General features: G+C 37.4%; 1 protein-coding gene across 1 annotated transcript; it reads right to left on the reverse strand.

Moving 5' to 3' along the window:
* Positions 1 to 27,676: 27,676 nt before the first annotated feature.
* TRPA1 (transient receptor potential cation channel subfamily A member 1) lies at positions 27,677 to 92,859 on the reverse strand. Its single transcript, XM_032296329.1, has 28 exons — positions 92,677 to 92,859; positions 78,455 to 78,618; positions 76,712 to 76,865; positions 74,074 to 74,249; positions 70,383 to 70,490; positions 68,162 to 68,270; positions 67,522 to 67,667; positions 66,393 to 66,529; positions 64,079 to 64,127; positions 62,409 to 62,508; positions 61,640 to 61,740; positions 60,442 to 60,611; positions 60,192 to 60,356; positions 58,513 to 58,627; positions 57,378 to 57,544; positions 55,245 to 55,338; positions 52,218 to 52,277; positions 51,585 to 51,683; positions 44,678 to 44,748; positions 43,899 to 44,061; positions 42,790 to 42,879; positions 41,090 to 41,259; positions 39,789 to 39,918; positions 39,201 to 39,383; positions 35,516 to 35,584; positions 31,362 to 31,475; positions 29,241 to 29,338; positions 27,677 to 28,590 (listed from the first exon to the last, which is right to left on the reverse strand). Exons 1-28 carry the CDS (start codon positions 92,696 to 92,698, stop codon positions 28,380 to 28,382), a joined length of 3,435 nt encoding a protein of 1,144 aa, XP_032152220.1. The 5' UTR covers positions 92,699 to 92,859; the 3' UTR covers positions 27,677 to 28,379.
* Positions 92,860 to 144,179: the final 51,320 nt, after the last annotated feature.

The following is a 144,179-nucleotide window of genomic DNA, read 5'->3' on the forward strand; positions in this document are numbered from 1 at the left end:
ACTCTGATTAGATATATAAACAGCTTCAGTAAAACAGAGCCTGAGCTTTGCTGTTAAAAGTATAAGATAAGGCTTCTATAAAGATTCATCAACAGCAGAGGTGCTGTCTAAGTTAGGGCTGAGCCTTCTGAGCTCAATTTCTTTTTTTCTTTTTCTTTTCGTTTCTTTTTTTTCTGGTGTTGTAAAAGGGTCAGTGAGCAAACAGCCATGATTTATAATCATGTTTTAATAGTGGCTGGTGCGCTCACTGACTAAGGGAGACCTTGGGGAAAATAAAGAGTTAAAAGAATTGAGCAGTTCATGAAGTGGTCTTACATTAATGACCCAGCACAGGACTGACATTACTCAAGGTTACATAGTCATTTTATATTTGCTAAGAAATGTCACACTGTCCCAGCTAAGAGCAAGGAAGAGATGTGCTGACACCTGCAAGGTGCAAAAGCTTATGAAGAAAGGCCAAGAACTCCCTGAAAAGCAAATGAAATGATCAGTTAGGGAAAGGAAGCAATTAAAACCCAATGTTCTACACCTTCAAACCATGCATGTTTCAGATACATTGTGTGCTATAAACATGTACAAGCCAGACAAATTGTAAGATTTTATTATAGGTACATGTGTCTCATTAGAATATGCTTCAAAATCCTCTTCTAACATTTGTCCCAGAGATGAAGTCTATTATCTAAAGGATTTCCTAGCTCAAGTGTGTTGAAAATATATGCCTTTCTAGATATGAGAACATATGCCTTTTCTAGATAATTTTTGGCGTTTGTTCCAAAAGGAAAAAATTCAGTGAGAGTAAGAGGAGGATTTTCCAAAAATTGCTTGGTGGGAAAATGTAAGAAGTTAACATACTGAAGTTTGATTATTAATATACATTAATATTTTAATGTGTTTTAATACTTACATGTAATGTTTAAAGGAGTTTTCTTCACTTAAAGAGCTGCTTATTCCCCACTTTAAAGATCATTTACAGTTTTCTTAAATTAATCAATACAATTTTTATTCAATACTAAAAATAATTGCTGAGTATTTACTATATACCAAATACTGCTTTGAGCCCTTTACACTAATTGGCTGAGAAAATTCCATCAGCAGCCAAAGAGCTTGCTGCTTTTTCTCCTCTCTTCATCTCAGTCTATAAAATTATGCATGAGAAATTTAAACCTTTCTTGAATTAAAATAGTATTCTCCCAGGTCCATGCCTGGTTTGGGTTAACTAACATCAAATACAAATATGGCTTTTATTTCCCCTTTATAATAGCTTGTGTTTCTTGGTGTCATTGTAATTGATGGTTCTTATGTCTGTCTGTGCATTGAAATCATGTGAGAAGCTTTCCAAAAATACAAGTTCCTGGCCACATGTGTGACTGTTGATTTTCTAAGGATGGAAGCAGGATTCTGCATGCCCAACAAGAAATGAATCTAATTTCTTAGAAGAGGTGGCTGCATTGTCTTTGTTTATTTGTGCCACCATAAAAAACCACCTGAGACTGAGTCATTTATAAAAGACAGAAATTTGTTTTTTACAGTTCTGGAGGGTGGAAAGTCCAAGATCTCTATGCCAGCATTGGTGTCTGGTGAGAGCTGTTCTCTGCTTTCAACATGGTGCCTGTTGCTGTGTCCTTACATGGTGGAAGTCAGAAAGGCAAGAGAGTGACCTCTTCAATCTTTTATAAGGGTGCTAATCCAATTCATGAGCCTGGAACCCTCATGACTTTACTACCTCCCACAAGACCCAACTTTCAATATTGTTGCATTGGACATTAAGTTTCAACATGAATTTTGGAGAAAACACTATCATTTCAATCATTGTAGGGTGTCATAAACGTTAAGTAGCCTAAAGTTATGCTGATAGTGAGCAGACATGCTAAATGCTATTATAGGATGAGCTGCAGAGCTTTTAAAACTTACTCTTTAGTTAATCTTATGCTGTTTGTGCTTCGATGACAAGCAACATATTTTCCTTGTGTAAACATTCAAATACTAAAAACTAACCTGATATTACGCTACATTGAAAGAATGCATTTGAAGAACTTGGGCTGCCTCACTGGTTCCCAGAAAAATGCATACGTGTGAACAGTCTTTCATTTTTCTCCTTTACATTAAATATCTGTAGGCTTGGTTTATACATGCAAATGGTTTCAGTCATTAGATGGATAGGAGAGAATGTCTGAGATTGATGTGGGTCTATGAGTAGGTTTTTACAGATATCAGGGACTATCAATGTTTTACATGGCTGGACCAGACATAACCCTGAACCTAGAATCAGAAGCCCAGGGTGCCAGTGCTGCCCTGGTCACTTCCTGTTTGCTCATCCCTGAGCAAATTCCAGGACTTCTTTGGGATCACTCTAGCTTTTGCCTCCCAAAGGATTCTCTAACAAGGTGGTTGATGGCTTCCCCCAAAGAAGACTCAGAACACAGGTTCAGGGCAAGTATTTGATGATCATGTTTCTGAATAAAGACAAATTCTTCATTTTGGGCCAAAATAAAAAAAAATGAACCTCTGAAAAATATACATGTATGGAAAATCTTAGGGAAGATTCTTACCTTCAATTCAATCTTGACTCACTTGACACATTACAGCACCAAGTGATACATGGTGGAAAGGAAAGAGTGCACTTAACTTTTCCTCACAGAACAAACATCTTCTGTTATTTTATAAGCTCCCACAACATAGTTTCCCACATTTTCTAAGGAAAGGAATGTTATATGATAAACATTATACTCAGAGCTTTACTGTAACAGTAAGTTACTTCCTTCATTTTGTCTTAATTTCCAAGTACACCATGTTGAGGTCAACAGATCTAGCTATTTACTGTTTAAAGCTCTGAAGTATTAATCCAAAAATTCAGGGAGTGTTGCCATCCATAGCATGCAGTTTGATGTGCAGCAGATTGCTGAGTCTTGACAGTGTGTGCCTTGCGTGCAATTTCCCATTTGTTCAATGTAAAGGAGATTCTTGCTACCACAGACTGGAATCAGACATAAGCCATCTGCTTCCACAAGAGCCAAAGTTATAAGAACCATCTCTGTTTGTGAAACGAGTTGTGTTTACCCCAGCCTCTATGGAATTTAGCCCTGCCCAATCCCTTCATCTTGTTTATGTTCCATTGCTCCATTTACATATTTCTCCCTAAATCCATCAGGCTGGGCATGATGGTGCATGCCTGTAATCCCAGCACTTTGACAGTCTGAGGTGGGAGGATGGCTTGAGTCCAGGAGTTTGACCAGCCTGGGCAACATAGTGAGACCCCATCTCTACAAATAATTTTTAAAAATAGCTGGGAGTGGTGGTGCACACCTGTGGTCCCTGCTATTTGTGAGGCTGAGGCAGGAGGATCACTTGATCTCAGGAGGTAGAGGCTGCAGTGAGCCCTGATTGCACCATTGCACTCCAGCCTGTATAACAGTCCAAGACCCAGTCTCAAAAAAAAAAAAAAAAAAAACCCACAAAATCAATCCTATGATTTCAGCTGCATTCATTGTGATTTCTTTCCATTATAATGTAACACCTTTCCTTGTATATCGCATTGTGCAGCTGCTACCATATGACATTGACAGATCCATTTTCTTCTACCATTCACTATCTGTTGATTACCCAGTAACATCTGAACTAAGTGTGAAGTTCATAATAACTAGATTTATAAAATAAAGAGGAAGGACAATTCTCTGTGCCCCCCAAATTTTACAAAATACAATTCATTTCACTGAACCGCTTAAGTTTAGTTAAATTGAAAGAAATGTCACCTCCCCAGCTAAAGTGTGAGCAACTTGACTGGTGAGGCTGAGCCTTGCAGCTCCTTTGTACCCTCACCATAATTAGCACATTTTGGGGCCCCTGCATTGCTGACTGCCTAGCTAGAAGTGGTTTTGTGCCCTACTTTTTACTACGATGTCTTTCAGAATGCAACTGTGATTGGTGGTTAAACCCTTCGCCTTTGAAACAAGAGCCCAAGAAATGCTCATATATTTTTTTTGCTTCTGACTAATCTTCTGTGTTCGTATATGAGGCTGACTAATCTTGTTACTTTCGGGTGTGATGCTAGTGGTCTTCCAGAAATGCCAAGTAAGGAGGTACTTTAAGAATTAGCAAAGGTCCCTTAGTGAGAATTGACCTGGCATGAAGGAACATCAGTGTGGCTAGCTGGAACATATTGTGAGAGTATCTTATAATCTTATAACTACTTCTAAGAATAAGCACGTACATAGTGACAAGCAATAAATAGGCCAGTTCTGAAAATTCTACAGAACAGTTAAGTGATGACCCTTTACATTTTCTGTTTCTGTTCTGGTTCAGTTTCAACTCTTGTACAGTGTACAGATTTTTATTGAGTACCCCCACTTTAAATTATACTTCTGAAGCCATGAAGGGCAGAGTAGGAGGCAAGCGGCCTCTCCCCTAATGGTGGGCAAGGGTATACAGTACAGGACCCTAGAGGGGAGGAGCAGCCACTCCCTATCTTGTAAAGAGCCCTCCCAAAAGGACTTTCAGCGAGGGATGAAGCAACCTAAGCCCCCAAAGCCTAGATATATAATATTGAATATAAAAGGTAAGGGGTGGGAGTTGTAAGAGACCAGGAGAGGAGACACAGCCTATTTCAGGGGACTGCAGTCTCCAATTGTACTCACAGAACTGTCTCCCAGGAGAGTCAGCTCTAGATAGCTCTCATTCCCAAGCAGTATCCATATTGGATTAGAGCTGTCCTGCTCAAGTAAGACTTCTCCTTCCCCTTCTGTAGGAGCCAGGGGCAGCAGGAGTGTGGAAGGAGGGATTGGTGGGGAGAGAGGAGAAAGGCAGATTACAACTTACCCTCTCCACACTGCAGTCTTCTAAGTTGGAGGCAAACTAGGCTAGGAGAGAAAAAACTTTAAAGTTGTGAGAATCTTTAGCTCTCATACTGAAATTTTTATGTGCTAAAAAAGGCTAGAAGAGAAAAAGTTCACAGAGTGATTTTCAGGGTTAGAATTAAGAAAAAATAAAATTGCTTTCTTTTTATTATTTGCCATGTATTCAAATACGATAACAGGCATATTACCAACTTGGAGACATACTAATTAAATGAAAATGGCAACACACTCCATGTTAAAATTTCCATTATGAAATAGAGCAGAAGTCCAATAGAAAAATAAAATGCCCTAAAGAAGAAAAATACTGGCTCCTGTCCAGAGAAGGCCCACAGATTTTCCCAGCACCATTCTATCTTGGCATCCTCTCCAATAAGCAGTTGGCTTTCCTCGATATTATATTCTCACTCATGTTTCTTTGAATGTCTTTATTCTGTCACTCATAATGATGAAGCACATTACTGCCCACTCTCCTCTCTAGATATATTTAGAGAACAGCCATAAAGTTCCTGCATCGCTGCATCTGAGCCTTTCATAGGACACATTAATAGGTGTGATTGGAGCTATAAGAAGGCAATAAGGATGTGGAAAGGTCTAGAGAGAATATTTCATTAAATAATATTTGAGGAAATTAGCATGTATATGGAGAAGAGAGAAAGAATAAAATAATAAAATACACTAATAAAATTTTAATTTCTAAAACTAAAGAAAAAAATTTCACTAACCTATGAGGCCAGCTAGAGCAGGATATATAGGAAGCAGGTATAAGGTTAAAATTTGGAGCATCTTTCTAAGACTTTGCATGTAAATGTGACTGGATTGTCATCTGTCAGGAAAGGACTAGAAGAACTGAATTTGAACAGCAAAAAAATGGAAGTGGATGAAAATGTCGTTATTTTAGTCAATTCATTTATTGCTAGCACTTGTGGTCCCAACGGACCCTGGGTCTGGTCTGGGGCAGCCTTGGGCTCTCTGTTTATTGTGATTCTCATCACCAGTTCTTCCTTTCTGCCACTGAGAGAGGCTAGGCCTGGCATGTCCTCAGACCAGCTCCTACCTGCAACCACCAGCCTTGGTCTGCACAAGAAGGCAGAGCAGGGCCACTGAGTGTAGATGATGAATACATTATGTCTGTCCGGTGAGCCACTCAAAGATTTTTGCCTTTCTTTGTACTATCAGATCCTGAACAAGAAGAAAATAGACTTCTTTTATTTATCTTTTCCTTTTGGAAGTCTCATCTGTCAGTCATGAACTTCAGCACCTTATGCTCCTTCTGCTCCTATGCAAACCAAACTCTCTTTAATTTAATATGCCCATGCACTGATGAGAGGATGTCTTCAATGGCCTGGGCCATTCATCAGTGAATTTCATCCTCTATGCCCATGTCCTGCTCCTGATAACAGACACTCAGTAAATGTTGAATGAATGAATCAGTCAGCTAAGAAAGCTAAATTTTATTTTATTTTTATTTCTAGCAAAATAAAATATTTTGTTGCACTTAGTAATAGGATAAAGGTATGTTTTAAGCTAATGTCTATATGTTAGATATCATTCTAACATAGGAGGATTAATCCTATGCTCACTGGGAGATAACTATCACAGTGATGAATTGTGTTTGCCTTCAAGTTCTGTAGAAATAAAATCAGTTGAAGTATCACATATAGAAAAGGATGAAAATAGAACTGCCAGAATCTGAACAAAGGAGAACTCCAGTGATATCTAATTACTACAGAAAACTGGAAGTTACCTACAGCAGTGCCTGGCACATGGATACCAAGTGTTCTGTAAATGTCAGGACGGTGATGATTGTTATTATCATTCCCATTATAGCAAGATAATTTTAAGTGGTATTCAGATAAGGTATTAAATGTCAATTCAGGCATTGATGAATTTGTTTCCCTTTAATTTTTTTTTTTTTTTTTTTTTTTTGAGACAGAATCTACCTCTGTCACCCAGGCTGGAATGCAGTGGCATGATCTTGGCTCACTGCAACCTCCACCTCTTAGGTTCAAGTTATTCTCCTGTCTCAGCCTCCTGCGTAGCTGGAATTACAAGTACCTGCCACCACGTCTGGCTAATTTTTGCGTTTTTAGTAGAGATGGGGTTTGGCCATGTTGGTCAGGCTGGTCTTGACCTGACCTCAGATGATCTGCCCACGTCGGCTTCCCAGAGTGCTGGGATTACAGGCATGAGCCACCGTGCTTAGCCGTGTTTCCTTTTAAATTTGATTTTAATTATTCTGATGACCTCAAGAGGAATATTGCCAGGTGGTGATAGTGTGTTTATACACCTATTAATTTTGAATCTTTGAGCAGACCTCGAGCTCAGAGCTGGAAATTAATACCATTGTTTTGTTTTCATTGCATTTATTTTTAGGATCACTTTATATTTATTACAAACAGCATTGATTTTTACCAATGTTAGGGTTTTAAGTATTCTTCAAAATACATTTATATGGATAAAGCAAGTCAATTTAAAGAAAATATGAAGTTATTGATAAGGTAGGAGGTATACAGATCAGGCAAAATCCTGATGGAGAGGGGTTATGTCGAGAGTTTAGGAAAGGGCATTGGGGAGTTTACATGAATGATCAGATCATTGTAGTCTACATGTTTCTGCTCAAGAGAGATAATATGCCACATGTGGGTGCCCAGCTGCTAGCTGGGTATGCTCACTGTATCCAGTTTGGCAGCAAGGTGCCACAGGGTGTAGACACTTATCTCCCATGATAGGCTGTAAAGGGTTAACAACAGGGTATCTGGGGCAAGGGCGAGTTTTTGAAATTTGCTGATTTCAATCACCTTAGCTGATTTTAAGTACGGTTGTTTCCAAGAACCGACTGGCAATGTTTCTGAAAATTTCACAGTTGCCTGTGGGGAGCCTGTGCCAGTGGGCTCCAGCACACCACCCCATTTTCACTCTAAGTACAGTATTTGATTACATAACCATCCCGACCCTCTCTCCCCCTCCCCCACCCCACCGACTTCCCAAGTCTGTCTTTTCCTCTAAACTTTAAGCCCCGTAAGGGAAGAAGCCATGCTGTCCTACTCACCATGGTAATTCCAGCGCCTTCCTGACACCCAGCGTGTACCCCATGAATACCGATTGGCTATTAAGCGCATAATGTGAGCTTGAAAGGAGTTCCTGCAAAGTTCCCTTATCCTCCAGACTGCTGAAGCTTAGGAAAGTTTTTTGCTTGGTGTTTGGTTTTCTTTTTCTCATTTTGAGCAGCAGACCAGGGTGACTCCACAGTTTGAAAGGGCAAGCGTGTGTTTGTGTGACCCCGAGCAGAGCTGGGGAAGGGGAAGCGGAGCGGCGCTGACCAAGTCAGGTCCTTGGTGCGGTGCAGGTGCTCAGCCTCCTACAGCGCGCCGCCCTCCTCAGTGCCAGCGAACCTCTAGCCACCGCCCCCGCGCTTCTGGTCCCGATAACTCTCAACAGAGCTTATAGGTCGTCTCCAGGAGTCAGAGAAATCCGGACTCCGGGGATCCCTGCCCCGCGGAAAAGGGGGGAGCCCCCGTTCCTGTGCCACTCGCAGGCGGGGTGAGCTCGGGCCCTGGGAAGGAGGACTGTGTCCGTGTCACTAGGGCCCCCCCCCCGACAGGTGGTGCGCAGTACCGAAGCGCGGGCCAGGACGCTAGTTCCTCGGCGCCCTCTCCTGGGTCAGTGGCACATCCACCTTCCCCGCCGCCAGTGACCGGCGCGGGTGTGCGCAGCTTCAGAGACACAGAGTCTGGAACTGCCCTCCCAGTTTCAGTGCAGCGCTGGTGACACCCCTTTCCTCCTGCAGGCAGCCGTCTCCAGGGACGTCCCCCAGCCACTTGGAGGGCGTTTTTTTCAGTGGCTCAAAAGGAACTTGTGTTTCGTGTCCCTTATCCAACTGTTCTGCCTCTAACTGCGATGTGCAGAGAGCCTGCGTGAGACCTTTGTCCTTTCTCACTGGGCTTCAAAGCTACCGAAGGCGGTCACGAGAGAGGAAATGACCCGAGGCTAGACGGTCCCCCAGCTCCATACCCCAGCCTGCAGAGACCTATTTCTTCCATTCTGCACCTTGGGCCTGGCAGCTTAAGAAATGACACATGGCCTACAGGCCAAAATGCCTTGGTTCTATTCCCAACTCTGTCACTTATGGGCTGTGTGACCTCAGACAAGTTGCTAAATCTCTCTGGACCTCAATTACTTCAACTGGAAAGGGATGGAGTTGGACCTTGTGGTTAATAAGGTTCCTTTTCAGCTCTGATCTCCCAGGATTCTAAAACCCTGCTTTTTAAAAAATATTCCACACTCTTTTCCCTTAGGAATACGGTTTTAGTGAATAATACTAAATATACAGTTAATAAGATTTTATATACAGTTTTAATGAATAAGACATACATGTAGAAAACAAATGCAACATGTTTATTTCGCTTATGGCAAACAACTAATAAAATATATATCTTTAAAAGTTTCAACAAAGGACTAGTATCCAGATTCTACAAGGAACTCAGAAAAATTGGCGACAAAAAAAAACTATCAAAAAGTGGGCAAATGACATGTATACACATAAGAAGATATACAAATGGCCAGCAAACATGAAAAAGTGCTGAATATCACTCATCGCCAGGGAAATACAAATTAAAACCACAGTGAGATACCACCTTACTCCTCCAAGAATGATCATTATTGAAAAAATCAAAAAACACTAGGTGTTGGCATGGATGTTGTAAAAGAAGAATGCTTATATACTGCTGGTGAGAATGTATATTAGCACAACCTTTATGGAAAACAGTATGGAGATTCCTTAAAGAAATAAGAGTAGAACTGCCACACAATCCAACAATCCCACTACTAGGTATCTACCCAAAGGAAAGAAAGTCATTATATGAAAAAGACACATGCACACATGTTTATTGCAGCCCAATTCACAACTGCAAAGACATGAAACTAACCTAAGTGCCCATCGACCAATGAATGGATAAAGAAAATGTGGTATGTATACATGGTAGAATACTACTCAGCCAAAGAAAGAAACGAAATAATGTCTTCTGCAGCAACTTGGGTAGAGCTGGAGGCCATTATTCAAAGTGAAGTAACTCAGGAATGAAAAACCAAATATCGTGTGTTATCACTTATAAGTGGGAGTTAAGCTATGAATATGCAGAGACATATTGAGTGGTATAATGAACTTTAGAAACTCAGAATGGGGAGGAAAAGTAGGGGTCATGAAATAAAATGTACATATTGGGTACAACATATGCTAGTCAGGTGATGGGTATGCTAAAATCTCAGAATTCACTACTGTATAATTCATTCATGGAACCAAAAACCACTTGTACCCCAAAAGCTATTGAAATTTTAAAAAGTTTTTAGAGGAAAAATGTTTCAGTATTACGAGCTCTTCATGTGCAAAATATTTGACTAGGAATTGAGAATGCCAACAACTAAATAAGTAGAAAAAATGACAGATAAAAGGATTAACTGCTGTCTCTGTGTTCAGAGAGCCTAGAACAGTTGTATAGACATATGAAAGGTCACAGCAGTACCAGCATGAAAACTAGATAAATTGAGTGTAATGACTTTTGTATTTTCTTTGGATTATAGCTAAAACAGTGAAAAGAGGCAAGGGCAGATAAGGTGATAATTTTTCCTTTATCAAGACTCAGGACAGCCCAAGTACATCCATAATGCTATTATTAATGACACCCAAGGCCTATTTCCAAATTATTATCATTCAGTGCCATCTAGTGTTAACCTGATGGATGGATTTTTTTTTAAATATATTATTTCATTTTTGTTAAATTCCTTGTTCAGCTCTATGTAGTCATATTAAAGTCAGGCATACAAGGTCTGTCTCCTACACATCTAGTCTTATGATGTGATGTTTGTGTTCTGAAAACTCATGTGTTTCCTGCCCAGCTAGGCACAACCTATGTTTCAGGCTCTCAACTCATTCTTTGCTCATCTTTCCTGGACTGCTATCATTGGTGCCAGGACTCTGTGCATGGGCATTTTCTTCAGACACCAGAATTTCATAGGACTAGATGCATCAGTTTCTGAGCAGAAAGTTTGTAGTAGAAAAACAAAGTTGCTAACTTATGCGTAAGTTGGAGAGATGATTAAAATAGTAACTCACTATTTTTGCAAGTGAGTTTTTACATTCACTTGAATAAAATTCCAGTTACAAGAAGAATTTTAACTTTGTGTTTAAGAAATACTTGAGTTCCAAAGGCTCCAAGATATTTTCTAAAATCCAACTAGAAGTTATTTAGGTAAACACCAAGTTCCTTCTATGTCTGTCTTATCACAATAGTAAATATATCTCTGGGCATATGCCTTTGTTTAAAATGTCTCCAGTTACTGAGTTGCTGATATAAAACTTCTGTTCAAGTTGTTGCAGTGAACTTTTTAAACGACAAGGGCAACATGATACTTATACCAACTAAAAAATAAAAGAAAAAGGAATGATTTACTCATAATATTCAAATTTAAATAATCTGCATGTGTAAAATGCTATTCTAAAAATTGTCATTCTATCCAGCTTCATTTTGAACAATTTGCATAACTTCTTAACAGCAGTGAAAGTAAAATGTAAAAAATTCAAAATCACATTTTGTAAGAGATAAAAAGTAATTATTGCTGTGTTTCTGGATCTTCAAAAGTAAGCTTATCTGAAGACTGACTCCACTTCTGTTTTCATGGTAAAGTGATAAGAAAACAAACCCAACATTTGTCAGAAGACATTTTCACATTGCTAATAGAAGATCTATTGGAGCAGAAAAATCTCTTGTTCTTTTCTTAGTTCATTCATTCTTCCTCCAGGTTTCAGCTTCTTGAGATAGCAGTTTTATGCCTTCCTGATGATGGAGATTTTCATTTGCTAGGGTTTGAGTGTTTGTCCCCTTCAAAACTCATGTTGAAATTTAATTGCCATTGTGTCAGTGTTATGAAGTGAGATGCTTTGGAGGTGATTAGGCCATGAGAGCTCCATCCTCATGGGTGAGATTGGGACCATTATAAAGGGTGAGATTGCGACTCTTTCCCTCTCTCCCTTGCTCTCTTGCCTTCTACCATATGAGGATGTGGCAGGCAGGCCCTTACTAGATGCCAGCACCTTGATATTGGACTTCCCAATTTCCAGAACTGTGAGAAATAAATTTCTGTTCATTATAAATTACCCATTCCCTGGTATTCTGTTATAGTTTATAGCAGCACAAAACACACTAAGACATATTCAAACACACTTTTATGGACACTGTATTAGTCAGGGTTCTCCAGAGAAACAGAACCAATAGAATTTATGTAGTTACATAAAAAGAGGTTTATTGTGAAAGATTGGCATTTGTGATTATAAAGGCTGAGAAGTCCCAAGATCTTCTATCTGGAAGCTGGAAGCCCAGGAAGGCCAGTGGAATAGTTTCAATCAAACCCCAAAGACCTGAACACCAGGGAGCCAATGGTGTAAGTCCTGGCCTGACTCTGAAGATCTAAGAACTGAGGAGAGGGAGTGGGTAATATCTAAAGGTGGGAGAAGAGGGATGGCCCAGCTTAACCAGCGAACACAGTTTTCCTTCCTCTGTCTTTTTGTTTTATGTAAGACTTCAGCAGATTGGATGATGCCCACCCATATTGGTAAGGGTGATTTTCTTTCCCCAGTCCATCTATTTGAATGCTAATATCTTCTGGAAACACTCTCACTGACATACCCAGAAATAATGCTTTACCAGCTATCTGGATGTCCCTTAGCTCAGTCAAGCTGACACATAAAATTAACCATCAAAACTACCTGAAGCTACTCTTCATCCTTCTAACATATCTGTAAGGCTGATATGTTACCACTTGAAATGGGATTTTGATAAAATTCCTAAAATCTGGAGTAAATCCACTTGTAATGTTGTCTATTAGTTCAGCCATCATTGTCATGCTGGGCTTTCTATACTAGCATAAGTGCTGATTGTTAAATTTTCAGAAATTGTGTAAATTTCCATGAATCTTTCTCTCTTTTTGTTTTAGGAGTTAATTCTGAGGTTATCAGGGCAGGGAGAAAGCTACTAACTAGTCCTTTTTGGTTAAACATGGTGGTATCCGTGGACCAGCTACTTTTTTCAGCCAGTGAGCAGAGGATCAGAGCAGAAATTGAGAGAGCTCTGGGAGTGAATGTGTGTGCAATGAACTGTAGAAGCTATTAACTGACAGTCGGCTACAGTGGCCCTCTTCAGTAAAACACCCACACACTCCAAACTTCCAAAGTTCACGCTACAGGAAGCAAAACTGGGAGGAAAGAAGGGGTTAATGGATGATGCAGTATAACATCTGCAATTAGAGTATAATAATTACCATTATCCCTATGATGTTGGCCTCGATGGGATCTGTTTCATCATTTAAATATTATTACCTAAGTGTGAGCAAAATCTCTTGATTCAATAACGCTCACAGCTGAAAAGGAAGAACAGGTTCAAAAAGAAACTATAGGAAATTAGTGAGGAAAAAGAGAAACATATAGAGTGCCATAAAACTGAATAATTGGGCTAATTTTAAAAACGTGCTTGCTCTCCATGAACTTTTAAATGTGATCCCATTCCCCATGAATTTCCAGAAAGAAAAAGAAAATTTTACCTAAAATATGTCATTAACGATTTTCTAACCTGCTTTCTTAAGACTAGTCTTTGTATTTAACCCTTCACTTCTTGCAAGCCATTGTGGATAGTTGTGCCTCTCAGAGACCAAATTGGGCCAACTCTTCTCTGCCATTTAGCTAAAGCCCACTCTCCCAGGAAATGCTGCTGTTCTAAGACTCAAACCTTCCCTGTTAGGTGAGGTAACTGACATCAGAAATGGCCTCTCCCTTTAGGGCTGGCCCTCTATATACAGGTAGTGTAATTTTGTATTTTTTTCTTATTCACTGTGGTAGAGATTGCTGGTTGACTGCCAACATCTATTAACCCATTCCTCTAAATAATAGTATGTTTAGCAGGGCACACACCTGCATGGAAATAGAATAATATTTCCCAGCCTCTCTTAAAGGAAAATGTGGCCACTTTACTAAGTTCAGGTAATGTCATATAAGTAAGTGATGATGTATAGATGATTGCAGGAGCCTTCTTTAAGAGACAGCTGGTGTACCTCTTTTTCCTGTCCCTTCCTTTAATCCACAGCCTGGAGCATGGATTCTCAATTTTGAATCCTGAGGACAAGGACTGCTTGCCTGGCCAGTAGGGTGATAGGATTCTGTGGAACAGAGTTGCCATATTAGCCTATTTCTCTAGTAGGACTCACTTTTAGATTTTGTTTATAGAGATAAATTTTTGTTTGTATTATTTTTTAAAGCAAGTTATTTTGAGTTTTGCTTTTGCAGACAACTCTTTTATTGTATTTTCCTCCTTCCCCCCAAATTCTTATGTTGAAGCACTAACCTAAAGTACTTCAGAATGTGACTTTACTTGGAAATAGGGTCATTGCAGATATAATTATTAATACTTAAGATAAGGTCATTAAAGTGGTCTCTAATCCAATATCACTAGTGTTCTTATAAAAAGGGGAAGTTGGAGCACAAAGGCATAACACACACAGATACACGCACGGACACACATACACACAGAGTGTTCTGTGTAGATGAAGGCATGGATCCAGGTGATGCCTCTGTAAACAAAGAAATGCTAAATATTGCAAGCAAACCACCAGGACCTAGGTAAGAGGTCTGGAGAAGATTCTCTGTTACAGTCCTGAGAAGGAATCCAGCCTGCTGACATTTTGACAAGCCTCCAGTACTCTGAGACAATAAATGTCCGTTAACTCAGTTTCCGGTATTTTGCTATGGCAGCCCTAGCAAACCAATATGCAATCTCGGCCAATAAAGGCTAACTAGAATAACTTTAGCTTAATCTAGGGCAATATTCATACCACTCAGACAGCAGAAACTACATAAGCATATCCACGTGCCCATCTGAACTTCTATCATAATTTCTCAGCCTATCAATTTTAGCAGTGTGGCCAAATATCAGTTTCTCTGGAATGTCAAATAAGAGGATTTTGTTGTGGCTGTGTTATGAAAAGGCAGCCCTGTCATAGAGGAGAGTGTGAACCAAATCCAAATGTTGAGTTTATTTTACTCTCCAAATAGAATATTTTCGCCCCCGTGAAGCAACTGTAAGCATCTCATCCAAAGCATACTTACTATCCTTGAGTATTCTTGGTTGCTTATTGAATGAATAAGTGGACGAAGTGAATTTGACTGACACTAACCTTAGGGATTACCTCACAGCTTGCCAGTGGCAAGCTGAGTAAGTACTGAACCATAGTGTTTGAAGATAGGGCTCTAGAATCTTATGACTCTGAGTTCCAATTCTGTATTAGTCTGTTTTCATGCTGCAATAAAGATATACCCAAGACTGGACAATTTACAGAAGAAAGAGTTTTAATTGGACTTACAGTTCCACATTGTTGGGAAAGCCTCACAATCGTGGTGAAAGGCAAGGAGGAGCAAGTCATATCTTACATAGATGGCAACAGGTAAAGAGAGAGAATGAAAGCGAAGCAAAATGGGTTTCCCCTTATGAAACCATCAGATCTCGTGAGATTTATTCACTACCATGAGAACAGCATGGTGAAAACCACTCCCATGATTCAACTATCTCCCACGGGGTCCCTTCCACATCATGTAAGAATTCAAGATGAGACATGGGTGGGAACACAGCCAAACCATGTGACTTCCCTTCGTAGTTGCTTGGTTTGGAAGAGTTATGTAATCTTTTTGAGCTTCAATTTCCTCATCTATAATATAGGAAGATACTAGTTACTCTCTTATAGGGTAGTTATGATTTACTTATGTGGAATGCTTCAAATGGTCCATGCCATGATGTACTGCAGTTGGTTTGTACTGGCTCACCATGACTGATAGTATAGGTTTTTTCTGATTCCTATCCTCATATCCAATGCCATCATATTGGTAGCTTGGAATTAATTGGCCGTGGTGAGAATACTTATGCCACAGAAATTGGCAAACACTATATATCAGGGCCAGCTTGCCAGTACACCATCAGTTAGATGACATCAATAAGTTCTGTATAAATCTTAACATTATTATTATTACCCAGTAGGTACTCCTGCTGCCTTATGGCTTTGAAAAGGCATTCTGCTAGTTAAATAAATAATTTGGAATTAAAATAACACTGATGGGACTCCTTTAGCAATTTCTTACCTCTTGGGAATCAGTGCCTACATTTACGATCTATAAATCTTAATCCTTAATTTACTCAGATTGATTTTTCATTCCATGAAAGTAGGGGCTTTTCTCACTGCTGTAGCCCCCACAAATGGCACAGGCCTATAACAGAGTAGGCACTCAATTATTTGTTAAGTGAATTTAAAAAATGAATTAAAGTATCCCAAATGCTTGCATTTTCAAGAGGTTTTGACATCTATTTCCTTTTCTTCTCCAAGCTACCCTTTGAGATGGATAGGTCCTGTTTTATCACCATTGCATAGATGAAGAAACTGCAATGCAAAGAAGTGTTTCGTGATTTGCTTCCTTTTATCATGTATGTCCATTACACCACTGTTTCCCAAAATGTGTTTCATAAATCATAAATCCTGAAGGATGTTAGTAGTTATTATGTGCCAGGGGACCCACTGATATATGTTTTGAAAATAGTGAAGTAAAAAAAAAAATTGGTTTACTTACTATAAGCTTTATCAGAGCCACCCTCAGAGTGGGGACAGAGATCCTACATTTCTTTTTTGTTTTTGAGACAAGGTCTCACTCTGTTGCCCAGGCTGAGCTTCAGTGGCATGATCAGAGCTCACTGGATCCTCAACCTCCTTGGCCCAGAGGGTCATCCCACCTCAGCCTCCCAGGTAGCTGGGACTACAGGCAGATGCCACGACACCTAGCAAACTTTTCTACTTTTTGTGGAGACGGGGGTCTTGCTGTGTTGCCCAGTCTGGTCTTGAACTCCTGAACTCAAGACATTCACCCGCCTTTGCCTCCCAAAGCTCTGGGATTACAGGCGTGAAGCACCATTCCTGGCCAGAGATCTTGCATGTCTAGCAGGCTCTCAGAGGGTGCCCATGCTGCCAGTTCACAGGCCGCAACTTGAATAGCAAGGCACTAGAACATACACGAGTCAAGAAGAAATCGCATCTTGAAAGAGCAAATGAGAACACTAAATCATCCTCCTGAGCCTCAGGACCAGCTGTTTAAAGAAGCATGTTGTTTAGTGAGCTGAGGGAAGAAGAGACAAACCCCCATATGATCAGCGATTTATGGAGGAGCATAGAGCAGGACTAAACTAAATAGCTGGAGTAGGGCAAGTCCCTTCAGCTGAAGTCTAGGCGGTGAATTAAGTGGTGAAGGGACACAGAAATGGCTAAAGGGATCATTGATTGCCATGTGGACTAAAGTAGCTTCATTTTTGTCATTAAAACCTAGGTTCAGGGAGAAGAGAGCAAGGCCCACTATCGGTTCAAAGCTGTTATTTTCCCTCTCTATCCCAAACTTAAGTTCCATGAGTTGTAAGTTTAGAAGAAAAAAAACTTTGTAATTATTGGAAATGGAATGTGAATGTTAGAAATTGTTAGGGAAAAATGGGGACTGGCATAAAAAGAGGTTAACTTGGGTCAAGTGAGGAAGTAATGCTGCACAATGTAATCAGCTATTTAAGGGCTTTGGAAACGCTCCCAACTCGTACAGACTCACGTTCCTGACCTAGTCTGATCCCTGCTCTGGCCTGGAAACTTAATTTTGGTACTTGTGTTTCTCCAGGATTGGCTGTTCTCTGCTGGTGCCTTGTCCTAGCAGACTCCTAGTTCCTTGGCAACAGTGTTCTAATAACCCTTGTGGATCACACACGGTTCCTAAGTGTGGAGCTGGGATTAGGCTAATGGAAGTGTGATAAGACTCTCTCACAATATACCTATCAATGATTCACTTTTATTAATTACACCTTGACATATCTTGATAACTTATTGAAAGCAAAAAGTTTAATAACTCAAGTTAATAACTTCCTTGTAGGTCAAATCTTAGTGTAAAGCAATAATTTTGCCTAATTTTATATTTTTTTCCCTTGCATTCTTTGGGTTAAGTTCATTTTGTCACTCCTGCTGTCTATATTTGTGTATTTATTTGTTCATCTTTCTATAATACTAATATAGATTATTCTCTAGAGATTATTTTCTTTTTACCCAAAAAGGGAGTATTGTGCTTTTTACTGAAGTTTAGATTGGTTGTCAGAATTGATCGATTTTATTTTACTTGTGTAATCTTGTTTATGTTTTTGGATTTTGTAGATCTTACTGTTTTCTTTTACTTAATTTTTTAAGCTTTTCTTATATTGCCTTTTTTGTTTCTTTTTATCTTTTTTTCTATGTACTAATACTTATTCCATTTAAATTATATTCTTGATGATCTAAAAATAAAAAAAAGAAATTGTCCACCCTATATTTTGAGTACAAGTATGTTTTGAAGCACTATCTTTAATTTGAATAGAATTGAGTCCTTGCTAAGAAAAATGAATGAGTTAAAGTTTTTCATCTTCTCTTCACCACCCGTACCTGTGAAAGGCAAACAGCCTGACTTTTTATAGCTGTCAGTGATCAATGCTGAAGATATAATCTGTACTTACAAAGTGGCTGGTTTGGTCTTTGAAATGTAAACAGTGATAATTTATGAATGGGTTAGTCATTTTCTCATAAACATCTGCCCATGTACCCTGTGTCATAACACATTAATGCTACTGCGTCCCTTGTCTGTTGTAACATTTGTTGATTAGTAAGTATTTATAGGTGTCTCTTGTAACAAAGTTTGTCTTTGGGCATTATCAGTTAAAAATAAAATTTAAAATGTCGTAAAACAACTATGTAGGGCCCCACAGGACCTTAGGAAATATTATTTTCTTCATGTTTCTGTCCTTTGTTGTATCGCTCTTGTCTTATCTGGCAGAATTGTCATACATGTCAAATGGGGAGCCTCATTATGATGAAAAATGAAACAAAGGGTGCTTTTTTTCCATTACCCTACACCCTGAAATAGCCAAAATATACACACATGGCACCAGAAGAACAGGGAGTTTGCCTTTTTCTAGCTTGTTTTAAAAGTGCAGTGCAGACAAGCTAAATCCAGCTGGGAATTCTGTGGGTCCCAAGCATTAGGCGGTGCAGAATTGAAACCTCTGTCTAGAGCAGACTCTCAGAAGATTTATGTGCAGTGTTCAGCTAGCATATTTTTGTTTGTGTTGCCTTAAATCTTCTCCTTTGAAGGTTACGATAACTGCTCAATGACTAAGTGGTTATTTTTTAAAAATCAGTGATACATTTGTTGTTTAGAAAGCATCTAATACTTCTTGTCTTAATAAAAATTTTAATAATAGATAAAATTTTCTACATTAGCATATCTCAAGTATATAATCCTAGTTTGCTATTTACCCATCTGATTTGTGTAACATTATACTAAAATATAATTTTTAAGCCAGATTTTACATTTCAAAAGTTATCTTTAGTAATAACTCTTAGTACACTCAATTGTAAATAGTTCCTATAAATTTTTTGCAGACTGTAAAAATATATTTACTCTCCCTGTAAGCTTAAATTTTGCAGCGAATTACTATTTTCTGATACTTTATGTCTATATACATATATTTTTCCTTGAAAATTATTTCCCCAAAATTTATTTAAATGCAAATCATAACAATAAATCAATAATGAATATCAAACATAGCTCAAAACGTTTTAGTAGAATTTAGCATTAGCTGTGGTTGACTTTTCTTGACAGTTAAAAAATATAGAAACTATTTTAAAAGCATAAAATTTTGAAAAACTAGACATGCCACATAAGCAATTTATTTCATATTGTGAAATTAACATGTTCCATATTTCAAAGGTTTGGTAAAGCTCTGTGGGTTGTCATTCACTAGTTGATGGAAACTTTCAAAATCTCTGATCCTTTGGCTGGTTATTTACTGACAGTGTCCTTTATGGGCTGTGTCTGATCCATTTCAAGGATTGATGTGGCAGCATAAAACCAAAGATGTTAAAAGGTACAGTCAGATCTTACACACTGAGTGTTAAGTTTACAGTAATTTGGATGCGTGAGGGCCATATCATTATCTTATCAACTGAGAAGAAATGGCAGAGCCAACCACTAGACTGTGATGCTATAACTGCTGGTTTTAGAGGCACAACCAGGTTTTTTACTTGGGAATGAGGCAGATGTTCAGCAGGACTGGTTTCACAGGATACACATCACTAAGACCTCACTGATAAAACAGGATGCAATAAAGAAGCCAGCCAAAACCAAGATGGCAACAAAAGTGACTTCTGGTCATCCTCACAGCTCATTATATGCTAATTATAAACATTAGCATCTTAAAGGAAGGGTGCCACAACAGTTTACAAATGCCCTGGCAACATCTGGAAGTTAACCTTTATGGTCCATAAGTGGGAGGAACCCTCATTTCTGGGAATTACCTGCTCCTTTCTCAGAAAACTCATGAATAATCCACCCCTTATTTATCACATGATCAAGAAATAATCATAAAAATAGCCAAACAGCAGTCCTTAGGACTGCACCAACTATGGAGTAGCCACTCTTTTATTCCTTTACTTTTCAATAAACTTGCCTTCACTTCACTCTATTGGCTTGCTCTTGAATATTTTTCCTGCAGAAAATCAAAAACCCATGTGGCTTTCTGGGCTGAGCCCTAATTTTGGCAGTTTCCCTGTGACAAGTATTTGATTTAATAAATTTGATTTAATAAATTTTAAATCAAACTGATTTAATAAATTTTCCATGTTATTTAAATGTGGGTGAATTTAGCATATTTATAATTGGGCAAGTTTTCAAGTGATACAGGATGGCGATAAATGCACACATTTTTACAATTCAATACAAGAGTTTTCTGGTTCCTTTTACCACACTCAGAATTTGAAAGGTAACGACCTGGGTCGTGAAGATGCTTGCTGATCAACTGCTGGAGTGGAAGAGACTAGGGTAGAAGAGACTGTAAGTCCCTTGCTGAAGACTGAAGTTTGGCTTACTGGTTTTAGATATTTACAGGACTTAACCTGCATCTCAAGGACTGTGGACACCATACAGCATCACAGAAAACTTGGTACTTGGAGGTTTATCAGGTTGTGAAAACTTTTGTGTCTGCCTATGGTATGCTGAAAGTACAGATACCTGCAGTCTTGAACCCCAGCTTCTGGATTACGTCCATTTTGAATTCTTTAGACAGTTTTTTTCTTTTTCTTTTTTATTTTTGAGATAGGGTCTTGCTCTGTTGTCCAGCCTGGAGTGCAGTGGTGTGATAACAGCTCACTGCAGCCTTGACCCCTCTGAGTTCAAGTGGTCGTACTACTTCAGTCTCTTGAGTAGCTGAGACAATAGGTGCCTGCCAGGATGACAGGCTAATTTTTTATTTTTTGTTCCTATAGGGTCTCACTACGTTGCCCAGGCTGGTCTCGAACTCCAAGACTCAAGCAATCTTCCCACCATGGCCTCCCAAAGTGTAGGAATCTTAGACATGAGCTGCTTCCCCTGGCTTTAGACAGTTTTAGTTCCTTCAGAATCAGTGATCTGCATCTGCAAGGCCTATGGATCTCCACTGATTTAGACAGGGTTTGCCATTACTGAGTTGAGTAGACAGAAAAACAAACTCCCTTTGTTGAGCCATTTGATTTTTCCTCATATTTTTCTCTTTTGTGAAAGTCCTTAACTGAAGATCCCTGCTTTGCCTCTGGACTATGTGTGCAGTAATTTTTGTTGAGGAATTTGAGTTTGGGAGTAACTGTCCCTGTGCAGCTGCAGAAGAGCTGATTGTTACTCTCATAGATTCCTGCTTGGTATTGCTTCAAATTAGATTGTTGCAAATTTAGAAGGAGCAGGTAAAGTTTTTCTTTCAGGTTTTGCTGGTACTGACATAAGCCCAGACATTTCTGCCCATGAATGATAATCTTCATCTTCTTCATCCCCTCCTCCATGAATTTTTAAAGCAACCTAAATTACCTCTGGTAACTGTCTCTTCTGAGAGTTTTCTCCCTCGATACTTTTTTCGGACTTGGTTCTGGAGAGGGGGTTCTCTTATTTAAGCTGCTAAGTATTTCTGATTCACATACAAGTACAGTGTTCCTCCCTTCTCTGCGGGGGATACGTTCCAAGTCCCCCAGTGGATGCCTGAGACCATGGATAGCACCGAACCCTGTATATACTATGTTTTTTCCTATACATACATACTTACAATACACACAAATTAGACACAAAAAAATGACAATAATCGAATAGAGCAATTTTATAGCAATATACTAAATTTATGTGACTGTAGCCTCTTGCTTTCAAAATATCTTACTGTACTGTACTCACCTATTTTCTGATCATGGTTGACTGTGGATAACTGAAACTTCAGAAAGAGAAGCTTGGGATAAGGGAGAGGACTACTGTACCACTCCATACACCTGATTTGTGTATCTGTTTACTGGCAGTCTATACTATTCTGTGGCAATTGAAATGGAAACCTTTTTAAGTAACTGCCACCATCTGCCTGTGGACTTGCAGACTCCCAATAAATCCTAATAGAAAGAGGTGCCGAACCATAGGTTAACGTCGCTGTAGGTGTTCCTGAGACGCGAGATCCTCCTGCACACAGGGAGGTGTCAGCCAATGAGGTCTTCTGGTTCCAGCTCTGTATCGATCCCACCCCTAGAGGACGCTGCTTCCCTCAGCGGATTCTTTGTTGGTTTGCAGCTCAGGATCATGACTCTTTTTTTTTTCTTGAGATGAAGTCTCCCTCTGTTACCCAGGCTGAAGTGCAATGGCACGTTCTCGGCTCACTGCAACCTCCTCCTCCTTTCCTGAGTTCAAGCAATTCTCCTGCCTCAGCCTCCTAGAAACCTGTAGACATGCTGGACACGTTTTGTTTGGGGTTTGAAGCTAGAAATGGCAAGGGGTATCCCACGTCTTCCTGTCGTCTATCTTCTCCCATCACTTCACTAAAACCAACAAGCAAAATCAGAGCAAAATGACAAGACAACTTACTTCATATTCTAGGAATCAGCCCAGTTCAGTTCACTCTGTGGCTTCATGATGGGTTAAACTTCACTCAACTGTACCTTCAACAACTGTATCCGAAGTCTGAAGTCTGACAACATCTTTGATAATAATGTACTTTCAGGCAAGAGCAGTTTCAGTGCGAAATTTTCATAACATCATTAGGAAGCTTTTCAGCTCCCAATTCTTGTAATTTCCCCTTTCTAGCATAGTGGATCTTGAAGCTGGGTTCGATATCAGGCTGTGCTCCTGACTGTCCTGTGTCCTGGGGTTACTGGCCCCAGCTCCCAGACCCTGAGCCAGCATGAACTGCATGTTCTGGCTAAATGACTTTTTTTTTTTTTTTTTTTAGACGGAATTTCGCTCTTGTTACCCAGGCTGGAGTGCAATGGCGCGATCTCCGCTCACCACAACCTCCGCCTCCTGGGTTCAGGCAATTCTCCTGCCTCAGCCTCCTGAGTAGCTGGGATTACAGGCACGCGCCACCATGCCCAGCTAATTTTTTGTATTTTTAGTAGAGACGGGGTTTCACCATGTTGACCAGGATGGTCTCGATCTCTTGACCTCGTGATCCACCCGCCTCGACCTCCCAAAGTGCTGGGATTACAGGCGTGAGCCACCGTGCCCGGCCAAGCTAAATGATTTTTAACGTTAACTATTTCTTGGATGTACTTTCATAGGTTAAAAAAAATCACCTCCTACCATGACCAATGGTTCTTTGTTTTGGAAAGGTGCAACCAATTTTCAAACTGCCATTTAAATCTCATCACCTTTAAAAATCAGGATTTGAAATAAATGTGTTGCCTAAATGCATATAGTAGATAGAGAACTTGAGGAGTTCTTATGAGTAATAATGCTTATACCCAGTTCTCAAATGATGTATTATTTTTATAGTCTTCTTATAAATCACTATCACTTGAAATAATATATCTGACTGGTAAAAGGAGTAGCTAGGTATGCAATGACTATTTTAGCCATATTAAAAGCAGCAATTTGTATGTCTGAGATTTTACAATTTACAAAATGTCACGTGTGGTATCATAAAAATAGTCAAGTCATATCAAGTACATTAATTAAATTGTGTTTGAGAAATTTTGGAACCACACTAGGAAAAATTTTTGAAATGTGATATGATGGCTAAATTTCTAGGATAGTCTTTGTATAGTCTTTACTTTTCTCAGTCTGGATAAAAAGAACAAAATACTTTAGATAAATGATTTTTCTTTCCTATCTTTGTGAATGATTTTAGTCTTCCATACTAATATTTACTGAGTGCTGGCTATGTACCAAGCATTTTACCCACATCAATTCATTTAATCCTTAGCACAACTCTATGAGCTATATACTCTCTCTCTCTCTCTCCTTTTTTTTTTTTTCCCAGACAGAGTCTCGCTCTGTTGCCCAGGCTGGAGTGCAATGGCACAATCTCAGCTCACTCTAACCTTCGGCTTCTAGGTTCAAACTATTCTCTTGTCTCAGCCTCCCAAGTAGCTGGGATTACAAGCACATGCCACCATGCCCAGCTAATTTTTGTATTTTTAGTAGAGACGGGGTTTCACCATATTGGTCAGGCTGGTCTCGAACTCCTGACCTCAGGTAATCCACCCGCCTCAGCCTCCCAAAGTGCTAGGATCACAGGCATGAGTGACTGCACCCCGTGGAGGTATGTACTCTTATTACCCCATTTACTAGATAGTTTAAGTATCTTGTTTAATGAAGTCATACAGTGAGATAGCAGTTAGACTTTTTGTGACTCAGGCAGGCTTCCTGACTTCAGTGCCTATGCACTTGTTTTCATTATGTTTGTAGTGTCCCATACCTCTTAACCTTCAAATAGACTTATCTATGAATGTTATATTGCAAATATCCACTCAGTAACCTCTTAAGTATAAAGTCAACGAAGAACGGATGCTCTTTCACCTGGTTTTTATTTAAGAGATAGTATAGCTCTGTGTTAAGAACACAAAATCCAGAAGCAGACTGCCTGAGTTTACATCTCAGCAATATGATCTTGAACAAGCTACTCAGCCTAGAAGTGTCATGATTTGTTTTATAAAACAAGAATAATAACTATCATAGCACCTATCACATACACGTTTTGACAATCAAGTGAGTTACTTGGAACAGTGCCTGATACACAGTAAACCTCATAAGCCTTTTCTTTTTGCTATTGTTTAATCTACTCACATCGAAATGTGCAAAATGGTTAAAAAATATTCAGTGATGATTTACTCTGACTAGCATGGAGTAGGTACTCCATCAGTGTTTGATGATTTGAGTCTAAAGCAAATATAAAGATGACAAAAGTGCAGAAATATTTTAATCAAAATTTTATCTAAATGTAAAGTTTTTATTGTCGTACACACATTCCAGGATTTGTTTGGCTAACGGGATTCAGAAGTATCTGGGAGCTTCAGTTTATATCAGGCTACTAATTGATTAAACTCCAAAGAAATTCCATGGGTAATTGGTATAATATGAGAATCCTGGTGCTTTGTAACTCCCTTTATCTCAGGTAAATCAGTTTTCTTGAGCATATTGCAATAGTGTTTACTGAGTTAGGTACTCTGTATGCATGTGATTGTCCAATTCTACCAACAGCATAAAGAATATATTCTATAATCACCATTTTAGAGAGGAGGAAACATGTCCAGGGTCAGTCAACCAAAAGGAAGTAGAGTCAGTATGAAGGCACAAGTTGTCTTCTTGCAAAGCACAAACCTTTCAGTTGCCAATGCTAACCATAGCTAACAATCATTAAAACAATAGCCCAAATTAAAGTGGTGGGAACAAAAAGGCAGAAAAGTGGTGTTGAATGCTTCTTCCACCACTTAGAGGCAAGTCATTCAACTTCTTTGGACAGAGAATCGACAGAAAAAGAACACTAAACTACTTTTTCTGAGGCATACTAAGCTAGTTTTCTTGCAGTCTCTTTCCAGTCTATGGTATTTATTTTCACTGATTTTTGTTTTTTGTGTATATGTATTTGTTGAGCATCTGTTATGTGCAAGGCACAGTGTAGAAGCTCCACAAGATGAAAAAAAAAATGAAACAGGATGTAATTATTTGCTTCCTTTGAGAGTACTGGTGATAATAAACCATAAAGCTCAGGGAGTTTACCCTCTAGTTGGGGAAGGGCGTGGCAAATCTGTCACCTCTGTACCAGAGGAGAAGTAAGGTCTGTGCGAGTTCTGAGGAGACAGGAAGCATAATGAATGGGAAGAATTAGGAAAAGACTTCAAGGTGTAGATGCTGTTTAAACTGAGCTTTAAGAACTGGAGCAAGGACATTCTGACTGGAAGAGAGTCGAGTTGGAGGTGGGCAGATAAAATCATAGTGTCTTCATGAAACAATGGTCTTCCAATTTGGACGAACTGAAGAATACTGGAAGATAAGGCTAATTTAGATTGAGCAGGCAGGTTAAGAAGATTAGGTTACTTATGAAGAAAGAAAACCTTTAAGCTTTTTGCATGCGTGTGAAGGCTTAAAGCTCTACTTTAGGAAGATTAACTCAACTTAGCGTGTTGACTCCTTTCGAGCCTAGGAGCCTGAGAGAATCCTGGTACTATTGATGGAAAATAGGAAATCCGGAGGAGCTGGTTTGTTTCTCTCACCACCAAATTCAGATTTATGTGTATTTAATTTGAAGAACTGTAGAAATGTTGGACTGGACTTTAGGAGAAGCAGCAGAAGAGAGGAAACCGAGCCGGTACAGACCTCAGGGAGGGACACACGGAGTTAGTCGGCAAGAAAGAGAAGCCAGTGGGGAAAGAGAAAAGAAGCAATCAGTGGAAACAGTGGAAAAGCAGTTCCATATTTGGGGGCAAAGGAGAAAAGAACTGCAGAAAATAAATGAAGACCCATTAAATTGTAAGCTTCTTGAGAGGGAGGTTGTTGTAAGACGATATGTTTATTTAAATATTTCCCACAACAGGCATGGTACCATGTTTCTCACATTCTTAGCACTTGGTGAATGTTGACTGAGGTCTATATCGTGCAGTGCTACACAAAGTTTGAGGAGAGTGAAGACTGAAAAGACCATTTGTCTTTATGATCAGATCTTTGGTCATTGATCCTGTATTATGAATTTCCAGCCTTTCTGTTTTAAGAAACATAAAGGGCAAAGATATTATTTGTATCAAAGATTAAGGCATATACAACATTGCCTCTAGGTCATGTGTTCTGTTGGACCATGAATATAAAAATGTCTGGTTTTGTAATAGTACAAAATTGTCCCTCAGCACTCTGCTGGTTTGTATGAACATCAGCATGTTTGAGAATGTGTGCAGGAAGGTGGAGGTAACCAAGCTGTCCATCTCTAGAAAAGACCAGTGTGGTAGGTATACAATGAAATAGTAAGCCACATCAAAGGCCCTGTACTAGATGGAATATGGTAACACAGTTGTATCTTGTAAACATCATGTCCAGTGAAAAGCAATAAGAAACAGTTATGAGTAAAAAATATAAGAAATAAGTGAGAAGTATGACAGAAATAAAACACAGAAATAAAAGCTATAACATAATAACATCTGTGTAAGTAATAACAAACTCAAAACAACACTGTCCAACATAATACAAGGACACATACTTAGCCAAAGACATATTCATTAGAGTAAATGTCTCCTGGGGGTGGTGAGGGAATAAACATGTGAATCAGGATGATAGAGAATATCAGATAAAACAAGGGAAAGACTTCGAAAAGATGAATGATGAGGTATGTGATTAATTCATGATTTGAGTAGACATCGAAAGAAAAGAGGGAATATGTGATGGAGGCATTTTTTTTCAAATCTCAAAGGCTCATACAATGACAGGTATACTATATAGGTTTTACATTTATTATGCTCATTGGCAAACAAAAACAGAAATAACATTATCTATAGTAAAATTCATGCATATGATAAGGTCTGTTAATTTGTACTTCAACTATATGGCTCAAAGTGACATCAGATATGTTGGGGAAATCAAGAAGGGTGGGGTTATTCATCATAGTTTGAACAAAAGAACACACATGGTGCCACCCACAGGCTCTTCCAACACGAAGAAGCTTTCCAACTGGTAGACCTCAACCTAATATTTAAGACTACCATCTAAGGCATTACTAAGCGTAATAGTCACAAATGTGACTATTTTCTAGGGCATCACATATTGTGTAATTAGCAAGCAGGAATTCAGTACTGACATTTGCATTCTAGCTTAATAGTTACATTTATTACTCCTTTTTATTAAAAATGTGTGTTTTAGCAAGTTCATCTTCTACCTATTCAAATAATGAGATTCTCTCTCATCAAAGTCAAGTCCAGCTTAAGCATACTTGCAAAGATATCCCCAATACATAGTGATTAGTAGAAAATATGAATAGAGGATAAAAGACAGTTTACTTTATAAAGCATGCAGTAACCATGATTTCACATGTAGTGAAATCAATTGATTTCTGCTTCTTCCTCACTCTTTTTAAACTGAAAATTAAAACTAGCAAGTCATGCACCCCCCATTGGAAGCCTCATTGAAGGTCTGAGAAGTTAATGCTCAAGGTGATGTGTTTTTGCCTTGACTGCTCTCAACACAGTATTCCATCTGCTATTCCTTTGTTCCATCTGCTCTTTCTTAAACCTGTCTTGAAAAGAACAATGGTTATCTTCATCCTCTGTCTCAGAGATGATCTCCATCTTCTGAATGATAAGTTTAATGAGCTCATGCTGTTTTTCCAGAAGAAAAGTAAGATCCTTCAGCCTAAAAGGACATACACGTCTCATGAATTTATATTCAGTTCTTCTTTTAGCCCTTCTGAACATAGGAAGACATAGATTTTAACCTCATGGTAGTCATATCGTTCCAGGAATCACATATTTTTGAAGTTTAAACAATGTTTCCCAAAGTTATACTGTTAGTTCATGGCTAGTTTATTTTTGTTCACAGTTTACAGATAAACTATTATAGAGAAAGGTTAAGCAGCTTGCCCAGGGTCACAGTTATTAAGTACCTAGTTGAATAGGGGTTTGAACTCACGTACTAACTAACTATAAAACCCTCATGCTTAACTACTGCCCACCACATAGTTACTCCAGGGATCTTCAAAAGCTTTCAGAGCTTTGCTTTATGAATTCAGATGAAGAATACAGTTTATGATACTACCTCCAAGAGAAAGGAAATCAGTATCTTTCACTTATTATTGGAAGGCAAACTGATTGTTGAATAGTGGCAAATATGTTGTTGGTTCTAAAAAATGTCTCATGACTCTCAATATACTAGCTATGACTGTCTAAAGCCTGACTTAATATATAAAACAAACAAACACCAATATAAAATATAACCTTACACTGTACATTATTATTCATGAATTTTAAATTTCTCCAAGTGCAAATAGAAAGAAAAATACATACCGATATTTCTGCTTTAATATTTCCATTTCTAAAGATGTGTCAGCATTTGGTATTTCTTGTCTTATTTCTCCAGTGCAAAATAAAAAAAAGAATATATGCTGTGGGATAAAAAAAAATAGTAGTTACTCAAATTGAATTCAGTTCAGGAACTTTTTCTTAAGCATGTGCCAAAATTCAACCACCACTGGTACAAATATGCATAAGGCATAGCTATGCCCTCAAGGAACCCACAATTTGCCAGGAGAAACAGACATGTGAAGAAAGAGTTGTGAAATGAAGTCATACATATTATCAGAGAGAAATAAAACAGAAGAGGAGTAAATTAGGGTAGGAAATTATTTAGAAGGGGGCTTAGCTGAATTGTTTTATACCGTTTTCATGAGAAATGCTCATCATGGAAGGTGGTATTCCATATGAGATTCATTGTTAATTATCTAAAACTGCATTGAGCATTATCCAGTACAACTCAACCAACCAATAAAGTTTTACCTGGAGAAATTTCTGGAATGTTATTTTAATACATTTTGATTTAATGTAGTATCTTTTAAACCATAGGTTGACTGGAGAGGGTCAAGGGCAGATGTGAAATGATCAAGAATGAGGTAATTCTAAGAGTCCAGGCAAGAGAAAACGGTGACTTGCACAGGCAACCCAAGAAGTCAAATGGACCAGATTAAGAGGAGAAGGAGGGGGAGGGGACAGATCTAGGATGTCTTCTGGGTGGCTGGCTTGCACAGGCTAATGAACAGTGCTGACATTGCTGCAAGGAGGAACTTTAAAAAAGGACCGGGACTTTTATACTTTTTTTCCTGTAGGGGATATGCGAGGAGAGGGTTACACATGAAAGCAGTGAAGTTTGGTTTTGAACCTGCTGAATGTGAGGCACCTTTAAGACATGCAAGTGGAGATGTCAAGTAGGCAGCTGGATGTAGGGGCCAGGAACTCAAGGGTGAGCTCTAGGATAGAGAACTTAGTTGCTGAGCATTCTGTGTTTCGGCAGTAATTGTAACCACGGACATGAGTGAAATCAGATGGAGAGATACTGCGGGGTTAGAATAAATCCTAGACTGATACTCAGGGCAACTTTATCATTTTATGATGACACAGGGGAAATTAACCTGAAAAGAACTTAGGAAGCACAGTCGTAGAGATGAAGGGAGCCAAGGCATGCTAAGGATTAGCACCCAGTTATTCTTGCTCTTCATATGGTCCCTCTTCCATTGTAATGCAATGATCTTGTTTAGTTTTTGATTACTTAATTACTTCATTTTCTATAGTGGACACTCCGTGTGTGTGTGCGTGTGTGTGTGAGACATGGTTAGGCTTTGTGTCCCCACTAAAATTTCATTTTGCATTATAATCCCCATAATCCCCACGTGTCCAGGGAGAGACCAGGTGGAAGTAATTGGATCATGGGGGTGGTATCCCCCACACTGTTCTCATGATAGTGAGTGGGTACTCACAAGATCTAGTGGTTTCATAATTGTTTGGTAGTTCCTTGTGCTTTTGTTCTCCTTCCTGCTGCCTGTGAAGAAGCTGCCTTTCTTCCCCTTCACCTCTGCCATGATTGCAAGTTTCATGAAGTTACCCTAGCCATGCGGAACTGCGTGTAAATTAGACCTCTTTCCTTTATGAGCTACCCAGCCTTGGGCAGTTCTTTATAGTAGTGTGAAAACAGATTAATATAGCGTGTATATGTGTGTGTGTATAAATGTGTACTCTTTATTGTGTATTACAAACACTTGACTGTACATACACACATATATATTTACACATAAATGTAAGTGACATGTGACTAGGAAAAGCAAATAAAGTATATCTATACTGTATAAAAGACACTGAAAGGGTATGGCTGGTCCCCCGCCCATCTTCTCTCACAGGGACAGCTCATATTTAGCACAGATGCTATGGATGCCTGAAAGGGGACAGCAAATGTCATCCTCCTCTCACCTAGCTCTTTCACATCTTGGGTTAATCATATCCTTTTTCTTTTTAAAGCCCAATTTCTCTTCCCACAGGCAGAGAAGACTCAAAGTCTTCAAAAGGGCCCCCTCAGGGTTAACACAATGAATGCATGTCAAACAGTGTTACGTTACTGATGTTGCTGTTATGTGTACTTACGAATAATATCCCACCAGATCTGGGTTTGTTGGGATACACGATAGTGGATTTCTGATCCACTTTATGTAGAAACCATAATGGCAGCTTCTTCTCTAAGCTGGTGTGAAGTTCCACCTAAAGCGCATTTTGGATTTATTGAAAGAATCATTAATTAGTATCTGGAATTTTTATATGGCACAGAGGCAATCATTATTACAGCAAAACGAAAACTGATTTCTGTGTCCTGACTTCTGTGTCACAGCTGGGCTGGCCAGGCTTCCTTATCCTGTAGCTCACAGTCACCTGCCTCCTTGTCTCACCTCACCCACATACAGGGCAGCAATTTATCTTGGAGCCAGAGAAGAAGGAGAGGGGGAAGTTGCTTAAAAAATGAATTCAATTTTAGTCACCTGCTGTTTATTGTTCAGGGATAGTCACCTGATGTTTATTGTTCAATGCGGGAGCTTTAAAGATGAAAAGGATAGTTCATACTCTTGGGGTGTTGCAATACTACAAAATGTGCACAGCTGGACAGTGCAAATGTGTACGTGCACACGTGTGTGTAGGTGTGTGTACCTATATATATATATACGCCTAGGGCAGGAGAGACAGAGGAGTGCTTAAATGGAGGAAGACAAAGGTAAGCAGTAAAAGAATCAGAACTACCATGCCTAAGAGTATCTCATGAATTTTTCATGTCTGTGCTATCAGGTGCAAAATGGTTATTTAAGATGAATTTTAAGTATAATTACTATTTTTGGGGATAGTAAATGAGATATTTCATCTCATTTAATTCTCTTTTTGTTTATGTTTACCAAATTTATCTCTGCTTTTTCTATACTCCTTTGTGTCTGATGTATAGGTATGTCTACTGTAACTACTATATAGTGAGATTTGCTTTGTAAGACCAACTACTTTCCAATATCTGAGCATTCATGTGATTTATAGCCATAAATACTGAAATGGTAAGACCTTTCCTGACACCATTGCTTAAAATTGTGGCCCCCCCCAACAGCCCCCCACATGACTTTCCCCCATGTGGCTTCCTTGCTATTTTTATAGCACTTAACACCATTTAATATACTGTGTATTAGTTCCGGTTTCAAGAAAAGCTGTGTTTTTTGTGTGTGTTTTATTAATAATACTAGTTAAATATTTTCACTGATTTTCTATGATAATTTCTGGGGTTCCTTTTTTACCCTTGGCTCTTTAAGGTGATATTACTTTCTCCTTCCCATACATATAGTTTTAGAGGTCACATCTTATTTCCTCAAACTTGATTGAAAAAGATTTACTAAAGCTCGATATTTGCCAACAGATAAAATACATAGTGTGTCTTAACCTGTTCATTATTTACATAGGTCCCTCAAATATGCTCCTGGGAGAGGTTGGCAAGCAAAGCCCCAAGTCCAGTGTGGGTCTGGTGGGACCCACTGAATCTGGCTCCACTGGGCTCAGGGAGCATCTTTACCTCCTCTAACTGGTGGGGTTTCCATGTTGAAGGGTAAGATGCACTCTGTGGATTTCCCTTTCGATTTGCAGTGGGGATATAATGTTTATGGACTGTCTACAGTTGCCAAAACTGCGGTGAAAAGTGGAGATACAAAATGTAAAAATACCCAATTCCTTTTATTTTATTAAAAGGAATTGAAAACTAAAAATAAAAATTACAATGGAAATTCATACAACATTTCTTTTCTTTCCACTTAGGTGCATAGAATTTGGGAAATAGGACCTTACCTGGTCCAAATGAACAGATCATGCCATTTTTTGGACTACATAAGCTTATAATTACTGTAGATTCTATTTTGTGTGCTAGCATATTGTATACCATCAGATTTGATAAGTGTATGACTTATGTATTTAAGCCATTCATAAATATTTGGAACACACACACACAAATAAAAAAATAAAAACACCCAAACAGCTTCAAGGCCCTCAAAATACTCATGACACCTGTCCCTGAGAAACTGAGTCCCCATAAAGAACACATCTCCCACCCTATGTTGTCCCAAAGCCTGTCTTTACTTCCCTTTGAGATGATTCTATGAGAGAACTAAATGGCCCTGTAGGAAATGTGTGCTACCTGTCCCCTTCTGCTCGCAGTTCTACTGTGGGCTCAGACAGAGGTTTCGGAATGGATGCAGAGAGTTGCTTAAGAAGCAACTCAGGGGAAGTAGAAGAATGGCTTCCTGGTTTTCCAGTTGATGCTGTATTTGATCCAAAACAAGGCACAGATAACATGGAGGTACTAGGATTTGTGCTGTTTGCTTTCAGGGAGCAGAGTTAACAGTATAGGATTGTGCTTTTCAGCTCAACCCCACTGACGCTGTAGTTGAGCAAGCTTCCCCAACACATTTTATTTGGTGCTATTGCTTGTATTATTCTTTCTATTTATTCCCCAAGTTGTTTTAAAGAGCTATCAGGGCAGTTCTGAGGTATTGCTGACATACCTGCTAAGAGGTTTAAACATCTGCTCTCCATATCCACCCACCTGGAGTCCTGACCACCATCTTTGTGACAGTAATAACCTGTCATTAGCTTTTTCTGCCTTTGATCTTTCCTCTGTAAACCAAGATAATAGCAGATCACTATAAACACCATTTTCATTGTGGAAGGGCTAACACTAACTCTCCACTAATTTACAAAATAGTTGGAAGCGCTTCATCATTTACTGCCCTTTGCTAAGATTTTTCTCTGCTGGTTTTGAATAACCCCCCCAGTCATGTGGAGGAATCTAATCACCCACTAACACGAATGATCCTTCCAGGAAAGGAGGCCTTGGGCCAGTGCCTTGGCCATTTTCCCCAGTTCTGATGTGGCCCTTTGTTCCTGCTGGCCCCTCCTTTCAGGACGGTATCTATGTTCTGTTACATCCCAACCTCTAAAACTATATATATGGGAAGGGGAAAGTAATATCACCTTAAAGAGTCAAGGGTAAAAAAGGAACCCTGGAAATTATCATAGAAAATCAGTGAAAATATTTAACTGGTATTATTAATAAGATAAAAAAAAAACAGAGCTTTTCCTGAAACTGGAACTAATACACAGTATATTAAATGGTATTAAGTGCTATAAAAATAGCAAGAAAGCCACATAGGGAAAAGCTCATGTGGGGGGCTGTGGGAAGGGCCACAATTTTAAGCAGTGGTGTCAGGAAAACTCTTACCATTTCACTATTTATGGCTATAAATCACATCAATGTTCAGATATTGAAATTATTTGGTCTTAGAAAGCAAATCTCACTATATGATAGTTACAGTAAACATATCTATACATCAGATACATAGGGGTATATAAAAAGCAGAGAAGAAAGAATTGTGACATGTAAAAGTGATGAAAAGTACTTCAAAAGATTCAATAGCCAAGTACCTAGCCAGGAACCTTTGACACCAAATTTTGCATCAAATTGACTATAGAAAGGAGAGATGTCACAAGAGAACAACACTGCATGGATGCAGTTAAAACTTCAACATAAACCATGCTGCAAGGACCCTGTGATTCCCTGCACAAAATATAAGGAGCTCATTCGAATAGAGGGGCTAAGATGCCAGTGATGCTCTTGGTCCAGCTGCTAGCTACCTGGCTGGCCATGTGTTAACATAACAAAAGATGCTCAGGCAATTTCTCATTGTCTCTGCTATGATTGTTCTAGGACATTTTTTTCATCATCTTTGATTAGAGCAGGTATACCAGATAACATACAAACAGACACAGAATGTGACTCCTCAGGATGGAGAAAGCATCCATGCTCAATAACTGTGCTCTCAGAAAAGGAAGTAATGATAATAGTGTTAATTTCAGTAAGTTTAAATAAATGTAATTCAGACAATACCTAACTTAGGATGGTTAGACTCATGATTTTTGACTTCATGATGGTGTCAAAGTGATTCACAATCATTAGAATCTGTACTTCAAATTTTAAACTTTGATCTCTTCTGGGCTAGCTAGGTATGTGGTACTCTCCTGGGATTCCTGGCAGTCGCAGTGAGCCACAGAACCCAGTCAGCCACATGATCAGGAAGGTAAATAGCCCATACTTTATAGTGTAAGTGTTATAAATTTATAACTGGCTTATTCCTACAAAATGCCCATTTTTGACTTACAATATTTTTAACTTATAGTGGGTTTACCAGAGCATAACACTCTCATAAGTTGGGAAGCACTGTACTTACCTGCATAGCTATCCTCTTCAGTGATGCATGTTTCTGAACCTCAGCAATGTCACCAACTGCCAAACCAATCTGAAGTATGACACAAAATTTAATCACTACAGTTTAACATCCCACCTAAAAATGCTTGTGAGTTCTGTCTTAGTCCACTCAGACTGCTATAACAAAATAATTTAGGCTGGATAGTTTATAAATAGTATAAATTTATTGCTTACATTTCTGCAGGCTGGAAAGTCCAATACCAAGACTCTGGCAGAACTGGTTTCTGGTGAGAGCCCATTGCTCAAAGGGAACACTTTCTGTATGTTCCCGCATGGCACAAGGGCAAAGGAACTAAGAAGCTCCATCACACCTCTTTTACAAGGGAACCAATTCCATTCATGAAGGCTCTCCCCTCACGGCCTATTCAACTTCCAAAGGCCCCACCTTCTACTGCCATCTTCTTGGTGATTAGGCTTTTATATATAAATTTTGGATGAGATGTAAAAACCATAGCAAGGTCTCTGTGACTAAAATGGGAGAGTGGACATATGATCTACTAGCACTAGCTGCAGAATACTTTGGTAATACACCTTATAGAAAGCTACAAGGCCTATATACCTCTGCAACAGTGATGGCCACATTCAGAGGTTCAGTACTCTTAAGTGTTATGAAAACTTAAGACACAAATTAATCTGAAATTCATTTAAGATAAAAATCCATTATTTTTTGAAAGGACAGGGATCATGTGATATCAGATGCAGTTGGGTGTATCCACACAGCATGGTAGGAAACTCCAGGAGTTTAGTAATTAAGGTAGACAAACGTGATTTGACAACATGGAAAGAATACTAAACTGAGAGAATGACACATTTTATATCTCACATATGTTCAGAAGCAAAAGATATACCGTAGACGTGGGAGAGACTCCGGTGAGAAACCAGAAATTTATGACTAGATAGAATTAAGTGAGGGGAAGCCGTTAGCTCAGTTCTACTAAATCTGATGAAATTAGCTCATTTCACTCACCCATTTATTTTTCAGGCACTTAGTTTCTGCCTTTGCTGAGCCAGCATCTTGCATGCTGCACCAGAAAGGAAAAGCCAGTGACTGCTCTTGAGGAGCTTAAGGTCCAATAAGCTCAGTGAGAAAAAGATCTAGCAAGTTCACCACTGTATGCCCAGTGTTTAGTATAGAGCAGGGCACATAATAGGTATACAAAACAGTCACAGAACGAATGAAGAGTGGGAGACTATATTCTAAGGCTTGCAAACTAGCGCTGAGAACTGGATATAGTCAGGAAATAGGTTTTGCTGGGCAGGATTATTTTGTTTTGGTTTTTAACTTGCAAGTTTTCAAATTGGTGTTCTCTCCAATTTACAATGACCCCCATCAAAACCAAACATCTCTGCCAGGCACAGCATCTCACATCTGTAACCCAGCATTTTGAGAATCTAGGTGGGAGAATCACTTGAGCCCAGGAGCTCAAGACTAGCCTCAGCAAGTTGGCAAAACCCCATATCTACAAAAATACAAAAATGAGCTGGGCATGGTGGTGAGCACCTGTAGTAGCAGCTACTAGGCAGGCTGAGGTGGGAGGATCAGCTGAGACTGAGAAGTGGAAGCAGAGGTGAGCCATGATCACTCCACTGTACTTAAGCCTGGGTCACAGACTGAGAGCCTGTCTCAAAAAAAAAAAAAAATACTAACCATCTCATACCTGCTGCTTCACATATTTTAGATACTCGCCTGGGCTCTGAAGACATTTGAGCTTAGAAGCCATAGAAGAGCTCAATTATTAACTTTTAATGGTCACTAACATTTATTAAATGCTTATCATGTGCCAAGTACTGTTTTAAACGCCTTTTATTACCTTATTTAATCTTTTCAATAATCTAGGAAGTAGGTTTTATTATTATTTGTTTGTATTCTCAAAACTATGGTAACACAAGGAAAGAGCACCTAATGGAGTAAGGTAATTGGAAGGGGGTGGTGGTTAAGGAAGTCTGGCCCAAAGAAATATTATTTGAGCTGTTTTGAAAGCATAGCATTAATCTATGGTGGGAGGTTTTCAAGGCAAAAGAAAGAGCCCATACAGAGTCTAGGCAGCATGAAGGAAAGTGTGGCACACTCAGGAGTGTGCTTTTATGGGTAAATCCTGGGAACCGTGGGGTACTGGAAACGATCTGGGTAAGATCCAACTCACAGAGACTTTGTATTGCTATGCTGATGGGTTTGGACTGGATTAAAGCTTTTGAGAGGCATGAAAAAACATTTAAGAGAGCCACTGATGCATTTAGTTTTTCATTATCAAAGCATCACTATGGTGACCATTTGTAGGAAGAAATAGACAAAGCAGTGAGATAAGGTAGAGATGCTCTTGAGGCTGCTGCAGCCATTTGGATGAGGAAACATGACAGTCCAAGCCAACTGGAAGCAGATGTGAAAGCCAAAGGATTGTTGAAAGAACTGAGGGAAAAAGTGGGAGAGTGAAATAGAGACTATCTGCCAATGATCTGAGTAAGATGGCTGGGAGATTCTACTGAGAGGCAGTGGAGATTCTGAAGGAAAGATAACATCAGTCTTGGCTCTGTTGGTTTTGTTTTTCCTCCAGGACATCCAGGTAGAGATGCACACTGGGTGCCGGATGTGCGGATCTTCAGCATGGGGCCAGCCTGTACTACTGCTAAGCCCAATTCTCTTCTGGACAATTATCTCCCAAAACATAAACAGTTATAAGAGAAGAATGTGGGTTTTATGTCATTCCTCATTATTCCTAGTCCCAGCCTTTGTTTTTCTAAGTCACCAAAATAAAACTCTGGAGTTGCATCAAATAAGTGGATCAAAATACTTATGAGTCTGCATAATTTTTTTCTAGAAACACTGCCTAGTGCAGTCTCCGGTACATAGTCAGACTCAGGGAAAGTGTGTGGAATATGTGCATGTGTGCATAAATGGATAAAGAAAAAATAGGCACAAAAATGCCAATAAGGGCTCTCGATGGACCTGCAGTGGATGCACCTCTGTCTGCATCAGCCAGCATGCTCATGGCTTGAGCAGATTCTCTAGAAAATTCCACATGGAAGGGCACTCTCATGTCTGCTGACAGTGTCTAGGCTTTGACTGGGTTCAAGGTGGCATCTGAATGTCACAGATGCCCTCTGAATGTCACAGATGCCCTCTGCATGAGAGACTTTCCCACTTGAATCTCTTGTCAATGGTAAATTCGAGCATAGAGACAATATGTTCTGTAAAAGTCTCTGCCTAACCTCTGACCGCCTCTCCAACTCCAAAGCATCACACACCTTCATCTTTATTGCCTTTTCCTGCTTCTAATTCTTCATAGCATTTGTCACCCCCATAACATTATGCTACTCATTTATTTGTTTATTACCTAACTTCCTGACTAATTTGTAATCACACTGGGACTGAATATTGGTCTGCTTTCTTTACCAGTGTTTCGCAGAACTTGTAATGGTTCCTGGCATTTAGTAGATTCTCAGTATTTGCCAAGTGCAGGCATCTTTGCACACCCTGAGCCTCTTGATGTGCCTGGTGCTCCCCCGGCCCCAAATGAGTGTTGAATGAATACATAGTAGACACTTTCTCATCTCCCCAGTGGAGGGAGATTTAAAAAGTTAAAAATAATTATCATTATGAAATGTTTCAAATGATCAACAAAAAGACAATACAAGAAAAAACTACTTACAAGTAAATTCATGAGGACAATTGGGACAAATAGTGTGAAGAAAATCAGTTGTGCAAAGGACAGAACTGGATATGCCAATTCATTTCTCAGATATGGTTCTAGGAAGGACTCCCGATAATTGATATCTCCTAGCATCATGCTGAAGGTCTGGATTATAGAAAGCAATGGAGAGCTGTAGGCATCCTGAAAGCAGATGGTGAGGTACAAATGAAATGCAAAGTGTACACAATGAAAAGTGTTTCCTGCAGGTAGAATGATAAAAATTATATTCAGAATACTTTGTAAAAGTCATAGGTATATAGCTACTGAAATGCAGTGATAAAATATTAATAACAGTGGCAAATTTATCACAAGTATGTTATCTGCATAAATAAATCATCTGCATTGTACATGAACTTTTTTACAACGGACAAAATTACTTAACAAGACTATACTTTTTCTTTGCAATAAAAGTCATTTGAAAGATAGCAAACTGTTCAAATACTGTTTTATGTAATTATGAATTTTCTAGACTGTTTATATTTAAGTATAAATATATATTTCCATAACTCACAGTGACAAAATCAACTACTGATGCAACTGTCTTACCTGTAAATTCAGGAGGACGTAAAAGCTGAGTCCAAAAGCCAAGAGAAGGAAGACAAATACAACTGTAGACCTCAACAAAGTTTTCAAAATTACCTCCAACATAACAATGAAAATTCCACAATTCTCAAATCTACAAAAGTTAAAAAAAACACATTAATTCACTTTTACAGTCAGAATTTATTCATTCACTGACAATATTTATAAGGTATTAAATCAGGTATTAGATTTCACAGATGAGATCATTGAGGCCAGTTGCTTTGGAAAAGAAAACATAAGAATTAATTGAATAGTCATTTCTTAATTTTCAAGCTGTTAGTAAAATTATTTTTGCTTTTATTTTCATTATTTAAGTTATCTATTATTATTATTTTTTTTGAAACAGGGTCTTTCTTTGTCACCCAAGCTGGAGTGCAGTGGTGCTCTCATTACTCACTACGGCCTTGACTTTCCAGGCTCAGGTGATCTCCTGCCTCTGCTTCTTGAGTAGCTGGGACCAGAGGCATGCATCACCCCCAGGCTGGTCTCAAACTCCCGGACTGAAACGTCAGCCTACCTCGGCTTCCCAAGGTGCTAGGATTACAGGCATGAGTCACCATGCCAGGCCCTAGTGTTATCATAAATCATGGTACCACTTGACGACTGGACATTACGTCAATGAAGTAGGAGAGAAAAATAATAGCTTCTTAATCTAAAAAAAAAGTTACCAAATGCTTAATAAAGAAATTAGAGAAAAATTGCATGCTGGATTATGCAGAGATTGAGTTCATAAACCAGAATGTGCCTAACGCAGGGCACATACCACATGATTTGGACATCTGGCATTGTCTGCATACATTTTTGATTGTCAAAACTGGAGTGGGATGGATGCTACTGGTACCTAGTGGGTAGAAGACAGGAGCTAGGAATGCTGGCAAGTATTTTACAATATATAAGACAGTCCCTCTCCACAAAAAGAGGGAGAAGTGAATAAGAAGAAAGAAGAGGAAAGAATAAGAAAGAAGAAGAAACAAAGAAGAAAGAAGGAAGAGGAGAAGGAGGAGGAGGGGGAGGGAGTGGGGAGGAAGAAGAAGAATTATCTGGCCATAAAGTTCAACAGTGCCAAGTTTGTGAAACCCTGGTCTACATTCTGAACTCTGAAACTATGCTCCAGCCTTTCCTTAACAGGGTGTAAAAAAGTTCTTCACATTTTGAAACAACTGGAAAAGGAGTAAGCCAGTTTTAACTTTATACCACTTATAATAGTTTTTCTTTTGATATTAAAAATGCTTAAAGGATGTGGAAATTATTCAAGATTGTTTTACCTTTGAAGATACAATAAAAAGTTCATCCAATAGAGGTAAATAGCTATTGCTCCACATTGCCACTGCACATGAGCTGGTATTTCAATGAATAAGGGCAGCACAAAAATGATGCCTGTCGTGTAGATAATCCATTCAATAATATTGTTTATATCCATAAAGTAATTCCTTTTCTGTGACAGAAAAGAATAAAAAATTACCACATATAGTGACCTAGCATCTATGGATGGCTATATATATGTACCCAGTAATAAACTTTTTCTAGCTTTACAGCCATCTGGAGAGAAGTTTAGGACCAAGGAGCAACATTATGCCATCCTGGATTGACTTCAGAGCCCCTGGGGTATGGATCGGGGTCGGAGATGTCCCAGAGTCCTCTGTGAACCTGGTGTTGTGGGAGTAATGCATAAGGAAATCCTACAAATTGCTGGGTTTTCCCTGTGGAGTCCATTTCATATTAAGAAAACTTCTTGGGAATTGCAAGTTGGTTTAGTAATTTCTGGGGCCTTTCTACCTGTATAAGAACATGAATGTGTAGCTATCTTTATGAACTCAGGCTTGTCTAAAAAGGTTTGAGACATGCACTAAGACTTAATTAGGAAATAAAACCAAATAATAATGGTATTTTCAAACTTTTTATGTATTGGGTATTAAATTTCCAATAGACTATTTAAATATCAATAAGAAAATGTAGAGACCAAATCTGAAAGAGAATTCATATAACTTTATATCTCAATTTAAACTACAATCTGCAATTTTCATTTCTGGAAAATGAAAATAATGGCAAGAAAGATTAAGGAATATGCCTTAAATTGTTTAAGGTAAAATGCAACATTACAGTGTAACTCTCAGAATTGTGACAAATTTCTTAAAGTATCTATATGAAAGTACTTGCAATGTATAATATTTTAAAAATGCAAAGCATTTTATCAAATTTATAAATGCAAATATATATGTGCTTACATGATGCAACAAAGAAAATTTTCACAGAAAGTGAGGTGTTGTATAAAAGACATATGATTTATAAAAATAACATTCATGAACATATACAAAAAGAATTTATAAAAGACTTTCAACCTCCATACTGAGAAATGAAGGATCTATGCCATGTATGAACCAAAGGAAGGGCAAGCTGCAGATAATTTATATACTTGGTTGTGATCTGAACTTGGCTCACTTGTTTAAATGGTACAATATAAAGTAAAAATTTTGCTGTAAAAAGTTCCAAAATTGTATTAAAACTTGGAGGTTTATTTAATCAAGAAAAGCATTTGTGTTAGTAAAGGAATTCAAAGAATGACCCATTTGAAATGGAGTCTTAGGCCAGATAATTCTTTATAAACATTTACATTTAAAATTATCAAGTTCAAAATCTAAGATTACGTTGGCAAAATCTTTAAAACTATGTAAGAGAAAAGACAGAAAGGTCACTCATAATGACCATTTGTAGCCACACAGATCTTTATGGACCAGTAAAAGTGGAACATCTCTCATAGATATATCAAACAGACAGTGACTTTACCTAAAATCATATGATTTCTGCATTTTGAAACATTTATGCTTGGTATTTCTAATCTATATGTTAGTCAAGCTATGTAATTTTATTATGACTTAATATTATCTCAAGTAATAGCTTGTCAATTAATTTATGTTCTGCATATTAAAATGTTTGCAACTTTAGAGATACAAAATATATTACATACCTGTTGGAAAATTTGGACCACTTCTTTGCAATACCCAAATATACTTGATAAAAAAACTAAAATCATACAAGTTTGTATTAGATATGAATCCTAAAACAAAAAAGGATAAGACATATAGTTATGAGGAATATAAAACACTTTAACATTTCTATAATTTTCACTATTTTCTTTTTTTTAAAAATATATATTTTATTGTGTTTTAGGTTTTGGGGTACATGTGAAGAACATGCAAGATTGTTGCATAGGTACATACATGGCAATGCGGTTTGCTGCTTTCCTCCCCATCACCTATATCTGGCATTTCTCCCCCTGTTATCCCTCCCCACCTCCCTCCCCCCCGCTGACCTTCCCCTAGTTCCCCCCTACAGACCCCAGTGTGTGATGCTCCCCTCCCTGTGTTCTTTTTTTAAAAATTTCTATATACTGTCCACTTTGACTTAAACAGAAAATTTAACTGACGCCAGTACTCATATCATTTACTAGAAGTGAACACACCCTTATTTCAGAATGTCCCTGTTAAGTGAAGTTGAAAATTTGCTAATTGAATTTAAAAAGAATATGAATCTGTAGACCTATATAAAATTGTTTATTGTGGCAAAATACATGTAACATAAAACTTACATTTTAAAAGTCTTATATTTTACATGTGCATTTAAATTTTAAAATATATAATTCAGTGGCATTAAGTATATTCACAGTATTATACCACCATCACCATTATCTAGTTCCATAACTTTTTCATCATCTTGGATGGAAACCATATATCCACAAAGCATCTCACCTCACTTCCCATGTCCCACAGTCCCTGGCAACCACAAATCTGCCTTCTTGGACACGTATTTTAAAATTTTACACCTCAGTATTTAAGCTAGCATCTAACACATGTCAATTCCTTTTAAATTAGTTTACAAATTTATTAGTTGACCTGTTTGTTTACATGTCCTCTCCTTCCACAAAGGACTTTAGGAGAAATTAGTATCATATATGAATTCTTACAGACTATTTATAATAAAGTCCTGATATGTCTGATTTATTATAAGTTTAGTAGTCTTAAGAAGAAACACATTTTTATAATCCTTTGTTTTTAAAAAGTTAAAATGTGAAATTACCCTGGTATCCAGTATTTCTGAATGATCACTAGTTTCATTGATGATTCCAGTTGAGTTGAAAGCCATTCCTGGTTTTATATTGATAACGAGAAAGGTCATAGGTATGAGGCCAAGACAATAAGATCCTAAATTGATCATATGGGCTCTAAATCCATAAGCCATCCTACAAAAATTTAAGCAAACCAGAACTGAGTCATTTTAAGCAAAAATATTTATATAAGACACCTGGGGGAAAAGTGGTTATAATCCCTTTCAGAAATCTCATTGGTAAATTCACTGAAGCTTAGAATGAAGTAAATCTTCTAATTCACCTTTTTCATTTTCAGAGAACTAATCTCAGGTTCTAAGCAAATTATGACTTAACAAACTAATGAAAGAGCTGATATGTTAACCCATATAATCTGACAGCAATATGAGTGCTCTTTTTAGAACACACCTCATTCTTCATTGTCAACTAAATTTCAGGGTCTAGGATATTTCTACATGTCCTATATAATGATTCCTTTCCATGCCCCAACTATTTCATTTAACGTTAAAGATAAATTGTAGGCTCTAAAGAGCTTCTTCATGTCTTCTATGATAATTCCCTCCCACCCTCCAAATATTTCATTTAATGATAATGCCAGAAGTTTTAATACCAATATTTGCCTTACTTATTTTTTCAAAGTAAAAAACATCAAAATAACAAAACCTAAAACATTAAAATATAATTGTTTGGAAGACTTTTTAATAGATCCAATAGGCATAGCATTAAAAAAGAAATACTATTCAATACCCACCATTTCATGAGTAAATATTCTTTACACACAGGGTGATTGAGAAGCTCTATGCGGTTATTTTGTACCATTGCCTGAGAAATAAAAATAATAAAAAACAATCATAATTCACTACTGAGTATAAAATAATCTTTTTATTGTCTGGTTTTAGAACTTTGTTTTGATATTGCAATAGTAACACTTATTTTAGAACATTTGAAAAAATAAAAATTAGATCAACATTTTAAAAAAACAAATTAGAGAGAATCATTTTGTACAAGTACAATTGTTTGATTCAGTCTGTCTCTTTAGATCTCTGACTTCTTGACCTAGCATAAGCTTTTTAATCTAATACAGGGTTACAACAGGAAAGGATATTAAAGATAAATTAGCAGGAGTTACATCTTCATTCTGTCTTTGAAGAAATTCAGCCTTATCTGTCTAGAAGGATTTTATGCAGTAGAATACACATATATAGCTGTTAAATTGAATTAATCTAGATCATAAGTTTTCATTAGAGTTATCTGTGACTAGTATTTACTTAAAAATTAGTTTTTAATTATTCAAGAAATACATAAATAGAGGGACTGATGCCCACAAGGTAGCAAAATATAAAGTCCCAGGTCCCCCTTCCTCCATACAGACATGGAATTAAAAACAATACACAGACCATTTCCTTCGTGAGCAAGCAATCTAGAACCTAGTTAAGGGGTTCCTGCACCCAAGGTGAGCATGTAGCCAAAAAGAACCATATCAAAGACAATAGGAAAATTCATGGCCTTTACTTGCCACAGCTCCTCCCTCTGGCAAATCACATTGGGAGAAAACTCCCAAATCCTGCCTTCTCCCTGGAAAGAGAAAGAAAAGAGTGGAACATATCCATTGACTTCTGACTTCTAAGGGGCTGTCCAATGGAATGATTTTTATCTTGCCTGAATATAAGCTCTGACACTAATGGGTGCCAGAAAGGGGTCACTGATAACAAAGTAGATCAGTGGGACTTAGTCTAGCACCAGAGAAGATACCGTGTCACCGACAGATGCTAGGCAGTGTCCCAGTATCACGACTTGCTACAGCACCAGAGATATAGGGGAAAAGAGACAAAAAAGCAACCACATACTAAAAGCAATTAACAAAATGGCAATAGTAAGTTGTTTCCTGTCAGTAATTATTTTAAAGATAAAGTGGTAAACTCTCCTATTAAAATACAAAGATTGAATGACTGGATGAAACACAGGATTCAACTATATGCTGTCTACAAGAGACTCACTTTAGATATAAGAACACAGGCTGAAAGTAAATGGATGGAAGAAAATACTCTATGCAAATGAGAGCCTGAAGTGAAAAGAGACGGCCATACTTACATCACACAAAATAGACTTTAGGACAAAAACAGTGACAAGAAACAAAGAAGGACAATATGTAATGATAACAAGGTCAACTCACCAGGAAGATACGACAATCATAAATATATACACACATCATATTAGAGCCCCCAAAACTATGGGGCAAACTTAGATAGAACTGAAGGCAGAAATAAACAGCAACACAATAATAGTAGGAGACTTTACTACCTGACTTTCAGTTACGGATGGAACAACCAAACAGAAGATCAACATGGAAACAGGAGACTTGACACCAGCATAGATCACTTTACCTAACAGACATATACAGAATAGTTCATCCTCTGACACAACAGAAGAATAAACATTCTTCTCAAGCACACATAGAACATTCTCTAAGATACACCACCACATATTAGGCCACAAAGCTAGTATTTAAATATTTCAAAAGATTAAAATCATATAAAATATCTTCCTCACTACAGTGGAATAAAACTAGAAATCAAAAGCAGAAGGAAAATAGGAAAATCAAGAAACATATGGAAGCTTAACAACTCACTCTTAAATAGCAAATAGGTCAAAGAAAAAATAAAAGAGAAATTTAGAGAATATCTGGAGAAAAATGAATACTAACATAATATACCAAAATGCATGGGGTTCAGCTAAAGCAGTACTAAGAGGCAAGTTTATGATGGTAAACACCTAGGTTGTAAAAGAAGAAAGATCTCAAATCTATAATTCCTTAAATCTCAAGGAAATAAAGAACTAAACCTAAGATTAGCAAAATGTAGAAATTAATAAAGATTAGAGCAGAGATAAATGAAAGAGAGAATAGAAAAACAACATAAAAAAATCAATGAAACCAAGAGTTGGTTTTTTGAAAAGATAAACAAAATTAACAAAATTTTATTAGACTCAATAAGGGAAAAAGAGAGAATGATACCAACAGGACAGGCAGCTAAAGCAAAAATGGACAAATAGGACTATACACAGTTAAAAATTTCTACAAGGCAAAGGAAGCAATGACCAAGGTGAAAAGGCAACCTATGGAATGGTAGTAAATATTTGCAAATTACATATCTTATAAGAAGTTAATATCCAGAATGCATAAGGAACTCCTACAATTCAACAAGACAATAAATAACCCAATTTACAAATGGGTCAAGGCTACAAATAGGCATTTCTCCAAAGAAAACATGAATGGTCAGTAAGCACTACTGCTTATGACTATTGAATGAGAAGATTCTCAACATCATTCATTATTAGGGAATGCAGTTTAACACCACAATGAGATACCACTTCACATCCATTAGGATGGCCACTATCAAAAGAACAGAAAACAACGAGTATTGGTGAGCATGCTGAGAAACTGGAATTCTTGTGCCCTACTGGTGGGAATGTAAAATGAGACAGCCATGATAGAAAACAGTATTGCGGTTCCTCAAAAAATTAAAAATAGAATCGCCACACGATCCAGCAAGCCTATTTCTAAATGTGTATCTGAAGAGTTTAAAGCAGGATCTTGAAGAGATATTTGTATACCCGTGTTTGCTATAGCATTATTCACAATAGTCAGAAAGGGAAGGCAACCCAAATGTCCTCAACAGACACAGATAAGGAAAATGTGGTATATACATACAATGAAATACTATTCAGCCTTAGAAAAGAAGGAAGTCTTAATGCTGTAACATGAATGAACCTTGAGGAGATTACAGTAATTGAAATAAGCCAGTCACAAAAGTACAAATACTGTAAGATTACACTTATATGAAGGACCTAAGGCGGAGAAAACTCATAGAAACAAAAAGTAGAAGTGTGGTTGCCAAGGGCTGGGAGAAAGATGAGGGGAAGTTAGTGTTTAATAAGTACAGAGTTTCACTTTGCAACATGAAAGAATTCTAGACATCTCTTGAGTAACAATGTGAAAACACTTACCACTACTGAACTATACATTTGAAAACAGTTAAGACAGTAATTTTAACTTTATGCTTTTAGCACAAGTTGGAGAAAAAAAAAGAAATACCCAAATAAATTCTTCCTTAAATTACTGAAAAATTGGAATAGGCTGTAGTTGTCACCACATCTAAGCCTCAGTTCTGGGCAGAACTCCATTTCATCAGTAGTGTCACCATTGCTAATTTGTGCGTCTTTCCAAATCATTTTCTATATTTCTATACATAAACATCCATTTTCAAAAACTCACATGTAGTTATGGAGAAAAAGGATAATTATTTTGTATTTATGTTCTTACTCAAATTATGTCTTCAATTTGCTTATTCAACCTAGAAACATATCAAGGTTATATAAAGATTCATCAAGAAGATTATTTTTAAATACTGCTTAATATTCCATTATTTGGATATAGTAGTTTATAGAGACCTTCCCTTATTGATAAATACTACTATTGTTTCACATTTTATAATTAAAAATGATGCAGCCAAGATGATCTTCTTAGCCCTTGGGGAAGTATATTTTTTAATTTGATGACATATATTTCATTTCTAGAAAATTCTTAGACATTATCTTTAATTTTCCTTCTCTCTGTTTTTAAAAATGTCCATCTTTCTAGATAACTTTTAGATAGAAGTTGGAATTTCTAGTTTTAGCTTCCTTGTATTAACTTTGTACTTCCCAAAATTATTCTATCAAACAACTTCTAGTTTTTGCATTAAACACCCACCTACATTTTGAAAAACCTTACACTGTAGTTTTTAGTTTTTATCAGCATTGCATTAGATTTCCTCAATCTTAGTGTTCATAAAAATCTTTTCAAAGGCCTTTTTTCTTTTCCTTTTCTTTTTTTTTTTTTTTGAGATGGAGTCTCACTCTGTCGCCAGGCTGGAGTGCAGCGGTATGATCTCAGTTCACTGCAACCTCCGACTCCCTGGTTCAAGTGATTCTCCTGCCTCAGCCTCCCGAGGAGCTGGGATTACAAGCATGAGCCAGCACACCCAGCTAATTTTTGTATTTTTAGTAGAGATGGAGTTTCACTGTGTTGGCCAGGATGGTCTCGATCTCTCCTGACCTTGTGATCTGCCTGTCTTGGCCTCCCAAAGTGCTGGGATTACAGGAGTGAGCCACCGCACCCAGCCTTCAGAAGCTTATTTAAAATTTTTGATTATTAGGTCTACCCTCAAGAATTCTTGGTTAGTAGGGCTAAGATGGGCCTTAGGAAACTTTGTTTTAACAAGAACCACAATAATTCTGATTCAACCAGCCAGAGATTGCAGTTTAAAAACTACCACTGTGACAATAACAATGGAATATTTCCAGGTTAACCTTTTTTTTTTAAATTTATTTTTACCCCAACCATTTGAAAAGTAATTGAGATATATTTGTGCACAATATTCTGGGGGAACTAAAGAACTCCTTGTTGCAAATATTCATTATCAGTTGGATGCCCAGTGGAGCCCATAAAGCTACATATCTAGCTATTCTGGGGGTGGGGAGGAAACCTGGCAGGATCTAACTATTGTTTTTGAAACCTCATCTAAATTTCCATGCATAACTGACTTTTTTTCCATTGAAAATTAATGGTTTCTTCAAGCTAAAATAAAAAATATGGAAAAATATTTGTGAGAGTAATTCAAAATGTTACTATTAATTGTATTTTAAAATACCATACTAGAGACACATACAGAAATTTGTTTTTCATCTGTCTTCATTAAAACAATCCTCTTATGTTTCTGAAATCTTGCAACTCTGTTTTTAAACTAATAATACAGCAAACTTACCCCTTGAGGCAGGCTAGTACATTGTAAGTTTAAAAATCTCCCAAATAAAGTATAAATAAGACTTTACATTTTCTGCAGTAGCTCTACTCTTGCATGCACCATTAATGAATTAGCTTCTCACTGGCTCCAGTTTGTCTTAATCTCAGCATCTGATTTCTTATGTTCTCTGTTTGGTCCATGTAGGCTTTCAAATTTTCTGTGCACAATAATTTCTCATCAGGCCAGCTGCCTTCTTGAAGAGCCCCACTCAACTCATTTATAAATAACTAAAGCAAGGTTTCCTAAGCTATTAAGGCATCATAGAATCACATGCTGGTTTTTTACCTAGTGCATTGCATTATCTAAGTGAACCTATTTTATTTAAGTTATACTTTGCCCATTGTATATTGTCTATTTCTTTTTATATGCTACATAGATCTTATTTCCTCCTATTCTTATTCTGATAATAGAAACAAAAATAGATACGTTTTCTTTCTAATTGAAGTATTATCTATATTTTTAAATTATAATTTAAAAACATACATATGCAACAAATTTTCTAAGTATAACTATAGCGTAGTTACTGTTAGATCACTGGGTTATCGATTAAGAACTATACTAATAGCAAAATATACTCAAGGAGAGCTGAAGTGCTTACAGCAAAGGTAAGTCAGTTGCCATCACCAGTGTTTAGAGCATAAAATCCCCATGAGTCTGCATTCTTTATGCTCCAAGTACTCAGTAAGACTTGTAGGTTTAACTTTGGGTGATGGGTGCTGCCATGGTCTGTACCAAAGGCTTCAATGTAGGGAAATGAATTCATTGAAAGTGAATGAAAATTCTTCATTGAACTAGAGCAGTGTTGTGCAATAGAACTTTCCACAATGATGAAAATGTCTTCTACATGTGCAGTGTAATATGAGAGCTGTAAGCCAGATAGGCTACTGAGCACTTAAAATGTGGCCAGTGTGACTGAAAAATAAATTTTTAACTTTATTTAATTTTAACTACTTTTTAATTTAGGAAGCCACATGTGACTACTGCCTCCCATATTAGGTACCACAAATCTAGACCAAAATTTGCAAATCCAGTCCTTAAATATGTTTTGTTTTGCATGGACACAATTTTAATTTGTTGCCAGTATTTACACAAGTGTGGGCTGCTATTGCCACCTGGCAATGATTTGTTGAACTAGTAGTCACTGTCCTTTTAACCAGAAGCCTAAGTTACTCATCTGTTACTATTTTCTCTGTTGTTATTTCAGTTTGAGACCTTTGATTTAGGCTGAAAGGGATCAAAAGCATGATTTTCATTGCTTCATTGACTAGAAATGTAAAAGCATCTTTTAAATAATAGCTTTTTTAAAAAAAGTTTCTTGAGAAACTCAAGTTAATGTTGTGTGTTCAAAGCCTACTTCAAATTGGGTCATTCCTCTGGAACCTAAGATCTAAGAACCTCTGAATGGTCAGCGTTTACTTGGATCCCAGCAGCTGGCTGAAATTAGAAGCTGTGGCTAAGAAATATCACCCCTTGCATTTTCCTGTGGTTTACACTGGAGAAAACTCTTGAATATGTAGGTGGATAGAGGTGGCAAGTGTTACCTGTGTTGTCCATGGTTTATTTTATTCTGTATTGGAGCAGGCCTTAAGTGACCATTAGAAATGAAGTGTAGAACTTTATAGCAATTGAAAAAAAAAAAAAGATTGCTTTCTTTATTAAAAAATAGAAGGTTAAGTCACATGGCAGACATAGACATAGAACTATAAAACTGGAATTCTCTCCATCCATCAAGTATTGAAACGTTTTAGACTACTGTATTTAAACATTTTAGAACCAAGCTAGAAACTACCTAGATAATGAAAACATTGAACTTACATTGAGGGCTGTAAGAGGTTCATAAGTAATATCCTGTGTAGGTGTTGTTTTTCTGGTGAATTCTAATGGGCATTGAAGATATTTAAAATTATACTCGATCTGTAGAAGATATATATATATATATTTAAAAGTACAGTTAGTCAAGTATAGAACCCCAAAAATCATTCTTGAAAAATCGAATACACAAGTTTACAATTCTGCTGAAAATTAAGTGATTTGAACAAAGTTGAGTTATATCAAGTGGAGAAAAGAAATTAAGTTATTGAATATTCTTTCTAAAAATAAATATCCTGAAAGACTGTTATTTAATTGCTTTATATCTCATAGGCATGGAAAGAGAGTAAGTCTCAAAAGATCATTTAGATCTCTTAGATCTTCATTATTAAGGAAGAACTACCCAGGGAAATATAAAGACTAGAAATAACACTAAATGATGCCATTAGAAACTATTAAAATATTAGGGAAAACTGAGGAGAAAATGGAAAAATTCTCTCACAGGTAGATAATATAATAACATGATAAATGAGACCAATACTTACAGTAGATTACAGATCAATAGTAACAATATTTTTAATATTTTTCAAAGAATTATAACAGAACAAATTTCAAATTATGATGATAAAATGAACTTACATAGTAGTCTCTGCAGGACTTGTCCTCTGTGGAAGGCAACATGCAGAAATCTAAAAGTACCTTTGAAACAGAAAAACTAGCTAAGATACTGGGCAGTAACTAGATATTAGGAAGGATTTTACCCTATTTCTAAAATAACAAACAAGACGCATTTCCTTTCGTTGGCTTCTTGCATCTCAAGAATAAATTATAATATATGTCATTCAGAAACAAAGTTTAAAATACAAAATGTTACAAATACTTCTGCATGCCCCAGAAATACCAAGTGATACAGACAAATACACGTGCTTGAGAATAAAATTGCATGTACTAAAATCTGGGCAAGAGCTATTCTACTAATTGTGCCACATATTGCCACAAGTGGAAAATTCTACACATAAGTACTTAATAATACAAACTTTGTTTTATGTACAAATATTATTACAAATTTAATATAAAAATTACTACAAATATTACATAAAATTACCTTCAGGCTATGCTTTTAAGGAGCATATGAAACACAAATGAATTTTGTATCTACCCTTGTATCCCATCCTTATGACACCTCTCTCTCTCTCTATACACACACACACACACACACACACACACACACACACACACACGCACACGTGTATGTGTGTGTGTGTGTGTGTGTGTGTGTGTATGCAAATATTCTGAAATCCAAAACACTTCTGATCCCAAGTAGTTGGGGTAAAGCATAGTCAATCTAATTCCTTTGTTCAGTAACTTACAGTGACAACTTATTTTTCCTAATCGAGAGGTTTCATCCTAACAATGGAGTCTTTTATGGTTTAAGTTCTATCTTCCGAATTTCCCCAGTCTGCAGTAATGTGCTTGCTTCCATACCTCATTTGCTAAGCAACAGGGAGAGAGAGTGTGTTTAGAGAGGGGTGCACAGGATAGTGGGGGATCGATGTTGTAATCAGAAATAGATGAAGACCCTCTAGATACTTAACTCAGGGAAAGAACACTTATGGGGTCATTAGAGCCACCCCTATGGTGTGTGGGAACAAATGTTTTTGTGGAGCTGCATAAACAATTCGAGACACCCCAAATCCAGTGGTCCAAATTTATGATCCTGAGAAAGAAATACCACTTAGCCAGGCTGCTCTCTTGGAACCAGGACTGGACACAATACCCCTTATAGCCCCATCAATGCATCTAGGACCTCCTGGGGTATCTGGTGAACCCCCACATGCATAACTTGAGGGTAGAGGGTCAAACTATATCCAGAAGGGAATAAACAGGGCCCTGGCTGGTCTCAGGTTTCAAAGGGACTAAGAAAACTACAAGGAAGGCTCTGTTTGTGGCTGGATGGCAGTACTGGGGGCCACAAAAAGCATCATGAAAAATAAAGACAAGACTATAGTAGTACTGTGCAAGGTAGAAACAGGCAGGTCTGGTTTTTATGGTTTGAAAACTTTGTAGTAATCAACGTAAGCAAAATAAAGGATGGGCTGCCTTGGGTGAGGGCTGCAGAGATTTCAAGAGGAACTTTTCAGAAGTGCTCTGTAAGTGATTCAAATGCACTATGTCAGGCTAAATTAAAACATGTAAGTTCACTTATTTTGTTGAAAAGTAGTCACAATATGAAAATAATAAAGTCATTATAGACAATTATCTAGAAAATATAGTCATATAAGGAAGAAATTAAAAACTAATCCTAATTCCATAACAGATACTTCTTATTAACATTTTGGTATAATTTCAACTGTTTATGTTTCCAACATTGTTTTACAGTTAGAAATACTGTTGTAGGAAACATTCTATAAAAATATGTATCTCCGGGGCCGGGCGCGGTGGCTCAAGCCTGTAATCCCAGCACTTTGGGAGGCCGAGGCGGGTGGATCATGAGGTCAAGAGATCAAGACCATCCTGGTCAACATGGTGAAACCCCGTCTCTACTAAAAATACAAAAAATTAGCTGGGCATGGTGGCGCGTGCCTGTAGTCCCAGCTGCTCAGGAGGCTGAGGCAGGAGAATTGCCTGAACCCAGGAGGCGGAGGTTGCGGTGAGCCGAGATCGCGCCATTGCACTCCAGCCTGGGTAACAAGAGCGAAACTCCGTCTCAAAAAAAAAAAAAAAAATATGTATCTCCGATTGTTCATTAAGACAAATTTTAACAACTGTAATTACAGAATAAGAAAGTTTGAGATTGTTCATGTGTCCTTTGATGCACGTAGGCACTTAAAAGTTACTCCGTAGGCCATTTGTGTACTAGTCTGGCTCCAATCTTCATTAGGTATCATAAAGAAAAAATGCCCAAAATATTTAGTGCACAATAAGTCTTTGTTCAACAAATAAAAACAATAAGTGCCAGTAGTACTTAAGCACATAAGCAGTATAAAATCAGTAGGTGGTATATTATGTATGAACCATTATCCTTAGAACTTCATATATTTTACCCCCGTTTTTGTAATCACTTTGTAAGATCAGTATCAGCATCATTATTTTAGAAATAAAGAAAATGGAAAATAACGCTCAAAGAAGTAAAATGACTTGCCTAAAACAACAGAGCAAAAGGCAGCATGAGGATTAAATCCCAGGACCTCCAAAAGGTGCCAAATCTGGTCTTCTATTCCCTGTGTCACTATATGTTACTGCCTCCTGGTATATCTGACTTTCCTCCTTAAGGAAAGCAGGAAAGCATCCTGATTTCAAATATTAGCAATTCATGCAAATTTGAAACAACAATAGCATGCATGCCAAGCAAAACTTATATGAAGATTTTATTCAGCCAGCAAACACCAGTTCCTAGTCTCTGTTATAGGTGCAGATTGTTTAAATAAAAAATTTATCATATTATTCTGTATTACATATGATAACTAGTAGGATTCTTTAATCCAAGAACGCCTTCCTTAAATAGTTATCATCTAACTTCCCTTATAGTCTATGGAAAATGAGAAGCTTTATGTAAAGACGGAAACTATTATTATTATTATTATTAGGTTGTGATTACAACAATAAATCCTCATATCATATATGCCAAGCATAAACCCAGGAAGAATTTTGCTTTAGAGAGTTTACCTTCATGCATTCAGGGAGGTATTCTATCATTTCCGTAATTGGGCATTTATTGCCTGGAGAATTATGACTAAAAACCTTAAGACATTCATCCCATCTGTAAAAAATAAATAAGTAAGATAAGCACAGGTCATCCTTCTGTTCTGTACAACAGCTAAAACTCAAGATTATTTCTTTAGGAGACACCTAAACTTAAGCTTATTCATGAACTGCAATGCTTACCCTTGGTTTCAATGGAACCAACATGTAAATCAAGATCAACCCAGTAAAATGGATTCTTGTCCATTATTGGACATTAGGAATGTGGGCAAATTTCAGGATGGCTGTTATAATCATTGTTCTGTCTCTTTATCTAAATGCCATTCAAAGAAGCTGGGACTATATCTTCTTTTTCTCCTGAAGTCATGAAATGGTAAGTACTTATAGAGGTGACCACATTGGGTAGAGATTCCACATTCACATACCTACACCATCAGTGTAAATACTGGGCCCAAATTTAATAACTAATACATGTGTACATGGTGTATTGAGTTAAACTACAAATTAACACCTGTAAAGTGCATTGACACACATAGCCTCTGCCAGAACATTCCAATTTTGCACATTTTCTTCATCACCATCCAATCGAACAGGGTAAGAAGGTGCTTACCATACCAAAGAGGAACTAAATCTATGGCAGGAGGCAAAGAAGATCCCATTCACCTTCTAGATCCTATCTAATTTTCTGTTACACTCTATCAATAAAGTCCATCTAGTATATCTACATTATCAAAAGAAAAGTTTGGGTTGAACACTTTCATTGAAATGTGCTTTCAAGGGATGATCAGTAGGAGATGTTTTTAGACTGCTCATGCTCAAAAACACAGACTTGATCTGCCTTGAATATAAGATTGTTCACTCTGTGTCCACAACTAGGTGACACTGGGCCCTTGTGCATATCTATCTGTGATTATTATAGAAAGTAATATTATAAAGTTATTATGAGAAACAAGACAAACTATCCTCTAACTTCATCATTAAAATTCCTTGGAGTATGGTTTAGAAACCATAAAGATTACGTGTTAAGAGACATCCCATTATAGGACACTGATAACTACCTGGATTTACCTTGGGGAATATTTTGACCAGCATCCAGTTTTAGGGTTTCTATTGGCATGTGTCAGGCAAGTTCAGGGAGGGCAGTGCAAAGTTTGCTTGACAATGACATGGTTCCAGACACTACACACGCCTGAACCCCTGGAGTCTGACAAGAGTACTGTGAAGCTTGGTTTTATGTACTCATATTTTATTTTTTTAAGAAATATAAACTGGGCTGGGCAAGGTAGCTCATGCCTGCAATCCCAGCATTTTGGGAGGCCGAGGCAAATGGATAACCTCAGGTCAGGAGTTTGAGACCAGCCTGACCAATATGGTGAAACCTCATCTAAAAAAAAGTAAAGAAAAGAAATATAAACTGAAGATCAGAGAGTTTATTTTTTATAAATAAAAAAAATTTATTTATAAATTTAGGTCGACATTTAAAAATAAATAAAGGACCGTAATTAGATTGTTTGTAATACAAAGGATAAATGCTTGAGGGGATAGACACCATTCTCCATGATGTAATTATTATGCATTTCATGCCTGCATCAAAACATCTCATGTACCTGATAAATATACACACCTACTATTTGCCCACACTAATTAAAAATAAAAAGGACCAGGCACAGTGGCTCATGTCTGTAATGCCAGCACTTTGGGAGGCTGAGGTGGGAAAATAACATGAGCTCAGGAGTTCAAGACCAGCCTGACTAACCTGGGGAAACCCCATCTCAACTAAAAATACAAAAATTAGCTGGGCATGGTGGCTCAGCTACTTGGGAGGCTGAGACATGAGAATTGCTGAAGCCCGGGAGGCGGAGGTTGCAGTGAGCAGAGATCACACCACTGCACTCCAGCCTGCACACGACAGAGCTAGACCTTGTCTCAAAAAAAAAGGTAAAAATAAAAACTTTTTGAAAAGTGATGTGAACAACTGATATTTTAAATTTTGATTAATGACTGAAACTCATTTCTTTTCTTTTCTTTACTCTCTGACTTAGAATCATCCCCGACACCAGAGAACACTTAATGACAGTGGGCAGGAAGACAGCGTACCTTTTGCTCCTGATGGTCGTAAGAACCACCTCCTTCCTCTTATTGTGAAGTGCAAGGTGCAAAAAGGAGGCCTGCTGCTTGTTCAGGACTATGTCAGCATTGTGGCTCAGAAGAAGGGCAACAGCTTTGGCGTGGCCTTCCCTTGCAGCAAAGTGAAGTGCAGTGTTCTTTTGAAGAAAAACAGACACAGAAGATGTGGTGACAATGCCTAATCTGCCTTATTTCACTGCTAAACTGCTTAAAAGATCTTAGCAACATTAACTATTTAATACCAAAATATGTAGCATTTAAAACTGGTGTTCAGAATCAAGCTTAAAAATAATGAGTTTATAGTGAGTGTGCATGTGTGGGAAGTGTGTGTGTGTGTGTATGACAGAGAGAGAGAGGAGAGAGAGAGAGAGAGAGAGAGAGAGAGAGAGAGAGAGAGAGAGAGAGAGAGAGAATATGAATGAATTCCAAGGCATTTGTTTTGTGTTGTTTTTGCAATGGGATGATTCGACAAGGACAAAAGGCAAGCTTTTCAGGGTAAAGATGTTGGGTTGAACACAGAAGAAAATACTGAGACTGATCATCTGGAGAGCAGTGGCTTATAGATTTGGGGTTTCCTAAGCTTGTAAAAGTTTTTAAAAATCACAGACTGTTAGAAGTTTGCCAGTTTTTAGTTTCCCCACATAAAGACTTTTTTTATGAAAAGGCAACAAGAATCTTCTATCTCCATCATTTTATGAACAAATATATATTTCAATACTTTTTCCCAAAGAAGGAAGGACATAGTTGCACAATAAAGGGCAGCATTTCAAATCAATATACTTCAAAGCAACACTTATTTTAATGAAAACTCACTCATGCCTTCATTTATCTGGGCCTAACAGAGAGTAAAACTTGACCATCAACTCACAATGGCCTGTGGACCAGCCTCTGTGAGACTAGGGGTTTCCTCAACATTCATTCACCCCTTGGTATTCTCCCATTTCTGTTGCCTTTTGACTCATACTTCACCTTAAGAGTCCACGTGCTAAACACCCAACAAAAAAGGTACAAGGAAGGTAAAAGGTGTCTAGGAGGGTTTTCTGGCAATATTGGAATTTTCTGCTATGTCGAAATTTTGGGTAAGCGTGGGGACCACAGTACGTACCCCGTCGTCATCCAGGCGATCTGTACACTTCAAATTAGTATCAAGAATGACCTTCATGGTCTGAGTGTACCCACCCACGGATGCATGATGCAAGGCCGTCCAGCCATTGTGGTCACTGGTAAAGAGTTAAGAAAAGATGTGTGCATATACTTAACAGATGACAAGTGGGATGGAATGCCACTTGGTTCATTCTAGGTAAATGTGATGACAACAAAACACACAACTGAGATCTGGCAACTAAATATTTATAAAACATTTGTGATGAATGAGCTAATTTCAAGCTCAGTGATCTTAAATAACCTATTTCTAATGTGATTCACACTATTTTTTATTTAGTGGTTTAAAATATGAAAGTATATAAACAGATTATCAAACGCTTTGGGGTAGAAGTACACTTAGCGTGTCTGTGTCAAACATAATTTTTTCAAAGCCATAATGAACGTATATCCATCAATTTAAATCTTGTTTTACTCTTTCATTGAACATTGTATCAAAAAAACCTTTATGAAGCGGTGAAGTGGTGTTAGTCTTTATGGTCAACAGTTACTGGTAATAATACCAATAATATAGTACATGGCTATAAGATACTTAGCTTAGTTTCACTTACTATTCTAAGAGTTCAAGTCTGAAAAACTTTCCTCTTGTGCTCTGAAAGATGCTTACCCAATTGCTTCTGAAAAGGTTTATCCTTTTTACAGAAATTCAAGATGTAAAGACAGGGAAGACTTGTCATATTAGTTATCCTTTTTTTTTTGAATTAGAAAAAAATTCCCTACACATTTAATTTCAGTGCTAGTGAGCAGATGTTTCAGGGTGCAAGAGCCATGTTGCTATTTCAGTTATGATGGAATTAAGCAACAACTGTCTGATCTGGGTCTAGTGGGTGTCCTTTGCAGGTCAGTTGCTTGGTGTTTCCTCGTACACCAGAAGAAATTGAGGAAACATTCGTTTTTGCAGCTATAGCACCAATTTTGCTGGCATTAATAATCTGGTAAGGATACGTGTTTTTGAACATTAGCCTACTAAGTTCTTTGATACTGCTGTGGTAAAATACCAAATGAAAAACCACTATAAAATGTTTTCAGAATTTTCTTTTTTACCACAGTATCATTTAATTATGCCATATATTTTATTATGCTTCCATATTTTAATTTGGTTTTGTTTCTTGTGCTTGAGTTCATTTAAGTATAATGAAATTCAGAAATGTTTTACTATCTCCTGTTGTCACTTAAAGGGAGATTTTTATGGCTGCCATTCATCAGATTGAATGAAAAGTACGGTATTTGAATTTATATGTTTTGTGTGGTGTGTGTACATGTACACACACACATACACAACCATAGCTTTGTATCTACACAGGAAGATGGCAGTATGATGAGGTAAAATATGAGGAACTGTAGTTCAAAGGTTCTGAGAAAGAGTCTACACAAAGCCACTTATTCTGTGATCTTGAACAAACTTCACCTCTATAAACTTCAAAGTCTTTGTCAGCTGGAAAAAGTACTGACTTCTCTTTCAGTATCTTTAGAACTTATATGTGTTTTGATGATAAAATAAAATGGACAAAAGTACTTAGTGAGATGTAAAGTTAGAAAATATAATTAAAAATATAATGAAAAGATAGCCTGAAAATAGCAAATTAAAGAGACTATATAAACACTCCAATCATATATCCTCACCTGAGAAACAATGCACCCTTTTTCAGAAGAAGCTGAACTACTTTTTCATGTCCATTCTTTGCTGCCAGATGGAGAGGAGTCATTCCATGAAGGTCCCCTTCATTTAGAAGCCTCGTGTCAGTTATGTCTTGTAGGAGCCTCTGACAGGTATTGATACGCCCATAACTTGGAAAAAATTAGGTTTCAGATTTTCAAGGCAAATATTAAAGAGAAAGAAGACATGTTCATACATTGCTAGACTGACTCCTACCTGGCTGCAAAATGCAGAGGTGATTTTTTATCTTTGCTTTTGGAATGAATGGACACATTAAAGCCAAGCAGGTTATTTACAGAACCAGGGCCCCCCTGTCTACATGCATAATGTAGAGGGGTACACCCATCGTTGTCTTCATCCATTACCAGCTCTTTGATGTGTTGCATCTATAGAAAAAAATAATGTTATACAAATAACTCTGCTATTATTATGCTAATTTGATGGTTTTCAAACTATTCTGTAGGAAAATATTTTTCAACAAGGTACAATGAGTATTTCTTGGAGACAAAAACAAAAAATCTAAAGGATTCTAGAGTAAAATAAATTTGAATGAAGTTGAATGCTCTGTCTCCATGTAATCTACATTACCATATTAAAGGATCTGAGAGATCCTGCAAGTAGGAAAATGTACTTAACATTTTTAACTCAACATTGTTTCAAACATGTTTGATCATGGCTTCCCTCTGCCCTTCCTCTCATTTCCTCCCACCCCCAGATAACACCCAACAGCTTCATGTTAATATGTAAAACAAATGGAATGTTAGCATTAGGTTTACTTTATCTTTTATATGTATAGTAAATAAAAAATGAATGATAAATGAGCATCCTCAGCCTATCAATTAACATTCTGCTTTTTAAATGTTCAGATACATACATATTTTTGATTCTTTATTAAAGAATGTGACAATATTGAAATTTATTTATGATAAAAACGTGATATATTTCATATGAACATGATAGTCATTCAGTAAGTATTAGCTGGTGAATATAAATACAAAAACAATGCTTTCAACCTCTCCTCAGCAAACCAAGTATGCTGAGTAATTTTTCTGAATTGATAGTGGAGTATTCACAATTCATTCTCATACTTGGGATTTCCACCGATATGTAAATCATAATGGTCAAAGAATGAAGAAAATCAAACTAATTAAGGATGTATCTTTAGCATAGATGATTGTATATGAAATCCCTTTGTAAGATAAAAAACTCAATCTCAGTACAATTATCATCATCATCATCATCACCACCACCATCGCTGTGTTGTACCTAAATATTCAAATATGTCATCTTTATTTTAAAACATTTTTAAAATTCCAGAATCAGTTTACATAATGACAAAAATTATAATAAACAAAATTAGTTTATTTCCTGTTGAACCCAACTCAGTTAATGGAAATCCATAGATATGCATTACCTGCATAAATTCAGGTTGCAGATTTTTTAATCCATGAGGGTGCTGTACAGTTAAATGCAGAAAATTACGTCCAAAATTATCTTTTATATTTACTTGGGCACCTAAAAAAAATCACTATGTAAATATAAATTCTATTCAATTATTTAAAGCATTGTTTATGTGGATTTTCAACTTACCAAAAAATTTTGGCTTAAAACATTGTTGACCTTAAGTTTACAGGAAATCATGGTTAGATGAGAAATTAAACATATTTAAAAATGGGTTTACCTTACTCTGTGTCTGTGTGTGTCAGCGATATAGAAAATATATGATACATTACATTAGTACATTAGGACTTACTTTTTAAAGCATAAAATATAAACACAGACACATTAAAGAAAGAAGAGGACAGCAGAGAAGAACACCTCACTTCTTTCTTATCAGAGGCCCAGGTTAGCATCTAAAACGGGGATAGTTATAGTACCTACATCACATAGGACTGATACATTGAAAGAAGGTTGATTAAAAATGTTCAGCAAATGCCTGGGGCATAGCAATTGCTTTATAAATGTTATCTACTGTTGTTCTGAAATTATCTTTTCAAAAATTTCTCCCTTACTGGACTAAAAATTATTCTAGACATGGAAAGTGTTCTGCTTATCTTTGTATTCACAGCACCTGGCCCAGGGCCTGGCACACAATAGATGGTGGCAGACAATGAATGTTTATTTGGTACACAATGAATGTTCATCTAACCAAATGAGTAGTACTTCCAAAGACCTCTTAGTACCTTTAGAGAGAAGCAAATTTACAATATTCCAAGATGCAGAAGCAGTTGCTAATATAAGTGGAGAGCGTCCTTCAGAATCGATGCTATTAATATCTGCTCCCTAAAAATCAAACAAGTCATTCAACAAAGAGTTTAGAAACAGGTAATTCAGCATATATTGAAATCTCTAAATAATGGTAATTCATTGATATAGAGCGTCTGTATTATGGCTAGCACCAATGCACATGGCTAATTATAGGATGGTTTGAAATTTTTCCATAATTCACATGTTGTATCAACAGAAATCAAGGACTTCTTTTATAATTTCAAAAAGAAATTATTATCATATATTAGGCTTTTTACGGACACCTGGTAATAGCTCTAGTTACTACCTGAATCATAAAAATAATATCCTTTTACTTAGATCAATTGTTTAGTTTCCACTGTAAGAAATAATTTTTAAATGTCTACAATTTTAAAAGGTTTCCAAATTCACTGCACATATGATTTAAGAAACAGTCACAAAAAACTATTTGCTTGTTTTACAAATCCTATTTTATCTGAAATAGATGAACTGAAATAATTGAATTGAAATCACTCAAATCCTAAAGTAAAATTTTAACCAAACATTATTTAAGAAAATTTATATTTAAAAATCACATTAAATATATGTTTTTTAAAATGAATAAGTCAATGTTAACCATTATGTATTATAATATTTGATATGACAAAAAATCAAAGGCCTTTTAAAATTTCATGGAAATAATTCTATATTTTAGATAGGGTGATAAAAGTAGCTTAAATTCTAAATGTCAATATTTCTTTGTTCTTTTGGGGGATCATTGAACATAGATGACAATGGGAACAGCATCCCCTGGCCAGCTTCATGGTGGTCGGTGAGGCTCTGCCACAGTTCTCTTGTCTGGTGAAGAGATGCAGCCTTTGCATAAACCATGCATGACCTATGGTTTATGGTTTATGGCATATAATGCATAGTTTATGGAATATAATGAGTCTCCCCAGTGTTCATCTGTGTAACTATCATAATTTAAACAGTTATCATTGACAATACACACATGTTCCATACTAAAAATGGAAATCCATCATTGCTGATATAGTGTGGCTTAAATAAATTCACCAAATGTTCATCCGTGTAAAGGGCTTATTAAAATTCAACTCAAAGCTGACTGATTCCACTTCCCAGAGTGAAAAAGATCTCATGCTTCATACTTTCACTTATAATAAATCTTTGACAACTCCTCAGTTTTTAAAGTCGGCACTGAGGTAGCTGGGATAGGAGCTTCCCCAGTGCTGCCTGTCCTGCCTCCATCTTAAGCCACCAGGGCTGAAGAAGGGTCACCGCCCAAGCCCACTCCCCCAGAGGATCCTGTTACAGGCCATGGGAACAGCTTTCCTTACAATGTACCTGCAAATTTTCTGCTCTAAAACCACTGATATGGATATCCAAAAGTATGCTTTGACACTCTGACTTCACAGTAATGTTTGGCCGTTAGGTATTCATATACAATATACTCCACTTCCAAGTGTGTCAATCATCTTTTTGTACACTGTTTTTGCTAATGAGCAAGAAATTAAAATTTGATTCATTTTTGAAAATCCATATTATGTAATTATATGATTTCTTCAACTATAAATAGTAATAAAAATAAACCAGTAAACGGAATAGTTACCACTGAAATTAAATAGTCTGCTAGTTCATGGTGATCAAATAATGAAGCTCTGAAAAAAAACACAAAATTATAAATATTATAATTAAAGTACTATTGATGTCAATATAAATGTATTTAATAAAGCTACTATATTCAAAAAGTGAATTTAACCAATCATAGCGTAACATGATAGAATGTTAGAGAATTAGTAAGCTTTTAAAATTTGTAATTTGATTCTGATTAGGGTAGCATTTTCAAAGTAAGAATAATAGGGAAACACCAAATACATCACAATATTTTCTTCCTCATCCTTTAGTAAACCTATTTTCTCCTATAAAATCACCATGAAGATGTTACGCAGTGGGTAGTAACATTTGTCCCAAGATAGGAAAGACAAGGGAATCGCTGGTATTGCTATCATCATGGGGAATAGCAACAGCTACATGTAAGGTGTGCCTCAAATTCATCTGCAGTGTTCAAAACCTCCTCTTTGAGGGACTCCTCTTTGGCAAAAGTTAAAAGGCAGTGTTGGCTTTTCTGAATTTTTCTGAAGCCAAAAAAAATTATGGAAAGAATTGAAACATTTTGGTATCATCTCACCGGCAGTCATAAGGATAACGTTAATCACAAAGCAAGTAAAATTTTCAATCTGTATTAAAGCACCACCATAACAAATGTCCATGCTAATGATTTAAAGCTTTGTGTTTCCCATCACAAATCTCATTTCTTTTCTTCAAGGTTGTCTCAGCTATTCGTGGCCTTTTATACATAAATTTCAGAATCGGTTTGCTAATTTTCGCCCCAAATTGACCAGAGGTTGCATTATATTTAAAATACATTAATTATATTTAGTAATTTTAGGGAATAAATTCTAACATTAAGGCCCCATTCTCCTAAAACAATTTCTTGTTATGCATATTAATATATTAAGACTGTGTTCTAAAGATACATTTTAATAATAATCAAATCATTGGGTTTATAAATTGGTGACACATTGGAATCAATTTTTTTCTTTAACTCCTGAGACTCATCCCAAAGATTTTGATATTCTAGGTTATAAATTGGCACTGGGATTTTATGAGCTGCCCACATGATTCTAACATGCAACAGTTTGAGAATCTCTGGTCTAGAGGCTAGTCTACCTACTGAGTTTTCATTTTATTTTAATGACTCCTTTTTAACTTCTTTTTTACCGAATCATTTTTGTATCACCAATACTGGATTCATATATGACAATCTGTTTTTCACAGTCTTATGTTATCTTCATATATTTAGTTTTACATAACTGATTATTCCTTCCTTTAAATTTTAAGGTCTTAAATATCTTTATTTCAAAATTCTTTTTGGAATGCCCTATTATTTCTATTTTCTTGGAAATAAGTTGGCCTTTTGTTAACCTCATAGTTTTTTATTACTTTTATGCTATAAAATTTTACTTTGCAAATTCATCCTAAGTGGGAGTTCCATTCTATTCAAACATATCCTATTGTGCCTTGCGGTTTTGCTAGTGTGTGCATTTATTAGAAATAGATCTTGTATTGGTAGCTAGAGTTTCTTTTTTTCTAAGAGATATTGTAGATTTCCAGGTCTGGTTGCTTATGAAAAATATATCGGCAGCTCTGACTCTGTGTGTGTGTGTGTGTGTGTGTGTGTGTAAGAGACCGAGAGAGTGAAGGCTCACCCTCAGACACCTCTTTCACTCACATGGGTAGCATCTGGTACTCGTCTTTCCACAAGAATTGAATTTCCAGGCTACACTGCTTGTTTTCTGTCCCAGAACCTAGTAAGCCTATTTTTTAATACACTTTGCCTGATGTATATTTCTGTTAAACTTCAAATCAATTGGTTATTGTTTTGGCAACTTGGTTATAATTTCCTGAAACTATATCCTTTGAAACCATTTATCTATAATTTGGGGATTAGCAGAAGGATTAGCATGGGAAAGGTGAAATAAAGATATGTATCTGCTCCATTTTTGTCACTAAAAATGGGGATAAAATAAATATGAGGAATTGGAACAGATTAGAAATGGCTTGGAAGACCTTGTATGTAGACATCTTTAGCATATACAAAATTAATCTTGAGCCTATATCCACTGGATTTGAATCAGAAAACACCCCAGGTGACTTTATTCTATGAAATTTCTTTAACATTCTATTCTCATTCCGAAGGAACATACGAGATTCCAGTTGATCCACAGGGTCTTTGTTATCTTTGCTTATTCTTTTGAACCACAAAATCTTTCCTAGCATTAGTGTTAATGGCTTCTTGCAATGTCTAATTTAACACATGAAGACAAAAAGTCTGTATACAGAATGACAGGTAGGAAACTTGCCTGTGAAGCATGGTCTCACCACTTCCATTGGTTGTATTAACAATATCCATGCCACCAGAACAGGACGATATCATCAATTTAACAATCTCAGTGGCTCCCTGGGTGGCAGCAAAATGAAGGGCTGTGCACCTCCCCTTCTGTAAAGGGTTTTAATACCAGAATCAATGTTTAAATCTCAATGTAAGAACATGATTTATATTGAGCTGTGAGCTTTTTCTTCCCAGGTTCATAAAATCAAGGAGTATCAATCAAACTGATCACCATTGATCATCTGAAATATGACAGATACTTCTTGATTTCATGGACCTGCAGAGACAAGCATCCATATCCAAATTGTAGCTGACAATTGAGCTTCCTCCTAATATAACAACTCTTGGCATATACTTCCTCCATCTTTGTCTGGGTGCCATTCTTTCCCCCAGGAACATGAGAACAGTGTCTCATTCATTGCTGTAAGTACTCAGTATATGAAGTGACTTCAGACTCCATACCACCCAAGGCAGCTCTTCATTTCCATATTGAAGGGACTTAGGATCAGTGTCCAGAAGCCACATGAGATTAATAACCAATCTTCTCTTCCTCCAGAAAACACAGGCATTTGCAGTATCCTGGAGGGGAGCTTGTTGCCACCCAGAACTCAGACATTGAAGGAAAAAGGGCCAAAACTCTCAACTTTTGGTAAGAGAAGCATGGCATAAGGTCAGATCCCAAACACAGTCAACACTTTTACATACCTATTCTTAGAAATTAGTTAAGTGATCCTTAGTTTAAAAATGATAGCTCTTCTGAGTAGAACTAAAACCAAATACATTCATAGTTGGGCTTTAATGTTCCTGGCTGAACGTTATCATCTTCTGAGGGTAGGCTTTAACTGATTTAATGGCAATGGCACTAGATATATATTCTTTATTCTGTCTGTATTTGTGTCTGCAATTGTGTTGGGAGCTCTCAAAATTCTTTACATAGATTGAAACTTGGGGTATTTCCTTGTTCTGCTTCTTTATAAGCAGAAGGAAATAATATTTCTTCATGTATTTCAATCTAAATTAACTGTGAAAGAGCTGTAAAGCATTTTATATGGTTATGACAATTCTAAGATAAAAGTGTCATAGAGAATATGAAGACTTACCTCCACTAGGTCTATTTGTGCACCATTGTCCAGGCACATTTTGATCATTTCCAAGTCACCATTTTGCACAGCCAGGTGGAGAGCACTGGCTTTCCCATTATTTACGAAGTTGATGTGCAACTGTCTATTGTACCCATGCTCTTCACCTTTAGAAGGAAATAACATTCAACATAACAAATATATAAAATGAACAATAGGGAGGTTTTTTATTAGAAAAAAAAAGAAAGGGCACTGAGATACATAAAAGCTTGTATTTAATTCTGTTAAATATTTTTCAAATTAGCCTGGGTGTGGGGGCTCACGCCTGTAATCTCAGTACTATAGGAGGCAGTGGTAGGTGGATCATGAGGTCAGGAGATTGAGATCATTCTGGCTAACACAATGAAACCTCATCTCTACTAAAAATACAAAAAAATAGCCAGCATGGTAGCACATGCCTATAGTTTTAGCTACTCAGGAGGCTGAGGCAGGAGAATCACTTGAACCCAGGAGGCAGTGGTTGCAGTAAGCTGAGATTGCACCACTGCACTCCAGCCTGGGCAACAGAGCAAGACTCTGTCTGAAAAAAAAATTTCAAATGAATAGCATCCACCAGAATAGACTTATTTCTAGTATATAACTTGGAAAAGCCTCTACTCACCAAACCTTAATAGTATTTCCATGCATTCTTTGGAACCTGAAAATACAGCCTGGTGAATAGGAAAACATCCCCATTTATTTGATTTACATGGCTTAGCTCCTTTGGTAAGCTGGAAGAATAGAATGAAAAATGACACCAGTTAAACCCCAAATCACAAGGGTGGATGAGAATTTACTTGCCTCTCCCATATCATTTTACTATTGTATGTCTATGTAAAAGTACATAGAGAGTTTCATATGTGATAAAATCTAGGCAAGGAGGTAATTTTGAAGTAGGCTAAGATTCTGAAATACAGACATTTTATATCTTCCAAAGAAGTAACATGTAAACACAACAATATCAATCTTGATACCCCAGCAAATAAAGTCAACACATTTTTTCAATGGGATTGAGGAGATTTTTAAAGACACTATCATTACTTCTATAACCATTTTCAGTTTCTGATGCAAATAAAGGGATAATATTTCTCAGATTATTTCCCTTTATTTATGCAAAATTAATAAATGAATGTGCCACTACTCTTATTAAACCATGATAATCAAATATTTTCACTAATGAAGGTTCTTAACTAAAAAGATGTTAGAAGAACTGAATGTTATTTACCTTTTTATCTGATCCAATCATTTTAAACTACCATTTTCTATAATTCATTAGCCTTCAGTTTTAAATATATCTAATTACTATAAAAAATTATTTTGAAAAAGTAGAGGCCGGGTGCGGTGGCTCACGGCTAAAATCCCAGCGCTTTGGGAGGTGAAGGCAGGTAGATCGATCACGAGGTCGAGAGATCGAGAACATCCTGGTCAACATGGTGAAACCCCGTCTCTACTAAAAATACAAAAATTAGCTGGGCATGGTGGCGCAGCCTGTAGCCCCAGCTATTCAGGAGGCTGAGGCAGGAGAATTGCTTGAACCCAGGAGGCGGAGGTTGCGGTGAGCCGAGATCACACCATTGCACTCCAGCCTGGGTAACGAGCGAAAACTCCATCTCAAAAAAAAAGAAAAAGTAGAGAAGTGTAAAGCAGCCAATACTACCTGTAATCTCAGCTTTTAGAGATAGTATCAGTTTACTTTATATATAATCGTGCATAAATTATATATAGAGAGAGTCCAGAAAATGAAAATATACTTTATAAAATCATATTATTTAAGAATATTAAGTAAAAGCTTTTTTGAACAATGTTGTCATACAGTATATACATAAATTAAATTTGCAAGGAAACCAGACTTTAAAAAATATTGTTTTCTATAGTATTTTCAACAATACTATTTCTTTACTCCAATTTTCTTTGGTTAATTTAAATTTGGTTAATTTTCCTAAATTCTTGGTTTGAGTGTTCATTAATTTATTTGTATTCTCTTTGTCATTTATTCTCTTTGTGGTCCAATCATGACAGCTTAAAGGATGTACCTGTCTCTAAGTCCATCTAGTAAAGGTGCGAAAACATATTTGTATGGTACATTAAACATCAGGCAAATATTTTTAAATTATTTCTTACTCTCTGGGATGCTGAAGACCCTGGCTTGCATAACATGCAAGTGATTAAGGGATACTTGAAAAAAGGCTGTTTGCTGGGATTCTAACAGCACACTCAGATAGAACACTGCCAGAAGCAGGAGGAAGTCATGTAGACAGGCATCTCCATCGCCTCACTGGACCATGCCAGGAAGCCTCACCAGAGACAAGGCTGGCTCTACTCTCAGGCATGCAGCTAAGAACCTTTGTCATTGTATCACGCAGGGCTCTGTTTTTGAGAACATATGGCAATAATTTCTTCAAGTCTTGGGAGCTGTGTTTCCTTTACCTTTTCTCTTGTGGGCCCAATAAGTCTGCAACTGACTATATTCATCTTTCCTTTGACTATTCAGAAGCTTAGAATCATATGTCCAATCCATCTTTATAACTTCCAGGCCATGTACTTTGTATTTTACTTTCTATCTTGACCACCAGCTTCATCTCAATTTTTCCTGGCTATATTTTCTTTTCACTTTGATTTTCTCATGATTTTCTTTATTGCTTTACTATTAATCTTCTATAAGCAATCTCAGATCCACTTACGGGGCAACTGCATACACAAAAACACACAGAACAACTTTTGTCTGACCCACTTTTTATATTTTACATTTTTCTAGGGAGAAAAAAGCTTTTGTAAACAATAATAATTCATACTGTGTTCATGAAAAGATTAAGAAAGCAGAAAGATATGACTAATATACAAACCAAAATCTGCAGTGCTTCACTATTATTTTTGATGCATGCAATTATCACAGCTGTGTTTCCATTTTCTCCTTCCAAATTAATGTCAATACTTCTATGCTCAAGCAAGACCTACACAAAAAGGGAAAATAATTATCAAAATTTTTGCAGATTTCCAAATAAGGTACTTGTCGTCTTCTACTAGATTTTAAGTTCTCAACTGACAGAGACCATGTCTGTTTATCTTTTATTCATCCTTCTCTCACACAACCTGGCACAAAATCTTGCACATTGTGGGTACTAATTAATTTCTCCATTAGATGAAATAATCATGATTTCAATGTTACAATAATTCAGGCAATACTGATTCTGGAATTGTAAATAAAATAAGAATGATAGATACTAGTTATCATAGTTTTACTTAATACTTCTGACTTGTATTAAGTAGAATTATGTTAACTAATAGTTTCAGGAAAATGAATTTGTGGAGCCGTTTAGAATATGTTCATGATGGAAGGGGAAGAGAGGTAGAGAAGAAGGTAGAAAGTAAAAGAGAAAGAAAGAGGAGAAAGAAAGGCAAAGGGGGATTTTATTTCCTTCTAGTTATTTTTCTTTTACCTGGATTACAAGAATCTTGGGAAATGTCAGTGGAAACTCTATTCTCTTCAATAAAGAAAAGTTTTGTATATGGCGTCAATCATTTAATTCACATTTGTTCTGGAATGAAAACGTTCTCTACAGTGTAAGAAATTAGCATCCTGAAAACATGGTCAAGTAATTTTTTGATGGAATTTCACTGAAGACCTGTTACCTCCTCACCTGGTTGACTGCCGAATGATTATTTCCCAAGAGTCTACAGATTTTTGACTAGTCTTTCTTTTATATTTAATGTAACAAAATTATCTCATATAAATGTCTTATCAAATCTTTGAATTGGACTCCTAGAGGCTTTTCTACTTGCAGAAAGACTATGATAAATGATGACATATCCTTATAATTAAATAATGTTAAAAGAATGTATTAAATAATCTGTTTCTTAAAAACCTTGACTTCTTTAAAAAAATAAGTATACAACGTCCTACCCAAACATCTTGATAACAAAACATGCCCTATGTGAGTGTCAGCAAATGAATAAGGTTTACTAATTAGCTGTGCTGGTAAAAGAAAATTAAATTCGGATTTTAGCACATAAGAATATGTGGAGAAATGATTGACGGATTAAGGCAAATGAGAACATAAGATTCCTTCTGTGGAATTTAGGCACCATCACATTGTGTTTTTAGGAATCTCTAGATTCACATGAAAAATAACCTACCAAAGTCTACATGAAGGTATTTTTCTCTCTTTGTCCTCTTAGAATCATAGATCATAAATTTGTAGCATTTACTGGGCTGTTATTATTATACCACCAAAAGCATAATCTGTGAAAAAGTTGTGTTAAATTATATGTGGCAGGGATCCCAGAGAGAGCAACTAAACTGTACACCTACTTCACATTCAGTCATGACCAGGCAAGTCGGGAAGGTTCAGAGGTGAGCTCTCCGCAGGCCCCTTTGATAAGAATCCGGAAAGTGTCATGGAAGGGTGAAACAACTGAATACTTTGAAGCGAAGCCCAAAGGACTAGGGCCTGCAGGCCACTGAGAAACAAAACCACCTCCTAATCCCCAGGCCAAGGTGTCCCAGGGAATATTATGCCGTAATAATATCTCATAGGTTATTTGTGCAAGCACTTGAAGTGATGTACAGATGACAATTTTCTTTTAACTTTACAACCATTATAGGCAGTGGGGGAAAAGTTTGGGGGAAGTCTAGTGGAGCAGTCAATGGAGCGGCTTCTAAACTGATAGGGGCTGGGTGGGTACAGGCCGGACCACGGACATAACTGGGAGGGGCAGGTGGAGAGAACTGCTGTTTGCAAGCATGGAGGGAGATACTCCAAAACACCTTCTCTTCCTTCTATTCCTGTCATTTCCGCTGAGGCAGAGTAGTCTGAAAATAGTTCACAGTTGTGGCTGGTAAGACCAAACAAGAGAGAGTGCATTTTACTTAGAACTCTACTTTTCTGCTTGTTCTGGTGTCACCAGGAAAATTTGTTTTATGTCCACCACCAAGTTTATGAATCAGTTGGGATCTCTGTTTTCTATTTCTACGTGATACCTACCTTTCTGTATTTGTTGATCTGGAGATTTCTGCTTTCTAATTAACAATAGGCTTTCAACAGTTACCTGCCTTCAAATTCCAAACCACACTTTCAGAGCCATTATTAATTAAGTTAATAGGCATTTGTTCTTGAAAAGATCCTTCTGAGGGAGCACAGAGCTCCATGAAGAAATATGTGACATCTCTGGGAAAATTCCCTGTAGTCATTAGTGGCCCAACCCAGATGATACAGAAACAGCACTAGGATCATGAATAATGCAGATTAAAAAAAACAAAACAAAACAAAACAAAAAACCAGCTTGTTGCCAGAGGACTTTCTAGTAACCTCTTCAGGGATCCACCCTGACTTATCTCATAGGTATTGAGACTTCAGCTCTCCTCTTCTCAGACAGAACTCCCATGGACTCATTCATTCATATACATATTCATTCACTCATTCAATCGCCATCAGTTAACAGCACAGTGCTGAGGAATAGGAGATATTTGAATTAGTAAGACACAGCTCCTCCCTCAAGCATAATTAGCCAGTGTGGAAGAAAAGCACATAAACATTTGATTCCAATACCACCTCTTAAGAATTTTAATACGGTCACATATAAGGTACAGTAGGAAAGCAGAAAGTGGTTCCTCTCACACCTTTTATGCCAGACTTAAAGGAGCCAAGGTCTTAGAGGGCTGAGAGAAAGGTTTTGGGTTAAAGAGCGCCTGAAACTCAAGGCGCTCCTTGGATATTGTTTCTACCAGAAAGCTGACTATAAGTTCCAAACAGCCTACCTTATAAATGAACTTCTAGAACATGATCCCTTTGTAAATTAGATTCTTCATTCTTTAAGCATGTTTGTATTCTAGCGTGTTTGAGAGACTCTGAGATATAGTTTAAAAATCATGGCCTAATTCTTACCATTAAGCAATTTTCCAGGGTTTCCTCTACTTCACCAAACTTACTCTTATACTTTGAAAACCAATAAGATGTTTCCCAGTGGTATCCTTATGTCTTCTGCTAGCTAATCTTTCTGACAGGCCACCTATTCTAACAAAAACATCGAATTATAATTATGTTTTCTGTTTTCACTGAGTATCTCATTACTTTCTTCCTTTTAGTCATTAAATCAGTCAGTTAAAAGTGATAAAGCCTGATCTTCATGAAAACATGAAGATCAAAACAAAATTCCTTAGTCTTGCATTTTTACTTGTGATGTGACATTAGGCAAGTTATGCAAATTCTTTTGGCACCTTAGTGTACTCAGCTAGGAAATGAGAATACTAGTAGAATTACTTCATTGTGGGTTTGCTTAGATGAGAATTTAATAAACAAACACACACAAACCTCTTACAAAAATGCTTGGTAAATAAGAACTATTCAATAAAGGCAGAACTAATCATCATCATCATCATTAGTTGATGAGAAGTAAAGCAAATGTAATAATTGCATTTTGTTTTCCCTAGAAGCTTAGAAGGTGCTCCTCCTGGCACAGGCAGAAAGAGCCGGATTTGGGTCCCAGGTCCAATGGGCGCTGCCAGTCAGGCCCACTGGAGCCAGCCAGTAGCCTTACCTTCATCACCTCGTTGTGCATGCCCTGCACAGCTATGTGGAGGGGTGCCATCATGTTGAAGTTTCGGAGGTTTGGGTTTGCTCCTCTGCTGAGAAGAAACTTAACACTTTCAATTTGGTTTTCTTCTACAGCACAGTGCAGAGGGGTATTTCCATAATCATCCATTGCATTCAGCACTAGAAAAAGAAACCAAAGTATGGATTAAATTTTGCTTACACCTCTTGAGTGCCAATCCACCTCAAAACTCAGTGCCAAGTGCAACTGATATCAGCTGCACCTTCTTTATGGAAACTAAAAACACAGCTTTGGTTCTAATGAAATATTTAAGGGGTACCTAGTGGGAACATATAGAAGCATGGCACTGACATTATCAATTGAGTTAAATTTCTATTGGTAGCATTAATAAGAAATAGATCCTCCTATTGCTATATGTTTTTATCTATATGAGTTTGGGATTGTGATAAAATATTGGGATTATATAAAAGCAATAACTATGTCCCAGGCACTCTGCTAAGTTTGCATGACCATTATTTCAGTCAAGCCTCCAACAGCCTGCAAGGTACCACCATGACAAATTTCCAGAAGGAGTAAGATGTTGAGGTCCAGAGAGGTTAAAAGTCTTGCCAACATCACAGAGCTAGTAAGAAGTATGAAAGTTACCATACCTCTCTGAACCTCAGCTTCCTTGTATTCAAACTTGGTAAAAAAGAAAAAAATTTAAAAACCATATATTCATATACCTGCACAGAGAGAGAGAGAGAGAAAGAGAAATACATATATGGAGAGAGACCTTGCAATGCTGCGATGTTCTGGGACAATAATATTAAAACATGTCTTTAAGGATCACAGCAGAGTGCCTGGCCTGTAGCAATGGTTTAAAAAATGTTAATGAGAAAAAAAGATACACCACAAATAAAACACAAGACTAGAATTTGAGCTTGAGCCCCTGATGCCATATGTGGTTTCCACGTATTTCTACAATACTACTGTATTTACCCTGTAAAGACAATAGTATTTACATGGCACTATTTACCCTGTGAGCTCAGCATATAAGTAATATGTCCTTTCAACCTGCAAAGCCATATAGCTATTCTAAAATAGACATGGCTGTCTGCTTTATCAGCTTTGTAAATTAGTGGCAGCATATCTTTATGCCAGGAAAGGAAAAAAAATTTGCTCATAAATATGATTTGGGGAACATCTATGATACTTGGAACCATATAGCCATGTTTTCTGTTTCCTTTTTAAAATGTGTCTCTCTACTATTTCCTTTCATTCATCGAAGTGCTTCATTCTAAACAACACACACACATGCATGTACACACACGCATATATGCACACACACACATCCCTTGACCGTTCTATCTGATCAAGAAGAATCGCTCCATTCATCATTTATTCCATTTGGCACCAAACTTAAACAGGGCTCTATACTTAAAAACTCCCGTTCACTAATTAAGCAACTTGAATTTGGCTTTTATCTTCACCACATTTCAGAAATCAGTTTCACAGAGGTCACTGGGGCCTTCTAATGCAGGGGCTTTATTATGATCTCCTTCCTACTTGATCTCTTTGTGGCAAGTTTCTTCTATCCCAGTAACTTTGCCCATGGCTTGTGTATTTTCACTCTCTTCATCTTTTTATGGCTTTTCCTCTGCCATCTGTCTCTTAATGTTGGCATTCTACTCTTATCTACTGTTGCTAGCAATTTTGTGATCCCCTAAAGGATTTTCACACATTTCCAGTGTCTCAGCGACTTCCTATGCAATCATGTGCCAGTAGGGCGGCCTCGTTCCTTCCACATTTCTGTTGCTGGCTATTTCCAAGTGGATGTCCCCTGGGCCTTTCAAACTCACTGTGACCAAAGCTCACATCTTCACACTCACCTCTTTTCTGTTTTCTCATATTCCTCCTTTTGGGGGATGATTATATTATTAATTTCAAAGTCAGTACCAACTCCCCGCTCTTTTCTCTTCCCATTTACTCTGCTGTCACCCACTGTTGACTTTACATGCCATTATCTCTGGAAACTCTCCCTGTCTCCTTATGGTAGTCTCACAACCTGCTGAGCTCTTATCCTCTCCTTATTACCAAAATAGCTTTTTAGCTGGGCTTCCACTTCTAATCCACCTTCCACAATATTGACAGAATTATCTTAGGTAGCAAAGGTCTTATCACACCACCCACTGCCTCCACCTCTGTGGCATCTACCTTCCTCATTGTCTGCACTTGAATTTCTTAAACAAGGTACAGTGGACAAGGCTGGCATCTGGAAAACATCACTGAGGAAGGATGGTACACCTTCTTGAAGTGTCAATTTTACTTAAGTGATAACAACTTAAATATAATCTCAGTGGAAATAGGATAAAAGAGTACATTAAATGTATATGCATTTTTACAGTCTATGTAAAAATTCAAATAAAGTCTGTGCTTGTTGTGGGGTGTCCTAGATCTCTGCAATATTCTTTGCAGTATTTCAGTAGAAGTTGAGGAGTGCTGGTGTGTAGGAAAACCCACACTTCTAAGTGAAATACACAGGCTCTTTATAATTGGCACTAATTACCCTCAAGAATCAATCCATTCCATTCTTCCCAGTGAATTGAATGAGATGAATGATTTCTGGAAGATATTTTGTTACCTTCAAAAGAGGAATCTCTGGTGATCTTCTCCATTAGCTCAACTTGGCCTTCTGCTGCAGCGTAATGCAAAGAGATGTCCTCATTGTCACATCTGTTTAATGTCTTTTGATGCTTCAAGTTTTGTAATCCACATGCACTTCCTTCAAAAACCACCTGGAGGTATTTAAACACCATTATATCAAACAAGTATTTGCAAAACTTATGGATATAAAGTTAACTATTTTATAGCTTGAAAGAACTTTTTATTATCACAAACTATCAGGCTTATAATGAGGTAAATATTTTTCTTGAAATACACAAAATGTTTACAGACACAAAGAAGGTATGAGAAAATGCCCCAAGATTGATCAGAATATAAAACAAATTTTTTTAATTTTTTGATCATGATCATAAATTCATATATGCTTAGATATAAAGGCCTTTCTTCCTTTTTGCAGAGGAAATGCAGAAATCTTCCCCAAACAAATGATTCAGATACTTGCTTTAATTCTACCATTGACCATAACTATTTACATATGTCACATGGTAACATGTCAAAACTCCAGTTTGTTATTTTAAGGATAACTAGAGCATTTCTCACTACTGAAAGGAATTATCAGTTAAAATGAAGTATTAAAGTATTTAGTGTATCTTAATACAACTAAGAATTTAGAATATTAGAATTTATTCAGCAAATGTCACATTGGAATAATAAAACTTAATTTCTTAAATTTTTGAACTTTGGCTTTTGTTTCTGTTATTACAGAATAGTACCTAACAAGTCACTCCTCTATGGTAGTCTCTTAAATTGAGATGTATTACTTTTTAACTAAAAAAAAAAAAAAAAAAAAAGAATTCCACATAAGCTACATATAACTTTAGTGACTACAGGATATGACGATGAGCATCCAACCACTTCCAAATTTACACATACTAGTTACAAATTTAAAATAGGGTTCTTGCAGAAGTAGGGTCTTTTTCCATGTCTCATCCTTTCAAAGAAAGTGTTGATCTAAATCTATTTGGAACCATTCTGGCACTTGAATTTGATACACTCTCTGGGTAAGAAAGGGATTATGCTGCCCACTCCCTAGTGCCAGAATGAGCAGCTTGGGAGATCTGTTCAGCAATGTGCTGTCAACAATAACCCAATTACACACTCTTTAGAGGAAGTACTAGGTTCAGATGCTCACAAGGTACTACTGAATTCCCGGAGAAGGAATTCGCCACTCCTGCCTCCGTTTTCCTGGGAATATTTTCTGCAAAGCTTTTTGTGCAGACAATTGGTGTCTCTGTTTCACTCTGTTAGACCAGAAGACTTCTCAACCCCCAAAACTTAAATAGTTATCCAACAGCTATCAGATACAGTCATTCGGCTATTTGGTTCTAAACAAAATCTACAAAATGCCCCAAGTGAAACGGCACAGAGGCCAAATTGTCCTGTTCCAGGCAGCTGCCCGATCTTGTGCCAAGTGATAAAGATACTTTTGAAGTAGGTTTCCCTGGACGGCAGTTGCCCATCTAGGAGCAAGAATAGATTGGACCAACGAGCAAACAAAATAGATAAAGCAGGCGCTGTGCCGGCGCGTCCTTAGCGGGGTCTCCTCTTGGATCGTGCACACGCCCCAAAGCTTGCACCACCCCCCCACCCCCCGCCACTCCACGCTTCCTCCAAACCAAGGGCTGCCCGCAAGGAAACCTCGAGCCGACCCCCACCCGCCCCGAGGTGAGAACCCGTCCCGACCCCCGAGCGCCCAGGGTACCTTCAGCGATTCCTTGCAGTCGTCCGTGTCGTCCGGCACATCCTCATAGAGCACGCCCTGGGGCTCCTTCTTTTCTCCAGGGCGCCACATCTTCTTCAGGCTGCGCTTCATTGACACCACCTCGGACGCCACCTGGTGCAGCTGCTCCCCACGCGCGCTGGCACCTGGGGCGAGAGGGCGCCGTCAGACCGCCGGGCGCGGAGGCCGCTCTAGCCCGAGCAGTCCCGCGCTGCAGCCCCCAGGCAGCGAGACACTCCCTCTGGCGGAGCGCGGGGGAACTTCTGGAAGGAGGTCTCAGCCCGCGCTCCTTATAGTGCAGCGCGCAGGCGCGGCGCGGAGAGGAGCGGGAAACGCAGACCTCCTTCGCAAAGAGGGCGGCGGCGCCTCTGCCCGGAACTCGCCGCTTCAGGGACGAAGTGACCCGCGCGTCCCGCGGCCCTGCAGCTGCAGCAGCGCACTCCCCGAGTCACGCGCGTCAGGTCAGAGAGTAGAAGGGAATGACTGGGTACATCGGAAATATTTTTAGTTTTCAGAATTTTTTCCTAAAATCCTGTGGACCTTTCTTTCCCACCACGTGCACCTCCTTCTTTGATTTGGAAATAAGGCTTTTAGCAAAACTTCTCATTCCAAACATTTGGGAGAATAGCTAAATCCTAGCACTGGTTTGAGGGACTAGATTAACTTCCTGTGAATCTCAGGTCCCATTTCCTGTGGATAATAATATGGATCCCCCTCACGCTTTGGTGGTTACGGATGGTTAATAAAAAGTCAGGTTAGGCCAGGCGCGGTGGCTCTCGCCTGTAATCCCAGCACTTTGGGAGGCTGAGGTGGGCGGATCACGAGGTCAGGAGATCAAGACCATCCTGGCTAACACCGTGAAACCCCATCGCTACTAAAAATACAAAAAATTAGCCAGGAGTGGCACCCGCCTGTAACGCCAGGTACTCTGGAGTCTGAGGCAGGAGAATCTCTTGAACCCGGGAAGTTGAGGTTGTAGTGAGCCCAGATCGCGCCACTGTACTCCAGCCATGGGCAACAGGGCGATACTGTCTCAAAAAAAAATAAGGTTAAACGTAAGCCACCGCCAACTGGTGTTTGATTGCCCCCAGCTTTGTCTGAGAGACTTATAATTATAGGCCTGCTCTTCATTAAGTGTCAATTGTGTAGAATAAAAGGTGTTCTCTCTCAATCAGAGGCTGATTCTACGTTTAGGTACAGACAATGGAGCCTCTGAAACTGTTGACGGTATGTTCCAATTTACAAGGCTAGAAAGGAAGAAACCTTCTTTCCAAGGCTGTTTATACTTTGCACGGGACGGAACATAGCTTTGACAGTCTTTTGCTTTGACAGACTGTGCTCCCTAAAGGCCCTGGATTGTCATATTCACCTGCTCATCTCCAGCACCTAACACAAGACCCTGGTGGATCCAGGACCTGGCATAGAGGTGTACTCAGTAATGGTCTGTGGACTGTTTAACCTAGGGGCTACGGTGGGCTGAGCTTGGGTGTAGGCAGAGTGGGCATGATGATGTTGAGGAACCATGAAAGGTCCCCACAAATCTTCCACTGGATATGGCAGGTTGCCATCAATTCTACCCCTGGGGTGGAATTCCTTGAAAGGACAATATTGAACTTATCACATCATGAGTCCATGAGTATGTTTGCTGAAGGATACAGGTGTTCACCTTCACTCTTGCACGCTTTTCCCTCCAGCATCTGTGTTCAGGGAGTGCAAGATAAGAATCAGTTGAACAGCTTGCTATGATTTAGTTGAAGGAGATAATGCATTTGGACAAACCAGTGAAGAAAGAATCCAAAGGATAAGTAAAAAGAAAAATTCTCATTGAGCCATTGCTGTCTACCTGACACTTTCCTTATACCAGGTTAATGTTTTAAAATGGAAATGCCTCATAAGAATATTAAGACTTTTTATTTATTATCATTGATTATTTTGATTGATTGCTTTTCTCATAACACTTCGGTGGAAAGGGTCACTAAGGCAAAAAGAGAATAAAGAGGAGCTTCAAATGGTCATTTTGGAAGCTGGGGCAGTGGGCATGTCATGGCAACAAGCATCAGATGGCCCTGTTTGCTCTGAGAGACAGGGGGAGACCAGGGGTGGAGGCCCCTCTTCTCCCCCCCCCCCCCCCCCCGCCCCTGCCACCCCTTCAGGGAACTCCAGCAATGGATGGTTTAGGGGAATGCTGGGAGAAGGGTGGCTCCAGGCTGACAGCACCCCTCCTTTGTAACATCCCCTGGGGTCAGCTGCCAGCACAGAATGATGCTTTCTGCATTCTTTCTTCTGTGCCTCACTGACGTCTCCCAAAGCATGTTTTCTTTTTAATTTGTCTTCTCTGGCTTTAACACTGAAAAATACAGATGGTTAATATTATAGATAAAAGTTTTTCCTGCTTTCTGCTTACAAAAGCAAAGAGATTAAAAGTTAGTTTAATTTTTAAAAAATATTATGGGCGTCTAGTTCATTTTAGGCACTTTTCAGGCAATGTCTTCCTAAGAGCTCTCAGAATTCCCATGACTGTTTCTTCTTAATTGTTAAATTATTTCCTACTCATAAAAAATATCTCTTTCATAGGTAGGCAGGGCGACTTCCTCTAATTACAAGATTAGTTGCAAATCTTTGTCTTAAAATGCAAAATGTAGACAGGAATAAGATGGTATCTAGCTATTTACAATCAGGATCCTATTTCATTTGAAGTTTAATTATTGACAAATAGCAATAAAGTACAAGCTTTTTTACTTTTAAAATGATAATTATTAGAGAAAAGAAACCTTCAGAGATTTTTTTTGAAGGTAATTTTTATTATCAAATTACAATTTGACATTACACAGAACTTTATTCAAGAAAATAAAAAGTAATAATAAATAATTTTATTTAAATTCTCAGGGAAAATATAGTTATATCCATATATTGCTCAATATCATTTTATGAAAAAAAATCTAAGTTCCCCAAATTCTCCTTAACTTTGTTCCTTGAATTTAAAAAGTTTTTTTAATAAATTAATTATAAAAAATTTATTTTTAAAGTCACGAATCCAGTGACTTTTAATGAAGAGCGGCCCAATAAACATACTAAGGAAAATAGCATCTTTTATTAAAAAAAATAAAATGTACCCATGGAAAGTGCACAGTATGATGAATTTTAGTAAACGTATACAATTATTCAACTGTCTCCACAATCCAGTTTTAGAATATCTCTATCAATCTAAAACGTTCCCCTAAATCCAAATACAGTAATTCCCCCCCCACTCAGACCTCTAAGCAACCTTCAATCTGTCTTTATAGCATAGTTTCTATCTATGTAGTTTAGCCGTTTCTAGAAATTTCAGATACATGCAGTCATACACCATGTAATCTTTAGTATCTAGCTTCTTTTGCTTAGTATAATGCACTTGAGATTAAACCACGTTGTACTATGTATCAGTAGTTTCTTCCTTTTTATTGCTCAGTAGTATTCCATTGTATGGATATACCATGGTTTTTTTAATCCATTTACCAGTTGATAGACATTTGAATTATTTCCAGTTTGGGTTCATTATAAATAATGCTACTATGAACATTATCATTCAAATCTGTAGACATACATTTTTATTTCTTTTGTTTACATAGATATATAGTAGTACACTTGCTGAGTCATGTGATAAATGTGGTTAGCTTTGAATGAAACTGCCAAATTGCCTTCCAAAGTGGATGTACCATTTTATATGGCCTCCAGCAGTGTGAGGATTTTACTTATTCCACAGCCTCACAAAACTTAGTATTGTCCATCTTTTTTATTATGGTCATTCTAGTGGTATATACCATTGAGGCTTTAATTAGCATTTCCCTAATGGCTAATGATACTGTGCATGCTATCATGTCTTATTAGTCATTCATATATTTTCTTGAAGAAATGTTTATTAAATTCTTATGCCTCTTTTTAAATTGGGTTGTCTTCTTACTCTTAAGTTGTAAGAGTTCTTTGTTCTAAATACAACTCTTTAATCAGATAAATAATTTGCAAATGTTTTTTCAGAATCTGTTATTTCTCTTAAAGGTGACTTTTGAAAGGCAAAACTTTTAATTTTGATAAAAGTCTAATTTGTTAATTTTCTATATTGTGTTTTGGGTGCCATATCTAGAAACTTTTGCCTATGCAAAATTAAAAATCTTCAATATTTTCCTCTAGAAGTGTTAGCTCTTAGCTAGATAAATTTTGGTTAATTTTTGATCAGGGTTTGGGGTAGATGTCTAAGTTCATTTTTGTTGCATATGGATATACAAATGTTACTAGTTGTTAGAAAAAACTCTAGGCCAGGCACAGTGGCTCATGCCTGTAATCACAGCACTTTGGGAGGCCGAGGCGGGCAGATCACCTGAGTTTGGGAGTTTGAGATCAGCCTTACCATCATGGAGAGACCCCGTCTCTACTAAAAATACAAAAAATTTGCCAGGCTTCGTGCCTGAACCCAGGAGGTGGAGATTGCGGTGAGCCAAGATCGCACCATTGCACTCCAGCCTGGGCAACAAGAGCAAAACTCCATCTCAAGAAAAAAACAAAACAAAAACCTATACATCCCTCATAGAATTGCCTTGGAACCATTGTCAAAAATCAATTAGCCATAAATAGAAGGGTTTGTTTCTAGACCCGTATCTTCTTCTATTGATTAATATCTATGTTTGAGCAAATGCCACATGATCTTGACTTACATATTCGGGTTGTCAAATGGGTAGTATGATGGTTAATATTAGGTGTCAACTTGAGTAGACTGATGGATGCCTCAGTAGCTGATAAAGCATTGTTTCTGGGTATGCATGTTGCATTGAGTCTATAGATCGATTTGGTAAGAAGGGTCATTTTTAAAATATTGAGTCTTCTGATCCATAAACATGGCATATTTTCAATTTACATAGATCTATCTCAATTGTCTCAGCAGTGCTTTGTAGTATTCCATGTACAGTTCATGCATATTTTTGTTATGTATTCCTAAGTACTTTATTAGTTTTAAGCTATTTTAAATGAAATGATTTTCTTAATTTTATTGTCAGATGATTTGTTGTTTATATAATACAATGAAATTTTCCTATTGATCTTGTTTTCTACAGTGTTACTAATCTTGCTCATTAATTCTAGTAGACTTTTAAGAGATATTTTAGAACCTTCAACCTATAAGACAATGCTAATAAAGACAATTTGCTTTTTCCTTTCACAAATGTATGCCTTTAATTTTTTTTCCGCTTCAATCACTGATTAGAAGCTCTAGGATATTGTTGAATAGAAGAGGAGAGAGTGGACATCCTTATCTTTTCTCCAATCTTCGAGGGAAAGAGTGGATATCCTTACCTTTTTCTCAATCTTAGAGGGAAAGCAGTATCTTTCACCATTAAATGTGACATTAAAACAGCATTTTCACAGATGCCAACTATCAAGCTGAGAAAATTATTTTTATTCTTACTTTGTTTTTATCAAGAGTGGCTGTCGAGTTTTGTCTGATGCTTTTTCTATGACTATTGAGATGATCACGTTTTTCTCACTAATTAGTTTATATTAATAGATTTTCTAATATGAAACCAACCTTTTCATATGGTGCTGGATTCAGATTGCTAATATTTTGTCAAAAATTTTTGTGTCTAGGCTTATGAAGAATATTGATGTGTAGTTGCCTCTTTTTATAATATCTTTGTGTAGCTTTGCTATCAGTATAATAGCAGCTTCCTTGAATAAGTTTAAAAATGTTGTCTTCCATTTTATGAATTAGTTTGTATAATATTGGTATTATTTTTTAAAAGGCTAAGTAGAATTCACCATTGCAGGCCTTTGGGAAGATATTTAGTTACTAATTCAATGTTTATCTCTTATGGAGCTATTTTGATTTAATATTTTTGCTTGAGTTAAATTTTGATAATTTGTTGAGGAGTTTGTCTATTTTATCTAAGTTGTCTATTTGTTGACATCAAGTTGTTCATAGAATTCCTTTGCAATCAATTTAGTCAATCAATTTATTATAGGGTATGTAATAATGCCCCTTCTTCCATTCCTGTTTTTGTAATTTATATCATCTCTCTTTCCTAGATAATCGTTTATCAGTTTCATTGATTGTTTTTCATAGAACCAGCTTTAGATTTTATTAATTTTCTCTATTGTTTCTCTACTTTTGGTTTCATATTTCTCTCTCTCTCTCCGATTTTCCTTTGTAATTATTTGGGTTCAATTTGCTCTTCTTTCTTTACCGTTTTGAGGTAGAACATTGAGTTGTTGATTTTGGATCTTTCTTCTAATATAATTATTTAAAGATACAAAATACTTTCTAAACTTTGCAACAGCTGCAGCTCATAAATTTTGATTTGGTGTGTTTTCAATTCTGGTTTCTTCCTTGACTCATAAATTACTTTTTGAACTGTGTTGCTTAGTTTTTAAGTATGTGGGATTTTCCCAAATTTATTTCTATTGTTGATATTGAATTCGACCTGTTTATGGTCCAAGAACATACTTTGTATTGTTTCAATCCATGTAATTTAAATGTAGAATAGTTGAAATGTTTTATGCCTAGCATATGGTCTATCTTGTAGACTGCTCTACATACGCTTGAAAATAACGTATATTTTGCTATCATTTAGTAAAGTTTCTGAGTAAGTTATTGGGTCTACTTGGGTGATAGTGTTGCTCAAATTGTCTATATTCTTAGTGATTTTCTATTTTTTATGTTATCAGTTACTGGGAGTGTTAAAATCTCAAATTATAATTGTTAAATTATCTATTTCTTCTCGCAATTCCGTCAGGGTTTCTATTTCATTTAGAGGTTGTCTCTATTCTTAGATGCATGCATACTTATCATTATTGTCTTCCCACTATATTTTCCCTTTTATCATTATGAAATTTCCTTTATGGTCTTCAGTAATATTTCTTACTTTAAAGTCTATTTTATCTGATATCATCATGCTGGATCACTTATGCTTACATTCACATGGCAAATCTTTTCCCATTCTGTTAATTTTAATCTATCTGTTTTTATTTTTATTTTATTTTATTTTTTTGAGACGGAGTTTCACTCCTGTTACCCAGGCTGGAGTGCAATGGCGCGATCTCGGCTCACCGCAACCTCCGCCTCCTGGGTTCAGGCAATTCTCCTGCCTCAGCCTCCTGAGTAGCTGGGATTACAGGCACGTGCCACCATGCCCAGCTAATGTTTTGTATTTTTAGTAGAGACGGGGTTTCACCATGTTGACCAGGATGGTCTCGATCTCTTGACCTTGTGATCCACCCGCCTTGGCCTCCCAAAGTGCTGGGATTATAGGCGTGAGCCACCACGCCCGGCTAATCTATCTGTTTTTAAACTGTTTCTTGTAAATAGCGTATATTTGAATCTTTCTCTTTTATACAGGTTGACAGTCTCTGCCTTTTAATTACAATATTTACTAATTATATCATTAACATTTAATATAATTATTGATATTACTGCCATTTTAATATTTGTTTGTATCACATCTTTTTCTCTCACTCTGTTTCTTCTCTACTGCCTTATTTGTGTCTAACAATTCTTTTAACACCTCAATCACTGATGAGAAGCTCTAGGACATTGTTGAATAGAAGAGGAGAGAGTGGATATCCTTATCTTTTTCCCAGGCTTAGAGGGAAAGCACGTCTTTTCCTCTCAGTCTGTTTCTTTGGTAGAAATTCATTGGTGGATTGTTTAGATGATTTAAATTTATTTTCGTAGAGTAGTGATTACATTGTTTTCAATGAGAAGTCAACAAATTATCTTACTTTTTTTCAATGAGATAAGTAGTTTTTTCTGATTTCAAGATTTTTCTCTCTTTCAGCAACATGACTATAAGGTATTCATGTGTTCACGTTTTTGTGTTAATGTGACATTGTGTGTTAAATTAATTCCTTAGTGTTCATGGACCTTCTTGAATTTGTAGATTAATACTTTTTTTTTTTTTTTTTCAAATTTGAACAGTTTTCAGCCATAATTTCTTCAAATAATTTTTCTTCTCCTTTCTCTTGCACTTTTCCTTTTGGGACTTCCATTATGTGTATGTTGGTAAATTTAATGTTGTCCATGTTTCTGTTCAATTGCCTTAATCTTTTTTATCTCTGCTTTAGATTGATTTTTATTGATCTGTCTTCAAGTTTACTAATTCTTCATTGTTTCCAAAACTGCTATTGAGCCTACTGGTAAATTTTTCCTTTATGTTATTGTCTTTTCAACTCTAGAATGCCCATTTGGTTCTTTTTTTAGTTTATGTTTATTAAAATTCCCTTGTTTTATAATTCTCAATGTAGTTTTATTTAATTATTTAAAAATGTTCCCTTTATCTTTCAACATCTTTATGTAAGCTTATTTGAAATATTCAAATGCTAAATCTAACATCTAAGCCCAAATAGAATTCATTTCTGTTTCCTGCTTTTTTCCTCTTTCTGAGTATGGGCTATACTGACTTGTTTCTTTGCTAGTCTTATAATATTTTGGTTTATAACTGGACATTTTAGATGACTATTGTAGCAACTCTAGGTTTTGATTAATTTTTAAAATTTCTTTCTGTTACTTTCTTGGACTTAAACTGTAGAATCTGTTTCCCATGCGGTTTGTAGCTACTTCTGTTTCTGTTCAGATATTTTTAATTTAAAATGTAATATTTATCCTGAATTCTTAGGGTAATTGTCTACATGCATGTGTATTTCTTCAGTAAAATAATTGCGTTTTTATTGTTGTTCAATGAGTTGAAAGCTGGGGACTAGTTAAAAGAGGTGAACATGTAATCATAGTCACAGTGATGAAAGCTGACAAATTTCTATAGATGAATGTATCTTTTTTTTAATCTGTTTTTGTTTTCTTTTTTTTTTTTATTGTGCTTTGGGTTCTGGGGCACATGTGCAGATGATGCAGGATTGTTGCATAGGTATATACATGGCAAGGTGGTTTACTGCCTCCATCCCCCCTACACTTATATCTGGTATTTCATCTGCTTCTTATTCTTACAGTCATTTTAAATTTTATTTGTCTGAAATTTCATTAGGCTACAAAACTGTGTAAGTTATAATCTATTAAAGTTTTGGAAGCACTCATCTATGAGACCATTAAAATATTAGATATTTTAGGGCTCAGCATTTGATTGTATTTTTGATTTTTGTATAGTTATTTTCTATTTACATTTTCTGTCTTCTTGAGTAAAATTTATCAATTTTTAGTTTCCTTGAAAATAATTCATTTCATAAAAGTTTTAAAAAAATATTGGGATTCATAGTATCTTCATAAGTTTCTAAATCTTTCCTATGTCTGTGATTCCCCCATCTTGCTTCTAATGTTTATTTGTGATTTGTAAGATTGTTTTATTCTTATTTCTTAGAGATTTCATTTTTTAAAGAAACAACTTTTGGTTTTAGTAATTATATTTCCTATTTTGTTGTTTCTTATGAAATTTATTCTGCTATTATCCTTGCTATTTAGCTTCTTTTTCATGTAAAATTATTTGAGAATTGATTTTGAAGTTTTTCTAAAAATTTTAACTTTATTCTTTTTATATTATTTTATATGTGCACTTAAAGTGATAAAATGTTATTTCAGAATCATTTTGTTGCCTTATCAGTGTTGAAAAATTACGCTTTTAAAAGTTATTTCTTACTCTAACATTTGGATTATAATTTCCTTTTCAATACAAACATTGAAAATGATGTTTTAAATTTTCAATGGCTAGGGACTTTTTTAAACTAACTTTTTCTTGTTAATTTGTGATTTTATTAATATAAAATCACAAATTATCACAGTTATATTGCCTACCTTTTTAGTAATTTGTTGAGATTCTATGGTCCAATATATGGCTGAAGTTCCTTTTAAGGTAGTATTTTTAATATAAAATTTTACATAAATTCATTAGATAAATTTTATCAATTGTTCTTCAAGTCTTCTACCTCATTATTTTTTGTTTATCTGAGATACAAATATCTATGGTAAGGGATTCCACTATAGTTGTGGAATTGCTGGTTTAGTTATGTATATAATCAGTTATTTATTTACATACCTATACTATGTTTTTAGTACATAAATGTTCATAACAATGATGTTAAATTCATACCTGGATGATTCGTAATCTAATCAATATGAAATATATATCTTCCTTAATGTTTTTATTCTTGAATTTCATTTTTACTAGATATTAATACTGCCATACCACCTTTCTGTTTGTTGCTGATTTTCTGATATTTTTTTTCTTATTTTCATCATTTATCTATACTTTATTTTTCCCTTTAGATGTGTCTCATGTAAGCAGCTTAGAGTTGGTTTTGTTTTGTTTTTAACCCAATGGGAAAGGCTCTTTTTTTTAATTTGGGAAGTTTAGTTTATTTATATTTGTTGTGATCATGGTTACATTTGTATTTGTTCTTTTTATATAACTTTTTAAATTTACTTGTTTTCTTTTATTGCTTTATTTCTTCTTCCTGGTTAGATTTACCTTGTGCATTTTCTTTTAACCTTTACTAGTTTGGGGAATGTACATTCTACTTTTTCTTATTATTTTCCTTAATTTTAACAGTCACACTTAAGCTTAAGATTTTTGTCAAATTCAAGAGTTAATGATTGTCTATATCTTCCTTATTTAGAATATAATAAGCTTAGATCCTCCTTTATCACTTCACCCATCCATATTTATATATTCTGTATTTTTGTACCATTCTTGTCTTGTATTCATACTAGTTTTACTATATTCTGTACACACATAATTATTCCAGAAGTGGTATGTTGCTACTAAAATTTCTAAGTTTTTGCATGTTCTTGGCTGTGATGAACTTGTCCTTGTTTTGGTCTTCTATTAAATAATTGTTTAAATAGATACAAAATTCTTTCAAAGTTTTTTCTTTCAGAAATTGGAAGACTTTGATGTTGCTTTTTAATATCCACTTTTCAGAGTAAGTGTAATATCAATCTGTTTCTAATTCATTTCTTTGTAGGTTATTTCATTTTCTCTAGAATCTTTTAGGATTTTTATCATTCTTCTTGGTGTTCTGAAATATCACCACTATACAACTCAATAAAGATCTTCTATTGTTTACCTTGTTCTGTACTCTAAAACAATTATTTGGAAATATCATTTTGATCTAGTAATTAACTTTCTTTGGCTTTGGGAAATTTTATTCCATTATATTAGTAATATTATTTATTTCTGCATATCTCAGGCATTTTTCATGGCAAGTGATAGAAAAACACAAGTAAAACGACTTAACAAAAAGAGAAATTAATTGATCCCAGTACTAAAATAACCTATGGTGGTACTAATTTAAGACAAAACTTTATCCAGGGACTCATTCTCATTAAAGCTGTTTTTCTCTTTCTCTTAATGTCTTTTTTTATAGGAAGAAATTTTACTACTTCTTCAAAAGCTCACCTCTATAGCTATCACAGCCTCAGGCTGAAATCTTCCAAGTTTCTGTCCAGTGATATGATCACTGAATTTACTACCAGCTCTATAAAATTTCTATGGTGTATGACTGGCTCTAATTGGGTTATGAATTCAATTTCTTAGCCAGTCACCATAGCCAGAAAAACAATAATCTGATTATTCAGACCTGAGATTCATGCCCTCTGTTCAAGCCAGGCATGGACCCAGCTTTACCCAAATTGGATTTGAGTAAACTGAAAATGGGTTGAAAATGGGAGAAGAATAGTTTGCATTGCCCTGATGGAAACTGAAGTACGCTATTGGCCAAAAAGAAAAAAAAAAAAAAAAAAAGAATTGATGTTGAATGTCTATTTCTAGCTAAATATATAGATGCTTCTATACTTTCCATTTTTTCTGTTTGATTTTTCTGAATGCATATTAAAATTTCTTAACCCATGTCCTTGTATCTTAAGCTGAGCATTAACATTTTTTTCTTCTTTGTCCCTTTACATTGTGTTATGGGACTATTCTTTGATCTTATAGCTCACTGTTTTGTTTTTCAGTTATATGGCTCTATCAAATATATATATTTTTAAATTAATGAAGTAATTTTTATTTCAAAGTCGCCAATTGAGTCTCGTCGATGTAACATATTCTCACATTTTTAATCTTATTTTATTCTAAAGTCCTGCTTTGCTTGTCCTATTAACCTTATTTTCTCATTATAATAGTGTTAGTTCCTTCTAATATTCAATAATCTCCATCTGGTCACTTTTGTGTTTTAGTATCTCTGCCCACTTGCCTCCTCTAGTCACCAAGGTGATGATGACCTCTGGTGACAGAGGCTGGCTGGCTGTGCTGCTAGGAGGGTGGCACTATGTGCCTCAGCTCCCATTCTGGGAACAGCAGCTCCTTGTCCTCCCTGGAGCATTGCTCTGCCTCAGGGCCCACTTGCCACACTCTCCCTTAGCCTATGGACAGACACTTGTGCTTCCTGTTGCTTAGTGCAGATCAGAGAGGGGAGTGGTGCTTGCCAGCCTAGCTCTCACCTTCATTCCTCAGTTAATAACTTTGCTGATGCCTGCTTGAAGCTGTCGATGTCTTTGTATCTTGTAGCAACTGACTTTGTGTTCGGGGCTCCTCCTTCAGTCTTCCCATCACAGCATTCTTTTACCTATGTTTAGTTCATGCTTTGCTTCATTTTAATAACTTTGTATATTCAATCCTATCCACTGTCCATCTTTCCAGAATCCTTTAACATTTCTAGTCTTTTGGTGGCATTCTTTTTTTCTTTCCACCCTATTTTGGATTCACTTTTCATTCGAATTTTACAGGATTTCAGATGGGAACGAAGGTAGATATGTGTGTTTAGACAACAATCTCAATCCAGTTGCTTTCTCCTAGTTTCTTTGTAATTAAAAACTTCTACTCTGTGTCTTCCAAATCATATGAAAAGAAGAGAAGAACTTTGTAGCCTGTCTTGAAATATTTGAATGACATTAGAAAAGTATTGGGTCAGGGAGGAAGGAAGGAACTAATGTTCATTGAGTCTACTACTCATCCAGCCATGTCTTTAGTTTGGTGACAACTGAATTCCAGATGGAAAATCTTGTTTAATATGGGTAAGTAGTAAGATAAATTACACACCCACACCCACACACTACTTTGACATCTGTGAAATGCTCCTTTTTACTGGGAATCAGAGAAACCTAAACATATCTTGCTCTTTCTACTTCCTGGAAGACAAACTGATGTACACAGGTTACTCAAAGCAGCATCATTCCCCGGACTCTTGGCAACCATGGTCTAGAGTGATTGTTGAAGCAGTTAATGAAAAGCCAAATCTGATAAGATTATTTAAAATGTGAGATATAAAAAAAAGCTAATTAAGTTGCCCTCCAGACAAGGGATATCTTGCTAAGATTCATTTGTGTTAGGGCAAATAGTATTTCAAGTTTTAGAATAAAGTGAGATATATACATGTATCTTATTTGTATTAAATTCTTGTGTGGACATATTTTGTTACTTAATCAGATGGTGAAATTAATCTTTCTGTTGTGAGTTTTTAATTCTAACTATTTAACTTGAACCAGTGGCCAAAAATTTAAAATATATTTTTGTGATATCTGCCAGTGAATGAGAGAGATGATAGATTTCTCCAAGTACAAATAATACTTTGTAGGATTTGGAAGTAAAATTTAAGATACTTATTGATTATAAAAATCCTTTATGGTGTAACTTTCCTTGCTATGCACTTAATTTATACCCAGATCATTTCACAGTGGAACAATAAGACCAAAAAACAAAGCTCTTATCTCATAAAGAATCTTTGCAATTTTTAAAAATAATTTTGTTATATGTGGAACTTTTAGAATACCGAGCAACTTTATTATATAAAAATATTGTATTTATTTTAGGTAGCGAACACAATGTCATTAAAGTTTGTCTTCCATCTATAAAGACATTCTAGTTTGACTGTTTCAAAACTATATTAATTTATCCCAGTCTAAGGAAAACCCTTTTAAGATTCTAAGTCATAAGTTTCTCAATGAATTCTAGACAACCATAGCTCAAAAAATTCAAATAAAATTAGATGTATCAGAAAGTTTTTATTTCACGTAATTCATAGTGGTAACTATATCAGATTGAAACTAAATAACATTAAGTATAAAATGAGAACTTACTTTTTTTTTACAGTTGAAACCCAAACTAGCATTCAGAAGTATATGTTAATATAATAATTATACTTATTTTATATATCAGAAACCTGGACTCGTCCTGTGAAATACATGCACTATCCTTTAAAAATTGTAAAGTTACAAGATATTGAAGAAAAGGTATGTTTACCTTTCCTCATGGAAATTGGCATCTTGTTTCTGATGTTACACAGGCATAAATAATCAAGCGGAGAACGGTTTCTTTCCTCACACGGCCGATAGGTTTCACCCACTTTTATAGTCTCATATAATTATATAAGGGGTGGTTCATTCTGAGAGTCAATATTGTACCTTTTTATTAGACTACATAGTGAGTGATCACTATGTATTCATAATTTGAACTTTGAAATTTGATTGCTGTCTACTCAAAACCAGTTACCTAATTTAATTACTGCTTACAAGTTTGTCTCACCTACCATGGTTCCTTTGTAATGCAAAACCACAAACCAAAGTCCAGTAGATTACCCTTATTCATGAGAGATACTTTCCAAGACCTCCCAGTGGCTGCCTGAAACTGCAGATGGTACCAAACCCTATATATTCTATCTTTTTCTTGTACATATATATACACACACATATGATAACATTTAATTTATAAATTGGGCACACAAGAGATTAAGAACAAAATTAATTAAATGGAACAATTATCAACATATAGTATAAGAAAATTTACGTGAATGTGCTCTTTCTTAAAACATCTTATTCACTCTACTCACCTATGCTTGGGCTGCAGTTGACCACAGTAATTGAAACTGCAGAAAGTGAAATCTCAGAAAAAGGATGACTACTATACTTAACAGTAGTAGTCATAGGAGAATTACATAGCCTTTGTGGAAAACTAATAGCCATCCTACTACTGAATAAAAGACAGATTATCAAGAAGAGTAAATGAAGAATTGCAGCATTGTCATTTACTTCTTAAAATCTGTTATGCACCAGTAAATTGAGGACAAAACTGAACTATCCAAGAGAATGTATCAAAATAAAATACAGCAAATTCCCATACCACGAACATGTATCTGTATCCCCAGATACATGATTCAGGGAAACATAAACTCCTAAAGAAAGTAGTTAATGAATTATGTTGTGAAAACTGTAACATTTTACTAAATCAAGCTAACGTTAGACATCAACTATGACAACTTGATTGAAAATGCCTCATCTGATGCATTCTCTACTTGCTGTCCCTAAAGCATTTTTATTCACTCTCAATTATTAATTCAGAAACACTGATTGAGTAGTAACCATATACAACATGGTATATTAGGATCTCCTAAGAAACTCCCAGATTAATAAGGAAGGGAAGTAGCTATCCGCAGCAGAATGTGCAGAGTGTAATATGTACACTTACTGTGGCAATAAGGATTGGTATCTCAATTATGCAAAGTTCAAAACAGTACTCTTAATCAGCCAGAGACTTTTTCAAATGATGGTTCAGAGACCAAGCATTCTACCATAGAGTACCTCTTTCATCTTCAATTCATGGTTTTCTGTGTCATTATGTTCATTTGTATTGAACTATGGAAGGGAAAGAACATAGAACAGTTCTAGGGACATGTTTTTGGATCAGGTCGTGGCCGTGTAGCTACAATAACTGTGAGGGAGGTTGCAAAGCGTAGTTCCTAGGAGGAAAAGGGAGCACATTTGTCAACGGTTCTCTGCCAGGTGCTGTGGGACCACAGCTGTGGGTGAGAGTTGGTTAGGAAAGGCTCTCTGAAGAAAGGGATGTCCATGTTGTATTGGTTTTGGTGAGTGACAGCTAACGAGGAGAATATTGGAGTAGCAAAGAAAACCAATGCGAGCAAGATCATTGTAGACAGAAGGAAAAGCATGTGCAGATCACAGAACGGAAAGAGTATGATGAAGAAAATGCAACATAGGTTCTCATGAAGGAATGGAAAGAAAGGAGAGCATGAAGGACTATGGATGCTTTTGTAATGGAGTTGTCCACTTTGTAAGGTTTAAAACTCCGTTTGATTTTTTTTTTTTTTTTTTTTTTTTAGATCACCCGATTAGAATTGTAGGTGGTGAAGTAAACAGGCCAGGAGTAAGGTCAGTAAAATCAGTAAGGATGACATCGTAGTCATATACTCAGAAATGTTGAAGTCTTGAACTGTGGCAGTGGGAATTAAGGGGGGGAAGGATTGATTAGACCTCTAGGATATAGACACGACTGAACTTGGAGGACAATTCGAGGGTGGGGTGAGTGTAAGTAGGGTCTAAGGAAAGTGCAGAGGGAGAAAAAAGTAGGGTATGTACAGAGGTGGAGGAGAAAAAGACCGTCATCGAGCAAACCATGAGATGAGAGTTTTAAAATGGTAGAAAAATATAACTGCAAAAGTTGCAAAAAGGTGAAGAAAATGAAGACTAAAAGGTCTTTTTTCAATATGGAAACTAGAATCTCACTGATGACTTACTAAGTGCAACTTGAGAATTTAAAATTATTGATTAATAGTAAGCACTTCAACAACATTGGAAAAAATAAAGCATCACAATCATGCCAGAAATTTGTTAGCTTACCCTAGTGTTTAAGTGATTTAGTTCTAGAGACAAAAATGCTTTATTATTTATCACAGTGATATTGGGCAAAGTTTAAAATGAATATGGTTATGATTTCAACATACAGAAAAGATTTTTAGTACAAAACTATTGGAGTTCTAACTTTGATACTTATCCATGTGAAAGACTTTCATCTCTGTTTAAGTTTGTTGGGAATCTTGATGATGATAATGCATAAGGTTATTATTACTCAAATGTCATGCTGAATGTTGAAATTTACAATAAGATTTTTTAAATTTCAATATTAAAATGATAGAAAATCCCACTCTAAGCAAGAGTAGTGACTTATGGAATTTATGACAACAAAATTTCAAAGTATGTAGCATCAGTAAGGATATTTTGAAGCACAGTTCTGTGATAATAATATAATGGAGTTATTTATTAGTCAAAGCTAAACATTTTAATAGCAGACATTTCATATGCATTAAAAAAAACTCTGAATGATAAAGAACAGCTTGTAGACAATTAACAAAACTGGAATTAGTAGAATAGAAAATTGTGATTTTATTAAGAATATCTCAAAAATTAAAAGGCAATACTGAGTTGTCTGAAACAAATCTCAAAGAACTCAAAGTGATGCAAAAATAATGTGTTGTGTATTTACTTATAGAATCATTTATCCTATTAAAACCTAAAATATTATGCCTTTTATATTCTATGAGAAGTTCAAAAGCTTAAGTGAAAAATTACCTGCATCTTTATTAAAATTATAATATGGTGAATTATGAAAAACAGTAGTAATCTGTTATTTGTTTGATTGGTTTTATTTTTCTGTTGACTCACCAGGGATGAGTCAATACAATGCTCACATGTTACAAAATAAGACAAAGCATAGACCAATATAGAGAACACTACAAAAATTGATCTATTTCCCCAAAAGGAAATCAGCAAACCATATCCAAATTACCTGTCTATCCACAGAAGACCTCACCAATGCTCTGCTAAACCAAACTTTTACAGGCCAAGAGAACAAGGGTGATGCAATGATGTAACATTTGCAATAAGACCAAGGTTTAGCTCCCATCTGCCACCTGAAAGTTTTATAACTTTAGGTTGGTTATTTTATTTCTCTGAATTTCTGATCCCTTATGCACAAAATGGAAATAATAAAAACCTTCATTAGGGTTATGTCAGAAATAAAGTAGATGATGTATGAGAAAATTCTTATACTATAAAGTACTATATTATAGCATAATCATCTGGAGTTTACAAGCAGCATTACATAATGCTTATTTATTATGCTGATGATCCTTTTTCAATAATAAAAGAAAGCATTAGGAGCACAATACAAGACAGACCATTTATGAACCTTTCAGGTAGAGAAACAAGGTATCTTGGACTTTTCTAAAGCCAAACATGCTTTATTATTGTGGTCTGAGGAATAAGATAAATCTTTGGGGAAATGGCTATAGAATAACTTTTTAATTGAGTTGCTGTAATAACTGAAAAACTAATGCAGCTTATGCTTTCTCAGAACTCCATTTCAACATCACCAAGGTATTTACAGGAATTGGTGCACATTGTTCACATTTATTGAATGACCCCAATAACCTGTTTTGTATGCATTACTTCATTTAGGTGTTTAACATTTGTTATCCCATTGACTTCCTACAGTAACTTATGAAGCTGCTCCTATATTTTTCCCATTTTACAGATGAGGAAACTAAAGCATAAAGTGCTGAACTGACTTGCCCAAAAGATCCTTAGAAACAGAGATTCCATAAATGTCTTTGGTTGCCAGTTCTAACATTAATAATCTCCAAATACCAACAAGCTGCCTCCCCTACTCCTTTCATTGCTTTATCATGTAATTATTTTCATCTGTAAACATTGAGCCTTCATAGTCTGATTCATCCTGACTGTGCTTAATAAATACATCCATACAAATTGCCTGCCCAAAGGAAATACTTCCAGATAAATTTCCTGTGTTGTAGTTAAAGAAAATTAAACAAATTGTGATCACTTGCTTGTTCATTAAGGTAAATATATCCAAATTCGGGTTAATATTGAATGAACCATTTGTTGCACTCATTGAGATATTACATGCACAAACCCCAGGTAAGTAACCAGTTAATGTCTAATAAAGGCCAAATTGAGAGCTGGTGTAAACATAGCTGTCCCATTCCCTTAAAAATCTCTTCATTTTTATGGAAAACATCAAAGGCAATATCTGTTTTCTATCTAATAAATTTAAAATAAATCTCAATGTACACATTGAAATAAAATATTAGAATGACCATATTTCCAAACATTAATCTCTTTCATTTTATTCAATTAACATTTGCTGAAGACCCTCTGGGCTAGTTGCTGGAAGTCTACAAAAGACTGATATCAATCTTTTTAGAGATGGTTTCTGGTGTGAAATCTTTGTCCTAGAGAGAAAAGCACTTGGGTGTGCTTGCAGGAGTCAAGTAATGGTGGCAAAGGCATTTCAGGGAGAAGAAACTGTATGGATAACGGTTTGATACCCTGAAAGAGTCATAGTTTTTCAGTACTCCTTTTGCAGGGTGCCTATGGGGGACAGGAGGCATAGCAAAGCAGAAGTGAGATTGTTAAAGGTTTTATCTTCATCTCACAGTTTGTATGAGATACCAAAAAATGTGGAGCAAGATTAAATTTGCTTCTCAGAGCAGTCTGATGCTTGTCTGAGGAATAAATTGGAAGGCACAAAGTTAGAGGTCCTAACAGGTGGGAGATGATGAGGGCGGACTGAGGGTGGTAAGTGGGAATGGTGAGACCTGCTAGTTGCAAAAGCACTTAGGAGGCAGAGTCATCGTGAAGTATAAGGAATTTGATGTGGGTAAGTGAAGGAGTATTTCTCATTTCTGAGGTTATTCTGTTTTTGGGCAGCGGGGTCTCATTTATCTGATGATTAAGAGAGGTCTGAATTCAAGGTACAATTGAGGCTGGCAGAGCAAATGAAATCAACAAAAATGAATCAGTAAAGCAAAGACAGCAAGCCAGATAAGTATCAGAAATGAGTGGGTCTAACTCTCTAATAGATATAAGAAAAAAATTTAAGAAATAAATGGGGATAGGTAGGGAAGGAAAAGTTACTGTGCAAGCCACTGATAGTGAGGAAACTAGTGAGCCCATGTACTGTTCAAAGCCCATCTACTCCAAGTGTGGTCCGCAGACCTTCCACTGGGACATCACCTGAGAGCTTCTTAGAAAGGCACAATCTCAGGCCCAGCCCCAGAGCTAATTAATCTGAATATTCATTTTAACAAGATTCCCTGTCAATTATCACCTCTGAGAAAGCACTGGCTTTAAGGATGCAATTGTTTTCTTGCTCTAGGTCACTGTTTTGATGTACAAATATGGACCTGGTATTGCCAAATCTGATTTTCATAAGGCAATACCCCCATTTTAGACTTAGCAGTCAAGTCATCAGGGTCCCAGAAGGAAGCAGAATTACCCCAGATGAGTCAAATGTAGAGACTTCAATAAAGGGCTTTTTGTAGGGGCTGGTTGGGACTAAGGGGACAAGCACAGGATGGTGAGATGTCCAGTGATAAGCAGCAGTGCGGTGAAAAGCATTACCGCCTGCTAGGGCTGAAGGAAAAGGAGAAGAAATTGATTTATCAGAGACCACTGAGAGGGAGCAAACTGCAGAAGGGCTGCTTGAGGCTGTTGCCCAGAGACACAGCACAGAAAGGAGCAAGCAGGAAAAAGTCCTCTGAATTCTCTCTCTTGCTATTTTTCAACTTTCGACTCTTGTCTTAAATTGGTCAAACCCATCTGGCAGCCAGTTACAGGGGAACGCACTGGAGTCACTTCCCAGAGCAATTGGGCAAGGCAAAAATAGATTTTTTAAAAAGTAGAAATACTGTCCAAGCCAAACCAAAAGTCCTGTTGTTCTCGGACCAGACCAAGGATAGGGCTGCTTATTCTCTGGACCCAATAATGAGGTGCAGATGAACTGGAAAAGAAGAGAGTTTGTTTCTATAACCAGGTACAGAGAGAAGGCCGGGAAAATATTTCCAGAACAACTCAAAATTACAAAGTTTTCCAGAGCTTACATATCTTCTAAGCTATGTTTACGTGTATGTATGCATGCATCTAAAGATGTAAGTGATTAACCTCTTGTAATCTATAAAGTCAGTTTTGAAGACCTTGCTCTGGAGCCTTAGTAAATTTACTTAATCTAGATGGATCCAGGTACTTGGGTGATTACCCTTATCTTGTCTCCTGCTAAATCATGGAGGTTTGGGGAGTTCCTTCAGACCCCAAATTAACTTGTTTGTGGAGGCCTGTGGTATTTCTTCAGACCCCCCAAAATAAAACTTGGTCAATCCTGAATGGGTCCTGGTAAGAATTCCATCATTGTCTTGTCATGCTTCAAGGCCCAAGAAAGACCAGGGCAAGACTCTTGGTGGCCTTTTGTTACATTCCAGCCTTTGTATAAGGGCATTGGCTCTTTTATCTTTTAATATGTAACTTAACCACTTAGTCAGTGCTGAAACAGCTGTCATGGAGGCCTGCTGCTCAACTGTTAGTGAGACCTGGCCTGCCACAATCCCTACTGTCAGTTTTCACATGATTTCTATCATGCCTGTATATTTATTTATTATGAGAATTGTAGGGAGATGGGGTGTCATAATCTTTCTGGCTATTTCCTGGTGAGAGGGGATTGTCATTATGGGGCACTGATGGCAGCGTTGGAGTGGAAGAGATCAATTTATTCCTGGTAGTACTCTCTCTTTTAAGGACTTAGAGGCAATGCTTGCTTAAACATGATAATATGAGCTCCAGGGATGTTTTAGAGCAATATGCAACAGCAGTACCATCTACAACATGACATTATACCCATGCCTACAAAAATGTCCAGGACTGCAAGGATTTTCTGCCACCAGGAAGGCCTTCTGCTAAGCCATGGTGCAATCCAGTTATTAAGTGATAACCTAGGACTGGAGATGGCCTGAATCTGTTGGTGCATATCCTTTAATGCCAGAAAAATATTCCCAGAATTGTCAGGTATATACACGCAACATTCAGTTTTGGGGAGGGTGCAGGTTCCCCTTTGGGCTGCTGTTGTAATGTCTAGGGCCATTTGATTTTGCAAGATAGCTTTCCACATATTGCACATTTCAGCATTCATAAGGGAAATACTTTGGAAACTTTCATTCAAGGCTTACTGCACGAAATTAGCTAGTGCCTCTATGCGCCATATGACAGTTTCTAAGCCTATTGAGGGCATAAAGATTGAGGTCAGATGATCGTGCCATTGAAAGACTGACCTGGTCCATCTGTTAAGCATATGTAGAAAATTAGCTGGGTTTTGGATGGTTTTCATCCAGTGTTCCTGTGCCAATTAGGAGACCTAGAGTGTAGCATCTCAAACAGCCTGAGGGCAGCCATGACCATAAATTGGTGCCACAAAGCCATTGGGTTCTGTTAGGAGGATACCAATTTCGGCCAAGTTGTTGGGACCAGTTGGTGGCAATTAGTACTATAGTATGTTGGCTTTGTTCATGTGGAATCCATCCCACAACTCAAGTTACATTAGGTCAGTGGTCAAGGGAGTGGTTCCATTGTTCCCAGCGTAAGGGGTGTACTTGGCTTAAATGTCCAGTAGAGGCAGTTAGCCAAATAAATGTGTCCTAATATTTGAAGAAAGCCATTTTTTTTTTTAAGACAAAGTCTCACTCTGTCACCAGGCTGGAGTGCAGTGGCACGATCTCGGCTCCCTGCAACCTCCACCTCCTGGGTTCAGGCGATTCTCCTGCCTCAGCCTCCCGAGTAGCGGGAGGCACATACCACCATGCCCAGCTGATTTTTGTATTTTTAGTAGAGATGGGATTTCACCATGTTGGCCAGCATAGTCTTGATCTCTTGACCTCGTGATCCACCTGTCTTGGCCTCCCGAAGTGCTGGGATTACAGGCGTGAGCCACTGTGCCCAGCCAGAAAGCCATTTTTATACTGGACATTTTGTGGTATAATAGTCTGGATATACACTTTAAGATACAGCAAGGGAGTAGCTAAATCTATCATATCTTCCATTGTTTTGTTTGCAGAGAATGGCTGGCTTTTTTTGCTCAGAGTGTCCCATAAAGTTTTGTTTATGCGCCACTCTGAGACATTTGCCATGGTGACTCCTGTCATTTGTGACCCAGTCCAAGATTTCAGATTTCCCTGAAAAGTTTACAGGTAAATCCAGTCCTTCCCTTGGATGAGCGACACCCAGCAAGGCAACCCCATGGCGCTAGAAAGGGGTAATAGGCGACAGATCCAGCAGCAGCCTCTTTGCAGGTTCTCTGCATAGTCCTGTGCCAATTGTGGGAAAAGATTAGAGGTGAGAGCAGAAACAGTGAGAGGCATAGCAAGAAGGAGCATTATGAGAAAGTCTTACCGTTTTCTGAATAGAAACTTCAAGTCTTCCAGGAGGATCTGCCTCCCATCTGTCAGCCGGAGACTCCTCTGCCACAGAGCTCTTGGCTGTCAGGAATCTTTTCACTCATGTGTGATGGACTCAAGGCTTGATGCCTGCCAGTTTCAGTGCTGCACCTGTGGTCAGTTGCACGTCATAGGGTTCCTTCCATTTCTCTTCTAGTTGTTGGGCAGGACTGCCTTCCTTCCATTCATTCAACAGGACTTGATCACTAGGTAGGAGTGGGTGGCGGACTTTTGCAGAATTCATAGAGTCCCTGTTAGAAGCAAACTTATACAAAACGTTAAGAGTTTGTCTTAAGTGAGCCATGTAATTCTTAATAGCCATCTCCCTATCAAGGGGCACTTTGGTGACTTGAGACGGGCTGGCTACAAAGGGTCTCTCAAAAACAGCTTCATAGGGACTTATTTTAATTCTGTTTCTGGGGGCCTTTTCTTACCCGGAGCAGTGCAATACTAAGCACCTGAATCCATTTCACTGAGTCCCTTGACACAACTTGGCAATGATTATTTTTAAGGTGTGGTTCATTCTCCCAATTTGTCCAGAAGATTGAAGTTTCCATGCTGAGTGCAGTTTCCATTTTATTCCCAAAGCTTTGTTTACTTGTTATCTCAGAGATGAATGAAGGCCCATTATCACTTTGAATTACATCAGGGAGCCTATATCCTGGTATGACTTCTTGACAAAATTGTAACTACTTTGGTTGCTTGTTCAGTGCGATGTGGGTATGTCTCCACCCAAGCCAGAGAAAGTGCCCACTAGAACTAGGAGGTATGTGTACCCCCCAGGGCTGCTGGCATCTGTGTGAAGTCTATTTGCCAGTGTTCTAGTGGGTGCCTCCTTCTTTCTTGTTGTCTAGGCTGCCCTGGGCTATCATTATTAGGCTCATTTCAGATGACAGTGCCGAACGATATACTCTAAGTGGGCCTTTAGTCCTTTCTCTTTCAAATAATTTTGTACAAAGACCAGCGAAGCATCTCTCCCAAAACTCATGCTGCCATGAATGTACTGTAACAGTGGGTAAACGAGATGAGCTAGTGTCCAGATTAGGCCTGCACTGTTTACTCTCCGCCCTTCCCTGTTTAGTTTGAATCCCTTATCTTCTGAGGCTTTCTCATCTTCAGAAGTATACCAGGGCTTGAGGGCCATTAAATCTTTTTGGGCAATTAAGGGCGCCTGGATTTCAATGCTGCCATTGGCTAAATGTCTGGCGGTGTGGTCTGGGAAAGTATTGCCCCTTGACACTTCGGAATTATTGTGTTAATGGGGAGGGCAATCCATTATGGCTATTTCCTGTGGGGCCTCTATTGTCTCTAACACTTGCTTAGGATTTTTAACATCAGTGTTATCTGCCCTTAGCAGCCCTCTTTCCCTCCAGTTAGTTACGTGTGCTTGAACTATCATGAATGAGTATTTGGAGTCAGTGTGTATGTTGACGTTCTTACCTTGGAACAGTTACAAGGCTCTCATAGGGGCAATCAACTCCACCTTCTCTGCCGAGGTCCCTGCCAACAAATTCTTGCCTCTATGGCCTCTGAGGAGGTCACCAGAGCATAGGTGGCATTTCTCTTCCCATTGGTGACCACGCTACCCCCATCTACAAAGAAAGTTCAATCTGTGCATGGGAGGGCTATATCCTTTAGGTCCAGGTAGCTGGAAAACACTAGGTTTATAACCTTCAGACAGTTGTGTAGGGCTTCCTCCAGCTCATTGGTGGGAAGTAACAATGTAGCAGGGATTACAGTTCTGGTGCTTTGCAGCTTTACTGTGGGTCATCTAAAGGTATGACTTCATATCCACCCAATCGGCCGGCTGTCAGCCAGGAACCTCCTTTTTTGCTCCAGTAGCAGTAACACTTGGTGGGGCACATATATGGTGACAGGCTACCCCAAGTTCAGCTTTTCAGCTTCCTTGAGTAGCAGGCAAGTGGCAGTGACTGCTCTAAGATAAAAGGGCCAGCCCTTGGCTACAGTGACAAGCTGCTTTGAAAAGTATACTACAGGTTATAATACTTCACCTAACCTTTACATTAGGACTCCAAGTACTAAACGCAGACTCTCATGTACATAAAGTTGGAAGGGCTTATGAGGATTTGGATGCCCTAAGGCAGGGACAGAGGTAACTTAGACTTCAGTTGCTCAAGCAAATATTGATGCCTTGCTTCCCATTAGAAAGTATCGTGGTTGGCCCCTTTTAACAGTTCATATAAAGGCTTTACCATTAGTTCATAATTAGGAATCCAATTTGGACAAAATCTGGCCATACCTAGGAAGCCCCTCAGCTGCTTGGTTGGTGTGGCAATGGAAGCAATTGCATTCCACCTTTCCACTGTCAGGGCTCTGGTTCCTTTCTGCAGGAGAAATCCTAAATATTCCACAGTTTGCTTGCATACTCAGGCCTTTTTGCTTGAGACCTTGTACCTGCAAGCTGCCAGATGGTTTAAAGTTTTAATAGCGTTATCCTGGCACTTCTGCTCAGAAGGGCTAGGAATTAACAAGTCATCCACATATTGCAACAATGCCCCATTTTCCAATTGTTTCTTAAATAGTGAGCCAAAGCCTCTCCAAATATAGTTGGAGACTTCTTAAACACTTGAGGAAGCACAGTTCATAAATACTGAAATGATGCAGCAGTCTCAGGATCTGTCCATTCAAAAACAAACAATTGCTTGTTCTCTGTATCCACTAATATGCAAAAGAGATCATCTTTCAAGTCTAGCACTGTAAACCATTCATGATTTCCAGGCAATGAGGCAAGCATGGTGTATGGGTTAGCCACAGTGGGATGAATGTCTTCCACAATATCATTAATTTCCCTTATATCTTGCATAAATCTGTACTCATGTGAGTGAAGCTTCTTTACCAGCAAGATAGGAGTATTGTAAGATTGGCAAGGCCTTATTAGGTCATACCATCAGAACCAGACTCAGACTAGCTGGATGCCTACCACAGCTTCCCTTTTTAAGGGGTATTGGTTTTTTTTTCAGTTATGTTGGGTCCCTTCCTTCTATTTGATTTTCACTGGACTCATGTTAATTGCCCTCCTGGGTTGGTCTGATGCCCAGACCTCTGGTTTTATCTTGTCGAAGACTTACTGAGGGAAGTCTACCTTAGGTCATAGAATCTCAGTGCTTGCCAGAAATGCTTGCAGCTGCAGTCTGTGTTCTGGAGGCATTTGGAGACACATCTGACATTTCTCAGGGTTGAAGATGACTTGATCTTATAACTTGCATAGCAGATCTCTGCCAAGTAAAGGAATTGGGCAGTCTGGCACATAAAGCAATTGGTGAGTTATTAGATCATTACCCACTTTTCATGAGAGGGGGCACAGGAACTGCTCTGATCCTGATATCCTGCTAACCCTGACTGTATTGACAGAAGTGTCAGAAAGTTCAATGGTAGGTGTATTAACTACCAAATAACTAGCACTGGTGTCCGTTGAGAGGTCCAATTTTTGTTTCTCCATTGTTAACGCTAATCAAGGCTCCAAATTTTCCTGGGGAAATTTTGATGTTAGAGTTGGAACCACTGGGAGTTTCCGGCATCCTCATTCTTCCTCTGATCCATTCCGGGGCTTAACTGTCATCATTGGCCTTGGGTCCTTTTGGCTTAAATTTGGGTAATCCTTTTTCCAGTGCCTCATTTCTTGGCAGTATATGCACTGATCCTTTTTTATTTTCCCTTTCCACTTTGCAGGTCCCTTCTCTCTTGGGATTTTCCCTGCTGCTGCCATGAGTATTGCTGCCTGTCACAGGGCTTTGGTTTCCTTTACCTCCCTATTGTGGTAAACTTTGAATGTGATATCCATCAGTGGAGAGGCGTTCATCTCCACAGCCCCTTCTATTTTCTGCAGCTTCTTCCTAATGTCAGGGGCACTTTGCCCTATAAAAGTTAGGTTCACCATCCTAATATTTTCAGGGACCTGTGAGTCTGTATCTAGATGCTTTCTGTAGGTCTGACAAATACGCTTCATAAACTTGGGTGAATCCTCATTAGGCCTTTGTTGGCACTCTTGCACTTTGTTTAAGCTTTTAGGTTTGGGTACCCCTGACTTAATGCCCTTGAAGATGCACCTCCTGTAATGCCCCAGGCAGATCATTCTGCATCCATTAGCCTCACTTGGGTCCCAGTTAGGGTCAGTGCGGGGTATTGCCCTGTCAGGTCTGGGGTATTGTCTGGGTTTTCATTATGAAGGTGTTCTTCCTCTTCCTTTGCCTTATCCAATACTAGCTTCCTCTCGACTGCAGAGAACATAATGTTTAGGAGGGCTTGCACATCTGCCCATGTGGAGCGGTGAGTGGCAAAGAAGACAGTGAACAGCTCGGTCACTTTCTGGGGGTCATCCCTATAGCTCGGGTTGGAGCTCTTCCTGTTTAACAAATTGGATGTGGGGGTCATCCCTATAGCTCGGGTTGGAGCTCTTCCTGTTTAACAAATTAGATGTGGAAAAAAGGCTGTAGGCCCAATAATGGCCAACTGGAGTCCCCTGCTGGTTAACGCTTACATGGCACTCTTAAAGTGGAAATCGCTTGCTCCAGGTTAGATAGTTTCCCTGCCAAAACGAGTGTCTTGTTTGGTCTGAGAGGGCGAGATGAGCCTTGCTGCTTCCTCGTAGTCTGGGAGTGGTGATTTTCCCATTTCCTGTCTAGGTGGTTGAGGGGGATTAGCCCCCACAAGGCTAGGTGGAATATTCTCTCTCATGGGGTTAAGTACATTTATCAACTGTTGGCTTTCTGAGTCCTTATCTTCATCTCTCTGAGATTCAGGGCAAACCTTAACTGGGAGCTGCACCATTAGCTTATCTCCCTTCTTTTTGACATCCTTATTATATAATAACATACATATTTTAACGCAGGCTATTTCTTCCCATCTTCCTTATGAAATAACTCTAGCTCATAAATGATGAAATAGCCCAGGTTCCCCACAATCAGCCATCTCCCCTCGGATTCTAAAACATGTTTGCCAAATCCTATTAGAATAGTAAACTAATTCCCTTTCAGACATAGGAGGATACCCAAACAATTACCAATCTGACGGCATTCTTCCCAGAGGGCTCCTGGCGGTAATGGTCTCAACACCTCTGATTTTCAAGCCTGTATGTTATCAAAAAGGGCAAGACAAATACACAAACAAGTGGAGAAAGATTTTGGACAAACACAAGAACAGGAAGAGGAGTGCAGTCAGGCAGAACAGAGTCAAAACCAACTCAAAACCTGACCTTAACCAAATGGAAAGTGGGTGCATGAATGAGCCCTGCTGCTTCCCTGGGGTACTAGACAAATGGCTTAACAACCCCTGATAGGAAAATAATAGGTTTCTTGTTAAGGGTGAAGTTAATTCATCCTTTGAGTGTGTCCGTTCCTGATCTCTCTTATTCCCCAGTAGTGGAAGGGACATGCAATTTTGTGCATGAAACAGCTCTCAGGATGGACCCCTGGCAAAATCTTACCTAGCAGCTGCTGGTATCCTACTGAAGACTGTCTCACCGCAGGCTGCTGGCTACTGGACGCAGCATTGTCCTGGCGGTGTCCCAGCGGCTCCTGGCTGGCTCATTAAATTTGTTCCTAGACAAAACCGAGGGTCAGGCTGTTTATTCTGACAGCCCAATAATGAGATGCAGATGAACTGGGAAAGAAGAGTTTATTCTGTACCTAGGTACAGGGAGAAGACTAAGAAAATGTAGCCAGAGCAACTCATAATTAGTTTTCCAACTATATGTCTTCTAAGCTTCTATATGTCCTTCTAAGCTATACGTCTATGTGGAAGTGTGTATATATCTAAAGATATAAGTGATTAGCCTCTTGTAATCGAATCCAGAGGAAGGTCTGAGTTTTTAAAGGCATTTCTCTGGATCCTCAATAAATCTATTTAATCTAGATGGATCTACATGCCAGCAGTGATTACCTTTATCTTGTCTCCTGCTAAATCATGAAAGTTTGGAAAGTCCCTTCAATCCCCCAATAAATGTGTTTGTGGAGGTCTGGGGAGTTTCTTCAGATCCCCAATGCAACTTGTTTCATCCCATATGCGTCCTGTTAAGAATTCCTTTGTTATCTTGACATACTTCAAGGCCCAAGAAAGGCCTGTGCAAAACTCTTGGTGGGCTTTTGTTATATCCTATCATTTGTATAAGAACACTAGCTCTTTCAGCTTTTAGTATTTAACTTGATCACTCAGTCAGTGCTGAAACAGTTGTCATGGAGGCCTGCCTGCTGAGCTGTTAGTGAGATCTGACCTGCCACACTGTGTGTTATAATTAGAATAAAAAGCAGGGATTCCAAACTTGTAGAAACAGAGTAGAATAGCGGTTACCAGGGGCTGCGTAGGAGAAATGGGGAGGTGTTGGTCAAGGAGTACAGCTCCTCAGTTCTGAAAGATAAATAAGTTCTGAATATCTAAATACAACTTTATGACTATAGTTAACGATGATGTATAGTTGAAGTTTGCTGAAAGAGTGCATCTTAAATGTTCTCATCATGGAAAAAATATAACTATGGGAGGTGATGGATATGTTAATTAACCTGATTGAAGTGAATATTTCAAAATATATAGGTATATCAAATCATACAGTCATATGCCTTAAATATATACAATTTATTATTATTATTATTGTTTCTTTGAGATTACAGGTGTGAGCCACAGCACCTGGACTACAATTTTAATCGTAAATTATACCTCCATAATATTGGGGAAAACCAAGAGAGGAAAGCAAAGAATGGTGACTTCAGGGATATGACCTGGACCACCATGTGGGTGTGATACATTGCCTTTTTAAGTGGTGTCATTTTGAGTTAGGAGTAAGAACATGGTATAAAGGAGTAGCTCAGGCTAAAAAGAAACCCAAGAATATGTCCAAGAATCCCCACAAGTAGTAGCTGAAATGCTCTACTTTTTTTCTTATCTTTCTGTTGTTTCCAAGTGCTGTCTTCCTTCCACTTTTTATACCTGTACCCAGAATTTCCAGATTTGTGTCTTTTTTCTTGGGTGAGCTTCTTAGAATGAGGATTCTGATTCAATGTTAATCCAATTCAGTGGAAATAATTGAATCCAATTCAATCCAAAGATTTAGTGTTAAAAATCTGCCCTCTTTACAGACCACGATTCTACAGGATGCTAGCCCACCTGACCAAGGACAGCACAAAAGTACAGAGTATTCACTGCACACCTTCGACTTTGGTACACACTCTCTAAACAGATACTTTTCTTTCTGCACAGAGGTTAATCTTCCATTATGATCAACAGATCAGGTGCTTATTCTGAAAAAACCTGCCTGATTATAAAGTTTCCTCATTACTATTTTACAGTGTTGTTTTCTAGTCACAAGGATGTCTAACCATATGAAAAATTCTAAACATCAGGAAAGCTCTCTTAGCAAATGAAATAAATATTTGGGAAAAAAAGATGAACTCAGATGTGTTTGTTTCGAGATAGCAACTATGATATAATCTCCATCTTCATTTGTTGATTTTTCTTTCCTTCAGTGGACTTTAGTTCTATCTTTGGCATTCCTTGATACATTTTTACAGTCTCATTTCAATTCGACTTCAAATAAATAACTTGGGGATCTGGTGTGTAAAGGTGAACTATCATCAAAAGTGTATATGTTTCTCATTAATTTTGCTGGTGGTGAATAACTTACATTCATGTATTGACACTTCTTTTTACAGACTTTTTGTGGTGTTATTGTAGGATTGAAAGCACCTCCTCAAATGTTCTCCTCCTCTGTATGTACTCATTTAGTGAGAGCAAGTTTACATTCCGATAAATGACCTGACTGATGAGCCTTCCCTTAAAATATACGTAAATTATTATGTCTGTATACTAAGTTATTAAAAATCAGTTGGTTTTTATTTTATTTTATTTTGCTTTTTATGTTGATTTATGTTGCTACACCTGGCACATAACACACGTTGGAGAACACAATGTTGGAAAACTCACGCAAGTACTTTTGTGAAAAATGGCGAATGGCAGACAGCCACAGTGCAACGCATGACTGATGTTGTTCCTTGATTACCTGATGTCATTAGCTCTTTAATGATACTGAGTTTTGTTTGCTGAGTTCCAGGAGATAATGCATAAATGGCCTAAGCTAATCATGATAATCCCATTCCACTTTGCCAGTGATTAGTCTAAGTATGACCATCTAGAACTTGAGCTATAAAGAGGTTAGACAGAGGCTGGGGCTTCTGGAAACAATTTTTCTCCTTGATTAAAGGAGAGACTCATATGACGAAAGGCCTGTTTCTTCCTGCCTAACTCCTTTCTTTAGCTTTGGACCCTGCCATGTAAGGGTTAAATGATTGGCTCTGTGCTATGAAGCAAACAGGAGCAGAATGAAAGCTGGAGCTTTCAGCAGGAGAGGTCAGAAGGATGGGCAGATTCTGTGTCTAATGCTGTCACTGAGTTACTAAAACAACCCTAGAACTGCTTTTCTCTGCACTGTTTGTTAATAAAACAATAAATATTTTTCCTGCATTGAAGGCATTCTTTATAATATAGTCTCTCCCAATTTCTCACTAAAGTGCCAGTGATGACCCAGGGAAAGTACTACAATAGTCATTTAAAAAAAAAAAAAAAAAGGCTTTATTATTTTACCAATTCTCTTCTATTAAAAATTCCCAAATGTCTGTAGTGGGCTGGGAATAAAAACCAAACCAATCAAAATTAAGCAGGGATCTTCCCCTCAAATTTTGACTTAATTTTTTACCGGAAGAGGGAAGACCCATTATTCATATTTTCAAGAAGAAAGTCAACTAGTAGGAGTTTATTTCTATCCTGCTCACCTGTTGCTTATCTGCTGCTGAGGCCAATTACAATGAGGAAAGAATTGGCACTGATAATTATGCCTGTGTACTCCTCTGTTTTTGTTACCATAAAGGTTTATTAATTGAAAAGTTATTTCAGAGCACCACTGTATTTCTAGGGCTTAGGCTAACTTGCACAATGATGACTCAGGGATTCTAACATCAAGACATGTTGAGTAAATAGAGGTCCTGGTAATATAAATTCCACCATCATATCATTAGCTTAAACATCCTGTGCTCATGAAGCACCATAATTCCCTTATATAAATATTTAAACCACGGCAATAAACATTACTAGCATATTATTTTGTCATTCGAATCCACAAAAGTACAATGTGTGGTAGAAGGCTAAATTTTTACTTTTTGGCCACTTGAATTTTCATCCAAACCTTCTTATTATAAAAATTAAAAGATTAATTTTTAAAAAGCCATTTTATCAAATATATTTGCTCAAATATTCATTATTCCAAAAGTAGGATATATAGTAAAAATCATTTAACCAAAATTGAAAACTTTATCATTCAGGTCCATGAGAAGGAGGGATTTTAAACATAGAATTCAAATGTGTGTGTATGTGTGTGTATGTGCGTGTATATGTATGTATGTGTGTATGTGTGCGTTCATGTGCATCTGTGTATAAAACATTCAGGGGAACATTGTCATTGTTTAATTAAAGAAACTGTTGTTAACTATACTCATGTACATGTGTATAGAGTTCATAAGGTTGAACTATCAGATTTTTTCTACAGTCAAGAAAACAATATGAGAATCATATCCCGTTCAAGTGGGGTGAATTTCTAGATCACTCTAGACAAGTGTCCCCACATTTTCTTCTCTTTAAGAACACATATCTATTCACATAATGCAATATCCCAGTTCTCAGGCCAGACATACTCTTACTTTCAGTTTTGTTTGACAGATTTGATTTCTAGACCTAAAATTTTTGCTAAGGTGTCTGTAATTACACGCATTCCTACATTTTTCTTCTTCCTCTTTGCCAAATTCCTAAGACTGTGAACCTGCAAATACTTTCTTAAAAGCATCTTTTAACTGATGTTAGGATACTGTGTAGTCATGACCCAGTGGTATTCAAAACCCTGGAACCATTCCAAGTCTGTTTAGGAAGATGGAATGAGAAGGAGGGGAAAGGTAGAGTAAAGTAAAATCTCCCTAGCATTAAAAACTTGTATGTATGCTCTGCTTGGAAACTTGAATGCTGACTGCATTTTTAAAATATTGTTAAGGAATCATTGCCAACAATAATGTTATTGTGGCTCCATTTGAAAAAGAGGCCTTATAATTTAGAGAAGGAGACTAAAATATTTACAGATGAGATGATATGATGTCTGATATTTCCTTCAAAACAATATGAGAAGTGGGAACTGGAAATATACTTGACACAAGATTAGTCATAGATCTATCATTGCAGCTGAGTATGATTGCATGGTTACAGGCTGGTTTGTTATTCTATTCTGTCTACTTTGTATACAACTCTGTACATATATTAAAAACCTATATTAGTGGGGCCTAGTGGTGTACACATATAGTCCTAGCTACCTGCGAGGCAGAGGCAGGAAGATCACTTGAGCTGTGGAATTCCAGGCTGCAATGAGCTATGATCATGCCACTGTACATGGGTAAAAAAGCAAGATTCTGTTTCAAAAAACAAAAAAGTACATGTGTAATAACAGAATCTCAACTAATTTTTAAAAATTGAACATACGTATCTGTGTAACTGTCACCCCAATGAAGAAACAAAAACTTACCAGGACTTCAGAAGACCCCATTTGCACTCCTTTTAGGAACACACCCATTTTCCCAAGTGTAGTCACCATCATGACTTCTAAACATTTTTGTTTGCCTATTTACATAATTTATGTAAATGAAATGATAGAATGTATACTCTTGTGGCTTGGTTTTTTATTCAATATCAGGATAAGATATTTTGGAATTGTTTCATTTAGCTGTAAATCATACATTCTCATATGTCATATGTGCTAATGTGTAATGATAAGTAATGCCACCATTTACTTATCCATTCTACTATTGATAGATATTCAGAATTTTCAGGGTTTTTGCTGATACAAATAGTGCCACTATGAAAATTCTATTTCATGTTCTTTGGTGAGCATATGGTCATTATTGTTTGTTGACTATATACCCAGAAATAAATCATTGGGTCATAAGGTATTATATTTTCAGTTGTATTAGATACACATTTATATTCATACCTGCATTAAGTGTTCTATTTTCTCCACATCTTTGTCAACACTTGTTATTTTCCATATTTTCATTTTTTATTTCTGGTAGGAGTATTATGATGTCATTTTATGGCTTTATTTTACAATTCCCTGACAACAACAAAGTTGAGTATCTTAATATACTCAATTATGTAACTTATTGTACCGAGGGTATTTGGATAGTCTCTTTTATAATGTACATAATGTATTTATAATGTGTCTTTGGATGTGTCTATTTTTTAAATTGATTAGTAAAAATTCTTCATATGTTCTGGATACAATTTGTTTCAGGTATATGTGAGGGAATATCTTCTTCGATTCTGTGGGTTGTCTTAATGGTGTCTTCTAATGTATAGAAATTATTGATTTTAACATAGTCTCCTTTACCAGTGTTTTGCTTTATCTTTAATGTTTTTTCTGTAGTATTTTAAAAAATCTTTGCCTATTCTGAGTCACAAAAATGACTTCTTACATTTCTTTCTAAAAGCTTTGATATTTTTCCTATCACATATAGATGTATAATCTATATGAAATTGATTTTTTATATGACATTACATGGGGAAAGCCCATCTGTCCTTCATATAAACATCTAATTAACCCAGAACCATTAAGTTATTTTTGTCTAGTGCACTGCTAGTTCAGTTTTGTCATAAACAAGGTGTCTAAATATCTATAGATTTATACCCTGATTGTCTATTCAATTCTCCTGTTCAGCTTGCCTACTTTTGCATCACTGTATTCACACTGTATTAACGCTGTTGATGGAATTTTAATGTCTTCATCTGTTAACTTCTATGTCTAAGATCATTCATGAGTCAACTCTGTCTAGGAATTGTTGATTGCATGTGAGACATTTGGTCTTTTTTAAATGAATGAATAAATAAATGCTCTAGTTAATGTAAGTCCCCATAAGAGAGGTTCTCATATTTCCTTTCTCAGGAAGGTAGGGAGAAAAAATGAACATCTCAATTCCATCAGGAATTGTGTCAAGTCAGGGCTGGCTTGAAGTTTCAATAAGATGTAGTTTATGTATGATTCATGTCTATTTTAAAGACATATCATTTCTGAGATTTTAATTAAGGTATTTTTGATGCTTGCTTCCTTACTTTTGAAACATTGTAGATTGATTTCTGCCATCAGAGATTCTCAAGTGACCTCTTTAGGTCCTTATGTCACATGGAATTAAATTTTGGTCAGTATCTTCAGGAGTATTGGCAGGTATTTTTAAGTGTCAAACTACTGAAGCTCCCTTTCTGCTCTTTAGAAGTGTTTTGCATTCCTCTTCAGCCTCATATACAGACGTAGAACTCACAAAGTGACCTGTGGGAAAATTTTTAATGCAATTAAACCCATTACATTTACAATTCATTACTCCAGTTTCATGTAATCACTGAAAGTGAAAGCTTTGCTGGTCTCTCTTCTCTCCTGCAGAATTCCTCTGTGTGGTCTTAACTCTTTCTTCAGCACATGCTCAGAATTTTCAAATTCTCCCAGAAAAAGAAATATTTAGCTGTCATTGCTTTACTTCAGAAGAGTATGATCTCTCTCTAATTTCAGTTATTTTTATCTTTTTTGTTTCCACTGTTCTACGATGTCTTTTCAAATCTAGTTTGCATAATTTATCTGACTTTTTCTACTTGTTTCCCAAGGAGAATTAATCTGCTCTTATTCCATCCTAACCACATGCCTATTACACCTGCTTTTCTGAATACACAACTTCCCATAAAAAAGTGTATGGAGAAAATAAAAGTGTCTATGGAAGAGTTGTACTAAGTCTTAAAGAAGGTTTAAATAATGCGATGAAGGGATACTATCTAGTGCTTCATTCATGAAGTTACTGGGAATGGCCTCTATGTCTCCCAGGAAGCATTAGGGTAGAAGCAGTATGTGGCTCAGAAGTTAAGTTTCAGGATCCTTGTTTAAGAATCTTCCCTTTCTAGGCTAAGAGGCCAGCAAAAATAGAATAAAATAAAAAAGGTATCCAGAACAATTCACTAGAGCAGGAAGGTCAAAACAGCCCTCTCTTACTCCCCAGGGAGAAGAGATGTTGAGTCTGCAATGACAAGAAAGCAGCATTTCTGGCAGCAACCTTACCACTGAGGAAATGAAGCAGCAGAAGGAAAGTTAACAATTTTGATGACAGCAAACAAAAAACAAAAATAGTCTATGTTTGTAAACGTGGCTGAGGGAGACTCAAAGCTGACACAAGATTGATGTTTCTCTAAGTACAATCTGTTCCAGCAAATAAAAGTTAGAACAACTATTACTGATCAAACTTCGTTTTTGTCTGAAGAAACAAAATTAAGTTATTGGAGAAAGACCCTATGTTTGATAAAGTAAGCCATTGGACGATTGTGATTGCATTGCAGAGAATCCAACCTAAATTTCCTTAAACAAAATGGCAACATATTGTCTATAGCTAATGGTGAAGCTGATTTCAGCCATGGACTAAGAGTTATGGAAAGCAGATCCTCATATAAAAATTGTAGCTGACCCTAAAAGAGGGAAGATGAACTGTGGGGAAGCCACTCACAAATGTCCATCTCAAAATATGTGGAAGATGCTTAACTAATTAATAACTAAAACCTTAATCTTAAGACCTGTGACTATAATTCTATTAGAAGAAAATAAGGGAAATATGTCTGGACACTGGTAGGTAAAAATTTTATGGAAAATACCTCAAGAGTAAAGGCAACAAATTAAAATTTGACAAATGAGACTATATTAAACTAAAAAGCTTCTGCATAGCAAAGGAAACAACCAAGTGAAAAGACAACCTCTTGAATGGGAGAAAATACTTGCAAACTATTCATCTGACAAGGGCCTAATATCCAAAATATATGAGGAACTCAAATTACTCCACATTAACATGAGAAATAATTCCATTAAAATTCAGTGAAGGAAATGAATTGACGTTTCTCATTTATCAAAAAAGGGGTTACAAATGGCCAATAGATATATTTTAAAATGCTCAATATTTGATCACCAGGGAAATACAAATCAAAACCACAGCGAGATTTCTTCTTATCCCAGTTAGAGTGATTATTATTAAAAAGACAAAAAATAAATGCTGACAAGAATTCCAAGAAAAGGGAATGGTTCTACACTGTTTGGTGGGAATGTAAATCAGCACAGCCATTATAGAAAACAGTATGGAAGTTCCTCAAAAAAACTGAAACTAGAACTGTCATATGATCCAGTAATCCCACTACTGGATACGCATCCAAAGGAAAAGAAATCAGTGTATCGAAGAAATACTTGCACTTGCATGTTTGTCACAGCACTATTCACAATCTTAAAGATATGAAATCAACCTGTGTCCATCAGTGAACAAATGAATAAAGAAAATGTGGTGTATATTCACAATGAAATACTATTTGGCCGTAAAAATAATTAAATCATGTCATTTGCAGCAACATGGATGGAACTGGCGGTTAATATGTTAAGTGAAATAAACCAGACATGCAAAGAGAGTTACAGCATCTCTTCACTCCTATGGGGGAGATAAAACAGTTGATCTCGTGGAGGTAGAGAGGAGAATGATACACACCAGAGGCTGGGAACAGTGTGAGAGGATAGAGAGATTGATTAATGGGTACAAACATACAGCTAGAGGAAATAAATTCTAGTGGAGTAGAGTAACTATAACAACAAAAGTGTATATGTCAAAATAACTAAAAAATACCACAAATATTCTGACTTGATCACTACACAGTCTATGCACATAAAAAATATCACATGTGCCACATAAACATGTAAAATGCTATTTATCAATAAAAATTAAAAAGTCAAAGGTATAATATTTTAAAGCTTGATTTTTTAATAACAATTTTTTCCAAGAAAAATAAACGTAAGAAAACATGTTACACTTCCAGTAAATAATGAAACACAGCTTTTAGTCATACATATTTGAATGTATCTGTAAATTTTTAGAATGAAAAATCTTTCCCCTTCCAATGTTTCTGTCATGGTACTATTTTAACTTTGCTAAATAATTTTTGGTATACATATTTGTGCCTTTTCTCCAAAAGCATAAAGTAATACAGTAGGAGAAAATAGTTGTCAAATACATTGAGCCATTTGTTAAAGTTACGACTCGGCTTTAGAAAGCAAAATTGCAGCATGGTGGCTCACACCTGTAATCCTAGAACTTTGGGAGGCCAAGGCAGATGGATCAGCTGAGGTTAGAAGTTTGAGACCAGCCTCGCCAACATGGTGAAAATCTGTCTCTCTTAAAAATACAAAGAGTTATCCAGGCATGGTGGCACATTCCTGTAATCCCAGCTGCTTGGGAGGCAGAGGCAGGAGAATTGCTTGAAACTGGGAGGCTGATGTTGCAGTGAGCCAAGATCTCGTGCCATTGCGCTCCAGCCTAAGCGACAGAGGGAGACTCTGTCTCAAAAAAAAAAGAAAAATTGCACACAACACATACATCAGGACATCTGACACATCTTGGGCACTTACAGCATAGCCAAGGTTTGCCCTGTAGGTGACCTCCATAATTACAGCTTCTTGGTCTGGAAAAAAGAAGGGCAATGAAATTATATGCAAAAAGGGGAAGATAGATGACTGTGTCCATCATATCACTTCCTACAAAAGTACGGATTTTAAAAAATACCAACAGCAGTCTTAAAAAAAAGCCTCTCTCTATAAGCTATCCGTTTGAGAATTTTTTTTTTTTTTTTTTTTAGACGGAGTTTCGCTCTTGATACCCAGGCTGGAGTGCAATGGCGCGATCTCGGCTCACCGCAACCTCGGCCTCCTAGGTTCAAGCAATTCTCCTGCCTCAGCCTCCCGAGTAGCTGGGACTACAGGCACGCGACACCATGCCCAGCTAATTTTTGTATTTTTGGTAGAGACGGGGTTTCACCATGTTGTCCAGGACGGTCTCGATCTCTTGTCCTTGTGATACACCCGCCTCGGCCTCCCAAAGTGCTGGGATTATAGGCGTGAGCCACGGCGCCCAGCGAGAATGTTTTAAGATAGCTGTAGAAATCACCTTTATTTCTTTTTTTAACAAAATCCATTCAGCATGTGTTTGTCTTCAGTCTTCCAAAGTTTCTTAAACTTACCATGGTTGTGTGGCATTCTCTCCTATGAAGATTTCCTTCATTGGGATAGGATTATTTTGGAAAAGGAGGCATACACTCATGTTAGATCATCCAGAAACCTGCTTACTTCCAGGTTCATTTTGTTTTTCAGAAAGAGTTAGAAACCTGTGTACAATTTATTGAACTAATACCAACCTGTATTTCCTTTGCCCTTTTCAGTTAAAAAGATGATTTTCCTGGACAGAGACACTTAAATAAAAAAAAAGCATTTGAATAACTATTCTCTTTGTTGAAAAATGTGTCAAAAATATTTGCAGTGTTTATTCCCTTTATAATTCATAACCAGTTGTATGACTGGACATCCCACAATTCATAACCAGTTGTATGACTGGACATCCCACTATTTTAAGTTTTGATACTTTGATATAGAAAGCCTTCCAATTTTTTTGTACTCTTCAGTTTTGTGTTGGCTATTCTAGTCCTTTGGTCTTGCCATATAAACTTTAAAATCAGTTTGTCAGTATCTACAAATTTGCATGCTGGATTTTGATTGAATCCAATCTATAAATCAGTTGGGAAAATTGGCACTTATATTGAGTCTTCCAAACCATAAATATGGAATTTATCTTCATTGATTTAGATCTTTACTGATTTCTTTGTATCAGAGTTTTGTATGTTTACACATACAATCTAATACATATTTTATTAGATTTATACCTGAATATTTAATTTTTGGTGCTATTATAATGATTTTTAATTTCAAATTCCAGTTATATATTTCTGATATTGTGGTAAGCTGTTTATTCTAGTATATTAACCCTGTATCATGCAAAGTGTTGTCATTGCTTATTAGTTACAGGCATTTTGTTGTTCTTGTTGACTCCTTGGAATTTTCTATACAGACAGGTTACCTGTGAACAGTTTTATTTCTCTAACAATCTACATAACTTTTCTTCCTTTTTCTGTCTGATTATCCTAGCTAGGATTCCAGTATGATTTGAACAGGAGTGATGATGGGAAGGTAAATCTTTTCCATGTTTCTGATCTTGTAGGAGAGCACCTGGTTTCTCACCATTGTGATGTTACCTGCCCCTCTTTACTCTTGATAATTTTCCTTGTCCTGAATTCCATTGCATGTAAAATTAACATAGCTCCTCCTGCTTTCTTCTGTTTAGTGTTAGTGTGGTATATCTTTCTTCATCATCCCTGTATTTAAACCTATCTCAGCCTTTCTACTTTTAAAGTAGGTTTCCTATAGAAAACATATAGTTGGTTTTTTTTTTTGTTTTTTTTTTTTTTGTTTTGTTTTTTTGTACCCACTCCAACAATCACTGTCTTAATTGGTATAGTTAAACCATTCATGTTTAAAGTGATTATTGGTAAATTTCTATTGCTATTTACCATCACTGAATATCTACTTGTAACTGTTTTCTATTTATGACACTTGTTTCTGTTTCTGTTTTCTTCCTTTCTGCATTAGTTTCCTAGGGCTGACGTAACAAATTGCCACACACTCTGGTGGCTTAAAACAATGGAACTATATGCTTTCACCAATCGGTAGGCCATAAAGCCAAATTTAAAATGTCAACATGGTTGTTTCCTTCAGAGGCTCTGAAGGAGAAACTATCCCATTCTCTCTCCAAGTTTCTGGAAGTTTACAGCAATCCTTGGTGGTCTTTAGCTTGCAGATATATCACCCCAATCCTTGCCCTCGTTTTTCACAATGGCTTCCTCTGTATTTCTCTCCGCATCCTTTCCTCTTCTTAAAGACACCAGTCATTGTGTTTGTGACTTATCCTAAATCCAGCATGATTTCATCTCAAAATTCTTAACTAATTATATCTGCAAAGACCCTATTCCCAAATGAGGTCACATTGTGAGATTCTGAGTAGACATAAATATAGCAGAAACACTATTGAAACTACTACATTCCACTGTTTAGTCAACCAGAAGTTATATGTATTACATATGGAAATTCATTCACCTCATTCCAAAATTCTGGAAAGCTAAAATCCATCCTAGCATCAATTCTAAGTTGAAAATTTTATCTAAATATTATCGATTCAAAAGTTTAAAATTTCAAGCATCTGCATATAATTTCACATCTGGTGAAGGGATTTTTTCTTCTGGTTTCTTGGAAGGTTTAATTTGCTTCAAATGCTGAAATGTTATACCAGAAGCAGCTCACAATTGTGACTGTTAATTGGGATTAGTTGAATAATTTGGGAGGATTTCACCCTAGTCTCAACCAACTAGAAAAATCTCTTCTCCACCTATGATTATTTCTGTTGCACTCTTGTTGGATGACCACTTTTCTATTTCACTGATGCATCCTCTTCCAATTACTGTTGCTATTTTTTGTTGTTGTTTTCTCCGTTTCTACATTATTGCTACTCATTAGGGTGGGGGTTTTCCTCAGCACTTTTCTGAAGAAGAAACCTCAGTTTACAGTGAGAGGCTTAATAAGAAGAAAACTGAGCTCTCATAGAGCACTTTTCAGCTTTTTCATGCCTAATGTTGTCGTCAGAGTTCTCACTAGATGAATGTGATGAGGCTTTTAAAACCCATTAGCTTTCCAAGAGCATTCCCTTTTCTTCCTTGGATTCAGATCATTTTCACACAGTTTTCTTCTGGGAGTGCCACCAGTAACAAAGGAATCAGCTGTAAACTGAGTTCCTGAAATTAAGCTTATGAGAAAGATTCCTCTCTTAGTAAGCCTTGATTTCATATCTAACTATTTACAGAAATCTCAATTTCAGCTTTTCTCAGATACAATTTTTATCAAAATCTGGACAGCACTTCATCTAGACTTTCAGTCTCATGAATTAGTTTATATTCAAAAGCATTGAGAATAAAAGCACTTTTTTCTCTTCTTGTAAAGAAGTTACAACTATGTTTTTAACACATGGAGTTTAAGAATAATTAAAAAAAGAATTACTTCTAAAAAATTATGACTAATGATCTTTACAAAATCTAAATGGAATATTTTGTTGTGATTTTCAGTTGCCTTTCACATTCATATAGTATGCTGTTAATTGGTAGGAGGGTCATATTGTCATAATAAATGACTGAGGGACAGTATGTTGTAATATTGAGCAGATCAGGAAAGTGTTCTTGTGCCTGTGGAAAATGAACATATGCTGCATATGCCATGGTGTGTACAATTGTAAATGTACAGTTTAAAATTGTTTTGAATACATATTTTTGGAATATTAGTTACATAAAGTCAAAAGCTAAATGCAAAACTTCATGGAAGGGCTTCCTCTTCATTCTGTAATGCTGAGACTTCTCTCCTCTGTTCAGCTGGGATTTTCTAGCCTTTTTGGTACATTCTGCTTGTATACTATAGTAGTAAAAGTACCCACGTGAGAATTACACAATTTTGATTCTCACATGAACCATCCATAGAGGTTATTTTCATATAGACCATGTGGTAGGTTATGTAATCTCTGTAAGTCTCAACCTCCCCGTAAGGGGAGTTGGGTGATCATGTTCACCTTACAGTTTCATTGTACAGATACATGAGGGAATATTTAAAGCGCGTATTAGTAGGCAACCACTCTTACATTCAGTAACTAAAATATTGTAGTTGCTTAAATATATCTATGGACTCAAATATCATAGGCAGCACACAACTTTATGCCCGTATTATTTTGTTACAATATAGCTGAAAGTATTTCTAAACTTTTATTTCAAGTATCTGTAATTTATAGATTCCCTGGAGGTGGCATTCCTAACATACAGGTCAATATACACATTACATCCTGGAAGCTTATTCAGTATATTCCCACAGAAATTTGATACAAACTGTGAATAAGTTTCTAGACTACATCACAGAATACCATAGCATCCATAAAATGGCTGAAATCATATTGTTACAGTAGGTGGCTAATCAGACATGAGCAGAGCAGGAAGGGCCACCCCCTCCCCACCAAGAAAGTCAGGTGACCATCAGGTCATGATGAAACAGCTGTTAAGCTGTCTCCCTAAAATAATAATTGGTTGCAGCTGGTGCCAGGACAAGGCAGTCTCCGAATAGAGAGAAAAAATCTGAAACTGGTGATCAGAAGCTTCCCAATAAGATCTCAGGAGTTGGGCCAATGGGCTTAAGCATCCACACTAAGAGGCAAAATGGTGGAGTTTAAACACTCGACTGGTAAGGAAAAAAGCACTCAATTGTGTATGTGGCCCCTCCCACTGCACATGCAGACAGTCCATCCCAAGGGAAGAATTATAGGAGAAGGAATGCAAGACCCTGGAAGCATGACATTGTCTAAAACTCCAGTTGAAAAGTCAAATAATGCATTTGAATCTCTCAAGTCATTCACCTGGCCTTCTTCCAAGTGTACTTTAGTTCCTTTCATTCCTCCTCTAAAGCTTTTTAATAAACTTTCACTCCTGCAGTAAAACTTGCTTAGTCTCTCACTCTGCCTTTTATTCCCCTCAGTCAAATTCTTTCTTCTGAGGAGACAAGAATTGAGGTTGCTGCAGATCTGTACCAATTTGCCATCACTAACCATATTAGTTTACCTAATGCACCAAATCCATTAATCTTGAGAGCCCTAGTGTACTGTGAGTGTAGGTGCCTTGAAGGCTTAGATAACCCTGCTGACCACTGAGCCTTCATGGATATTGTTTTCCTGCTTGAGGCTGTGAGTTCAGCAAAAAGCTCTGGAGAAATTTGGAGGAAAAAAGGAGGAAGAAAGAAAATCTTAACAGAAAATCTACTGGAAGAAATTTGGAGACTTTTGAGAAAGGGTCTGAGAAAAGGTAGAATTAATTTAAAAGAATTATATTGTACACCCATGTTCATAGCAGCATTGTTCAAAATAGCCAAAAAATGGAAGCAACTCAAGTTCTCATCAACAAATGAATGAATAAACAAAATGTAGTATATATTCATATAATGGACTATTACTCAACTTTAGAAAGAAAGCAAAAGGATTCTGACACATGCTACAACACAGATGAAATTTGAACGCAGTATGTGAAGTGAAATAAGCCAATGATGAAGAGAAATGCTGTGTGATTTCACTTACATAAGGTATGAAGAGTAGTCAAATTCATATAGAGAGTAAAATTGGGGTAGTTTGGAAAGGAAGAGGAAGTGGGATAATTCCTGTTTAATGGGAATGGAATTCCAGTTTTGCAAGATGAAAAGAGTTCTGGAGATTGGTAGCTGGAAAATGTGAATTCACTTAATGCTATTGTACACTTAAAAATAGTTGATAAAATTCTACGTGTATCTCATAAAAATGTTTAAAACTAGAAAAGCGGATGATAGTACTAAGGAAATAGGTCATTTATCTTAATGGTCAACATTCGTTGAGACTTTTGACAATTATGTGTCCTTGTTCTCTGTGGCTCTGTGACAACAAACCTTGGGTGTTACTCCAGATAACAAGGCTGCTTCGATAGCAGACCCCAAAGACAAAAAGATTTTACTCCAACATATATTTATTTGATATATTTTGAAGTGGCCCTGCAACGCTGTCTTTTGTGGGGGAAATTTGCACCCAGAGAGTATCTCCATTGATGCAACCAGGCCTTCACTAGGTCTTTCCCATACCTAGGAGAGTTTAAATAAGAGGCTGACACTTTTAATGTCTGAAAACAGACATTTGCCATCTATCCTCTCTGATAACTGCTACCAATGAGGCTTTCCCTGCATAACAAGAACCTTGGCATCCACAACCTCCTTCATCTTTAATCAAGCATTTGTTTATATTTATTTCAAGGCTTTAGACAAATCTTAGCTCTGTAAACCAATTACCAATTAGAAAATCTCTGAATCCACCTATAACCTGTACCCATACTCCTTGAAGATATCCAATCCTGAACCAATATATACGTACCTTCCATATATTAATTTATGATTTTATCTACATTCCAGTCTCCCTAAGATATATAAAACCAAACTGTAAGCCAGTGGCCTCAGGCGCACTTTCTCAGGACCTCTTGAGAGCTACAGTAACTCGTACGGGCTCAGAATAAACCTCTTTAAGTATTTTAAGAGACTTTTTTTAAATCAACAAGACTTTTTTAAAAGTCTGATAGAGCTATCTGGTTGTTTACATAGATGTATAACTTTAATAAAAATAAGAATACAGTTATCTAAAATATTAGAGCATTTATAGTACTATTGACCTTTGCCAAAATCATAGCTCTCTTACAGAAACTAAAGTGATTCTTTATTTTCATTTTGGAAAAAAAAATGTTTCCACCGATTTCTGGAGCTAGTAGAGTGGATGTTTGTCACCAAACTGACATCTAATTCCTCTGTCTCTCCTCATAGTAAATTTTCTTTACATAAGAAGACAAGGAATAGTAAACATGGGTAATTTAAAATAGAAATAACATAATAACCTATAATTAACCATGATAATAACATGGTGCCAACTGAAATTTTCTGGAAAGTGTAAACACTCAAGTACATACATCACAGATTATGTCTTGAAAAATTAAGAAAATCCAATTAACACTCCTAATATTGTTTGATTCCATGGCAAATGTGTCTGGACATAGGAAAGGAAAGGAGGAAAAAAAGAAACAACAGTTAAACCTTGAGCTGTGAACAGCGATATGTTTTGGCATCCTGAATTGAAATATGCAAATGTGGAGACTTTAGACTAGAAGAAGCCCAAGAAACTACCAAATAAATACAAAGCCCTTGTGAAAAAAATTCTAAAGTAATGAGTTGACTTATGTGTACAGCTTCAATGAAAAAATAATTCTACAATAAAGCATATTCATTTTCGCTTGTCCTTTATCCAGAGACGCACTTTATGATTACAGACCCATTTCATCCCACTCAAGTGGAAAGGGGTAGAAATTGATACGGGGAAGCAGAATTTCCACCAAAACTACAAGTTCTCAGGATACAGTCATTTTTATCTGGCTGATCAAAGAACAAAACTTCAGTAGAGGATCCCAGGAGGGGCAGCAGCATGAGCTGGCTGCGTGTCCTGTTGCCTCAGACCATCCTGGTGAGCTGGCTCTGCAATCTTCCTACAGAGCCACCAGACTGTGGCTTCTACCTGCACTGCTGGGCAACCAGGGCAGGACCAGGTTCTAGGGGAGGGATATGCAGGCAATGAAGGTACGGAGCGTTCCGTGCAAAAACATACAAATCCTTTAAAACAGCATTTGTAAAATAAATCACAACATACATATTAAACACAATGGTGCTGAAAATTTGCAATATTCTACAGTTATGAACTTTTATTAATTATCTAAACTTTGTATCTACAGCTTACAGGCTTTATTCTAAGAATGAGTTTGGTAGCCAAAGAATATATATATATTTTTTTAACAGAATGGTTTGTGCTTGGAAGGACCTTTGTCTCCCAGAAACTCTTTTTCAAGATAGGTCCCGAAGTCAAGTCTGGATTAAAATCTACTCCAGATTGTTTACCCTGTCCACTTGCTTAATTTATGTATCTATACAAAAAGAGAAATATATATATATATATATATATATATATATATATGTATATATTATATATATTTAAAAGCAGAACAAAATATCAGACGTTTATGGGTCAATTGAAAGTAGTCTGATATATATGTAATTGGAGGTCCAAAAGGAGAGGCGAGAATGGGGCAGTTGAACTATTTGAAGAGATAAATGCATGAATTATCCAAAAGCAATGTGACACTGTTCTTAGATAGGAAAAAAAAAAAAACCCAATGAAGCTTAAACTATACCCAATCATAGCATTGTTGCAAATTATGAATAAACACCATATAAAGAGATAATCTTAAAAAGAGCCAGAAAAATAAAAGAATCAATTGTGTTCAGGTGAACATCTATAAGAAATACTAATGAGCTCTCATCAGATATAATAAAAGCCAGAAGAAAATAGAATGGCTCCTTTAGAGTGTTTAAAGACAAAAATGTATATCAACTTAGAATTCTATATGCAGTGAAAATATCCTTCAAAAATATAGCAGAAATGAAAACATTGTCAGAAAAATAAAAGCAAAAGATTTTGTCTGTAACAGAGTGCATAAAAAGATGTTAAAGTTACTCATACTTAAAAAAAATAGTCTTAGATAGAAGTCCATATATGAAGGAGAGAAGGAGGAACCCAAAGAATTTTTTAAAATATGGAAATAAGAAACTATTATTCTTTTAAAAATATCTTTACAATACTTTTGAAGTTTTAAGTGTGTCTTGGCAGAAGTTTCTGCACAGGGTCGGGTAATAAATATTTTAGGTATTTCAGGCCATGCCATCTCTGCCACAACCACTCAACTCTGCCATGGTAGCACAAGAGCAGCCATAAACGACACAGAAATGAATGTGCATAATGTGCTCTAATAACTTTGATTAGAAAGAACAGTTACGTTATTACAGTAGCTTAAAAAGTAAAATACTAGGGATACGTGACTAACGGTGTGTAAGACCTATGTGCTAAAAATGGCAAAGCATTGCTGAGAGAAAGAAGGCTAACTAAATGGAGATATATATCATGTTAATGAATCAGAAACTCAATATTATTAAGAGATCAGTAATCTCCAAATCGGCCTATGCATTTAATACAATTGAGGGAAAAATTTTCAGCGGGTTTTAATTCATAGAAATTAATATTTTCCTAAATTTTATATAAAATGCAAAGGGCCTTGAATAGCCAAAACAGCTTTGAAAAAAAGGAACAAAGCTGGAAGACTTATATTACTTGATTCCATGCCTTATTATAAAGATACAGTAATTATACAGTATCCGTTTGGCATAAAGGTAGGCAATTACAACAATAGAACAGAATGTAGAGTTTAGAAATGTATCGACTTCTATATGGTCAATTGATTTCTGAAAGAGGTACCGAGACAATTCAATTAGAAAGAAATGATTTTTTCAACCACCTTCACCCATCCCCTCCTGCCCTAACTCTGGCTCAGGATAGATAAAGCTTCCTTTTTCTGTTTCCATGAAATCTTCTTTACCTCCATTATCACGCTTAATTCAATGACTGCACTCTTCTTGAAGACAAGGAAATATCTTTTGACGCAATGAATGAGTGCTAGACCTTACTTAGAGAGAACAAATTGCAAACCATAGTCTGTCCTGAGGCCACAGAGGTGTTCTGATCAATCTGCAAAGCATTTGTAAAAATTTGACATTAAAATCTAGGCCAGGCTGGGTCAGTGGCTAGTGCCTACAATCCCAGCCATTTGGGAGGCTGAGGCAGAAGGATCACTTGAAGCTAGGAGTTTGAGAACAGCCTGGGTGATATAGTGAGACCCCATCTCTACAAGAAATAAAAACATATGCTGGACATGGTGGCATGTGCCTGTAGTTGCAGCTGTCTAGAGGGCTAATGAGGGAGGATTGCTTGAGCCTGGAAGGTTGAGGCTGCAGTAAGCAATGATTATACGACTGCACTGCAGCCTGGGTGACAGACTGAGACACTGCCTCAAAAAAAAAAAAAAAAAAAAAAAAAATCTAGGCCAGCATTCTTGCACAGTAACAAGTCCCTGGAGCAAGAGAATATAGAGAATGCCCAATTTACTGCAATCCTCACCACCACTCTCTCTTGGCTCCCAACAGACACTGTCACTTTCCTTATTTCTTGACTTGGCCAGGGCCTTTTCTAAGTGCAAGATTCTCTGGCTCTGATGGGCATTTGACCTGGGATCCATGTTAAATGGGCAATTAGAATTTTTTTAAATAAAGACATTGTATAGATTAATATAAATAATTGGAAGAAACATCTTTTCAAAAGAGGAGGGAACATGGCTTTTTTGGAAAGAGAGTGAGTTGGGGTATACTTTTTTCCCAGTTATTATATCAAGCCAGAGTAATTCATTTAAATGATTTAAAATGTCTCCAAATTGTTCTCTACATTTTTCCAAGGCCAAAACAGTCACTGTGTTTATAGAAATTACTCCATACCCATCTCCAGTATGCTTGATAAATGTATATCGTAAGCTAGATTGATCTTGGTGAAGGAAAACAGAACTGTGACAGGTGCCACAGGATATGTTTTCAGAGTTTATATACAGCTAATTACAGATATGTCCAATTGAAGGTCCTCCTAACAATTTGAAAACATTCCATGATAATACATTTATAACAAAACACTGGACCCTAATGAAAGAACTCAGATTTCGTCATGTTCTTTCCACTAGAATCTTCATCCTGTCTGTCCACTGTGTCCGTGATTGCTGTTTGGCTGCTCTTCCCACCCCATCAAGGAAGCGAATAGTTTCTGAAAGTAGTTTAATTGGTGTGTAAGTCAGGAAGCCACTTCTAATTGTAGCTCAGTGATGCTGTTTTAAAAGCCACGGTCTGCTGAGGGCCATCCTGGAAAAGTGGGTTTTTTATCTGGTAAGGGCAAAGTAGCACATATGGGAAGATTTCATTACCGGTGGACTTCTTGAACACAGTAGAGTGGATACGGTATTCAAATGTGTTCCATAAAACATCTTCCAGAAAGTCACAGATAAAAAATAGAAGCAAATAAACAGAAAAGAAATTATCAAGTATTTCAAAATCATGATTTTTCTGGGTCTAAATTTCCCTTTTTTATAAGAATGCCACGTTACCTCTAAATCCATAAATATTCTTCCATAATAGAAATGAAAGAGATAAAAATATACATTTTTAGAGATTATAATAAAATTTCCCTTTATAAATAAGGGAAGTATATGTAAGTGATTTATTGTAATTATATAATAATAAATTATCTTTGACTTTCTTTACCATTATGTTTCTAGGTGACTGGGTTTCAGTCCTGCAAATGTCCAGAAAGTAGGGCTGCCTGGTGAATAAATGTATTTACGAGGAAGAGGAAGGTGCTGTAGTCAGTTAAGCTTTGCCAGGCCTTGGTGACACTGAACCCATCATAAAGTCAAAGGGGTCCGTCGATTTGGATTTCCATCTTAGCATCTTTCCATCCAGGGTGTTAGTAATAAAAAGCTGAAAAAATGAGGCCTGGACTCCAGCCGATGTCCAGCTCAGTAATTATTAACTATACATGATCCCCAAATGCCTCATAGCGAGCCTTGTACATAGTAGTGGCTCAACAGATAGTTCATTTCCTGATCTGACCTGTGGTGCTCGCCCCAGGAGTGTGGTTGATGTGGCACTCCATTCGAGGCACACTTTAATTAGTCTGCCCCCCGGGTCGACAGAAACTTGAATGCAAATATCTCTAATGGTGCTTAGAATGTACCATAACAACAGTAAGAAGCAGCTGAGAATGACTGACCCCACTGCATGGAATGATACTGATGGACAGTTCTCTATTGCAGTTACCTTAATTATAGATGGAAATAATGTAGATAGATGAATAGACACGTAGATATAAGTAGAAATAAAGCAATTAGAATTAATCAAAGTGTTTCTACCTGTTATTTCTTTTTCTTTTTCTCCATCTATCCATTATTATATAAATACAATACTTAATAAATGCTATACAGTGATGTTCTGGTAGTTAGTTTTTAATTTTTCCCAAAGAACTGAAAAAAACAGGTGTGTTTCTTTCCTAGGGTGACCATAAACCAAGTGCCACAACCTGGGTGACTTAAACAACAGAAATCTATTGTCTCATGGTCCTAGAGGAAAGAAATCCAAAACTTACTCTGAGATGTTGGTAGGGTTGGTTCCTTCTGAAGGCTGGGAGGGACAATCTGTCCCATGCCTCTCTACCAGCTTCTGGTGGGCTGCTGGCAAAGTTCAACATCCTTCGCTTGTAAAAAGCGTCACTCTGATGATTTCTGCCTTTCCCTTTACATTGCCTTCCCCCTGTGTGATGTCCCTGGGTCTAAATTTCCCCGTTTTATAAGAATGTCAGTCATATTGGATTAGGAGCCATCCTTCTCCAGCAGGACCTCATCTTAGCTAATTACATAGCAATGAACCTGTTTTCAAATAAGGCCACATTCTGAAATAATGAAAGTTGGGACTTCAAGCCATAAATTTGGGGAGACCACAGTTCAACCCATAACAGCAGGTATGCTTAAGCGAAATGTTGTCACCTTTCCTATGCTGTACTGTGTCCAGATCCCAGTCACACTTCGCTGTTTGTCCTGCCCTATTCTGTGCTGTATAAAAGTGCCCTGGCATGGTTATTGCTTTGTTAAGGACTTCGTTGTAATTGACATATCTTAGGCCGTGCAATGGTCAAGCTTTACGAGCAGTCTTCATCAGTTCTGTGTAAAGGAGGTTGCCCTTCAGCCATGCTGTCTGGGTGTCCACCACCTGTTATGGGTTAGGTGAAAAAGGCCTCTCTAGGCGGTTGTGTCCTGTGAGGGTTCTTCTCCGTTTCTTTTCTGGTTTTTTGTTCCAGTGTTGTGCTGCCTGCCAAGGGTAACTGCCAGATCGATGCAGATGGGCTCCTTCACTGCCCAGAAATGCACTCTGACGGATATACTGCATTTGATCATTGACCATGGACCTCACTATTTAACAGGACTACACCCACCCACATGGTCTGCATAAATGCTTTTCAGTAAAATGGCCAGATTGGTCACAAACCTTCAATTTAGACATTTAAAACTAAGTTTCTCATTCATCTTACAAGGATGCCATGTTCCCCAGTTTGTCACTAAGCATGTAAGCAAAAAAATAAATTCAAAAACTTTGCAAAGCTAGGTAATGTAGTCCCAGGGCTTCCGTTTATCTATGTAACGTGTGACTCTGTCACAATTTAAAAAAAATTGCTTTCATATCAGATTCTTCCCCAAAGTTTCTACTAGTTGGATATAATGAAAGTGCACTTTACACTTGTCATTTAGGTAATTATCAATAATATTTATTAAGCTCACAATAAGTTTATAATTGAATAGTAGAGTTCTAGTTATCTAGACTTCTTAGAGGATAAGTCAATCCAGAGAGCTGAATTTCTGGATGACTATTCTCATTTTCACCCCTAACATAAATGATTAACTAAATAAATAACCTTTGAATATAATTTTTTCCTGACTAAATTCTATGTTTTGGCACTTACTTTAAAAACTACTTATTTACCTTTTTATTAAAAATATTTTTTAACATATTCTTTTCTGAATTTTATGATACATTTTATTATAGTCCACATCAATAAAAATATATGACTCTATGACCCTACACTAATGCACCAAAACTTTCACTTCTTTTTTTCAGATGTTGGGTCTTCATATACACCCACTGGTATGTTTAGGTTCTGTTTCCCCGCACAAATCTTGTATCAGTTGTAATCCTCTATGCTGAAGGTGGGGCCTGGTGGGAGGTGATTGGACGTTGGAGGTGGTTTCTCATGAATGCTGTAGCACCATCCCCCTTTCCCCTGGTGCTGTTCTTCTGGGAGGGTTCTCACGAGAGCTGGCTGTTTCAAAGTGTGTGGCACGTCCCTACTCTCTCTCCTCCTCCTGCTCCTGCTGTGTAAGATGGCTGCTCCTGTTTTGCCTTCTACCACGAGTAAAAGCTCCCTGATGTTCCCCTGAAGCACACGCTGCCATGCTTCTGTACTACTTGAGGAACTGTAAGCCCGTTGGACATCTTTTCTTTATAAATTACCCAGTCTCAGGTATTTTTTTTGTTTTTCTGAGAGGGTGTCTTGCTCTGCAGCCCAGGCTGGAGTGCAATGGTGTGATCTTGGCTCACTGCAACCTCTGCTTCCTGGATTCAAATGATTCTCCTGTCTCAGCCTCCGGAGTACCTGGGATTAGAGGCACGTGCCACCACATCCGGCTAATTTTTGTATTTTTAGTAGAGATGGTGTTTCATCATGTTGACCAGGCTGATCTTGAACTCCTTACCCCGGGTGATCTGCCTGCCTCAGTCTCTCAAAGTGCTGGGAGTACAGGGGTGAGCCACGGCGCCCAGCCTCAGGTATTTCTTTATAGCAGTGTGACAATAAGTTGATACACTGGTATTAACCATCTTGTTTGGACACTGCTTATATTGGCTATCTTGCTGCTTCCAATCTACCATAGAAGCCAGGTTCTCAAATGTGTCAGCTATCTGTGCACGATAAGCAGAAATGGATTTGGATTTGGTGCCACGTGTGAAACATTCATGAATGTTTGTGTTTGTGTACTATGATACGTATTTGGGTTTCCCAGACTCTCTCAGTACTTTTTCTCAGTTTATTGTATCAGCTAGTTGTACATCCAGAAATTTGAGGTTTCCAAATACCTATTTGAAAATTCCAATATTCCAGTTTTCCAAATTCCTGGATAGGTGAGACCTCCATTCTGCTAATTAATATTAAGTGCACGTTCACACATATTATCTCTTTTTCTAAGGCCCCAGTTTTTCCTTATCAAGCTTCAAAGGGTTTACAATCTTGGGCTACACACAAGGCATGCAGGCAAAGAAGATTAAGAACATTTACAAAGGAGTAGGCATTTAAAGATCTTAATAGAACATTCATAGGTTCTCACATGGGATAAATTACCAGAAAGAAGTATTGTACCCACAGGACTGAAGAGAAATCAAGATAAGAGGGCTCTCAAGGGGACAGGAAGTGAGATGAAATTATAAAAGTAGGAAAGGGCTCATGGAAGTGGGAAAGGAGGGATGAATGCCTAGGGACTGAGACTAAATCCTAAAAAACGCCCCTGGGCAAGGGCTGGGAAAGTGTTAGAAGGAGTTGCAGGACCCTGGAGAAGCAGGAGAGTATGGTATCGTTGCCTGTCAATCAATCGTTCTGTGTTTCCTGCTTCATTCTCTTGGACGGACAATTCAAATGTGTTGTTTTCACAAACAAAGCAGAGTTAAGATTGTGCTTTGTTCCTTCCCCATCATGTCTGGGATAGGGCTACAGCCTATTCTGGGGCAACTAGATGCAAATTAGACAGTCCCCTAAGCCACCTATATATATTCCCTAATGGCCTCATCACCTTTTTTACAACCCCTCCCCCAACCACTAGCGTGGCCTCTGTTTTCTTGGAAGGTTCCCCATTGTCAGGTTCCTCTTTGGCAGGGGTCCAGCCTGATACTTCTCACGGTGTCATTCCTTAGGATAATGATATTCCTGCATCCTTGGTGCCCTTGCACCACATTCAGGTAGAATTGTAGTTGATACTCATGTGTAGGAAGAACTATTTGGCCAAATCATATCAAATTACCAATATTCAACCAATTTTAACCTATAAAATTTTTCATAGCATTCAATCTAATATTTTTTGTCCTTACTCCCTGTGAAAGCAATTGCTATATACTACTGTCTTGGTCCACTGGTATGTGATGACATAAGCCACTCTTTTAAAAAAGAGCTCACGAGGTGAGCTGTTTTGCAATTCAGTGTTTCTTCAACTTTATTCCAAGTTTATCAGAGTTTATTTTCTCTTGAAAAAAAAAAAAAAAAAAAAAAAACCTCCACTTTATCTTTCTCAATGTGTGTATATTCCTTTTTGCCTGCAACAATTTCCTGATGTTGTAGCAGCAAGGGCATTAGGGTTTGTGAAATTAAGGAAACCACTACATAAATAATCACATTTCTTAGGTATATGCTCATGAAATCCTTTAAAAGAGCTTTCTTTAAGGATCTAAAATTTCAGTTTTTGTTATTATTTGCAATAAAAAATGTCTTTAATACTTTGGAGTTCAACAAATGGTGGCTATTACAAAATAGAGATTTACAAGTAGGATTAACAAAGTCCATGCTGCATACAGTGAAACAGCTGTTTTCTTTAAAGCAAAGATTGCCTCCTCCAAAGGTGGAAATGCTAAAACACGTTCCTCTAAGATATCATCCAAAGGGTCAGTTTTCTAAAATTACTTGAAATCACAGAATTTTTAAACTGAAGATGGTTAGAGGCCACTGAATCTTTCTATTTTTTAGAATAGAAAACAGACTTAAATAAATGTATCCAGTTGGTAGAACTGGAACTATGATCTGAATTTCTTAAATTTTAGTCAAATTTACTGCCAAATCTATTGACTGAAAGATTGATTCATGAAAAAGCAAGAATGGTGACTAACTACACACAGTGCCCAGTGATCCTCAAGCTTGCTGAACTACACACTGGCAGCCAGCACATCGAGGGATATAACCTTCCTGTGTTCCTTTTTCTTTTACAGAATTTCTTAGGAATTGGCGTTCCAGGAACTCAGTTCATCTGCTGCCAACCGAAGCTGATTTTCAATTAGTTTCCTGAAACAGGAAGTAACCAAAGGTAAGAGATATGACTATATTAAGTATGGAATTGGATTCTGAAAATTGGTTACTCAAAGGAGATTCCTATAGGAGGGAGAATTTGGTGTTTGCCCACAGGTGAAAAAGATGACACTCTGTTGTCAAAATTGATACTGTTCAGCTACCACCATGCGTACCTTAACTTAACATAATGAAATAACATCTGGAAAAAGGGTTCCGACCTTGTCTCTTCAGGGCATCAGAAGTCCCTGGAATTTGCTGGATGTTGAGTGCATGTAACGTTAGTCCCAGGAAGCTTTCTGAGCTCAGAGTGTCTCCAGTTCAAATGAGAATACAAAGCTCTAAGGCAGCCTGGAAGCAGAGGGAACTTGGGGGTTTCATTCATATCAACCTTCCAGGATGTTTCTATTTCAATTCAATTTGAATGTGTAGAGTGGGTGGCTAAAGCTGATTTTCTTAGGATTGAATGGAACTGAAATTTACCCCTATGGGAATCTGGACCGATTCAAGTTTAAGGGTTGGTTCTTCAGCTGACACATACAGGTGAAATGCATAGTGGTTCTAAAAAAAAAAAAAAAAAAAAAACTTATCCCTAAGTATAAATATAAAGGAAGAAGTTACCAAAATTGTGCAGGTTTGATTACTTTTTTGTTACTAAAATATGTTCTTTCACTTTCTCTTCACCATGGATGTAAGATGTGAATTGAGAAGTTGGCCGGGCATGGTGGCTCACACTTGTAATCCCAGCACTTTGGGAGACTGAAGCCAGTAGATCATGAGGTCAAGAAATTGAGACCATCCTGGCCAACATGGTGAAATCCCATCTCTACTAAAAACACAAAAATTAGCTGGGTGTGGTGGCACCTGCCTATAATCCCAGGTACTTGGGTGGCCGAGAAAGGAGAATTGCTTGAACCAGGGAGGCGGAGATTGCGATGAGCCGAGATCGCACCACTGCACTCCAGTCTGGTGACAGAGCAGGACTCCGTCTAAAAAAAAAAAAAAAAAAAAAAAGAAAGAAAGGTTGATATAAATATCATTTTATTTAATGAAATCATTATCTTGTGTCCTGTGAAGAGTTGGATTTACAACTTGATACCATCACAGAACTATATGCTACTGAAAATGGGGGTAAGAGTAAGAATTTAATTTAAAAGAATTGGAATGTTTTAAAAACTTTCATTTCAAGAGATTAGAGGGGTTGCTGTCTGCCATCATTCATTCACAGGTTGCATTCTCAGTAAGAATCAGCTAGTTGTCCCAAATGCATCCTCCCCCTTTTGCTTTCTATTATGGCCCTCGTACTAATTGAACACTGACAAATGACAACATTTTATGCCTCCTCCGCAGCAAGGGATGGCCATGTTACTGAGTTTTGGCAAATAAGTTAAAAATAGAACTATCGTGTGCTGTTTTGAGAACGTTTCTTTAATAAGAAGCAGCATGAAAATGCTCTTTTCCACTTCTTTTCTCCTTTCTTCAGCATTTAATATGGATCTCATGTAATGGCTGGGGCTTCAGAAGCCATCTTGTGCCGTGTGGGAGACAGCTGGCAGAGCAAAAACAGAAAGAAGCCAGACTTTGGATAATTAATGCACCTGCAAAGTTAGCCTGGATTACAGGCCTCTGGATGTCTTTCGCATGAGAGAGAAATTAGCTTCCTTGCTGCTTAAGCCATCGTTGTTTTCTGTTTTCTGTTTTTAAATCACATGAGTTAAACGTAACTCTTAAACAGTACAACGATCTAATGATCAGTGATGATTCGATCTATGGAACTTATCTGAGAACTGACTGATAATATTACATGTGGCAGGAGTGAGCAGCTGTACTTTCTGCCTCTGCCCACAGCAGAAGCAGCCTACACTTGTGCTCAGAAAGTAAACTTCAGTGAGGAAGTAAGTTGGCAGCTTAATATGTCCTCATATCACACAGGAAGCTTTATCCATTTATAAGCTTGTTTTTTACCTCCCCTAATATGTTCTATTTCTTAACTGGTTTTGATTTGGGGCAGGTGGCTGTTTTGTGGAGGGGAGTAATCACCCATCATCCTCAAACCCCAAGAATAAGGATGACAAGAGAATTCATCAGATTTACCTAAGATATTTTAATAGTCCTTTTATTAATGATGTCATGAAGCAAAGGTAATATCACTGCTATTGGATTACTCCTGGAAGATATAATGGAAAGAAAATTCATATTTCTAATTTTAAAGTCACCTTAAGTAAATAGTGTTCCATTTTTATTTCAAGTAATTATTTTTTATACTCTAGAAAAAATATTCACTAAGTTTTATAAAGAGGCCATTATAGAGATATTTCTTAAATCCAGAATTGTACAAACATAGCTTACAGGAACATCATTACAAAGATTTTTTTTTGGTGGAGGGGGATGGAGTCTTGCTCTGTCTCAGGCTGGAGTACTGAATGGCACAATCTCGGCTCACTGCAACCTTCACCTCCAGGGTTCAAGTGATTCTCCTGCCTCAGCCTCCCAAGTAGCTGGGATTACATGCGCCTGTCATCATGTCCAGCTAGTTTTTGTATTTTTTTAGTAGAGACAGAGTTTCCCCATGTTGGCCAGGCTGGTCTTGAACTCCTGACCTCAGGTGATCCACCCGCCTCAGTCTCCCAAAGTGCTGGATTACAGACGAGGCCCACCACACCTGGCTCAAAGTTTTTAATCATCTAGTCATTTTGTTGAAGAGCCATAACCTAGCATAATAATTGTTTCCATAAATAGACTGCAAACCGCAATGTGGGGCCTTTATGATATAATTGTAAACAGTTTGGATTTCAAAACAATTTACCAAATTCTTCTCTTTGAAACCACTGTATATTTTGCTAAAAGTAGACAAAATATAAACTTCTCAAAGTCCATACTTGAGACTCTTTATTTTGCTAAAGGGCCATTATTCTAGACCTAGTTTGAAAAAGAGAATTTCTGAGAAATGGGCGTTTAATTTAATTAAATGCCATTATGATACAATTGAGAAATTTGTATAGTGTTTCCTCCAAGACTGAGGTGCCATATCAATGACTTTCCAGGGATTGAATCATCCCTGTTTTTCTCAAATAAATAAATTATGATCAAGGTTTATGATTTACTATATATGGATGCATTCTGTTAGCTAACATTTTAAGTGAGACTTTCATTCTAAATATCCCTAACTGAGGTTTCCCTGGTTTTCTCTGTTTCTTGTGGGATTTTTGTTTTTAGCTTTTATTTTTTTGTTTTGGCACTAATAAAGATTTTAGGTAGAAATATTTTTTGTATGTTTGCTTTGTTAGGCTGAGTTGTGAATCACACCACTTTCTATGCTCTGAAACAATTTAATAGTACATAAATTAAATGTTCCATGAAATATTTAAAGAAATCACTTGTAGAAAGCCAAAATATTTTATGTAGACTATTTGATATGTGTTTAAATTTGACACTTGGTTATTATCTACACATATTATATGCTTCATACTGAATCAATCTGATAGTTTTCAAAAATACTTATTTTATTGTCACTTTTAAATTTAACATACCAGCAGGCATAATATTTAGTGATGATAATAAGCTTCTTTAAGTATTTAAGTTCTTAATTTTTTAAAACTTGTGGTTAGATTTTCCAAAGTTTGTTCACTTTGTTTTACTTTCTATTTTATAATCAGCTCTTCAGGATGATCTTTAGTCCCATAATTAATTAGATTAATTAATCCCATAATTTTTCTATTACAGTAACTCTTTTTGAATTAAGCAAGATGCCTAGATTTAGACAGATATTTAAAATAGATGTGGAAGGAAAATTTTAAGTGATGTTAAAAATCAGAGTAATGAATTATAATATTGTTTCCAATTGTTTAGAGTCTTCAATGTATCATTAAACTCTTAATCTTCTATTGCTCACTGTAAAGGAGGTTCCAGTCAGGAAGGGAAGACAAACACAGAAGCAGTTAAATATGACAGACTCACAAACAGATAATTAGGCTATTAGCTAGTACGTGCATTCTAGAGATACGCTTAGAGTATTATAGAAACCCAGACCTCAGTTTTGTTATCCAGCTAGCTCCTGGGGCATCAGGAAGGACCTCTTGGACAAAGTGATACTTGAGCCTGGTGTTAAAGAATGTGTAGGAAAATTCAGACAAAGTTGGGAAGGGGGAAGGGATAGGAAATTCCAGGCAGAGAAGAGAGTAAGGACAAAGGCACAGAAATGTGGCAAGGCATGGCCTGTGCCGGGAACCATGGCTGTTCGGGACTGCTGGAGTGTCACCATTGAGGTCAGGCAGAGAGGCATGGCCTCTTACACCTTGGTCAAGAATTGGACTCTATCGTAAGAGACAAACAGGTTTAAATATGGAAGGAAAAATTAAATTTGGGGCTGGGCAATTTCACCTTTTTGCCACAGGAAGGATAAATTTCAAACATACAAGAATGGGAAATAGATTAGGCAAAGTTAGAGTTGAATAAGAGAGAAGAAAGTAGAGGTAAGAAAGTATTGATAGCTTCAAGAAGGTTTAAGAAGTTTGCATTATAAGGACAGGGGTTCTTATAATGAGTGATGTGGGGTTTCTGGGAGGTGTTTGTTGGGATTCACGATGAAGACAGGATCAGAGGATTTTTTTCATGGGATGGAAACGTATTTCTATCCATTCATGCTGAGGAGAAGAAACTGAAAGAGAAGGAGGGTGCATAGAAAAGGAAGATAAGGGTGAGGATGGATCAGGTCCAGGAGGAGGCTGAAGGTTTGGAATCAGGTTCGTGGGTAGAGTTGGGGGCATGATGTAAGAGTTCCTCTTTGACGAGAGTAGAAGCCCCCCATTTCCTGAGCTTGGAGGAGCTGTGCAGGGGTCTCCTTTCATTAGCTGTAAGCTCTCTGAGGCCTGAGATGCTGAATCTCAGCAGATGGTAAACACTACATCTCCTGTTGGTGCGTGAAAGGATGAGATGGAAGTAGAAGTCATAGGTAGGGGTGAGTAAAAAATTAAGTATGATCATCCCCACAGCCTCAAATTGCTTAATGAAATGTATAGGTCATATTGACAAGTGATTGGCATGCATTCGTTTTGTTCAACATCTGTCATTTCTTCAGTGGAAGCACCAGGACCCTTCCTTTTCCTGGGGCTCCACGCTGGCCAACCTGCTACACTTTCACTGAGTATTTTCACTGAACCTTTCGTGGTTACCTGGTTTTCATTAGACCCTGGTAATGAATAGGCCCTTCTGCAGAGTGTGGGCTTGGCAGGTGGATACCCCAGGACCAGCTGAGAATGTCATGAGTAGGGGCTGTTAAAGAAACTTAAACCACCCTTCCCCCAAATTAAATAGCATGTGTATCAGTTTAACTCCAAGAAGAGTCAGCGTTAGCACTCCTGTGATGCTCAGCACTTGCCTTTCCACCCAGTCAACTTTGCCCCATGAGGCAATGGTTTCCTGACTGTCAGCAGGCTGGTCCTCACATATTTACAAGGCCTGGTTAGTACATTTCCAAGAGCTCATGTCCAAGTCGTATTCACTTGCACGGACTCAATGCTTAATCCAATATTGGGCATCATGTAATTGTATCAAGCAGTGAATAAATGAATGGTCAGATTTGTTCAAAATTGTGTACCTCCTTTGAACACCACTGACCAACCTGAAAGTTCCTTCTTGCTTTACCGCCTCCTCCTCCCTCGCCCCAGCTCCCTCTCCCCTTCCTTGTCTTAGATGTCAACTCCAAGCCATCAGTTCTTAACTTTGCCTGCGCTTTGGTATCCTCTGGCGATTTAAAACTATAGATGTCTTGGTCCTGCTCCTGGAGATTTTGATTTGGTTGATCACGGGTGTGGTTCTTTTAAAACACCCCACGGGATCCTATTGTGCAGCCCAAGTTGAAAACAATGTATTTCTTCCTCACTCCGACTGAGGACCTCGGTTCTGACATCTGCCTCAGCACCTGGTTGCCGCCTGCTTTTCACCTCTGTAATCCACACCACCTTATCAGGAGCTGCTCATTCTGGCCAGAAGCAGGCCTAATACAAGCTGCTTGTGTGCATATCAGTGACAGGTGCACCAGTGGTGAGTGGCTCAGTCCCTCCATCCCAGACTGTATGAGACTGCTTTCAAGTCGCGCTTCCCAATGCAGGGAGCCGCCTGGAATGGTTTCATGTAACCACATACAATAGGAAGCTGTTCTTCTCCTGGACGGCCTCTCCTGCGGGGGACAATAGTCCCATCTTCTCTCATGCTGGGCTTATTTCTCCCTGTCCTCGCCCCACACTACCCTCACTCCTTTAAAGCAGCGATAATGTGTAAATTCTGTAAATTATGCTTAAAACCAGTCCTCGTCAGGGTGAAAGCAGATTTCTCCTTAGGATATGGGTACTTAGATTGTGCTACTGGCTTTGTATCATAAAGAGAAACGGTTGTGCGCCTGTTTCAGTTCCTCCTATTAGAAAGAGCGGGCCGTCTTAGCCGCGGCTCTGCTGCCACCTCCTGGTCACCTTCAGAATAACAGCTTTTCAGCTCTTGCTAAGTAGCTTCTATTTTCTTGGACATCATTACTTTGTTTTGCGTTTCTTTCTCATTTCCCTTCTCCTTATGTTCTCACCACTACTCTTGTAGACTGGTTGACTATTTAATGACTCTTGCAGATTTATGTTGCAAAGCTGAGAATTTATTTTTTATTATAGGGTTGGCCAAGTCAGAAAAACCAACTATACCAGTTATTTGGGATCACACACACTCACACACACACACACACACACACACACACAGACACACACACACACACCCCGAGAGAGAGAGAGAGAGAGAGAGAGAGAGAGAGAGAGAGAGAGAGAGAGAGAATGAATTAGCCATTTGCACTTTGCTGCCAATTAAGCAGGCACTTGATGTCCCTAAGCAATGCACCAGCTGGCCCCACCATGCTTGAATCAGACAGGCTAGCTGCATCCTCCACCTGGCCAGCATCTCCATGTGTATTATTTGTCCATTCTTGCATTAGTATAAAGAAATACCTGAGGCTGGGTAATGTGTATAATTATGCAGGCTGTATGGGAAGCATAGTGACTTCTGCTTCTGGGAAGTCCTCAGGAAACATACAATCATGGTGGAAGGTGAAGGGGAAGCAGACACATCTTACAGCTGGAGCAGGTGCAAGAGAGTTAGGGGGAGGAGCTACACACTTTTAAACCACCAGATCTCGTGAGAACCCTATCACTAGAACAGCGATTGAGGGATGGTGCTAATGCATTACAAACCACCTCCCTCATCCAATCACTGCCCACAAGACTTCACCTTGGGTATTTATTTTCTCTCTTTTCCTTTTCTTTCTTTCTTTCTTTTTTTTTTTTTTTAAATGACAGAGTCTCCTGACCTCCTGGAGCTTTAAGCAAACCTCCCACCTCAGCCTCCAGAGTAGCTGAGATGACAGGTGTGTGTGACCACACCTGGCTTTTTTTTTTTTTTTTTTTTGAGATATGGTTTTATTTCCCTATATTGCCCAGACTGGTATGGAACTCCTGACCTCTTGTGATACACCTGCCTCTACTTTCCAAAGTGCTGAGATTACAGGTGTGAGCCACCATGCCTGGCAGTGGGATTACATTTCAACATGAGAATTGGATGGGGACACAGATCCAAACCATATCACCATGGTAACCATGGTTTTATTATCAAGGGCAGTATTAAATAATGTAACAAATGAGCTTTTCAGTGAATTCCTACCTTCATCTTTTAAGTCATTTTTATGATAGGTAATAATTTCTTTTTAATGTTTTGTGATAATTACTCATGTTTGTTTATCAGTAGAAGCTAACATTACTACTCTGCAATGTTAAGAATGATTTCTTTAAAGATACAAATTAAGGAGATACTTTTACTTTTTAGCCTATATTTTTTTCTCAGTGAAACAGTATTTTGGGGCCCACTGACATCTCACTTTATGCCATTGAACTATGTAACCAGTTTAGACCATTGGTTTGGATTAAAGATAGTAAAATATATATTCTGAGAGTAAAGTATCCCTTGGTACATATAAGGTTTGGGTCATTTGGTGGATTTTGAGAAAGTAAATGCAAACTTAAAATGCGGCCGGGCGCGGTGGCTCAAGCCTGTAATCCCAGCACTGTGGGAGGCCGAGGCGGGTGGATCACGAGGTCAGGAGATCGGGACCATCCTGGTCAACACGGTGAAACCCCGTCTCTACTAAAAATACAAAAAATTAGCTGGGCATGGTGGCGCGTACCTGTAATCCCAGCTACTCAGGAGGCTGAGGCAGGAGAATTGCCTGAACCCGGGAGGCGGAGGTTGCGGTGAGCCGAGATCGCGCCATTGCACTCCAGCCTGGGTAACAAGAGCGAAACTCCGTCCCCCCCTCAAAAAAACCAAAACAAAACAAAACAAAAAAACTTAAAATGCTTAGTTCAATTTCCGTAATCACCCACATGATGGCAGCATATCCACATTTTTATCAACTGAACATCCAAGGGAAAAGGAAATCACCTCTACTTAGTACTGCTAAATAGGAATCCCCTGTGATTAGCAGCAAATAATTTCAGTCTTCAAAGTCTTTTAGTACTAATGCTGTAATTTTTTTTTTCTTTTTTCTTTTTTTTTTTTTTTTGAGACGGAATTTCGCTCTTGTTACCCAGGCTGGAGTGCAATGGCGCGATCTTGGCTCACCGCAACCTCCGCCTCCCGGGTTCAGGCAATTCTCCTGCCTCAGCCTCCTGAGTCGCTGGGATTACAGGCACGGGCCACCATGCCCAGCTAATTTTTTGTATTTTTAGTAGAGACGGGGTTTCACCATGTTGACCAGGATGGTCTCGATCTCTTGACCTCGTGATCCACCCGCCTCGGCCTCCCACAGTGCTGGGATTACAGGCTTGAGCCACCGTGCCCGGCCAATGTTTTATATTTTAAACATAGAACTGAATAATTGCTGAGACCACAACTTTAATTTACCTACAGGTGAGCTGCATTTTGACTGCATGGCTCCTTCCTTGGGCAATACCTGGCCAATAAATTATTTTCTAAATTAGCCATGCCCAATAGAACTTTCTGTGATATATCTGTGCTATTCAATATGGCAGCCACTAGGATCATGACCAAATGTGGCTATTGAGCCCTTGAAATGTGTTGGTGCTACTAGTACTATTCATAAGTAGTGTCACTAGTGCTGCCGAGGAACTAAGTTTTAACTTTATTTACTTTCAGTTAATTTATATATAATCATGTATGGTAGTGGCTATTGTTACTGGAGACCACAGTGCTAGGTGATCCAAATGACTTAGCCAACAAGTCAACATGTTTCTCAAACTGACTTACTGCCACTTGGTGGGTTAAAGCTTACTCAACTACTTAAGGGTATCTAATCAGAGAAGGCTGTTAAAATTAAACCTTTAATGGGAACTCCCAGTCTTGTTCCTGACTCAGCTCTTGATCAGAGTCTCTCCAACCCATTAGTTCTTTCTAAAGCTTACCCCCAGTGCCACCCCTCAACCCCCATGCCTTCCTGTCTCTTCTCTGAGCTGATGGATACTTTTTTTGTCCTTTGTGGACCTCCCGTTTATGTGCTGCCTCAGACTATGGGCTTCTGAATTCCACAAATTCTTCCTCGGTTATCCCACTCACTTCACAGTTTTATTTCTCTCTCTGGGCTGTTGATCTTCGAATCTGTAGCAGCAGCAGCCCTGATCTGGACAATACTTCTCAAGGCCAGATCCAGCCGCTTCATGGACATCTTCACCTGTGCAGCTCCCACGTGAAATATCCATAATTGAACTTACATTCTTCTAAGTCTGTTTATCCTGTAAGCTCTATTTCCATTACAGCCCATCAGTTACTCAAGTCAGATGCTGGGTCCATCATCTCAACTTTTTTCCTTCACTTTTGCACATTCTACTGATTTTAGTTCCTGATGGTTTCCAAATTCATCTCCCATCTCTCCATTCTTTTAGCAATGTCTCGTTCAATCTTTCATCATCTCTCTCCTACTGCAATGGTTCCCTTGATGATTTTCTTATTTTGCTTTTTCTGTCTCAAATCCTTTCTCCCCATAGCCACGTCTTTCTAAAGACATCTTTGCCACTGAACACTCTCCCATGGCTCCTGCACGGCCTAAGGATTAAGACCAGAGCTCTTGAAATGTTCTCCATGTCCTGCTTCAAATAATGGCCCAGCCTCACCCTCCACTCCTCCAGTCTCTCACTATGCCCTGTCCTGCTTTCACCTGCTTGTGACTCCCTGGACACACTGCTGTATTTCCCATCTCTCCTTTCATAACTCTGGGGTTTTATTCATTTCGCTCCATTCACTAGAAATATTCTCTGACCACCCTCACTTCTTTCCTGGATAAGAACGATTTATTCAGGCACAATTCAAGCAGCATTTCCTCTAGAAAGCGTCCATTCAATTCTGAGACTAGACAAAATTACCTTTTCTTTTTGCATATCTTTCTCACTGTAATTATAATTGTTGATTTTCTCAGTTAGCCACCGCTTGAATGCAAGGATTTTCTCTTACTCAATGAT

This window comes from Sapajus apella, unplaced genomic scaffold, assembly GCF_009761245.1.
Source record: "Sapajus apella isolate SASKATOON/1434 unplaced genomic scaffold, GSC_monkey_1.0 scaffold35, whole genome shotgun sequence".
Taxonomy (NCBI): domain Eukaryota; kingdom Metazoa; phylum Chordata; class Mammalia; order Primates; family Cebidae; genus Sapajus; species Sapajus apella.

What these genes read in the sequence shown, in the direction of transcription:
- TRPA1 (XM_032296329.1), bottom strand. Translation starts at nt 92,698, where the DNA reads ATGCCAATTTCCATGAGGAAAG. An exon ending in GGTGAGACCATGCTTCACAG is followed by an intron (nt 64,128 to 66,392) that starts GCAAGTTTCCTA and finishes GTTTTTTTTCAG; the next exon opens with AGCTTCATTATTTGATCACC. An exon ending in CAGACTATTTAATTTCAGTG is followed by an intron (nt 62,509 to 64,078) that starts GTAACTATTCCG and finishes TTTGATTTTTAG; the next exon opens with GGAGCAGATATTAATAGCAT.